The 144179-nt window shown below is 44.4% G+C and overlaps 1 protein-coding gene and 1 long non-coding RNA gene across 5 annotated transcripts; one reads left to right on the forward strand and one right to left on the reverse strand.

Moving 5' to 3' along the window:
- Positions 1 to 21941: 21941 nt before the first annotated feature.
- KATNAL1 (katanin catalytic subunit A1 like 1) lies at positions 21942 to 65073 on the reverse strand. Of its 3 annotated transcripts, none has more exons than XM_067290881.1 (12): positions 65045 to 65073; positions 58051 to 58130; positions 55002 to 55177; positions 46917 to 47077; positions 44726 to 44894; positions 37644 to 37771; positions 37039 to 37144; positions 32344 to 32502; positions 31320 to 31446; positions 30258 to 30392; positions 27784 to 27910; positions 21942 to 25690 (listed from the first exon to the last, which is right to left on the reverse strand). In XM_067290881.1, the coding sequence occupies exons 3-12, from the start codon at positions 55161 to 55163 to the stop codon at positions 25492 to 25494; spliced, it is 1473 nt and encodes a 490-aa protein (XP_067146982.1). In that variant the 5' UTR covers positions 55164 to 55177; positions 58051 to 58130; positions 65045 to 65073; the 3' UTR covers positions 21942 to 25491. The 3 variants fall into 3 exon arrangements, with proteins under 3 accessions (XP_067146982.1, XP_013817578.1, XP_067146990.1); XM_013962124.2 differs by lacking the exon at positions 65045 to 65073 and adding an exon at positions 58601 to 58692; XM_067290889.1 differs by lacking the exons at positions 21942 to 25690; positions 65045 to 65073 and adding exons at positions 25734 to 25863; positions 58601 to 58692.
- Positions 65074 to 65677: 604 nt separating this feature from the next.
- On the forward strand, positions 65678 to 105956 carry LOC106500453 (uncharacterized). Of its 2 annotated transcripts, none has more exons than XR_010883353.1 (2): positions 65678 to 65820; positions 105082 to 105956. It is a non-coding gene; the product is annotated as an uncharacterized lncRNA (long non-coding RNA). The 2 variants fall into 2 exon arrangements; XR_010883354.1 differs by lacking the exon at positions 105082 to 105956 and adding an exon at positions 77727 to 79244.
- Positions 105957 to 144179: the final 38223 nt, after the last annotated feature.

A 144179-nucleotide genomic window follows, 5' to 3' on the forward strand; every position in this document is an offset into this window, starting at 1 on the left:
GAGCAGTTCCCAGGCTCTGCTGATGGACAGGTCCCTTCCAGCCTTTTCATCTATGTGTCTTTGGCTTCAGGACCTGTCAGACTGCCAGACACTGCTGGTAATGGAGCTGGCTGACAGTTTATAGTCTGGAATATGATATATGCAGTTCACCCGTCTAGCATCTTGGATTGGGAGACTGGTACAGAGCAGAGGCCACAGGACTTTAAACTAGGAAAGATGGGGGAAGAGGAGAGTTATAGTGCCAGGGTAGTTGGCGAAAGACAGCTCAAGTCAGGACGCCTCCAGCAGGTGAATGCAGCCAGGGAAGTGCGCATGGGATGTGGCTATGGAGGACCCTCTTGTATCCCTCCTGGGAAACCTGCATGCTCGATCACCTCTCTGAAATGCCTGTACACCAATGCACGCAGCTTGGGGAACAAACAGGAAGAACTAGAGATGTGTGTGTGCGGTTGCAGGGCCATGATCTCATTGCCATTACAGAGACATGGTGGGATAGCTCGCATGACTGGAGTGCTGTCATGGATGGCTACATGCTTTTTAGGAAAGACAGGCCAGGAAAGCGAGGTGGTGGAGTTGCTCTTTATGTGAGAGAGCAACTGGAATGTATGGAGCTGTGCCTAGGGGTGGATGAAGAGCAAGTCGAGAGCTTATGGGTAAGGATTAAAGGGCAGGCTAGCATGGGTGACACTGTTGTGGGTGTTTACTACAGGCCACCTGATCAGGATGAGGAAGTCGATGAGGCCTTCTACAGACAGCTGGAAGTAGCCTCACGATCCCAGGCCCTGGTTCTCATGGGGGACTTCAACCACCCCGATATCTGCTGGAAAGACAACACAGCTAGGCACAAACAGTCCTGGAGGTTCCTGCAGAGCATTGGTGACAACTTCTTGACACAGGTGGTGGAGGAGCCAACAAGGAGAGGTGTGCTGCTGGACCTCGTACTAACAAACAAAGAAGGACTGGTGGAAGATGTGAAGGTTGGGGGCTGCCTTGGCTGCAGTGACCATGAGATGGCGGAGTTCAGGATCCTGCGAGGAGGCAGCAGGGCACCAAGTAGGATCGCAACCCTGGACTTCAGGAGAGCAAACTTTGGCCTCTTCAGGGACCTACTTGGAGGAATCCCATGGGTTAGGGCCCTAGAAGGAAGGGGGGTCCAAGAGAGCTGGTTAATATTCAAACATCATCTCCTCCAGGCTCAAGAGCGGTGCATCCCTATGAGTAGGAAGTCAAGCAAAGGAGGCAGGAGACCTGCATGGATGAGCAAGGAGCTCCTGGCAAAACTCAACCAGACGAAGGAAGTATACAGGAAGTGGAAAGGGGGACAGGCCACTTGGGAGGAATATAGGAACGTTGTCAGAGTATGCAGGGATGTGACGAGGAAGGCTAAGGCCCGTTTGGAATTAAATCTGGCTAGAGATGTCAAGGACAGCAAGAAGGGCTTCTTCAAATACATCAGTAGCAAGAGGAAGACTAGGGAAAATGTGGGGCCTTTGCTGAATGGGGTGGGTGCCCTGGTGACGAAGGATGCAGAGAAGGCAGAGTTACTGAATGCCGCCTTTGCTTCAGTCTTTACTGCTCAGGCCAGCCCTCAGGAGCCCCAGATCCTGGAGGCAGGAGAGAAAGTCTGGAGAAAGGAAGACTTTCCCTTGGTCGAGGAGGATCGGGTCAAAGATCATCTAGGCAAAACTGACATCCACAAATCCATGGGCCCCGCTGGGATGCCCCCATGAGTGCTGAGGGAGCTGGCGGACGTTATTGCTAAGCCACTCTCCATCATCTTTGAAAGGTCATGGAGAACAGGAGAGGTGCCTGAGGACTGGAAGAAAGCCAGTGTCACCCCAGTCTTCAAAAAGGGCAAGGAGGAGGAGCCAGGGAACTACAGGCCAGTCAGCCTCACCTCCATCCCTGGAAAGGTGATGGAGCAGCTCATCCTGGAGGCCATCTCCAAGCACGTGGAGGACAAGATGATGATCAGGAGTAGTCAGCATGGATTCACCAGGGGGAAATCATGCTTAACCAATCTGATAGCCTTCTATGATGGAATGACTGGCTGGGTAGATGAGGGGAGAGCAGTGGATGTTGTGTGCCTTGACTTCAGCAAGGCTTTTGACACTGTCTCCCATAACATCCTCATAGACAAGCTCAGGAAGTGTGGGTTAGATGAGTGGACAGTGAGGTGGACTGAGACCTGGCTGAATGGCAGAGCTCAGAGGGTTGTGATCAGCGGCGCAGAGTCTAGTTGGCGGCCTGTAGCTAGCGGTGTCCCCCAGGGTGTCAGTACTGGGTCCAGTCTTGTTCAACTTCTTCATCAATGACCTGGATGAAGGCACAGAGTGCACCCTCAGCAAGTTTGCTGACGATACAAAACTGGGAGGAGTGGTGATACCCCAGAGGGCTGTGCTGCCATTCAGAGAGACCTGGACAGGCTGGAGAGGTGGGCGGAGAGGAACCTCATGAAGTTCAACAAAGGCAAGTGCAGGGTCCTGCACCTGGGGAGGAATAACCCCAGTCACCAGTACAGGTTGGGGGTTGACCTGCTGGAAAGCAGCTCTGCAGAGAAGGACCTGGGAGTGCTGGTGGACACCAAGTTAAGCATGAGGCAGCAATGTGCCCTTGTGGCCAAGAAGGCCAATGGTATCCTGGGGTGCATCAGGAAGAGTGTTGCCAGCAGGTCGAGGGAGGTGATCCTCCCCCTCTCCTCAGCCCTGGTGAGGCCCCATCTGGAGTACTGCGTCCAGTTCTGGGCTCCCCAGTACAAGAGGGATGTGGCACTACTGGAGCAAGTCCAGCGGAGGGCTACAAAGATGATTAGGGGACTGGAGCATCTCTCTTATGAGGAAAGGCTGAGAGAGCTGGGCCTGTTTAGCCTGGAGAAGAGAAGGCTGAGAGGAGATCTTATCAATGTGTACAAGTATCTGAAGGGAGGGTGTCAAGAGGATGGGACCAGACTCTTTTCAGTGGTGCCCAGCGACAGGACAAGAGGCAATGGGCACAAACTGAAACACAGGAAGTTCCATCTGAATACGAGGAAAAACTTCTTCACTGTGAGGGTGACAGAGCACTGGACCAGGTTGCCCAGAGAGGTTGTGGAGTCTCCTTCTCTGGAGATATTCAAAACGCGCCTGGACGCGATCCTGTGCAACGTGCTCTAGGTGACCCTGCTTGAGCAGGGGGGTTGGACTAGATGATCTCCAGAGGTCCCTTCCAACCTCAGTGATTCTGTGATTCTGTGATTCTGTGACTGAAGTACTACCGAGTAGCAATTTGGGAGGAGCATGTGGAGAAATAGTAGATAGCATTTGGGCCCCTAAAAACAGTCTCACTGGTGGAGGACACTGCTTGAGTCTCTATGACCAAATAGCAAAAAGGCTATTGTGTTACAAAGATGTGGGAACCTCAACAAGAGATAAAGTGCTGTTATTCTTTGTGACATCATGCAGGGCTGAAAGTGCATAATCACATATTTAAAAAACAGGGAGAGCTTTTGTTACTGTCGCATGAAGGGAGGGAAAGGGGTAATCAACTTTGCCTGCCAGAGCCCTCCTCAAAAGGGCTTTCACTGAGTCAGGTTCGCAAAGTTGAACAAAATAGACAATTTATTAAAGCGACAGATCAACAGGTTCTGGATTGCCGGTGATAAATGCACTTACTGCAACAAATTCTACTTTTTCTGAACTCAAATTGATAATTAAGCGCTTTCAACAATGGTATTTTTCCCGGGGTAACATCCGATGTTGTCGGAGGCGCAAACCTTACCAAAAAGGCATCCCTGTTTTGGGGAGGAGAGAGGTCCAGGCCCATCGACCCGTCCGTAGGTTGGTGTTCTTGTCCTCCAAATGGAGGATTGTTTATGCACTGAATTTATACTCTTGGCGAGGTGGGGCTGAGTCAAACACTCTGGGATGTTTGGTCCTTGTCGAGCTCAGCAGAGAGTGTCAATGGCTGCTGGCCTTTTTTTTTTCTTTTGCCCTTAACAACACCAGGCTGCGAGACTCCTGCCTCGCGCCAGGCATCGTTTTGGATGGAGCCATGTCGAGTGGTGAGACCTCCACCTCACCCTGGCGTTGCCTCCCCCCCTCACCAGCATGGGCATCAGGCGCAAATCACCCTTTGTGTCCACTGTTTACCCCACAGCAGGGAGGATCACAGATAATCACAGACCATTATCCCACAGCTTTGCCTTGCAATGGTGGAATAATTTCTGTATGTAAAATTGGATTTCATGTACCCTGTGGACAAGCTCGAGTTTGCTTCCCCATTAATGTCATTTTACAATGAATTAAAGTATATTGGGTGTCAGGGCTACCAATATTGATGCTTTGTTAGGAGAACTGTGTGAGAGACAGCCTCCCCTGGAAACAGCCTACTGCTGTTCTCTCTGCAACTTGGGGGATCCTCCAAAATCTTATTATGAGATTTCTACTGATATAAAACATATCTGTCAAGTTTGTACCGAAATACCTTTCACTGAAATAGCTTTTCTAGATGTAGCCCAGTATTCTCAGCTTTATTCTCAGCCCTATTGCACTAATAAGCCAAATTAGTTGTTTTCTTGACCAAAACACAGGTTGTCTTTGAGAACTGAATAGTGATGTGCTCTTCTCTCTGTGAATGGTAAGGAAAGCCTTTCTGGAGTCTTGCAAGGCTGGCCCTGGAGCACATAACATGGTAGGTGCCATTGGAGAGGGGGAAGGAGCCTCTGATAGCACAGGAGGGAGGGTCAGCAAACAAACTGATAAATGCTGTTTTGAACAGATGTGAAGGTGTTGGAGAGGTGTCTGGAATTGGAGAAAGGAAGAAGGAAGTGGGAGAGAACAAGATGCATGGATGCCTTCAGTAGCCTGGCCATTGCAAACCAAGTTGTGGTGTTCTTGCTTTTCCACTCAAGGTGATTGCTCTTCTAAGCAGAGAGAGGAACTCTTCATTTCCCCAGGACAAAACAGGACCCTGAAAGAGGAGTAGGTGAGGATACTGGCACATTGTGTCAGGAGCAGGACTCTAAAAGTCAGCTTCTTAAAATACACTTGGCATCAACACCAAAAAGGATTACTGCCACGGGTCTAGTCTAAGATGGTTCCCCCTCTAATCCCCTGATTAGTGTCTCACTCTCCAGCTGGTAAGGAAAGACAGTATATCATCATCAACACCATCAACTCACCAACCTTACACCCATACCTTAGGATGAGCTGAAACATGCCATGGAGGTGTACCTTTTTTCACTGATGACAGGGAGATTCCAGTGAGACAGTTCAGGCCTGATGCCCTGCCTTGGAGAGCTGGTGTAAGGTGAGATGAAACCCACCTCATGCATCATCTCACATGGCCCCAGTTATCTTGACCAGCATAATAACACTCACTAGTGTCCTCTTCATTGCTGCTGGTAGTCTGAGCATTAGTAAGGATCAAAGGCCAGGAGGTCACAGGCCTGGAGCTTCAGTGGCCAGTTCTGATTACAGAGCCTCAATGCACTGCTCCCAGCAGTGCTTGTAGGCATCTGGCACATCTCAGGACAAAGAGCTGTCAAAGACACAGCTCCCCCTCTAGCTCCTTTGTGCATTGGCCTTGTTCAAAGTGAAATACAGCTTGATGGGCCAAGATCATGTTGTTTCCTTTAATAAAAGTGGTGCTGCAGGAGAATGGGGTTTTATCCTTTCCCTCTAAGTCAATAAGCCATCTTCACAGCCTGGGCTTCAAGAGATCATGGCATTTGCCGCCTGCTGCTATTGCCCTATAGATTACTTCAAACATGTCACAGACTCACAGAATAAATGAGGTTTGAAGGTACCTCTGGAGGTCATCTGGTCTCACCCCTGCTCAAAGCAGGTCCAGTTATAGCAAAAGTCACTCAGGACCATGACCAGTTTGAATATCTCCAAAGATGGAATCACTGCTACCTCTCTGGACAACCCATGCCAGTGTTTGACCACCCTCATGGTGCTGAAATGATGTGTTATATCTAAACAGAACTTCCTGCACTCCCTATCATGCTTTCACCTGGCACCTCCAAGAAAGGCCTGGCTCCATCTTCTCTATAACCTCCCATTAGGTAGTTTGTAGGCAGAAATAAGGTCTCCCTTTTGCCTTTTCTTCCTAAGGCTGAATAAGCCCAGCTCTTAGAATCTCCTGGTACTTCACGTGCTCCAGCCTTCTGGCCATCTTGGTGACTCTCCACCAGATTCACTCCAGTAACATCAGTCTGGCAACACCTTCTCTCTCTAGATCAGTGCTCCTCTCCCCTGCTTTCATTCCTCCCCAGAAGGAAAGACACCTTTCCACACAGGTCCGATGAGAAGCCCACTGAGTAAGTGAAGAACTGAGATACCCTTGGTATCTGGTTCCTGGAGCACCCAAGCACCAGTGGGCAAAATTCAGCACTGCACTAGCAGGTGAACAGGGAGGAAGGAGACACCTTGTCACCCTTGCTGTGAGAGCAGTAGCAGCACAAATGAGTTTGCAACAGCAGAAACTCCCATCTAAATGAGAACACTTAGGATGGGAGCTGAAGCCCCCCCAACCTTCAATGCATTTAGCCCTCCCAAAAAGCTGGCATGCCTATTTTACAGATATAGAAGTGAGAAAAAGGAGACTAAGGAACTTCCTTTATATCCCATGGAAAGCCTTCAAAGACCAGGGGGCTTGAATTCTGCCTCTCCCACTGCACCAGAAACCCTGGGCAATGGGCATGCTTCCCTTGAGCTGCCTCAGGGATTTCAATTCATTTGGGTTCTGGCCACTGTCCCCCCTGCATCTAATATAGAAAGATGTAGCTTATGGTGAGGATACATACTGAGTCTGTCTCTAGCCATCTTTGCCCTCGTGGCAAAGAAAGCTAACGCTGTTGTTGCCAGCAGGTTGAGGGAGTTGCTCCTCCTCCTCTGCTCAGCTCTGGTGAGACCACATCTGGAGTGCTTTGTCCAGTCCTGGGCTCCTCAGCACAAGACAGACATGGACACACTAGAGTGAGTCCAGTGAAGGGCCACAGAGATGTTTAAGGGACTGGAGCATCTCTCCTATGAGGAAAAGCTGAGAGAGCTGGGCCTGTTGAGCCTGGAGGAGAGGAGACTGAGGGGTGATCTTATCAACGTGTATAAATATCTGAAGAGAGGGAGTAAAGAAGACAGAGCCAGACTCTTCTCAGTGGTGCCCAGTGATAGGGTAAGAGGCAATGAGCACAAACTGAAATACAGGAAGTTCTGTCTGAGCATAACAAAAATCTTTTCACTGTGAGTGTGGTTGAACACTGGAACAAGTTGCCCAGAGAGGCTGTGGAGTCTCCATCCTTGGAGATACTCAAAACCCAACTGAACAGGTCCTGGGCAAGCTGCTCTAGCTGGCCCTGCTTGAATAGGGGGGCTGGACTAAACAACCTCCAGAGGTCCTTTCCAACTTCAGCTATTCTGTGATTCTGTGGCAATGGAATTAGAGTATTTAGGAAAACCCATCCTGCCTGTGAAAGATTTTGTATGCAGAAGACACGCAGCATAGAGGCAGGGGGGCATTCATATATGCAGAGCCCTGATGGTAGAATACAGTTTGCAGGACTGATCTAACAGCATCCAGCTGCGGGATGACCCCAGGAAAGATCAGAGGTTGCCTCCAGCCTCCATCGAGCCTGGTGGCAGAATTTAACAAGGGTCTCCCAAGCACAGCTATGCAATACATCAGTAACTCAACCTCTCTGTAATGCTTACCCCAGCCTGCTCCTGCACATCAAACAGCTTCTCAACATGTGCCTCTGGTTCAGAGCTTGCCCACCACAGAGGTGCCATCGCAGCTCAAAGGAAATAGTCACAGTGTAGGCTTATAATAGGCTCTGAAGTGGAAGAAATTGTTTTCTCAGCATTTTATTTCAACTAATGTGTTCAGGCTAGTATCACACTGTGTTAATAATGCTGCCCTGGTTTGTAATTCTGCTTTCATGTTGGCTTCATTTTTCTCTTTTTAATACCACTATCTAGCTTTCTGTTTTTTAAATGTGGGACCTATTTTTCTCCCTGCTGCTGCAGAAAGAGCTAATTTGGTCCTTCTGTGTATAAGCAACAGGACTGTGAAGTGGAAAAGAAGGTGATTTTATCTTTGTGTACGTCCTTGGTCAGACTGATACTAGAATATTGCATCCTGCTGAGGTGCCCATATTTTAAAGAGGACATCAAAAAATGGAGAGGGTGAAGAAAAGAGCCATAAAAATGGTTTGAGAGCTGAAGAAAACCACTTACAGGGAGAGACTTCTAGAGGTCGGCCTCTGTAACTTGTCAAAAAGAAAACTGAGAAGTGATTTGATGACGTGTATAAGTACATGTGTGGAGAGAAAATCCAGGATGTTAAGGGGTACTAAAAATTTAGTCTAAGAAGGCACACAGAGAGCCAGTGATGGGTAGCTGAGGACACACTGAGCTGAATTAGAAAGTAGACATACATTTTTAACCATGAGGATGATAACTGTCGGAACCAGCACGGATGTGGACCTGAGAGCCTGCAAGAGCAAGAATTATGCTTAGTGACCATAATAAAGAACAGGCTCAGTTAATCCCTTTCAGTTTGCCCATTCTCTTCATCATCGTAACAGTTAATGATGGTTAACTGTCAAGACAAGTTTGAATGCTAAGTCTGCATTTCAAGAAAGAGGTTAGGCAACTGGGGAGAAAAAAAATCAGTGAGTTTGCCCAAATACAACCTGGGAAGTGGTAGAATTTGGCTTCATCAAAACAAAATTCCAAATCCCATTCTGTATGCCCTTTTTTCTGGTCACTCATCACATTCTCAGACAAAATCCTCAGGGAGGCAACTCAGTCCCCCAAACTATTAATACACTGTTAGTAACATAAGCGGTCGCTTTAAGTTTGGAGATGACATACAGGAAGAGAGATTTGAGGCTCCCAGACACACACAGAGACAAGGGCAAACTCCATGAGGCTACTCACACGTAAATACCTTCAGGGCCTCGTAGCCAGAGGGCGAATGTAACTGCTCCGTCTGGCTCCCGTATCTCTACACAAAAAATGCTCTGGTCAGCACAGTCGAACCCTGAGAAATTCTTCTGACCAGAGCTGGTTCCATACCTCCCATTAACATTTCTCCGGGAGAGGAGAAAAATGTCATTGCACTTCTGAAAATGAATTTTTCCTATTGCCTTTGACGGTAATTGTCGGGAGCAGCTCAGTAAAGTTGTTCATAAACTCTTGTCTTTGGTATATATGAGAAGGGAATAAAGGTTGTCATGCCCAAATCATCACAGAAATCATCAAAAATAGGCCTGGAAGATCACTTAATCCATTTCCCTACTCACAGGCAACTTGCTCTTCCAGTGTCATTCCTGGGGGGATATATTTTTAGTTTAGTTAGACAGACCTCACTATAACGGCATCTCCACAACATTTCCAGGCATTTTTTCCTGCTAGGAAGTTTGTATTCTTCCCCTTGATGTTTAACACAAATGTCCCATCTATTAATTTGAGGCCATTTACCTCTCACGCACAGTGGAGACAGAGAAGGCTATACCCTCTTCTTCTTTTTCTTCTCTGAATCTTTTTTCTTCTCTAATTTTTTATAAATGTTCCCTTTTTACATTTTTAAAAGCTGTTATCATAAGCTTAAGCTTTTCCTCTTTAAACTACAGCAACCCTCATTCTGACCACCTTTCTCCATGGGCCATGTTTCTCTACCCCTCCTGTGTTTCTTACTGCTTTTCTTTGAACCCCCTCAGATCCATCCCTGTTTTCTTGAACTGCAGCGCCGAGGCTGGAGACAGACCCCTGGGGGCATCAGCAGCCGAGGGCCGAGCACGCAAGACCCTTTTTCCTTCAGGAGAGCAGAATGCTGATTTCTCACATCCAGCTTATGATACACTGTGACACCCAGCCCCTTCCCTGCAATCCTGCTCCTGATCAAGTCATTTCCTCATCCTGTACATGTATGGTTAATATATCCCCAACTGCACAACTGCTCATTAGTAAACATGGACCTTTTAAATGGCTCCTACACATCTACATCAGAAAAATATCACATCGGAAAGCTGCAATAGAAGCTTCCAATTAAGCTCACTTTGTAAATCATCTGTGGCTTCTAAACAAGCCTGGCTCATACACATTCACCTTGATTGTTATCATGGTGGATATCTTCAGTCAGCTCTTTGCACACAAACTTTTGCTGTTGTTTTAAAACTAAAGCTGTTTAGAGCGAAATCCATATACTAAAGAACTGCAGGCTTGAGGCCTGTAATTGCATACAGCCTTAAACTGCCTTAGCTGCTATAAGCACAAATTTAAAGGTTGCTGGGCATTTAAAATGACTATTAAGCTCCTTTTAGCTCTTAAAACTTTCTCAAGTGCTTATGACTCTTGAAACAAGTCAGAATACTTTCTTTTCCTGATGATTTCTTGTTCCCTTAAGGGCATATTTTGCAGATGGCCACATTCAGGAGAACTCAATTAGCTCTAGGAGACAAGTGGTCTTCAAGCATTCAGAGCTCAGCAAGATATCGACCCCTTCCCAACTGAGCTCTTGTGCTCTGCAGCTTCTGTACAGTTAAGAAATTTCAATACTTATGAATCTAGTGCAAGCACCACATCCCAAGGAACTCTAAATCAAAGGAGTTATAAACTCTGCATACACAGCTTATAAAATCCAGTTCAAGGGAGTTCTGCTGGCTGAGCACATGGGTCTCTGCAAACTCAGTATCTGCATATTCTTCTCCATACAGGAAAATTACTTGGAAAAATCTGAAGATTAAATAAAAACCAAGGATTAAACAAAAACCTAGGCTTAAATATAAATTTATAATGAATCCTAAGAGACTGGAGGAGATACTGAAACATTTGTTTCACAGTGAACAAAACTCGTTCTCAAGGAAAAAATGAATTTGTCTCAAGGTAAAACGAATTTTAAGAGCACAACTTTCAAAAGACACAAGTGGTCCACTTTTGTGCCCTGTAACAATGGCAGCTTTTGTCTTCACAAAGAGCATGCACAGCCCTGCCCAGCTGCCAGGTCCCCAAAGGACTCGGGCCAGCACTGGGAACTGCCTGGCTTTCAGAGGAGCTGTCCTACAGCAACGCTCTGGACAACTTCTTTCAACAAAGGCCACGTCTGATCTCAGGTTCTTGAAGCAGATTGTCTGTACATTGCTAACGAACATCAAGGACAGCTTTAGTCAAAGAGTCGTTGACATTGACTGGCTGCGTCCATGCTAGATCTCCCATTGCTGTTCTTGCCTCTTCCTTTTGCCCATCTCATCTTGTCTTGTTGACATCCTGAGGGTTTTTTGTTTAGCCTGGGAGTGCTCCAGAGCAAGGGCTGTCATTAACTTTGTGCCTATGCAGCACCTAGCACCACAACACCACTGATTTGACAGATCCTCTCTGAGGATACGCTATGGCCATAGGAATATAAATCTTAGCAATACACCTGTAATGGGACCATTCCCTTCTTTGAGAAGTGTGAGTAAAGAATTATTCCCCCTTTTTTTAGCCCAACTCCTGCCTTAATATCTTCCATGGACACAGGTCATGGGACAGCTATGCCATGCAGTCACTGAATCTCCCCATTCCTGGCCATTCCCCTTGGGTTTGGGCTTCTTCCCGCTGCCATGGAAGATGTGTGGGAGCAGGCAGCATGGTAATAAATGTCAGGCCCAGGAGGAGAGTCAGAAAGATTTTTAATCCCTAGGAAGTGACATTTTTTTCATCTCTCTCATGCTTCCAGGTGCTCCTTAACTGGTAGTGGTGGCATTTCCTTTGTATCGCTCTTTCTCCTCAAAACATGTCCTGTGTGGCAAGGAGAAGGCAAAGCCCACATGCTGCACAGCAGCTTTTTGACTGTTGGCCTCCATCATCACACTCCTCATTTGCGGGCACTGCATTGAAGGACAAGGCAAAGATGCCTCTCACTAGAGGCTCCTGCTGCAGCTGCCTGCAATGTGCAACTAATTCTTTTCCCTGCTTCAGTGTTCCCTTTTATGCTGTGCATTTGGCTCAGGGATTGATCTTGTGTGCAATAGCTTTGGTGTTTGAGGTTTCGTGGTGAGCTGGAAGAGAGAGACTGGGAAAATAAAAATAATGAGCCTTAAGAAAAGAATCTGTCCATAAACCGTGTGGCATTATTTCATTCCCAGCAGTTCACTCAGCAGCTCTGATGGCCCTGCTGGTGGCTAGCTTTAATTTCCATCTTGGGCTTTCTGAACAGAGAGGGAGGGAAAGCTGAAAGGCTGGAAGTCTTCAAGCATGGGGGAATCTGAGTGGATTTGCTGCAGGACACTGCTATAGAGAATGGCATTCCTCCAGCATTAGCTCGGAAGAAATCACGGCTTCTTATCCCATGAACACTTTGCTCTAGCAGAGCGCAGGAGCACCAACTCAGCCTGCTGAGCCAAACGACTTTGGCAGGGGCAGTACACGTGCTTTAGGGGTATTTACTGGGGCAGAGTCAAAGGATCCACTGGGAAGGAGGAGAAAATACCACACCATGCAGTTGCTGCTCCTCTTCTGGAAGATAAATCTTCTGTGCCTGGCCATTTTCCTTGGGTTTGCACTGCCAGGGGAAGACAGGTGGGAGCAGGCAGCCTCGCAATAAACATTTAGTCCAAGAGAACAGGTCATCCTCTTACCACTGGCCAGAAAATGTTTCCAGCACACTTCAGAATCAACTTCAAACCTCCAGTAAGAGACCAAAATCTAGTGTGCTTCAGGAAGAGACAGTAAGACAGCTTGTTCTCTGCAGCAGTGGGGAGATTTCTGGCGTGAATTCCCACACCCCGGTTATAGATCACAACCGATCTGAGCAAGGGAAGGCAAGGGCGCTGAATCCTTCCACAGCCCAAATCTAGGGACTGGTTTTACTATGTACTAGCAAAACCCACCAGCTATGAGAAACCAAGGTTTAACCACCAAAGCCATACCAACTGTGAACCTGTTGTCCCAGAGCACAGACCACTTCTGGAGCAGCCATCATTTCCATTTTGGTGCATTTGGTGCAAATAACAGCATTTCCCTCCGCCTTCTCCAGAAGCACCCTCAGCCCTGTGCAGTGTTAGCTGTAGATCTAGCTGGAAATGAGCTTCATAGCATGAGGGAGATCTGGCAGTTTTCGTGCATCACCTCAAGTGCATCACATGGCACCTCCTCTCCTGAATCTTTGTCCCCTTTATGAGGCAGAAGAATAAGACATGAACCCAAGTGATTTTTATGCTGGCTGGAGCACCAGCACAGTCTCCATTTATCCTTCCAAAACTCCACAACTTGAGAGGAAGGAACCAAAAGTTATATACCAAAGAGGAAAAAAAAGGAAAAGGTTTCCCAGTTCTGCAGGCAACTAAAAGAAGCCATGCAGCATAGACTTATAAAATAAAGCTGGGCACAAAGAAACATCTCTTTCTGACTCTGCCTTCTCCTTTCTCCTCCGCCTCCTGAGGCTCAGATTTGTTAACAAGTTTTGTTAAGGAGGCAGCAGACATGGGACAGTGTCTATCTCTTATCATGTCTACTGACCTGGTCATTGCACTGCAGGGTATTGTTAGAGAGACACTGACCCCAGCAGGACCATGACGATATTACATGATTAGGAATCAGATACACAGTGTAAGCCTTCCCACTTCCCAGCATATTTCCACAGCAGATCCATCTGGCTACTGTCAGGCAAGAATGGTCCTCAGGAAAGATGACTGTGTTTTGGTATCCATGTCCAGGGGAAATTATGCAAGGAAGTATCTGTACAAGAATAGTCAGAGTGCTGGATGTTCAACCCTCCTTGGGATCCATGCTTAACTCCCAAATTTCTCATGCCTTTCTCTCTCCTGCTAAAGAAAGAATGCACTCTCTGCTGTCTCCTGGCAGATCCTACCTAATTAGTACTAGTAGCTACAGTTCCCATCTCTGTCCTGTCCCATCTCCCTCAGCTCACAGTGTTTGCTAAAAGGGGCCAGGATGAAGGTGCATAGCTGGGGTATTTCCATACTATTGACAGCCTCACTGCTCAGGGTGCAATGGTCCCAGTTTGCCAAGCTGGGCTAACCTTGGTTCCAGACAGACTAAACCCAGGAGCCTTGCAGAAAGCAAGGAGGGGATTTAATGGTTTGCAGAGGAGAACTACATCATGACAGATCTTGGGACTGACTTAAATTACAGGGCTGTCAAAAGTGTGTGTGTTCCATGTGTGCGGGAAAAGCACCTGAGACACCAAAGGACCAAGAGAGGTCTAAAGGCAGACAACAATCAGGCAGCAATGTTGAAGGGACAGTGAGGGCATCTGGGGCGACGAGGAGAAACAGACACAAAGGCTCTTCTCACCTGAAATTCGACATCTGAGCTGCTCTCCCTTGACTCCTTGTATAATAAATGGCACTCCAGAGGCCCCATTCATCTGATCCTGGAGAAGGCATCTAAAATGTGTCAGTAAGTCTCCTAAACTTGCTTGTTTCCCTCTGCTGACTCTGCAGGGAGTCTGGGTGACTGGCTCAGGTACACATACCTGCAATTAGGTGAGAGGAACCCCAGCCTTGGCCCCCTAAAGCAGCCATGGGTTCCTAACTTGAGACATTTGTATCATCATCCCAGGACTCACTCCACCAACATGAATTTCTACCTCCATCCTCTTCTCTGTTCTCTCATACAGTCCTTCCCTGACCTTATTCAATGATATCTCAAGCAGGTTTGATTCCCGCTTGGAAGGCTGTGCAGCATATTCTGTCAGGTGTATCCAGACATAAGCCTGTTCCTGCTGGTTACCAAATCATGCCAAGAATTTTTTTTTTTAAGTGTGAGGAAGTTTCTTTGTCTTCTTAGAACAGCACTAGACCATGAGAGGAAAATACTGGCCAGCCAGGCTTCAGATAACTCTTTGCAGAAGGTCTGAGAATTGAAACAAGGTATAAAACACAACTAGTTCAGAAGAAAAGTCTTTGAGAAGCAGAGTTGCTTGGGTCTCTAGAGAGAGGTTAACTAACTTTGCAGTTAAGCTGTGGAAGCCTAGGGCCAGCAGCTGGGGCCTGCTGACACACTGCAGAGCAGTCCCAGAAGAGCAGCATAACTGAAAAAACACTAGACCATCCCTGCCACTGAGGAATAGAAGTTTGATAGCTTTTTCCCCACATTACCTGTAACAAACATCACCAGATATGACAGGAATCTGCTGACCAAAATCAATCTAAATGGCTCATTTTTTTGCATAATAGTATTTCTGGTTGCTTTTCGCCAAAACATGTTTGTCTTTGGGGAAGAAAGGTTGCATATGTGCTTGCGTTTGTCACTCCTGGATTTCCCACGTGTGGGCTGAGTGCCTTCTGCACCCTTAAAGAAGGCCCTGAATTCCCCTCAGTCTGACCATTGACTTGCAGCTGGCATTGTGGAAGATGAATTAAGCCAGAGTTGAAAAAAACTTAAGAAACAGAAACCACTGCAGGAAACCACCTGAGCGTGTACACTGACTGTGCAAGGGGGCTACGGGGAAGCCCCACAGCACAAACCCGGCTCCTACAGCTCTCACATCAGCCCTTAGCAATTGCGCAATGCTTAGGCAACCACTGAGGCGAGCAGCCCCGTCTGCCCTCCGTTTTGGGTCGTGTCTGTTAACCCAGACCACTAATATCGCCCCACACAAACAGACACCAAGGCTGCAGTGAGATTTCTGCTGCTCAGGCCAGGATATCACTCTGGTGTCCTCCTCCCACAAATGTACCTTAAAGAAAGGTGCTCAGTGGAAGATCATATCCACCTGGCTTCTGGCAGAAAAAGATACTAAAATTGAAGGTCTCGGCACAGCCAGCATGTTTGTGGCATTGCTCACAGATGGGTCCAGGTTGGACATCTCTCTTGCCTACTCTCGCTGTAGTGCAGAGTGAAGGGATGGATGTGGACCTGAGTCTGCAAGAGCAAAGATTATGCTTAGTGACCATAATAAAGAACAGGCTCAGTTAATTCCTTTCCGCTTGCCCACTCTACATCATCACTGCCTTCTTCTAAATTCATTCACAGAGATACTGAGAGAGAGGTGGGCCAGGGAGGACCTCAGGGATGGGGACGCTGCAGAGCTGGCCTTGCTCAGACTCTCTGTCTTCTCTGCTCCCTGCTGCTCTGTAGTAAGGCTCAGCAGTGGGGCTCTCTGAGACCTCCCTGGCTAGTGCGTTCAGTTGTACATGCATTTGCAGCTTCATCATGATACCCACAGAAAATATCAGGCCCTCAGACTTTGTTAAGCATGAGAGGAAACTCCTTTAAAGATAGGCAAGGGTGCTTTTGCTAGTGGTGCAGAGACAGCCTGGGAAGGTGCGAGTCTGGTGCTAATCCAAGATGATATGTTTTTGGGGACTGGACGTGGGAATGATGCAAAGAAAGCTAACGATAAGCTGATAGGACATTGCATTTCCCTCGGAGAAGAGCTATTTTGGTGCCGAGGTGCATGGGATACACAAATGAGGGCAGTGCTGGTAACTTCCATCTGGGGGATTTTTGGAGACCGAAACTAGATGATGGTGCCATGCAGAGTGCCAAATGCTTAACTGCTCCCTTTGAGAGCCTGCAATTGGGTTTTGTTTCTGGACAGTTCCAGAGGAAGGAGCATGCCCGAGAAAGCAGTACAAAGCCAGGGTCCTGCACAGAGTGATTTGGTGCTTGTGCCAGTGAGGAGTTGAGTGCCAGCGCCAGGACAACCCAGGCCTGGCTGGGCTCTGTGAATACACACGGGAGAAAGTCAAAAGAGACAGGGAAACTGGGAAGACAGGTAGATCCAGTCCATCCCATTACTCCACACTCACACTGATTGCTGTTTCCCTGTGGCTGTGCTGTCCATGGAGCTTATTAGCAGGTCCCAAATCTCTTCTTTCTCTTTCTTCTGGGCAGCATCCAAAAATTCACAGAAAACAATGTTGTTTCAAACCGTGTGTGTGTGCGTGTGCATCTTGCTGTTTCCCCTGTAAACAGAATTTCCAAATCTTGTCTCTTGTCTTCCCTTGGAGAGCTTCTGCATTTCTGCCCCTTCCTCTGTGCATCCTGCTGCCTGCAACTGTCTCCGTCATCTTAATGAGTTCTAGTTGCTGTCCAACAACAATATATCTAAATCTTCCACCCTCCCATAGGTTATACAACCAAATACTTGGTTTATTTGCTTGATTATAACAACACACCAGGACAGTGATTTCTTTTGTCCTTGCCTTTTTGGGTACTTGCCATGTGTGGCTTATGGACCCACTGTGTACAGTTCTGCTGGTTTGTGTTTAAAAAAAAAGAAACAAACAGGTGCAGGTGGAAAGAAAGATTGCTAAAGAGGATCTGTCCTATTAAAAAGCCTAAAGGAGCTTGTACAGTCTAACAGAGCACAAAGTGTCATTTTATATAATGACTCTATAAATACATTCAGGGATGTAGGATAAATATCAGAGAGTAAGAAGATCTAGAGAAGGCTATTAGCACAAGATCAGATGGATACAAATTGAGAATGAACAGATTCAGATTAGGAACTAGAAAAAAGTTTGCAGACCTTGTGTCAGATAACAAGACATCTGGATACACTACAGGGCTGGGAACAGCCACCTCAGTCACAGGGCCCTCTCTGCTCCATCTTAAAACTGGTTAGCTTTTCATTTGTTCCTTTTTTTTTTTTTTTTTTTTTAGCTAGGTTTCCTGCTCTTCTCCCTTCCAAGTCCTCAGTGTGTGCCTGTGGGAACATCCCTCCCTTCGCACCATTTCCCTTGTCCGGATGGGGTGGGTACGCAAGGACATGACCCAGCACACCCTGGCTGCAGTCATGCCCTGCAGCTGCCGACAGCTTTTCCAGGCACGCTCCCCAGCTGAAGTGGATAGCTGTTATACGCTTTGCTTGGGGTCGCGTCTTGCAAAAGCACAGCTGCCTCGTCAGGCAAAGAAGGTGATTGGGGACAGGGGTGCCAGGCGGAAACTGGGCATGTTCCCAGCTTTAAATAAATCTAAATACCCAGGATCTAGAGAGGGAAGCTGACCTGGTGGTGCCAGCATGGGGATAGACAAGCTGGGGCTGGTGTATGCGGGAGCAGAGAAACAGGCACCTGCCCACTCCCGTGGAGCTGCCCGGCAGAGTGAGGTGCAGATGGCCCCTGCACAGGAGAGGGGGCGAAGCACAGCTCTCAGCTCCTCGCAGCAAGGAGCGGGGGGCCAGTCCCCCAGCGCAGCAGTAGAAATGTCTAATTACATACAACAGAGGAATATATATGTATGCTCAGGGACCTTTCTTCATTAGCATAAATTAAGAAAAGCCAAATATTTATTTTAAATGGTTGTGCCATATGCTGATGAAATGCTAATCTGCACAAAAAAGACACACTGTAAATAAACTCCCAGAAGCACCTCACATTTGCCTGGCTTCGTCTTTCTGAGCAAACTAAGAAGAAGAAAATAAAATCAACAGGATCTATTATACACTCCCTTGCATAAAAAATGCAGGCAAGCTTAGGATGACATGGGCCAGTGCTTTCCAAACTATCATCTGCCACCCCCAGGAACACCACAAGCTACTTTTAAGGGCCTGTAGAAGTATTTGAGAAAAACAAACTTGCTGGGTTTAATTCTATTAGGGGGTTGTGAATCCAAAGCAACTGAAAACACTAGAGTATCCTTTAGGACCAGACACGGAGTCAGAGGGATAGTTTTGCCTCTGCCACTGAATGACCTTGGGTAAGTCACTTCCCCTTTGCCTCCCTTCCCATCCTTCCACCAGTGCAACTCTTTGTAAGCATTTAAAGCATCTCTTATTGTGCATCTGAATGGTACCTAGCGCAACAGAGCCCTAAGACCCTACAGAAACACCTTACTATTAACATACACTTCTTACAGCCTTGAAAAAGCACTCCAGCCCCAGCATATCTGAAAGTTTAAAGACATTTAAAGATGGAAACCAACCTACTAGGAAGTCAAATATGACTCAGTAAAAGGCAGCTTTTGTAGTGCCCTTAACAAACCTGCCCTGGACTTTGGTACATTTTTAAGCAGCAAGGCTGGGTGATGAAATCTGTCAGCAGCAACTGCCATTGGCTTCCCTTATTCGCCAAGCCACTTCCATCCTGTTATATATGTTCTGCGTACTAGCAAGGATGCAAAGACCACAGTTTTATCAACATGCATATTGCAGTGTTGTCAGCAGCTCCTTAAGGTTATTCCTCTTTTCTTTTTGGTGATATTTATAAACCTTGTACGGAGTTGCTATGGTATCTGTTCCTGGCAGTCCAATTGGTATTCAGCGCATTTCCTCTCACCTTCACTGTTCCAGTGACCTTTACTTCACAAGGAAGAGCTCATAGAGCTCATACAATCTACCTGTTCAATTAGATGTCACACAACACACTGTGCAAAAACACCAACTGCTAAGCAAAAGAGGGCTCGGTGGAAACAATTCATCTGCAAACACTGTCTGAGAGATGGATAAACAATGGTAATTATTTCAAAACAAATTGGAACCAGAAAGAACAAGCAGTGTAACTGCTAGATAAACAGGAAAGGCACAAGAAGCAGAAATTTCAACTCCATCTGCTCTTAACATCTTGGGTATTATGTAGTTTAAGCAAAAATTTTTCTACCTCTCTTGCTTTCCATAGTCAAGTTCACAAAACTCTTACTTGTAGAACCGTTTCTCTTACATCAGTTGAACAACTCACACTAGGGACTGCTCACAAATGGGAGTAACACAGTTTTAATCTGGCGGTAGAAACTTATCTCTTTAAGTTAATATTCTAGCCTATTTTAAGAGACTTTGCACAAAGCTACAGCAGGACAGCCACACAGGATGCAGGATGCTTTCCTGCAAAAATAAGCATGTTAGGAATGTTCACAGCTGCCTCACATACCAACCAGATTACAAGACCCCAAAAGCTCCAGTCTCCTTGGCTTCCCCCTGACTCTGAGAAAACTGTTACCTGTTACAACAAACAAGAATTCACAAGTACACAAAAGCTAGAAAATGGAGCAGGCCCATGACACAACCCCGACTCTGTCCTTGCAGTAAGAACTGGGAACATCCCAGCACTTTGCCCCTTAAGAAAAACAGAACGTTCCTCGTGGCACCTTTCTTGGCCATTTAAGTAGTGTATCTAATTAAGTAGTGTATTTAAGCTCTTGTATTGGGTAATCAGGTTAGCTAAGACATCTCAGCTCTCCTCTCTGGTGAGCTATACATCATTCCAATCATTTTTAATACTACTTGGGGCCTTTTTAAAAAGAATAGGGAAATTCCTGGGAGCTTCCCAAAACACCTAGGTAATGACACGTGTAGGAGCACAGCTCTTCAGCTGATCAGAAAGCATGCTCTGTACTGCACAAAAGCTGCTCCTCTAGGCACAGAACAATTCTGTTTGTAGAAAGTGGGTCAGACAAACAGGTCGCAACCAGTGTACAAAACCAGGCTGGCCTAGAAGGCAGAGAGGGTCCAATGCAAGACTCTTCTGTGCTGTGAGAGACAGGAATATCACAGTTTGGCCAGCCAAGGTTTGGGTGGCAGCCAGGCTCCGAAACATGCATGATTTATGCACCTGCAGCCATGGCCAACCTTTTGGACAGGTGCGCTCATGAAACACCTAATGTGACCAGGGAAAAAGACCACTGGCCACCTTCTCTGCCTGGGAGCCTTCCTCCCTCTCCAGCTTCACTGGTTGTAACCCACTGTTGGGAATGTGGGTCTTGTAGCAGGTTGAACTGGAGCATTCATCTCTCAGCCAGGGAAGCAGAATTTACAGGAAAACAGAAGCTTCTGATGCTAATTTCTGGTAATAATCCTCTGGCTACGATTCCCTGGAGGGTATCAGGGCTTTAGGATGACAGTCTTTGCGATCACCATCATGGGTAGCTTTATACAACTCATTTTATTCCATTACAGGGCTACTGAGATGGAGACTGAGGCCATCCTTGCCTCGCATCACTGCAGCCCGGGCTGACAGCTTTGTTCGGGAGGCACCTGACAGAAAGCAGGCCCCGGCTGCCGCTGCACGCGGCATTAGTCCTGACACAACTTGCTCCACCCTGCTAACACCAACGTGTTGCTCTTTTGTTCTCAGGCTTCCCATGTCATCCCAGGCAGCACAGCAGCACTTGCATTCTCATCACGCTCTTATTGTAGTTAAAGATCAGAAAAAAACCTCAATGATCTAATTCAGGATAGTTTATTCCAAAAGTAGACAGAAGTTTTTTCACAATTTCCTCTGCTGCTTTCACCTCCTCAAGTCTGGACTGTAGAGCTAAGTCTTTGCTCGCTTGATGGAGAGGTTCCTTGCCACACACATAAACCCTTTTATCTTCCCCACAACCAGAACAGATCAGTGTACCTTTAGTACTTTGTAGTCTCTTTTAAACTGGGGTTAACTGAACTTCCTATGCAAAAATCTGACCTTTCCCGAAATCCCTTGATCAGCAATTTCCTTTGCTCGCTCTTTCATGTTTAAGGCATTATGAAACACTGGAAACTACACATACTTTCATAAGGGAGTTAGTTAGTGAGAAAATTCGAATAACCAGCTCAGTCTCAGGAGACTTGGTTTCTCTTTCCAACTTTGAAACCTCTTTCCTAATAGAAGCTTTACTCTTGAAAGACTTCTGGTTAGCAAGCAGCTGATGATATAACTTCTTTAGTGCCTGATTGTACTTTCAGCCCAGGGGCAAGCAATAAAAAACCCGCCCAGCTATATGAGGTCTGAATCAGGCGCTAACACTGAACATCTGCTAGGGCCTCTGCTCTCCTCTCCTCCACCCTCCTTCCAAGTGCTGGGCATTGGCGCATTCACCATTTTATAGCTTGTAGCAATGAAAGGCCAATTTAAGAGGGAAAGCATTACTGACAGCACTACCCCAAAAAAACAGACCTGTTTTAACTGTTCGCTGCCAAGGACTTTGGTGAATCCAACATCACTGTGACATACTGAAAACATCTGCACTGTGAGGCTGCCTTTGGGAACTGTCACTAGAAAAGCATTCACAGGCCCAAAGAGAGAGAGACAAAAAGACTCTACACATACATTTATTACTTCATACAACCCATATGCTTATTGTACAAAACTTAACAGTGCCACCCAAGAGAGTATTTACACTGAAACACAGCTTTAAAACATGTTTTAGTGTAATTTAGGTACAAATTACTGAAGCACCACATACTGAACAGTGTGTGTGCGTGTATATATATACATGTATATATACATATGTATCTCCATACACACATACAGACATAGACCGAACACATGGTTGCAGCAGGCTCTGATATATTAGTATGTTGCACTCTGATGATTCAAACATCCCTAACCTAGGGTTTCCCCCAGTGGGACACAAATTGGACATCTGCTGCTCACCGACCTGTAAGCTCATGCTTGGGGCCTTGAGTTGCTACTGCTGTTAGCCTGGCCTTCCTTCCCCAGTCACTCCTTGTTATACCCCTCCGTTGGCTCCCCTCTTGAGCTTATAAGCCAACCTGCAAGCCCATCCAGGTGAGTGCATACATGAGTCTTGGTAAATCTGTAAGGGTCAGCATATACAGTCAGCTCCTAATGCTGAAAAGTCTCAGCAGTGCAGGGACAGTTTTTGTCTTGTGGAGTGCCTGCTCTGGTGGGGCCCAAGTCATGGCTGCAGTGCTCAGGCACAACCATCATACATACAAAAATCTGTGGCCTGGAAACTTACTTTTCTGCTCTGCAGCAGCAGAGGATGAATGGACCTATACAGAAAAACCCATTTTGGGTAGAGATCATTACCTTTAGAGTAAAAGACTGCAGTGCCTGAACAGTTCCCACTACACGGAACGTCCAGAATAGCAAATTTTGCTGACTTGCAAGAAGGCAGTTTAACACTTTAAGGTAGAAGGTTTATCAAAGAGCCAAGGAATGACATTTTTGCTAAACACTGTACTTTCTTCAGCAGAAGGCGCACTGGTGTTTGTAGAATCACACTGAGAAAACCGATGCTTACATCTTTCTAAGTAGCAGTTGCTGAATCCCAGCACTGCTCTTGGGCAGCCAAATGGGATGAGTTACTGGTATTCCACGTTTGTTCCCTTCCAGAGCTTGACTGTGCAGACTGTAAGCTCCTCAGGCAGCAATGGTCTCCCCAGCTGGCTAGATGAGAGACCCTGGGCTGCTACTCTAGTATTGGTCACAAAAGAATCTCATAGTTTTACTAATTTCTACTGCAGTAAAACCAAAAGAAGAGTAACAGCTGTAGCCTACAGATTTCATAAGGAGAAAATGACAGACTGTGCCAATGTTTTTAGAGCTTTCTCTCTGTAAAGGTCTAGTTATTTCCTGGGATGAACGGACTAGTCCTTGGAGGAATTTATCCATGAACTATAAAGAATCAACACGGCTTCTGCTTGCTCATCTTCCAGTGCAGAGAGGTCTGTTCCACTTAGTCTCACAGCCAACGTACTGTGAACCCTGAGGGCTCTACTGTACCTAGTTAACAAGAGCTGGTCAGGAAAGAAGGAACTGGAGTTTTTATTCCCCCCATAGACGAAAAGGGTAAAAGCTGATGTTCCTCCTGTGCTGACCTCCCTGTCCTCGAGTCTAACAGAGCCTAATGCTAGCCAGCAGAGATACTCTGTTCTTCAGAAAAATATGAACGGCAGCTGTGTGTCTCAACCAATCCCAGGAGGCATTTTTCTAGAGTGCCACATGGAAACATGCTTCTAAAGTCCCAATTGAGTTTCATGTCAAATAAAAGACTGACAGAATCTCCATGATGATACTAATCTCCCTGATGTTTCTCCATGCAAATTGGGGCAGACCTATAAAATGACAGGATCAATCCAAGATGTGTTCTTCATATAAAAAGAAGAAAAAAAATACTGACAGACAGGAACAATTGCAAATGTAGCCCAATCAGATAGACGCTGCAGAGTTGTCAAGTTTATATCCTGACAGTCCTTGCTATTGAACAGAAGACACGCTAGAGCAGCATTTACCTTAACGGATCATACATGTCATGCCCAAAAGGTGCTCAGATCAGTGTGATGAATTACTGACATTATTTGAAAATTTCAAGAACTAGCAAAAAGAAGCAGCAGTAAGGACACAGTCCCATTCAAGAGGAGCTGGACAGTTCTGAATACTTGGCTTACTTTGTGAAAGAGATCCATTTCTCACTCCACTTTACCACACCTGGCTACATCACTAGCAGTCTCAGCAGAGAGCCCAAGGGCAGAATACCTACTGAACTGCATAGTCCCTCCAGGTCACCAAGATATTCAGAGCCTAGCTCAGGAAATCACTGAGAATTTCAGAGTCTGCATATTTCTCTGTAAAACTGGCCTTTCCTTCTCATTCCTAGTAGGGGAAGCCTCTGTATGTCAGACTCACTGCCAGAGTCTGTGAAACGGTCACACTGCCAGCATGGCAGCAACACTCTGGAGAGAGGATTTCTCATGCCAGAGTTTATAACCTAACCCTTCTTGTCCCTACACTTGCACTTTTATTTAGGATTGGGAGGGGAAGAAACAGGTGAGAACAGAAATGAGATCATAGAGATCATTTTCCAAAAATCAATTACACACTCATACATTTTTAAGAAATCTTCATAAAAAAATTAATTGTAAACAGTTCTACAACATAAACAAGTGCAAATTCCATTGTCTAGGAAAGCTAGGAAAGAGTTCATGCCTAATCAGAAGTGGAAGTCCATAGCCATCTGTTTTAAGGACAGCCTTGATATTAGTGTTTTTACTGTATTAAACTACTGGTACTTTAATAATAATAATAATATATAGAAAGCACAAAGTATAGTTGGATGATACATAAGCATAAAAGTGCAAGGTGTAACTTAAGTCAAAGTGCCTACTGGTCAAACTGGGTACAAACTATGTTTAGAGATCAAACATAAATTGGACTAAAATCAATCAGGGCCCTTTGCTTTTCCTCTCATTTCCATTAGGAGAAATCACAGGCAACACCAGTCCAGTCTGAAGTGACATCAGTGCCAAATGGGCGTACAAGAGAGGAGGTCTGAGCCCATGTCCTGATGAAGACCAATCCTTATTTCCTCTCTCTAATGCCAATTAATCCACATGCTTTGCTCTGAATACTCAAGCAAAGAGAACCACATCAGAGAACAGTAACTTCGATGTCATATTCAAGGCAGGCAGAGTCAGCAGCTCAGCAGAGATGTAGCACTTCCGAAGAGCAGGGGGAACAGCGAGCCCTTGTTAGCTCCTCTGTAGTCACATTCCCCTGGCTGATTTATTGATTTCAGCCATGAAAGATGACTATAAGGAGATAAGTAACACTGCTCTTCACTGGAAAAATAAAAGATTATCCTCAAAAGTATAATTTTTTCCTTCCTGTTTGTCCAGTTTTACTATTCAGACATAAAATATCATTTATAATATAAGTTCATTACTGTGTTTATTCCCTTTAAATGCAAATGGAGTTTAAAAGGAGATCTTGTCACCAGAAAGGGTGGCAGGAGGGGAAGGGAAAAAGAGGCAGACCTTTCATTAAACCTTTAAAAAGATTTCTAACTCATTTTACAAGTGAAAACAACAAAAGCCATAAAAGTCTAGCTGTCACTGAGATTAAGCAGATCCAAACTCTGCCATCCATTTTTCATACTTCTCCAGGTCTGCAGCAGAAACAGATTTGGAGATTTTCTTCAGAGCCAGCTCAAAGTCCCCCTTGGTAACCGGCATCTGAAGTTCCTCTTTAGAAAGTGCCCGAATCTCTTCTGGAGTTAAGCCGTTAATACGTCGTCTCATTGCCATTAAAGAGGCATCCCTGGAAATACAGGACAATGCATGAGAGCTAATTGGTAGCAGCATATGCTGTAAGCTTATGAATTTTGATTGTATTCTCTTGCTAGAAACCACTGGCAAGAACACTTAAGAAAGCATTTATTTACCATAGAAGATGTGGATCACATCTTTCTTAGCTTCCATATTCCCAGATCACTACATTAATTCAACATAAAGAATGCATTGGTACCAAAATCCATTTAACCATATGGTAAACGTGCAGAGATAATTAAAACTATTAAACTGAAAACCTTTTGCAATGATTAATAGAGATGAAATCTTACATCTTCCGTGCAGGAAAGGGCAAGGCAGGAGGCAAATTGTGCTCAAAATTTTTGTTTCTTTTTTTTCTTTTTTTTTTTTTTTTTAAGTACTCTGGATTTTGCATCTCCCCACTGTCCCGTTAGATTTCAGCCCTCTCCACACCACGTAGCCCACTAGGGGAGCCAGCAAGCGCTTGGAGTGTAGCCCAGCTTCACCACCTGCTCAAACAGGGCACCTGAATCTGTAAAGGGCAGAGCAGGATGCAGAAAACACTAGTGTCATGGGGCCCTGCAGGGCCAAGGCCATTGGCGCCTGTGGCTCCTCACGCTCTACCTCCTTCACAACTCCTCCCCAGCTCTCATGCTGCCAGTGTGGCCCACTGGCACAGAGAAGACTGCTCATTTCTTCCACCACAGCCCACATGCAGTTTGCAATTACATAGTCTCTTTCCCCTGTTTTTTCCCAGTAAAGGATAACATAAGCCTCAGGGAGAACAGGTAATTTAACTATTGCACTGAGTGATACACCAAGTTTTCAAAACCATGGAGTCATTTCACATGTAATGTGAAGCAGCAAAACCTTCCCCCAAAACAAAAATACACACCCCCCCCAACCCCACAGCATCAGTTTCTCTGGTAGGGACTCTGTCTTTGTAGGGGATATAGAGTTCCTGCTGTTAAGTTTTTTCAAATGCCTATACTTCACTAGAAAAGCTTCATTTGTCAAAACCTGAAACAGTCTGTGGAAGAGGAGGGAAATACACCAGCTCACATTACTGGTTCCCGGAGTAGTCCAGCCTTCACTATGCTGTGGTGAGATGCCAGCTGCCCTCTTTTCCTTCCCTTTCTCCTCTCCACAGTCGTGGCACAGCAGCCTTCCCCTCCCCTCACATTTTGAGCTCACCACAGTGGGTCAAAAGTGGGTGCAGGCAGAAGCATTATGAAGTTTACAACATCAACTCAGGGAATAGACTTAATTGTGCTTTGGGTTGTCACCTAGATCATGCTATGCCACATGAGGAAGAGGAAGGGAAATTAAAGCTTCAGTTCCCAAATTCCTACCCGCACTACTGGAATTCCTGGGCTACTGGCTTCCCTCAGCAAGCTGCCCCAGAGTCAGAGTTCCCCCCTCAGCATGGCAGGCTGCAAGAAGCCCAGCAGCTTGGGAGTATCAGAAACATCTGCGACAGGACTCAACTTCTCATGTAACTGGGATTTGAAAGTTTGATTCTTTTCCTCTTCATTCCAGAATTTCCCATGGAACAGGGAATGAGGCTATTGCAGTAGGGATCTGTGGTTAACACAACCCTATTTAGGCATAAATTCAATACTACTGCTATACGCTATCTGCATCACCTTTGCACCTAGAAGCATCAGGCAGAAACCAAAACCGTGCTGCAACTGGTGCTCTCTCAACATACAATATATAGGAGTCCCAAAGAAACATTCTATGAAAAGTTCCTTTGTATCAGGAAATTCAAGCTCCTAAATCCATGGGATTAAAAACAAATCCAAACTAGTTTTATACCAGATAAACAACATTCAATAAATGCAGACAATGGTAACAGAAGAGATTTGCTCAGATAATTTTTTCCTCTTAAGACCGGAGCAAACTTAGGTCACATCTCATACAAAGACTGCATGGTCTTTAGACTGCTCGACATGACAGTAACGGTACCAGTAAATCGATTTGGGCCTCACACATAGCCACTGTTAGCATGGCTTCAGCTGTAGTGGGTATTCTCTTTTATCACATAATGCAACTGATGATTTTACATGCAGTTTTATTTGCAAATTAAGGTGAATAAGATACCTGCAAACATTAGTGATGTCAGCACCGGAATAGCCTTCAATTTTCTCAGCAATTTCTTCAAGGCTGATATCAGGATCCAGTTCTACTTCCCGAAGATTGATCTTAAGTAGTTCTGCTCTGCCTTTTGCTACAACATAAAAAATATTTGTTTGAAGACTTAAAAGAGTAACATTAAAAAAAAAAAGATAAAAACACAACTTAGATTTTCAATGAAAAATACAAAGGGGTTTAACATAAGAAAAGAAAAGTGATAGGACAAATCACAGTAAAGTGTGCAGCCAAGTACAGCAAAGTGTATGGACAAAGCAGTATACTTTAAACAGTATAATCTAGAGACATTTTCAAAAGTCATACATCATCAAAAATATCTGTTATGTGACAGGTGACAAAACATTTGGTCACATACTACCCAAGGGCACAAAAGCACAATCCTACAAGTGTCTGCTTCTTCTCATAATCCTTTGGATTCGCTCGCTGTTCAACTGTTTGATTGCATATTATTCACACAGTTTCATTAGAAACACAAAGAGGATACTATTAACAGAGCTGTAGACAATACAAAACCCTTAACAATAGGCTGAACCTTAAGCATGCGTTTAAGTGCTTTACCCAGTTGGGACCCAAGAAAGCTGCTGAAGCCTGATAGAAAGCAGATACATTAATACAGTAAACATATTAATATATTTGCAATACAAACATTCTGGTATCCCATTTTCAAAACTAGGTGCAGTATGCACATAGATATGTGCATACTGATATGTATGCACCAGATATGTAAATGAATACCTATGCAGCCAATTAACCATTTTTCTTTGAAGGGCATGTGCATAGGTGCATTTGTGTGCATAACTTAAACAACCTAGGCTTATAACAGAGAATTCACATTTGACAGCTGAGGCCTCTGTGTCATTGTGTGCAAGGGTGGTAAAGAGGATGAATGCTCTTCTGGCTTTTACTCTAAAGGGAACATATACCAGCTCAGCATCTTTATTTCCACAGTGACCAATCTTTATGATTTACAACAGAGACAGCCACTACAGAGGAAGTAGCAGTAGGAAAAGCTAAAAGTCTTAAAGAAACATCCACACTCATGTTTTATTTATTAGTGTCCCTAATTTAAAAAGGGAGGGGAGAAAAAAAAAAAAATCAGAAAGCATGTCTAAGGCTGCTGTTTTTGAGTGTTTTGCAGAACTGTCAGTAACACAGACGGCTATCATTCACACACAGCTGGCACTGACTATAAAATGGAAATTTATTATTTACAGAGCACCTCAACGTACATATGGCAAACCTGCAGAGAGCCTCCTCTATTAGAGAACATTTTTCTTGTTTTTTAAACTTTTCCCAGTAGGATCAACAAGCCCTTACAATATTTTGAAAATGATACATTGTAGAATATATACTCACACCAAATTCCACAATTTACAGGTGTATATATGACATACTATATCATATAATTTTTCAATTAAAATGCCTGGCCACATCAAATTACACAGCACAATTATAAATACATCATTTAGATTTTCATGGAACAGCTCAATGTCCTCATGTACAGAATAAATGCAATGGAATATAAGACTGGAAATACATCAGGAACACATCTCAAATATTGTCCAGGGTGTAATATACTGTGTCAAAAACCAATCTTGTTTAAATAGAAACAAGAGCAAAAACTGATAGGATTTTAAACTAATTGGTCATAAAGACAAGCATCCTGTTAGGAGCTGTTACCGTTTGTAAGCTGCAAAGACAAGCTGTAGAATTATTAAAGTGTCCTTATACCTGCTAAACTCAATCACAACTGCTGTCACTATGAACACACATCTTGTTATCTTGAGTGCTCATGCAGGGAGAGGAGGTATTCACTGTACCAAGAAGAAACAAAGCTATGCAAACTTCAAGTGATAGGAATCTCAAAATTAATAGGACAGATAAATGACAGCCAGGAAAGACAATACAAGCTGAGACGTCTTAGGGCAGGAGAGCAATCAGCCTGCTGCATTCAGAGCGACTTGAAGCCTAGTCATAAAGGCCAGCAAGCAGTGATTTACAATGAACTAAGCCTGTGAGGGAAAATTCATGGATCCACTTCTTTGCATTCATCTGCAAGGGCATAGAGTGCATTTGCAGTATTTCCTAACATGTCCAAAGGCTGCCTTTGATGATCACTCAAGGATTGACTGTTAAACATTTAAAATAATTCCAGGCTCATTAAAGCTAACTCTCCTTCAGAATGTAAGAACCCATCAATGGGCTTGCAATGAAAAACTGCAGCTCTTTGTTCTTAAGCCCCCAAGCAAGTATTTTCTTTTTCTCTCACTCTCTTTAAAGTGATCCAGCCAAATGATTAACCCCTGAAACTCACCGTTCATCACAGAAACATCAAGATTCATCCCAAACCCCACAGTCCTGGAACAGCCCTAAGCTAGTCTTGGAAAGGCTATTTTAAAGGAAAACACTCGTAGCAAAAATACCTGTGGGCAAAGGTATATAAATCCTCTTCTCCAATCTCCTTCGGAGAGCTTCATCAATATCCCAGGGAAAATTTGTAGCTGCTAATACCATAACCATTTTGGAAGGGTCATCATTTTCCAGAGCACCACCCACCCCTGCAAGAACAACAGTGTAGAGAAATTTCACTCCACTACTCTTATTGATTGAGATGCTTGCTAAGAAACCCTAGACAAACCTCGCAGAAGCTTGAACAAAGCTCAGCAGCACTTTCCAAACTTCTCTCAGCATAGGTGTGACAAGACCACCATTGCTACAGAAAAGGGGACAGTTAATTCCTTTGCAGAGTCAGGGGAAGGCTGTCTTTGACAGGGCTAATAATGCAGTCATACATGATGCCCCACCAATACTGGACCAAAAAGGCCATCTCTGTTCAATATGGCCACAGAAGAAATGAGAGCAACTCCTTGGCCTCCCAAAGGAGGACTGCAAAGAAATAATCACTTTGAAGCAAAAAGTTGCCTGCCCTGAGTTTACTGCAATGAACATGCACACTTGAGGACATTATAAATAGTGGTTAGATAATAACCACAGCACAGAGATGGTTATCAAACCACTACACCATAAAATGTTCCTTAGACAGTGCTTCTCACTATGTGCACCTGCACAGAACAGGTACTAAATATGATTAACAGGGCGATATTAGCTGCCACAATAAGATATGGCAAAATCAGATCTGACAGTGGGAACCCTAAACAGTAGACTGTGGGAAAGAAATTTGTTTAAATTGCATCAGAAACAAAGGCCTGTATTTAACTGCACAAATCTTCAATATCTGCTTCTCCTAGAGAGAGCTGTTTCCTAAAAATGAGCTTTTAATTTTCCACTTTAGAAAAAACAAATGAAAACAGAACACCTTTTTCATTTATCTGCCTTTGAACATTCTGAAAATACACTACTCCAAAACTCTGCCTTATTTTCCCTCTATCCATGAAGCCAGGTTTTTCAGATTGCTCAAATTCTGATGTTCCCCCCTGGAAAGAAACAGCATCCCAACCCTGAACTCAGATCTAAACACTGGTTACCATCCATTTGCACAAGCAGCTCTGACTTGACTCTGCGACTCGCCTCATGTTCATCAGATGTGCCTCTGCGGCTGCAGATGGAATCTATTTCATCAATGAAGATTGTTGTTGGAGCATAAAATCTCGCCTTTATTCAAATGAAAACATCATTATTAAGACCGCAGCAGCAAGCACAGGCCCTCATCAGACCACAACCCAATTGAGCTAGGTATACTACATACATAAAGAAAACAGCATATCCCTTCTCCCTGTTGCAAGAAAGTAATTTAAAAGGTTGATTTTACAAACAGTTTGGCATAGGCTTAAGTTTATACACTTCAAATTGTACCCCTTGAGTCAGAAGTCTTTCAACATTCGTTGTTTTCTTAAGCAACCAGTATTGCAAAGGGGAAAAGGAACACAATCAAAATATAGGCAGTTTTTAATGTCCAGATTTTTGTGCTGATGAAGGGAAAGTATAGGGGAAAGAAGGGAGCTCAGCCTATCTCTGAAGGGACAGTTTTTCACTGAGAGTATGGTAGAAGTGAAATGAGGAGCATGAAGACGTGAATGACCCCTCAGTACATGTCTGTGCGGGCATGTCCTCACACACCCACATGATGAACTACACCCAATAATTCACTGAGAAGCTTTTGCAGCCACCGTTCAAAATAGAAACCGAACTAAAATGTTTTGCTTCTAGAATAACAGTTCCCCAAATCCTCCAATTTCAAATCTACTTCCTATGGGCTTGTTATCCCAAATGGTAAGAACTGAATCTCAGTCAAGTTCATGACTCTATATGGAACTGCCACAGTTTCACCTATAGCCTAGAAAATGATATCCTGAACATGGATTACAAATATTCCCTTCTTAATCATCAAGAACATATCAGAAGAAGAGAGAGACTGCATATTTTTATCTGGTCAAGGGGTGTCAGTGCAACGAACTCCATGCTTCCAACATGCTACTGGAGGGTTGGGGAACCAACAGAGAGGTCCCTTCTCACCTTAGTGATCCACAAACCACATCATCAAGGACATACCATTTCAAACAAGAGGCGGACTAGCTTTTCAGACTCTCCCCTGTATTTAGATGTCAGAGTAGAGGAAGAGACATTGAAGAATGTTGTTCCACATTCTGTAGCAACAGCTTTTGCTAACATTGTTTTGCCAGTGCCAGGAGGACCAACCATCAGCACACCCTGAAAGGTGAAGGCAGAAGCAATGAACAACAAATGTAGAAACTTTGCAATCAGCTACAATACATCTTAATAGGATCCCAGATCTGTTTAAATGCTTAATAACATAATTGTCATCAATGGAAGACAAAAGAACCGTGCTTCATGAGAACAGCATGGAAGTGTTCTGCCATTTATTTTTCTTACTAATGCCCTGAAGTCAGAACTACAAATGCCAATAACTGCTGCTGCAGCTATCACTTGAGAACTGGGCAATAGATTTACAGCCTTGCTCTGAGTCAGCCAGAGCCTGGACTTGAAGCTGGGTGTCTCTCCCAACTCATGAGAGGCTGTACAGGCAGATGAAGAGAGCAAATTGTTCTTCTTTTTGGAACAAAGGCCTCTCATAAAGAAAGCTTCACAGACACCAAAATACTTTTGCAAAAAGTTGCATTCTCTCATTAGTGCATTTTTCTACAGAAAAACATTTTGCCAAAAAATCCTGACCATGTGCATGCATGAGTCTGGTTGATTTTTGCTTCTTAGTACCCAGTAGAACACTCATTGAATACAAAGGTTTCTCTTCAGTCTCTCCATCTAAGTACTTCTAAGGCCATATTACTGCATCTTAGCACCTCCTGGCTGAAGTACCATCCTCACCACACTGCAGAACAGCACTGCTTTTTCTGTTTTACAGATTAGGAACTGTGGCTCGTGTGGACTACAGCTCAACCCCACAAAAAGCCTAATATGGACCTCAGTGGTTATTCAAAAAACTTTAAACTAGAAAACTGAACTGCACTCATTAAGGCCCAGGCTGGCACCCACACCATCAGACTGTCTTTCTGTCTGTGGTCTTGTAGTCTATCAGAAAGTAAGAGGAAGGAGCACATATCTCTCCTAACTCAGCACACATTTACTCATCATCATGTAACATCATCATGTTTTTTTTCTAACTGCAAAATCTTATCAAATGCTAACAAGAGTTTCCTAAAGTAAAGTTGTGCTGTATTGCAAGGGTAATCAAATTAGCTAGAATTAGAAGTGCACATCATAATGTGCTTTGCAATTAATATCTTACATAAAATGCCACAGCAGTAAAATATCCGTTAAATGCAAGCCACAGTGCAAATTAGGTTTCATCTGCTCCTCACAAAAATTTACTTCAAAAAGCACAAAGAATAACATGGAAGAGATCTATAAAAACAAATCAACCGGGAATGCAATTATTCAAAAATGTACTATTCAAAAGCAATAGTCTCTCTGTACTCCATTTTCCATTAACTCTTAACACCTTTACTGCCATTTAACACTTTACTAATGCAAGCTCAACATACATTCATCAGCAAATTAAGTTAGAAACATTCACTCTCCTTCCATAGAGCTAACGCTCCAATGTCACTCTTCAGGCCGTCCAAGGTTTCCTAAACTCCAGGGCATCAAGCATAAAATGTAAATTGAGTTTTTTTCTTCCCATGAACATTCAGACATACACTATGATTTCAGCTGCTGCATAGTCATACCAATATCATAGTAGTATTGCAAGTACAATCCTGGAGCAACTGGGTGGAACTTTTTCAGCCTGTGATATCAGGTCAGAGGTGACTTACTGTTCTATCTGAGATTCAAATTTGTTTATTTAATACTTCAAAAAAAGCTTCACCTCAACTCAAATCACACTTGACTCCACAAAAACTCTGTTTAGTGCATGACCTGGTGATACAAGGAGCTATCATCCTTTTTAGGTAATGCTTTGGTCCTCCATTATTGTGGAAGGTCAAATTCTGGCTTCCACTACGCACCCTGCTCACTGCTGAATTGAAAGCTCTTGGCTTTGCACCTCCTGTGTAACTATTAAAATGAGTGTTACCTAGCACATGACTTTGGTAGCATTATTTATGTGCTTCATCCAGGTGCAAAGCAGCCACACCAGGTGCAAAGCCAAAGGAAAACGAAGCTCTCTGGGGATAAAGAAGATAGAAATATCAGTTTAAAAAAAGAGAGAAAAAAGGTGAACTTGAGTTCCCAGCAAAACTAGATGTACATGGTTGCAAAGAAAAACACATACGATCAAATTGCTTTTTCCTCTTTGCAAACTAGGAGGCTGCCACTTACTCACTAGTTAAAATCCTTGACAAACACAAAGCCTTCTTTATTCTTCCTCTAAGGCTCTGTTAATCCAGACTATTCCAATAAGAAGCTGAAATGCACCACAGGGAGCGAGTGTTTTGATGCAATCACTGCAGGGTTACTTCTTGTTGTTGTAACAATCACTAGCAGAGCAGTGGGAAGCGCAGCAAGCAACCGGGCCTTCTTGGCACAAAACAGTTCAGAGAAAAAGAAAGAGCAAGCCCATGGACACTCAGAAATCCACAACTGCAAGTGTACACCACTTGTGTTGAGTCGGGAGGAGAGCCGGCTCCTTCATACAAGGCACTGTCCTCTGAATACAGGGGCAAACTGTGAGGGCTGTCTTGGGAATTGTTCTCAGGAGAGACTGAACATCCAAAAGCAGATTTGACTGCCTTTTCCCTGAATTATTGTCCTGAATGACTAGGCTCAACAAATGCTTGCTGCTGCACTGATTACTGCAAGAAACAGCCTTCCCTTCAAAACTCCTCACCCTTGTAGCACAGTCAGAGGTCAACAGTAAGGAAAACACATGCTGTTCTGTGTGAAAAATAAATTGAGGAGAGTTACAGCTTCACAAGTCATCAGGAAAAAGGCTAACAATGAAGGTTCTTCATGGACCCTACAGAAATCAATTTGCATTTCAGACCAAAGGGAGGAAATAATCTCAGAGTTCTTTTTTCCATATCTACAACCAGTTAGTTTTCAGATGTGACGCTGGCCAATAAGGAAAAATAATCTCATGCAAAGAGAAAGAGACCACAACTCTTAGGACCAGGCCATTGTTTCCTTAGCCACTGTCACAATATTTGGAGATAGGGCCAGTGGAGCACTCTTCACATTGCCTGCAGTCTGCTGAGATATGTGCTTTAAAGATAGGTGGCCACTGCATCTTCTAGGCATGTTAATAGGTTCAAAAGAAACATAGCAGTTTCTCATTCCCTTACAAGCCTTTGAAGACAGGATTGATGTGACTACTGTAGTCTGTGAAGAGGGTATGGATCAACATCCTCCTTCCCAAGGGGAAATGGAGATAGATTCAGTCAGACAAAAGACACCAAAATCTCTCCGTACACTTTAGCCTACTGATATTTAGGCTCTGTCTACACTGATAGTTCGGTTAAACTTAAGGTTAACCTCAAGCCCACAGGTACTGACCACTAGCACTCTAAACCCAAAAGACCTTCCTGCCTTGACCTCTATGGTGTCCTGGCTCCAGGTTCAGGCTAGCCTCCCTGCTCCTTCTGTTTGCCTGGAACTTGCCAAAGCCTTCAGCAGGAGCGTTCCTCAAGCAGCAATCCCACAACTATCGACTCCCACCCATTCTGACTTCCACTCTTTACACAAGTCTCAAGAACAAGTCTTCCACTCATCAATTCCTGCAGAGCTTTGTTCCGTAAATAAGCAGAATAATGTGGAATCAGGACTGGCTCGGGCTGCAGAGGACAACCCTAAAGGCCAGTCCCATGTATAAGCAAAAGAACTATAAGGATCGAGCAGAAAAATAGAGGGCAGGTGTCAGTACCACAAGGACTGATGTATGCTGCTGAATCAGGGCATTAAACTGCGGAAACTACTCACGTACACAGTGCTCCCTACATGTCATTGCTTCGCAGAGTCAGAATGATAGACAATTTGCAACAAGTAGTCTCTTTTCTGCAGTTCACTCCTAAATCCTTCTCAGTAGCCAGGAAGCCCCTGTGTTGTGACTAGTTATTCCGAAAACAAGGGTCAATCCAACCCACAACAAAAGCAAGACAATTTTATTTTCTGTTTACAGAAATGCTCAGCAACCTCTTCCCTCCTTCTTTTAAGCTCTGAGCAAGGCCCAGACTGGGCTCTGATATCTGGTCTCCCCAGCCAGTCCAGCTCAGTCCCACATCCTTACAGTTACCCCACTTGTAGTTCACTCTCCCATGTCAAATTTCTCCCATTCCAGGACTTAACTATGTTCAGCTGCAGGTGGAGCAGATTAGCTCCCCTTCTCCTTGCATCTTCCAGCCCGCAGTTTGCAGCCTGCATTAAGAGACAGCTGGCATGTGCAAAACAAAACCACCCAAAGACTGCTTTCTTCAGTGAAGTGGTAAAGAGGGGCTCTCATAATCCAAAACAGAGCTTCCATTAAGCATTTCTGCTTCTATCATTATACCTATATACTTGCTCATATGTACAGGCTGACATATAGAGTATTGACATCAACAATGACTGAGAAAACATGAGAATTATTATTTACTGTAAACCCTGCACACACTTCCAGCTGTTTATTTCAGTGCATTTTGCATGAATCATTATGACAGGATTTCACGAACAAAATCCCAAACCTTCCTGTTTGCCTTTTTATCACTTTAATATAGACATCCATACACACTGCAGCAGCAAGCATGCACAGCTACAACTTGCCAATTACCAAAACACCAAATAAATTCCCACCTTCCAAGGTCTTCTGATCCCTTTGAAAAAATCAGGCATCCACATTGGAAGAACAACAGCTTCTCTTAATAATTTCTTGGCTTCTTCCAAATCTGCTATGTCATCCCTGTGCAAGGCAAAGAAATTTGTGTAAGATTCCTGTACAATAATATTTCTTCTGCTTTTAAACAATGAAAAATAGAGAAGCTTTTCATTCAGTAGCATCTCTTTTAGCATGCCAGTATATGCCTCATGAGAGCACTCCAACAATCCTGTGACCTAAAATTGAATCCACTTGCGAAAGGTAGGGAAAAAATGACTTTCAACTCAAGTTACCCTGAGCTGCTTAATTAAAAATTGTTTTGGACAACGTGAACATCAGAGTGATATCTTTAAAGTTCTCTGGAGTGTACTTGTATTTCAGCAGCATTTGTAATGGATCCATAACATCAGTTAGCAACAAAAGCCTAACTATAATTAAATTAATAAACTGTTAAAACCAAAAGACCTTGTTTTGCTCCTGTGTAGAAGACCATGATGACTCCCTATTTTAAGAGTAAGGAGGAAGATAATTCCTTCCTTCCTCCACACTAGCAAAAACAGTTCAGTTGAAAAAATCCTCATACCAATGAATGCTTGGATTCCTTGACACAATGTCCCTTTCAAGAGCTTCGACCAAGTCTTTGTCGTAACCTGCTCCATCAAATTTTGGAATTTCCCCATCACCAGCACCTTCCTGGGTTATTTTCTTTCCCTAGAAGTGAAAGTCACACAGACTGATAAGGACATTTTTCTTTCAACATATCCTTCACTAGTAGCATATAGCAGTACTGCCTGATTCAAGTCACAAGAAGATATCAAGCTTTTACACGGAACGCTGGCTATCAGCGCCACTGTGGCCAGCAAAGCCAATGCTTTCATCCCTACACTCCACAAAGAGTCCCCAAACACCTCTGGTTGCTTCCGCCACAGCAGCACAATGTTTTCCTCATAGATGCAGCTCACAGTGATAAAACACCACCAGAGCTCATTAAACATCATAGTGGGTTGGCTGGTTTGTTTTAAATTAGTAAATGAGATTTTAGCAATGTTAAACCACTGTTTTGACTACTGATACACTTCCTGGCCAGCTGAATGCACAAATGCAGAAATAGCTTAACACCGCAGACCACGTCATGACTTAATGATGCATTGAACCCTGGCTGAGGATGTGACCATCTGAAGGATATTTTGATTGGCTGTTTGAGCAGGAAGATGCTACATCTGCTACACTACCTGCCAGAGCTACACAATTGGGACCCCATCATCACTGAGAAAGAACATGAAAGCTGGTAAACCCATGATCTTTGATTGAGGAAAACCAAGAAGATTCTTCCCCACTGTTTAATTAAGGCCTTCCTGCCCTGCAATGTCTCCTTTCCTCAACTGCAAACTATCTACTTCCCTTCTCTCACTCACAATCCAGCCCCATAAACAGTTAAAATACTTTTAAAAGGTCATATTTATTTAAGAAGTGCACCAAAAGCCCTAAAGCAGCTCCCCAGTCACACAAGCTGCTTTGAATTGCAGCAGTTTCTGCAACATGCTGATACCCTTTCAATGACCAAGTCAAATACTGCCTCTGTCCCAAATGGCCCACAGTTTCCGGTTAATACTTCCACAGGTCTGTTGAGCTTATGGGGGTGAAGTAACATTTTCCCTTTGAAGAATTATGGCTCATTCTCCTCCTCTCACACTTCAGAAGGAAACCACTTCCTCTCCCAGCTCAACGGCAGTGTTCAGTGGTGCCTGAAAAGCAGCTGCACTGTTTTAACTGAACTAGGCTGAATGGGGGAGCTACTTAAAGACTCTTAACTCAGCTTCTAAGTACTATCAGCAGCAAGTTAAAGAATCCCAGCTGGCTGGACAAAAGCAGCCTAGACAAAGTAGGGCTGAGAAGCAGCTGGAGTCACACACATAAGCTTGCAGGGCAAAAAGGTAGCTATTACACCCTTCCCATTTGCTACATTTCCATTTGCTCCCATTTCCTACAAGGCCTGTGAGGGAGCAGCTTATTTTCCCACTATTTTTATTTCTTGCTTCCAAGTGAACTCTGTGTTGTTCGGTATTCCCAGATCAGTTTTTGCAATGGAAATTAAGCTGAAAGTTCTGTTTAGACAAAAAGCTGATGTCAAAAATGTAATGGCCTGGTGTAGAAAGGAAACAGAGAAAAACCCTGCAGAGTTTGGAAGATTTCAGAAGAGAAAGAAAATGGAATCCAAATGTAACCATAAAAAAAACACCAAAAATCACAATAAAAATCAAAGGTATTTGCTGCCTTCCTTGTTACACATTTCTCTCATATCCCCCTGCAATGAATTGGTTTTCCTAGTGGAAAAATTTTTCTGCACACTTAAAAAAAATTGTTTGGATGTTTTATTTATTTTTTTTTCCAGGATGAAACAGGGTTAAGGCAGGCTTTAAAAAGCAGTAAAAGCCAGGGCGAATCGCTCAGCTACAGTGTGCTGGAGGAGGAGGCTGAAGCAGCAGCTCAAAACCCACGTACTGAGGCAGGGCCACAGATTTGTGCAAATCTTAAGTGCAGCTTTATTGCTGTGCGAGAAAGGCAGTGAACAACAAATCAAACAGTGCAATACCCGCACCTCAATGTACTGTGGTTAAAAAAAATAATAAAATAAATAAATAAAAAAAAAAGCCACGCACACCACTATGGAGACGGAGCGCGGAGCGGCCCCCCACGCAGCTGCGGGGCGGCAGCAGAGCGCGGCAGGCGGCGCGGGGCCGCCGGGGCCCCCCGCAGCTGCAGCCCCCAGCTGCACCGCCCAGCGAGGCTCATTTTCCCCTGCTTCCCGGGCTCCCCAACACAGAGACAGGAAGGAGGCCAAGGGGGAGACCTGCCGCCAGCATAATGCTGGCTCTCGTTTTAGGCAAATGGAATTTTTAATTTATTTTTCCCAGTCCCATACTTAAAATATTTAAAATATTTAAGAGTTTCCACGTATAATAAAATGAGTAATGGTGGTACCAAATTGGTCCAATCTGCCATCCTCAGGCAGCAGATAAGTGAGCAGTGCTAGAAGCAAAGACATGCCACCTGGATCGAGGCTTCCGGACTGAGTTACACAGTCTTGTGGTCCGTAAGCATAATTCATGCCCTCATCTCTTTTTCTGGTATCGCTTTCCCAAAACAGCTTTAAAAAAAAGTATCTGTGATGGCTTCTCTCTAAAAATGTATGCAAATACCCAGAGGTATACCGGACTGCAAGAGACTGCTCCTGCCCAGTCCCCTTGGCAATTGCACTGCATAACTCCTTTCTTAGGCCAACCAAGTTCCCATTCAACACATTTAGAGATTTGCTGGGTTTTCCACCAGGAGGGGGTCTCAGACTTGCACTGCTCTACTGGAAGAAAAATCTTATTTCCAAAATGAATCTATTCATGTACTAAGTTTGTCCTTTGGTTTCAGCAGTCCCCTCTCTCATGTGTTCACCACCCTGATGTATTCGTATCATGTGTGTGCTCTGCCTTCATTCACCAAACTAAAGAAGGCTCCTCTTGGAACACAAGCTCTCCAGTTACCTGCTCACTTTTTTATTCCCCTTTTTTTAATACAAACTCATCTTGCTTGAGCATGGCTGTTGAAATGCACTCAAAATACTCTGGCTGCTGTCTCACATCATGGCATCAGTATTTCTTTTCTCTGCTGGTTACACCTCAACAAATGCAGCCTGGAATTTCCTTTGCATTCCCATGGCTATATCATATTGGTGCCTTACTGTCAACCTGAAAGAGGTCAATTATGTAGGATAATCCTGGCAGTTGCAATGGCCAGAACTGGGTCCTGAAAACATCTTCCTTTCCTGCAGACTCTTCCCACCACATGCATACACAAAGCCGCAACTGTCAGATGCACTCTCTATCCCTTGCTGCCAAAGCCAAAGGTGGCACCTGGCTGCTCTTCGCTTGAGCAGCTACCTGTTCCCATTACCTTCAGGGAAAAGGTGATATGCCAAATGAAAGTTTAGCATGATCCAACTTCTGCTGATACATCCACATCTTTCTCCTTCTCAGCTGCTGATCTCCCAAATTCTAGCAAAAATTCTTGTTACAGTCTCCAAGTGTACAACCTTCTGCTCTGCATGACTGAACATTATCCCATTTCCATGACTCAAGCACAGAGTCATCCAATTCCTTCTGCACAACAGTCTGATTCTCCTCTATTGTGATGGAGCTTCCCAACTTGGTGTCATCAGCAAATTGAATTAGCACTTTCCTATTCTTTTGTGCCCAGGTCATCCATTTCAGCATAAAACAGAAGCCAGTCTCTGGTCTTGAGGAATTCCATAAATAATTTGCCAGTTGCTTGATACTTGTTCTTTAAGCACTCATCAATATTCCCCTTACAGCCTAATTCCCTCCCCACCTTACAATTTTTCTTCTATACCATGCAGTCTCTAGTTTAACTAATTACTTCCCATGTGGCACCCTATCACATATTTTACTGAAATCCATGTAGATGAATTTGACCATACTTCTTTTTCTAAGACATTCATAAGAACTCTAAAGAAAGTGCTAATTAAGACAATGTCTGTGTTTAAGAAACTATATTTCATTTTATTTCTTCTTCTGGTTAGTCCAAAGTCTTTCACTTTTATTCCAGTCTAAATTTGTTCTAAGACTTTACATGCTGTTTAGATCAAATTTACAGCTTCATTTGCCTGGATCACCATTCCTTTCCTCCTCTTAACACAGGCACTCTCAATGCAATTTGCCATTGACATAGGGCAATGGTAGACTCTGCCTGAACAGTCATTTACTATTTCATATCTTTTGCAATATCTACCTTCCTCATCCACTGACAATTTAAAATAATCTAAAGAGTACTCCTAAAAAGTCTTCTAGTGCTTAGACATGGCATTACACAATTTCTAAAAGACACACATGTAACATTCTTGCTGCCTCTTTCACTGTTGAACAGAGGTGAAAATTCTTGGCATCAATCCAGCAGAGGATACCTTGAGAACAAGCCTGAAGACTTCCAGGGGAACTAAGAAGAAAGAGGCATTTGAAAGCAGAAAGAAGGAACATGTAAATATGAGGACTTGGCAAATAAACACCATCCAAGTTGGTTTCAGTTCAAGACACAGCACTACAAAAGGAGATTTTAGTGCTCCTTTAGTGCTGTGCTTTAGTGCACAGTCAGGGCAAAACTTATCCCTAGATGGTTACAGTCTGAATGAAAAGATGATGCAGTTTTGGAAGGAGAAAAGGTGAAAGAAGGCTTCACACTCATATAGGGAGGCAAAATATTTCTAAAATACAAATACTATAGCCATATTTATCTTGAAAAATACCATAAATAAATATGCATGTTGTACCCAGTAAAGGGTACAACCTGTTATACTGCAATCAACATCTTAGAAAATGGATATGTTACCTTCTAAGTAGTCCTAGCCAAGCATCCAAAACCAAGAATTATAGAGCAAAAAAAAATTACTATAGGAGAAAATAGATATATAGTCACTTAGTTTTAAGCTTCAGTTTTGCCCTGTTACTTTTAGGTGAACATAAAGAGTTACTGAACCTCTTTGATTTGACATACTGGACTACCGTGGTAAACTTCTCCTAGAAGCTCCAGAAACTGAAAAACATCAACACTTGCAAACTAAGAAAGGATAAAACAGAGAGGGAAGTTAAACCTATTTTCATGCCTGTATGAACTACGGAAAGTTGCAGTAACTGCTTTCACTTCCCACCCCTGACTATTTCTTCTTTCATTCAAAATTCCCTTCAAAGGAAAATCACAGATTCCTTATCAAAATTGTTATACAACACATGAGAATTTGTAATCTGACATGATTTTTGCATATATACCAGACAAAGAAAGTAAAATAACTGCCAAGTACCTAGATGAATGCAAAAAAAGTATTTTATGAAGAGCAGACATTAGCAGCTATTTTCCTTCTGCCACCTAGTGACCAATTAATTCAGATAAGAGGAGCATTTAAAATGTACCATATTAAATGAAGCACCTTCATGACACTTCCTCTACCTGGCAACAGTGGTGTTACTAAGGGCGTTACTCTCAGAGACAAGTATTGTACAAGTCATGTTGTTGTAGACTCCTTATAGTAAAGCCCTATAACACTCATCACCGGAAAGCTTTGAGAGCGGAGTTCACCCTCATTAGAGGTAAGACTTTGAAGGCTGCCTTACAGAAACACATCTGGTGAATTAAACCTGTCACCCACCATGATTCCAATTCCCCACAAAACTGGCAGAACTGTAAATTATTTCACAGTTCTTCAGAAGCTTTTTATAGCTTAGAGGATGCACACTTTTTATTTTAAATCTTACTGATTTTAGAGTGGAGAGATTTCTAAAATGAGTAAACTTGACCTGCACAGTCACTCAGTGGGACTGCTAAACAAGTGCCTGAACGTATCTACTAGTGGTAATGAGGGCTATTATTCCTTAATACACTTTTTCTGTATAGGAAAAACAATTAATGATGGAAAAAGTGTATCTTTGAGTTCGTCCTGCACTGTAAAAAGACAACCTGTAATAGAAAGGCCCTGAAGAGACTAACCAAACTCATCTGAAAGAAAACTGGCCTAAATATTTTCATATTCATCTATCAAGATCCGTACAATACTGTGTACCCAATAGGAAGGAGCTTCTTATATCTTTGTCAGGAAATAAAAGCTGCTTCAGTACATTCTGGATTCGTATCATTTATACCACAGATTTCTTGGGTTCCTGGCACTGGCTCAATGGTTAAATTTAAAAATGAAAGTTTCTCAGAAATAACAATTTGCATACAAAGACATCAGTCTTTTTCAGTCACAATACAGTCCTTCCTAAATATTGTTTTTGATACCACTACTTGATAGTGAATCATAGTGTCTCCTTTTCTTTCACTTCAGCACTGCTTCTCTTTCATGTATCTTTACAGGATAAGAATTTCCAATTTATTCTAATTCATTTCATTGTTTTGTATGGTGTCTTTCCAAGAAACACCTTCCTAAATATTGTAATAAATACAAATGTTTTCTGTAGACAGAGAAAAAAGTTAAAGTTGCTAAGAGTTTGTTTTTGCTACATCTACATCACATAATTTTCAAATATATAAATAGTTTAGTACACATTTGCACAATATCACAGAGCTTACAGAACTGTCCTAAAACTTCTAAGCACACTTAAATTTTACTATGGCATTACACAAGCAAGGATACAGTGGAATTCTGTTTACAATGATTAGTCTAAAGGAGGGCAGTGATCTCACTTTTGTACTTTTTACATGGAAATCTTTACAAGAGACCTGAATTGGATTTTCTTAAAAAGAGGAAGGGGGGAGGGGGAGAAGAATCTTTACACTTGTTTTAAACTGACAGATTAGAATCAAGTCCATGATCTAGTTGAGACAAAAGAAACATCCAGCAGCAGGCTACCATGCTTTTGTAACAAAAAATCTTCTCAAATAAAGACAGAGGAAAAACCTCAGCACTTTCCTTGATCTGGTGTCATTACCGCTAAATCTCCTCATAATACGTGCTTGTCTGTGATGCAAGAGGAGAGCAGCAAGTTTTCTTGCACAGGACTGTTGTTATATTTTTGTACTTGTTTTAAATAACTAAAAATAAGAATGCTTCCCTTTGCCACCAGCTGCATTATAACTCCTTCCCTCACCTACATGCCCACTTCTTACCTTGTCATCTCTTCCTCTAGCTCTAGATTCCCTTTCACGGCTACTTGTAGACTTCTCACTTTTTGATGCTGGATGTGCTCTGCCCACAGGCCCACGTGGCTGCAGTCCTGGTGATTCTTTTCTCAAAGGTTTTACTTCTCGGTTGGGACGTTTTATCTGAGGTGGAGCCCTAAAAAGAAGCAACCACAACAAAAACATGCTAAAAACAGCGTAAAAAGAGCAACTTCAGGACGTTTTATCTGAGGTGGAGCCCTAAAAAGAAGCAACCACAACAAAAACATGCTAAAAACAGCGTAAAAAGAGCAACTTCAGGAAGGAAGGACTACTATTTCATTAACTCCCTTGTTGAATTATTACCAAAGCTGACAAGTCCCCAAGTCTTACCTCCCTATATTTGCAAATCCAGCAACATATTTCTGGTTCTGTCAGACACCCAAAGGAGAAATAAAAGAAAGAAAAAAAATACAAAAGAAAAAGAAAAAAAGAGTTTAGCAGAGGAAAAAAAGAAAATCATCCGCAAACAATCCTACAACAAACCAACATGCATGTAACAAAAAAGGAAACAGAATTCAGTTAAAGTCTTCAAACTAGTTTCCTCTAACTCTAGATCATAAGAATATATTAAGTTATATTCACATGCACAAGTTCTACACAAAGAGAAGACATTCCTGGCAAGAAGCTGGCTAATGGCTTTGGCAGGCCCGAACAAGGAAAGGATAAAGAATGAAGGAAAGTCATCCAACTTCCAATTTCATTCCCCTGTGTGAAAATTTCAAAACATAAAAATTGCCTAGAAAGCAAAAGCAGACAGAGCCAAACTGCAACTATCTACACTTGTGTGCATCATCAAAGACAACTCAGTAGCGGCATGAGGAGACAGAATTTGTTTCTAAGATGAGGCGTCACAGTCTTCTGCTCTAGGGATTGGACTTCAAATACAGAACTAAAATCATGGGCAGGAATGTCACCCAACTTAAATTAATGTTCCCTGTTAAATCTTCTACTGATTCTTGGTCCAAGTAATTAAAAATTTGCTAACTGCAAAAACATTTTCCTGGAATATGACTTATATACATTCCTGAATACAAGTGCTACATTTTGCTTTATATACATTTTCATTAAACATACAGCATAGAACAGTTGCTAGTTTTCCTTACTTATCTCCACAAGATTTAAATTCATCTTAAAAACAAGAATGATTTATTGGGCCCTTAACTCTAAGTAAGATACATGAACAAATACACCGCGCATTTCACACGGTGTTACAGAAAAATTTTTGATAATGGTTTATATCACTCAGAAAAGTAATGAGCTAATCAACATTACTATTATTTTACACTTACATTTTTAGTGTTTTTTGAAAAGAGAGGACCAGTCTCTCTGTTTGATAGTCACAAAGCACATGAATTTACAATTAATCTCAGCATTTCTTTCTGCTAACCAAGAAGATCTCTCACTTTATTTCCCTTTCTTTGCTTATATGAATATACACACATTACATTTTTTTATTATTATAATGTTAGAAGAATGTTGGCATGATAAATTTTGTTCTTGTTTTTAAATTTGATTTCTTTCTTCCAACAACCAGTGTCAAGCACTATTAGGGTGAATATTAGCATTTCACAAAACACACAAGCAATTTATTTAAAGAAAACTATTACTTAACTAAAGTTACCCTTAAGGTGGTTATAGAAGAAAAAGACCAAGTATTGCAGAACATGTTTTGCATTAAAACTAACCAATTGATTAAACATAGGTCATATTTTCTGTAGCTTGAGAGCAATTTCTAACCAGCACGTCCATCAAGGTTCCTCAGTTCCAACTCCCTGCTGGGTCCCCAGCCATCAGTGAATTCAACCAGTTAAACAAACTGAAATAAAAAGTTTTCTGTCTGCACATGACAAAGGCTACTGTTACCAGAAGCTCATTTAGCTCTTCAGCAGCCTCTGATTCCAGACACTTAGCTAGCCATTCCTACCAGTAAAAAGGACTGACTTTCTTTAGAACTTCAGCAATAAATCTGAATTGTAATTTAATTACATTGTTTCCAATGAATTATATTTATGTTTTACTGCAAATGATTAAGGTGCAAGTGAAATGTGGTTTTCACGTTACAAATACATTCAAAATAGAGCATGAATTTATGGCAAACCAATTTCATTCCATCCACCCTGCTTGAGCCTCTCATTACCTGTGCTCAGCTGGAACAGGAGGGGGCCAAACGGCAGGATCTCTAAAAGGCTCATCTTGACAGGATACAGGGATATCTGCAGGTCTGTCCGTTTTAAAACTCTCTAAAGTGTTGACAATGCTCTTAACTTGCTCATATTCTTCAACTAGTTCTTGTCGGACCTTCAGAAATACATATGTTATTTAAAAACAGTTACAATTTAAACTTTCTTTCATTTTGATTTACCACAGAAAGTAGTTCAAAACATACACTACCCTCAAAAGCAGGGATTCCCAAGCATTTCCATTCACAAGCCCCAGACCTATCAGATTGACAACAGATCCTTAATGACAGCAGAAACAATTGAATCTCTGTTAGGTTCATCTTCCTGCTTGCAAATGTCATGCAGCTGAATTTTATACTTGAAATTTTCATTGCCACTAGTCAGGGAATTAGAATTAGAACTACAGCAATAATTTCAAGATTATTTACTTGATGATGGTCATTTTGTATCAGCTGACCAATGGCATGATCCAGTTCCCAGTGAAATCAAAGACCTTTTCTTTAGGGCACCAATTTCAGTTTTTCAGTACCACTGAAGCCTAGGAAACATAACATTTGTGTAGCATTTTCATAAGTTTTAAGTCATATGGCTTGTTACAAGCTCAAATTTTCTATGCTAAGGTGACCAGGTCTTAGTGCATACCAGCAGCCAAAAAACACACTGTACTTTCTTGCTCACAAGCACAAGTTTTCAGTGCATTAAAGACATGTGAGGATTCACCTGAGTGCACCAACACTGCATTTTACCAGTTCTCCACCTATCATCCAGCAATGCTTTCCATTCTGTGGGACCAATCTTCATGCTTACTTTGTTTTTACCTGCTCAAGGGTCATAAGATGCAGCTGTCACCTCTTCACTGAAGTTTTCATGCACTGCTAAGACCGATTCATGCATTGCTGTGCATGTCGGGAAATCAGTATTGGTGCTCTAGAGCTAGAATTACCTCAGGGCCATGCAAATCTCACCTGCTACAGGCTGGCAGCTGGAGCTGCGGAGACATCTTGGACTTTTCCATCCTCTGGAAAGAGACAGAGGCTCTAAAAGCCCTTGTGAAGAAACACCACATTAGGATATTTGCAGGCCGCCACCAGACATGACTGAGTGAGGCCACAACTAGGGTACCCTGGAAGGCTGAATCAAAAGCCAGCCATTGGAGTCAACTTACAAGAAAGACAAGGAAAGACACAGGCACCTAGCTGTGCTCATGTCACGTGTCCATGTGAGACAGAGCTGGAAGAAAGGTTGCCTGGGAATGCTGCAGCTAGGCTTCAGTTTGTGGCAAACAGAGGAAGGCAACTGAGGATGATATCGCAGGTGATAATGATGTTGCTTGAAATCCAGGATCTCCTTCTGAACTCATACTGCACAGACCCTGGACAATCAAGAGGATCAAGAAAATTGAGGACTGCACATCCTGCCCCCCCATCTGCTGTGGGGCAGAATCCAGTTTACAACAGAACAGCAGCAAATTAGAAAACTAATATTAAACAGCAAGACACCATATGACTGTTCTCCCAATGGTGCTTACTGATAAAAGGATGTGTGCACTAGCTGGAGATCTCCCCTGTCTCTCCTTTGTGCTCAGAAAGGAACCACGATGAGTAAATACAGGGTGCTGTGTCTTGCTAGCACACATGTAGAAGTGCCCCTCTCCCAGCCTGATGTTTACCTGATCATCCCATTTCTCTCTCACACTCTCTTCTTCCATCTCAGGAATCCGAGAATGGCTTCTTCCCTCATCTGCCCCACTCTGCTGCTGCAGCCCCCCACTTTTGGTAGGCCAGATTCAAGACAGAAAGCATTATCAGACATAAGTGTTTGCTGGTTTATAAAAGAATCAACAATTAAATGGACATTACTCAGTAATGAACATCTCTTTCTGGAAGCTACAGTTCTCCTAAAATACTGCCAGGTGCATCCCACAGCAATGTATCATTACGCTCTGTAATAATTTCCAGGAATTTCCCCCCTGCAAGGACAAAATAGGAGATTTCAGAAGCACAAAGAAATTCTCTAGTATAAAACTTAAACTCTAGAAAAATATACATGACTATCCTCCACAAGACACCAGCAAGGAAAGAGGCAAGGGGAAGGGTTAATCCCTGAGGTCCTACACAGTTCTTGCAAAATTGCATTTACTTTCCCACCATCGGTAAGTGCATCTGTGTAAAAGGAGCCTTAGGTACAGGAAGTGCTTTATCGTTTCACAAGGCAAAGCAGCCTTCGTGCTCATGCCAGATGGGCTAGCTGTATCTTTCCAATGACACAGGACATCCAGCTCAGGCAGGATTGTTCTAGTAAAGACAGTCAATATTTGACATGCTTCCCCGGCTTTTTGTCTCTCTGCTTTCTTGTCACACAATCAGCAGACACATCCCCCAGTGCAAGAACTTCCTGATGAGTTACAAGTGTGATTGATTACTAACTTGGTTCCCTCAAACTATCTAACACACATCCCTCATGTCCAAAAATAAATCCAGTCAAACAGCTGCTGGGACATACAGAAGAGTGATACGGCATAAATCTTGCAGGGCAACACTCCACGAGAGGCAGCCACTTCCTACTCCAGCTTTCCAGAAATACAGGAAGATTCCTCATATCAGCATTCAAACACATGCAGAAAAGTAGGTGGAAAACAGCTTGCCACCACTGAGGTCTGGGACGCTGTCATTCAGTTCTCTAGACCAGAAAGGAGGATGATGTCTCAAAATTGAAAGACAGCGAGTCTTTGATGCCTTGGAAGTTAAAAACAAACTAACAACTGCTGGTTATTTCTTATAAAAAAAACCTGAGCAGACCAACTCTCAAATACGCAACCCTTATCATTTACCCAGTATCTGGCACACCAACAAACAAAAAAACCCTAAACATACTCATAATAACAACAAAACCACAAAGGAAAAACAGTTGATAAATTCCCAGAGGCCTTAAGGAAACCTAGTCTGATGAAACAGGTGCAGAAAGAGTTCCTCACAACTGAGAAAAAATAACCCAAAGAGGCAAGCCAAGAAGGGCTATGCTGTCATTATGGAGCCTTTGGGTCACCTTTGAGTGACCAAGAACAGTGTGACCCAAGAGCAGCCTAGGCAGACTGCAAACAGGGAAACCACTCATGTGGACTCACCTGGTCTCTTTGCCCCATTACGCCCTTCTCTCAGGTATAACAGCCCCCAAGTGGCTCCTCCTCAGTGTCTAGAGAACCCAAAGAAAACTTTTAAGTTATTCATGTTTGAGCAGTTTCAGGAACTAGCATGGGCTGAGTTAACAGCTCACCATTGCCAAAAAGGAGGTCTCTCCTCACTTTTTCTGCCCAGCCACACTCTATTGCTGGTCTTCTGGATTCAACTCTGGCACTTAACACAGTAACCCAGTTCAGCTTGGTAAAATGGAAGAAAAAAAAAAAACGGGGGGGGGGGGGGAAGAAAGATAAAGGACAGTATTGCTGGGTTAGCAAGCTGAATTGGTTCGCCACCCTGTCATCAGATGAGTACCAGGACAAAGCACAGAGCGGGGAGAGAAGCTGGTGCAGCTGGGGGTAAGACAGGGCAGGGTCCCCACCAGCCACATCACCTCTTCAATACAAGCAGCATTGCAGCACTGAGTGGTTTTGGAGAGCCCAGTACGAAGCCTGCCAGTCCAAGCAGTGGCTCCACAGCTTTCCTTTGATATTCCAGCCCTAAAGATTTACAGAATGACCAAGCAGAAAACACATCCTAACATACGGGCATAAAACACTCTGATCAAGAGATGAACCCACTGATTCTCAGTTGCAGTTGTAAAAACATTTCATAGAACTCCTCTGGACCGAACAGTGTTTAAAGATGGGGAAAAAAAAAATCTCATCGTTTATTCTCAAAGCAATAACCGCAATGCACCTAATCCCCTGCTCCAGTGACTGCAGTTGGAAAGGATGCCTTGCTGGCTACTGAAGGCGCTCTGTGAGTCATTGAACTTCTGCCTCTCAGCTCCGGCTGAGGCTCCTGTGCGCTCATATATTGTGCAACACACAGCACATGGTTCTAACATGTAGCAGGTCTTGCTCGACAGCCTCTGGCCTTGTTGTAAGACAGTGCTATCTCCCGGGGGCACACTCTGCTGTCATTCTGCAGCTGCTGAACTGTCACTGAAGTAGTTCTTTCCTACAAGCCAGCTGTCTAGTAAAAAGACTGCAACAGCCAAGATACTCTCAGAATAAACAGGAGGAATGTCAACATCAGTGAAGTTCACAGTGGCGGTCATGAGAGTAAATCTACCTTTTATTGTTGCTAAGCAAAAAAGAGATGAGTTCCTTCACATTTGGAATCTCTCCAGACCATCCTGCACTTATGTGGATGAATGTGCCCCACATGTCAGCCAAATCTTAGAGCACACTAGAGAAGTAACCTTTTTTTTTTTTTTTTTAATGAGCTCAGAGGCCTAAGAGTGAGGATAGGAATGGGGCTACTCTCAGCCACCCGAAAGAAAGTTGGGAACCCCCTGGATGCAAAACAAATAATTGGACCTCAATAGCAGGTCACAGATCTCCCCAAGCTAAATTAGTTACCAATCAATCACAATGAACTCCCAAAGGGTTGGGGAGTTCTCGTGTTGTCACACTGCCACTTTGGTGGCCTTCAGGATGCATCTTTTCTCCATTTGAAGTTCTGCAGGTTGTTCCATGTTGATAACACAATCCCTCTCCCCAAGTCAGTGCTGGTTTTGAAACCCTAGAAGCAGTATTGCTTCAAGTGGAACTGAACCAAGAAGCCTTATCTGGAGGAGTAGCTGATGTACATCCACATTCCTCTTCCTCCTAATTGTCCTCTCAGCACCAAGCACAAAGACTCCTTGATAACAGAGTACAAAGTTGCAAAACTGAAGCTGTCTCGTTGTGCTACATGAAATACAAGCCACCAAACACTTGCATGGTAGCACTGAGCATCATTCTGCCCAGACCAACCTCTGGAAATTCGCAAACAATGACACCTAAGCAAAGAGGGGTAGACCAATGGTATTTGGGAGTCTGATCCAAAATCCCAACTACTTCTGGTTTACCTCTGCTCTACATCCCTCAATACACTGCTGGAAAAAAATCTTGTGTAGTACAGAGGGCAACAAAACAGATTATTCAGCATGAAGTACCCATTCAGGGTGGAGCACCCACTGTAGAGAAGTGACCATACAGGGAGAGCAGTGGTTCACATAACAGGTAAAAATTATTTAGCTAGAGAGACATGGCTGTAAATATTCTTTGAGATATGTTACTCTTACGAATTTTCTCATTTTATGGGGAAACATATACACTAACGCTTGACCACCTCAGAAATACCAGAACATACACCCTGCTTATGTGCCATGCACAAATGTACAAAAAAAAGTATGCTTCATGCTATGAGATTCCCTCAGCTTATAATTCCTAGGAATCCTTCAGGAGGCTCATGGAAGAGGATAGATTGCAAATGTACATACAGACAATACATTTCAAAGAAGAATTGGTTTAAATAACAATCCTTTCTGCTGTTTGAGCACTTACCTATGTGCACACTCACATTGTGGACAGCTCCCAACAGTAACCCTGTAAAGCTCCACCTACCCAGCATCTGCTAGAAATGGTAAAATTCCATCTCTAGGATGATATTATACTTCTCAGATTCCTCAGAGGATGAATAAACCAAAGAACAGGCCAGTTCCATATTCCAGAGGAGGTAGAGTTTCAGGTAAAAAGTGACTGCCTTTGTCTCCTTAACCATGCGCTAAGGCTTGTTTTGCTTTTGGTGCCACTTGCAAAAAGCATATAGGGTATGGGAATATTTTGCTTCTGCACATTACTGGTACCAAGTGCACTGGACCTGAATTTTGCTAAATTTGTCATGTGTATGGCATTACTCTTTCATGACAAGGATATAAAATGCAGTCCCTTTATTCTTTTAACATTATGGACAAGAAGTATTTTCTTGTATTTTCTTGTGATGCAACTTTTGGTTATACTTTTTTCAAAACAGTCTGTCAGACAGTTACTGGATATAGTTACTGTTGAAACTGGGAAGTAGTGCTGACATCCAGATCATCAGACTCTCTCATACTCTATCGCAAGAAATGAGAAGGCACAACAATTATTTAATCAAGAGTGCATGAGAAAGCAGGTCTACACTTACAGGTCCCACTAAGCCATTCAGGGCAGATATGGAACGGCTGGTGGTTCCAGGGCTGTATCATTTGCTCTCAGGGCTGTATCATTTGGCTCTGAGGGCTACAGGTAGTCCCATAAATTGACCAGAAGACAAACAGACTGGGGACGAAGCACAGTGTTTCTTCACACTTCTTACTTTTTGGCATCTGTCCCTGAGCTGAGATTGACACCAGTAATTGCCATGTTCTATTTTGACAAAGCCCAGCTGCCACCACCGCACTGGGAAGTTTCAGAACTAACATGAGAGTGCAGCACGAGAGATGCTACCCCACCGACTGATGATCTTTCTGAGGATAGTTCTCTAAACTGTGCATATGACACCATCGGAGGCCATTCTGTTTTTCCCTGAAAGGGGTAACTCCTGAGAAGGTGCAGGATGTGCAATCCTCTGCAAAGGAGCCCCCTGCCTTCCCCAAGGAATAATCCTAGAGACTGTTAATGGTCCCTTTTTACTTGGGGCTTGTAACCAATGTACAGCACACATTTCCATGCTACAGAGGCTTCTTTGAAGCAGTTCAAGCAACACACAAAGTTATAAGACTTAAGGAATTAACCCTCACAAGACAAGAGCTGTTAAAAGTTTAATGGAAGAATCAAGGTCATCAGAGAAAACGCTAAACACTAAAAGTGAAGGCAGTGCAGTGATGCAGCTGCAGAACAAAAAAACTCATACTTTGCCTTCATCTCAACTACAAGTTCAGCAGGAACTCAGGATATGCATAGGCCATGAACTTTTTTTTTTAAATATCAGCGTGGCCTGGGGTGGGGGAAGCCTGAATACAAATACTTTAAAGTATCTCCTATACAATATTTAGCATATTACATCACCAAGAAAGCTAGGCCCTATCACAGCTGCTTATGCACACACATGCTTTGCAGGCAAGCTCTTAATATGCAGACAGACCTTTAAAGATCTATGATAAATACCTATGCATAATATTATCATTAGAAAATGATTGGTAGCAGTGATTTAGCTATCATTACACAAAATACCCTATGTTATTGTCAGATGTTTGAAGCACAAAAACATAACCAAAGCACCTGCTGCAATAAAAAGAAAAAATGTGCTTCTGTTTTTAAGTAACATTATTTAAACATATTAAGAAAAACATCTTGAAATCACCTCTTCAGTTACAGCAAAATTAAATCTTTTATAGGAGCTATGTGTTTCTTTCACAAATATTTACACAATATGGGTTCTTTATTCCGGAATGCACCTTTATATGTTTATCGACCAAGAACTAGTTTTTTAGATGGAAAACATTTTGTATAATGAAAAATGGGATGACAAAATGTCAGGAAGACTTAAATATTGAAAGTGCTAATGTGAGTCCTTACATTTCACCTGTGGATTAGTTCACTGATTTCAACAGTTTCTGTTAGCAAGGTAAGGCATGTATTCAGATGTTTGCAAGATCCAAGCTAAGAGTTAATACTTCAGGTTTTAGAAACCTGATCCAAATTTGCATCCTATCATTTTAGTTAACTGCAACTCAGACAACCATTTCAGTGATACTAACCCATCCGTGCACATCTTAGTGTACTGCATGTTAGATGGATAAAACAGCAAAGGGAAGTCATCAGCAAAACAGTTTTTCCAAAGCATCCAGTCACACACAATTAGACCAGTGATTAGCCAGACGTACTATGTGAAACAAGAAAATGGATTCATTTAGAACAAAAGAACTCCTTTTAAATATGTCACAGGAAATACTGGCTCAAAAACATCAACTAAATATTGTGAACAAAATGTTGTAAACTTACCTGAAATATACATCATCTACATTTTAAAAGTTTGGGAAATGCAGTGTATGTTTCAAATATCAAGTATATATAATAATAATAAAGTAAAGGCAACCTCATTTCACTGTACCTGTTGCCATTTGCCCTTAATTGCTGGATCCCTGATAGACTGACAATGTCTCTGGATCTGCTGGATGACACCCTGGTAATATACCATTGAAGAGTCATAATTCCCAAGGAGTGCATATTCTCTTCCTTTTTTGGCATTATCACAAATCTCTGCTAAATTCATCTTCCCTCAGAAATCTAAAAGAGAACACAATCATCAGAAAAGAAGAACTTTTACAAGGATTTGGATCATGAAACTTTGATTTTGCTATTTCTCTCATAGCTGAATTACATCTTTTTTTTTCTTTATCAACCATTTAGCTCTGGAGGAATATCTCTTTACTAGCCTAAGGTTTAAGATCATAAATCAGAACTATTTTATCAGTGATAAAAAAAGAAAAACAACAACTTCTTCACCGTCTTTGGCCCCAATCCTGTTAAATCAGTGCAAGAAAATTAAATGCCCTGTGCACACTGAACCTTGTTGACTTCAAGGACCTAACAAGCTAAGCTTTAATTTGTAGAACACTACAATATATTAGCAGTCAGCAACCCATGAATCACAAATCACATGAGGCATTAAATTGCTTATTATACTGTTGTATTACATACGTGCCTAAATGCACCAACCACCATCAGGGCAGTCTGCACTAAACACTTCGACGAGTCCTTATCCTAATGAGATTACAATACAGTTGAATGACAGCTCAACTACAGATAAACTTGAGAACTTCATTCTGTTTAAATATCATTCTTTCAAAATACTCCAGTATCCACACTCTTACTTGGATTTTTCATGAAAATTAACACGTCACTTTGGGATTTATAGCATAGGTAGTGATCCAAATTTAAGATTTCTTAAAACAGAGATTCCCAAAATACATCCTTACCCTAGTCCCCAAAACAATGTAAGATTAGTATGTTTCACTAATGTCTTTTTATACAAGCAGCAAATCACAGCATGACTAAAGTAAACCCACAGAGTCCAATTTTTCCCAGTAACCATTCAAGAACGAAACCACACATTCAAGAGTAAGCTACATTGTACAGCTAGATTTGTATTTAAGGTTCAAGATCTATGGAGTGCCTGCCCCTTTAGCTTATCTGAATCTCACATGACCCAAAATCTAGGTCCTTACTGCACAGAAAATGCATCAGTTCCTACTGGCCAAAGGAGAGGAGGGCAGCTTGGAAGTGTCAACCACTAAGTAAATCAAAAGTTTGGAAAGGCCAAGATAATATGCATAAAACAGGGAAGGGGGAGTACACCTAGACAGGGATAGAGCAGGGTGCGGGGCCAAGTCCAGTACTCAGTTCAGGCTGCACAACTGTACAAAGCCTGTGATACAAGGGTGCCTGCCATAAGAGGCTCAGTAGTAGCAGAGAGAAGCCAGAACAGGAGGAAACAACATTTTTACATCCTAGAGGGTTATAAAGATGTTAGTAGCTTTTATAAAATGGGCAGGACAAGATCAAGATGGTATTAAGGAGGATGTATCTTGTGCCTTTGTATTACCTTGTGCCTAGCAAATTTCAAACAGGGAAATACAGAGTTAAACACATATCCACATGACCTTCATTCTGCCCTCTCGAATGATGCCTATAGCAAACACACGTTCTGCCTTTGAACGGTGCCAAATGGATGATTTGTATTTCTGCGCACAGCTGTGTACTAGGTGTACGCCACCACCTTCTCACTCCCTATCACATCCTCCTCGCACTTAAGCCACAGAAAACCGTTACCCTCACTTAAACCTAAAGGTCACATGGCTTCCAATTTGCTGAAAAATTTCCTGGCAAGAATACTCTGATATCCCATAGCTGGCACACCACCAAGTGCAATGATGTGCACTGGGGCCCATTTGCCCTCACCCCTGAAGGGCATAGCCCTCGCACTGTGCCTCACATTTCAACTTTCAGATCACTCCCATCAGCTGTTACAAACTTCTGGGCAGAAGAAGAACTATGGTGGAAAGGGTGTAAACCCTAATTTTGTTTTCTCTTGGTGCTGAGGAAGGGCAGGGTACATCACTGGAAAGCCCTAGCACTGTGGTAATTAAGATTTCTTTACCATTTAATTTTGAAATACAGAAGATGATAACCAACAGGAAAAAGGGACAAGACATTTGCATTACACTGGAAACAGAGAAAGAGGTAAGAACTGAATGTAGGTCACAACCCAAACCCATTCAGATCCAAAGAGCAAACTGGTGAGTGAACAGAATCCAGCACCCAATCTTCAAACACATCAGGGTGAGGATCTGTTATACAAGCAGCTTGTCCTCATATGGAAAACAGTCTGCAAATCTCTGGAGGTTTTCCCCACACGCAGCAAAAAAAGAGAGACCAAATGCAACTTTTCTAAGGAACTGCTGCATTTAATTCCTAGAAATCCAGAATATTAAAAAGAATATGTATTTATTTTAGCAGTCTCCCTTATCTGCTTATTACAGCCAGCTCCCATCCTCCCAGCCTGTGTTCAACTCCCTTTTACCTTAAAAGGACTGAAACTCCCATCCAGCTTCCCTTAATCCCTTAAAGCATCCTTAAAGAGTGCTCTGCTCACTGGAGGAGACAACCTCCCTGTCCCCAGAGGAAGCTGGGCCAACCTAGGGTCAGGAATCCAAGGCACAGAAGACACACAAACACATGCTTACTTTAGAAGAACATTAGCAGAGATAGCTGGGAAGCCAGAGAGGTGGGAAAATTTACATGCATTTAAACTGAAGAGGGAAACCAAACACGTCTCCCATTTCCTCCAGCAATCAAGAACACAGGGGTTTCTGGCCTCATCTCGGTCACTTGGGAGCTCAGGCAAGAGCTTGATACCTGGTGCGTCATGCTAGGGATCTTCTAGACATTTACAGGCACTTCAGCTTGGAGCACATGGGGAACTTGGTGGAAATACACTGATGTACCTAGTGAGTGATAGATGCCTCCAGAGCCGACAAAAGTAGGCTTTCTGGATCTTCCTCTTAGGTTTAGGCCCTTCAATTTTACTTAGCACCTACTCTAGACACCAAAACAGGTGAAATAGGTTTGAGAAGGTGAATATAACATTACATATATACCTGAGACGTTTGAACCAGCAACTGTAGACTCCAGTCCTAAATCAGCGCTCTCCCTGACATCCAGGCAATTCTTTGAGGACCTATTACAGAAAGACGGACTATTTTAAACTAATGGCTAAAGATGGTTTAAACAAATTACAAATCTTTTACGCACATTAGGTATGGTAATGTAGATTCAGAATAGTCAGCTTCTAAAGGAAGTCAAAACAAGTATGTCCAAAATTAAAGAAAACTTGAAGTTATTTTTAAAAAGGATTTTTTTCCTTGATTGTCTTCTGGACAACCCCACTCTTCAAGTGACTAGGAGTTTAGCTTACATTTTTCATTCTTTTATAGTCATTTGTTATTATTTGTTCTACATTATATTATAGAGTTTATGCAATATTATATAGAGAATATGTATATATAAAGAAACTAGAAATACAGAAGTCATAAATAGTTATTTTTTGTTTGTTTGTTTCTTTGTTTTTTCTATTATATCACACTCACGTCTTTTAAGTAAATACAGAGCCAGGGACAATTGTTGTCAGGTATATTTAGAACAACTTACACACTCCTTGTGACACCAGCTTTTCATCTAACCATTGCGTGGTTCTTTCCTGCACTAGACCATAACAGCTCCACTGCATGTCAGGATACCCTCCGAGATTCCTTAGTTCACGGATCATTGACAAGAAGAGACATTACAGACATTCATGTCAGTAGCTGCCACACATGGGGTCTTAAGCCCACTTGCTAAAAACCCTGCCTCGGCTAGGCTAAAAGGTCACAGGGGATATTACTCTCTATCCTTTGGAGCATAAGCTGAGCTGATCCCTATCTGGGGTCAAAAAAGAATTCTTCTTCCCAGAAATACAGCAACGCATAATTGAGCAAGATCCAAAAGACTTTTTTTTTTAAAACTTTAAAACATTGCACACACACAAATATATCCACAAGCAGATACAGTCACAGTACGAGTGGTGGGTGGAAGGGGGAATGCAGGGGACTGCTTATTTAGCACGCCATTTCAAACCTGTGTACAACACTAATGCTAATGCAGGACTACTGTCCCCTTTTTCAGCCTGTCTCCCACTTAATCTGACCCAGTGGGCTATCAGAGGCAATAAATAACCTCTCCTATAGGTGGGGTCAGTAACAGGATTTTACCTGCTGTTTGTTATTATTCACAAATTCGCAAATGCCAAAATGAAGGCGTCTCTGCAGTCTTTATGCATCTCCTTCGTGCATTACATGTTTTGATACAATCGGTTACACGAATGTGTCCCATTTTCTCCACAAGTGCTTGATTCCCGCACTGAATGGATGACACTCACCAAAATGGGCAGTTACTTAATTTTGCTTTATTCACATTATCTCAATAGTCATATCAATCCTATTTACTGCCTACTCAGACTTTTTTCCAAATTAGTTACTAATTCCCTCACTGATAAGGTTATCATATATCTGAGTTTTCCTGGACATGTGTCATTCTCTGACCGAAATTTTCTCCATGCAGACTGAAAATTTTCCATAGCTCCCTGACATTGCTGGACATATGGTCCCACGTCACAGCAGCTGTGCAGTATTGCTGACTGGACAGCTGAACATCTGGAAGGGCCCAGACAGACACAGATGAACATTGGTCACTAATTCAGTTTCTTACTTTCTGCAAATCAGACATACAGCATGATGTTGGGCATCCTGAAATTCAATGTAAAAGACCTGACTAACATCACAGGACAGAATGCCATACTACAGGGCATCACCTTCCTGAAATCCAGTGCCAAGGTAACTATATGTTTTTCACCCCCACGGAATAGAGTCAGGATGACCCTCTGACACTGCACAATCCCAGAATGGGTGACTTTTCACACAGAGTGAAGTGGGGGATCTGTGGAAAAAACAGTATGTGACCAAGACTGATACAACGCTGATGCACCTGAGGGTTAAGATTGAACAGGAAGGTGACATTATGGCATTTCCTTTTTACTGCCTGACCTCTCAAAATAAAATAACACCTCAACAACACCAATAAAACCCATAGTTTTTGCGGGCATGATCTATTCAGGGATTCCTCTGTTTCCAAAGGGACTGTTAATCTCAGAATTTTTATGCCTGTCTAAAAATTAATTACAGATCAATCTTTCTTCCTTTGTATCCACCAATCCACAAGTTACGCATTAGAGCTCTCCTTCCAGGAATCTATATACCAAGACGCACCCTGAAACTTGTAGGAAATTATAACGCTAGAGGGGGAGTGCTTGCCAGTAACTAAAAGAGGAAGAAGGAGCAAACTCAAGCGCTGGACCTCTGATTGTCCCGATTTCACTGCTAATTCGCCCCCCCGCCCCGTTCTGCCGGAGCCCGGAGACGCTGGCCCACAGCCCCGGGGCATGTGGTCAGCCCCAGCACTCCTGTATTCCCCACAGCAGACGCAGCGGTAGAAGCAAGGAAGGGAATTCCAGTGTTATTGGGTTCCCATTTTCTGTATTTATCCTCTTTTCATGTGCACCCATTTCCATTAACAAGTCTAAGCAACTACCTGGCACTTGTTCCTTTCTCAAATCCCTCATACTACTTAGAAGCTTTTCCTTACAATTAATCTAAACCTGCCTTTCCTAGTTTAAGGCCGTACTGTTTCTGTAAGTCAATTTTGATCAGTTTTGAATATCTTTCTCTCCCTTGATTATGTTTTCCTTAATATAGTACCACAATCATATCTTTCATTTTTCCCTTGAAAGTCGCAACTTCTTAAAAGAGACACATACAGCAATATGACAATAGAACCTTATCTGGAGAAGTATAAACTGTAACACTAACTGGAACATTATCAGAGGAAGAAAAAACAATAGTTTTGGTTTTTCTTCTATCACATGTGATTCCTACTAGAAGCCTGCAGAAATGTTCACATCCTAAAGTCTATATAGTCATATTGTATTTCTTCTTTACATGATCAATTTTTTTAATTGAGTTTTTTAAGAATATGCTATTCTAAGATATATTTATTCAAAAAAAATTAAATCTTGCCTGTTTTAATAGAAATATTGTCCCTTTCATTTTGGGCTTGGGTGTAGAACAGCTGGTCTTCATTTCTAACAATTACTGTCCCTGTTCAGGGGCTATCACTGATGCTGCTGACAATTATCAGGCATTATGTTTGCATGACAAAGACAGCATTTTAACTGATCGCTGTAAGATAAAGCACAAACAAATAAAAGGCTTGCCAACTTCCACAGCAAAATCTATTCTTCCCTATTAACTTAGCTTCCCTTAAACTTGCAGCTATTTTCCCATAGACTTCTGTGGGAGCTAATGATTATTACCTCACAGGATCACAACTCCTTAATGCCTGTTAAAAATATATATAAATAAGCATGTGATTCAGTTCCACCAGGTCTGGATTTAAACTATATTTAACCAGTTTCTTGAATTAAAGACTAAAAGCGTGCTATGCCAGTGTTCTGCTGTTTTTTTTTTCTTTTGCTGTGCACATCCGCAGCAGCAAGAACGGCTATGACCGGGCCACAGGCAGCTGTGGGGGTTGCGGCAGGTAATGGCAGTGGCGCACCCGCTGTGTCACTTTGAAGTAGCATGCACACCAGATGAAGTGCACGCACCATGGCTCAGCGCACCCAGCACTAAGGGATCGCTGAATTCAGTTCACTGTTTTCTTCTGGCTTATTGGCACTGAAACTCAAGCTGTTTTGAAATACTAGATGTGGAGTTAATGGGGGAATAAGCATGGAAGTGGGAAGGAGAAAAAGCATGCACACGGGCCTCAAATGATGTGTGTGCGGAGTCTTCTGAGAACAAACTTGAAGCAAAAGGTTTACTCAGAATGCAAGCGAAGTACTTCAAACGAAGTAAAGACTACAAGTTAACAGTAGTCAAAAATAGAAAAAAAAAACACTAAGCAGTTGGTCAGTGTTTTAATTAGAGATAGCATGCTATTGCACTGAACAGAAAGCACCCTGGAGAATTAAATGAACATTTACAAAGCCTTTGAACTACAGTTTTCTGAAGTACTAGAAAGAAAAGAATCCTAGATAGCTGTGCTATTCCTAAGATTGACTGCAAAATGTATTCTCCTCCAAACCAGCTCATGAACCACTTTCAAATAAAGTATTTTCATACAGTGTAGAAAAACCTCAAACACCTCAACTGAGGAGTAACTGAGGGCATGTGACCAGTTTCACAAGTCCACACAGTCAAGTCTCAGTTACTTAGCGTAATGAGGGGCTCAGCTAGGCTGGATAACAGGAAGGAAACAACTAATACAGACACCATGGGGCACACTAGGGAGCGTCGCTCCACACACACGCAGTTCAGGCAATGCAAGCCTTGCGAGCTTCTTGTCCATTTTAGGCCTGCCAGACCCGGGCTGCCTCCCCACGTCTCTCTTGTCTATGAGATGCCCTCCAGGGCTGCTGGTGTTAGCACCACACCAAAGCCAGGCGAGCTCCGAGCGCGCACGTGGCACCAGCTCTGTGGTAATTGAGCCCTCCTATGACAGGGGACACAGGGCCCGAAGACGCAGGATACCATAGACTCTGCAGGCCCATCCGGAGCTCAGCAAAGTGGAACTCGGCCCAGATCAATAATCCCTCTGGCTCTACATGGAGCCACTTGCTCCTCTGCACATCACATATGTGAGCACTTCTGGCAGAGCAAATGTGCCACAAAGACTCCCAAGATGGGTTTGTGCAGAGCCAGCTCCAGTTCAAAGTGTTTATTAGGTCAGGCTCTGTGCCAAGAAAGGCAGTTAAACTGCTTCTGCACCTGGCCCTGGATAGAGCATATCCATGTTCCCACACCGCAGCAGCTAATAAGCCTGCCAGACCATAGTCAGCTCCACAAAGACTCAGTTCTGGTGTTGCTACATTCCTAGCACAGCCAATCTGCAACCCAGATAAACTTTCCATGAATAATTGCAGGTTTAATGGATGCACACATGTGTTTATAACCCTGACTCACGAGGTCAGAATTTAGGCCTGGATACTTTTCCCCTATTTGAATTCCCCTTTGAATTCCAAAGAATTGGCTTTTTAGGACTATGAATGTGAGGGTTTTTTTAGATTAGTATTTTGCTTTTTAGAAATGTTTTAAAGAATAGTATATTTCATATATATGTATATATATTACATATATATTACGTGTGTGTATACACACACAAATATATATATATAGAAAATAACTGTTAGGGCTACAGGCATCAAGTCTTTGGATTTCACAGCTTATCTCTAAAAGAACCCATATTTTTGCAATCAATTACACCGAAAATCACAGATAAGGGTCTATTGTTATTTCCTTCTGTTTACTTTTCTGCCTATCTTGAGGTTGAGACAAACTCAGGACAGGATTCATGCCTCCGTGACCACCTCCAAAGCCCCAGTCTCCGAGAGCCAAAGCTCTGGCGGCATGCTGCAGCAGAGACATTCACTTCTGCGGTCTGCTAAGTCCTGGGAGCTGCAAGAAGCCTAAGCTCATGTAGCAGGGACGGTGCCTTCAGGGTTGTTTAGCCACTGCTCTGTCAACTCCATTAGGCACACTTACTGCATTTTTTCAAGAACCCATGGCTTGACCAAACACGTGCAGACTTTCAGGCTAGGAGCAAAGGCATATCTATGCCACACAAGTCACTCATCTGCCAACGGACAAAATTCCTGTTTCATGTCTGGGGTCAGTAAGACTCCCTTGGAAAGGCTACTAGAATTGACTGTCAATAAGGCTAGATAAAAATACATGGCTTTCCTCAAAGCCAGATCCATTGCTATGTTTTGATCATCAGGAAACAGGTATGAGAAGCTTTGAAGCTTTTAGCCCAGACACCAGTTTGACAAAGTTCCATGCGAATCTAAAGCAGATTTTAAAGTGCTGGAGAACTTTAACAATAGAGGGCGCTGCCTTAACTATAATATTATAAAACATTTTACACACTGTGGAGGTTTTAAGGGTGGCTGGAAATGAAGTGGCTGTACTGTTTATGTCGTATGTAGCCATGCATTGATCCTTCCTCTCTGGGAATACTGCTTATTATACTCAGAAGCTCAAGTAAAATCTTAGTTTCTGCTACAGTCAGAGGGAAATACATGAAACAAGATGTGTCTGGCACGACAAAAAAAAAAAAAAACTTCATCTGCAATAAAATCAAACATCCACTGGAAAGAAACCCATCTCTGAGATATTTAAAACTATATTAAGAACATTCATATACGAGGGAAAAATACTGTGCTGATGCTTGTGAGATACAGATTTTTAGAGAGAGAAAAAAAAAAAATCAAACTCCCTTCAATATACCAATCATAAATATGTGTATTTTAAATATAAACTAGAACAGGAACTGCAATTTTATTTCCCTGGTGTCTTTCCCTACCTATTGCAGAATACAAGATAAAGGAGAACACTAAAACTGTGGTCAGTAATGGAGAGGGAAAGGAGACAAATGCCAGTATTGTCATCAGGACAGAAATGCAGGCACAGTCAAAAGCCCCCAAAATTATTAAAAACAATAGCACTGTGTCTGCTCATGTAAAGATCCCCTAATGCAACAAGCTCAAGAGAACTGAAGTATGGTAGGATACGTGAAACTGCAAACCATAAAACAAGCTATTTGAAGAAACCTCCCAGGGCCCTTAGCTCGTAGCTCTCTTTGACCGCCGCTACCCTTCTCCAATACACCGCACCCCTTTTCATTCATGGTTCAAACATTGTCCATAGTCTCCAGCGCTGCCCTTCCTCTGCAGCTCTTTACACACTCTCCAATATACTCCTCCCTGCTGCATAGCCCTCCCCTTGCATCTATTCAGCCATTCCTCCACCGACAGCTCTCTCCCGCTTCATCCATCTGTCCTCCAATATGCCCCGTTCCTTGCATTCATTTTTTCTTCAACTTCGAGCACAGACCTCTACTGGCACCCACACACCATCCAGAACATGTTCTTCCCAATGCACCCCTTAAATGCATCTGTCCACCAAGCAGTCTTCAATGCGCCCCACGCTTACATTTACCCACCCGGCAATATACCTCTCCTTCAGCATCCATCCACCCTCCAGCCCTCCGGCACAGCCCTCCCGCACCCATCCCTGCGCCCGCCCTTCCAGACGCCCCTCCCTCTGCGCATCCAGCCCCGCTCCAGGACATCCCTCCCCTTGCATCCGCACCCCTGCCCGCGCCCGCCCACCCGGCACAGCGCTCCCTGTCACCCCTCTCAACACGGGGCTCCTCCCGCCCCCGCCCGCTCTCCCGCAGCCCCGGAGGGGTAACTCGGCGGTCTTGACCCCCATCCGCAGTGCTCCGGCCCCGCAGAGAAGGCGCCGGAGAGACGAGCTGCCTCCACACCCTCGCTCAGACCCGGCCTGCGGCGGCAATGTCTCCTCTCCCCATCCCCACCCGCGCCGGGCCGCGTCGCCCCCACTCTTCCCCACAACGGTCTCCTCTGCGAAGGCAAAGCCAAACCACCGATCTCCCCCTCCGCCCGCCCCAGCCGAGCGCGCTGGGATCTGTAGTTCCCGGCCGCGCCCGCCGCTCAGCGCCCCGCGCACGGCGGGAGGCGGAGAACTACATTTCCCAGCACGCCCCGCGGGAGGCAACCCTCCGCCAGCCTCTCCTACCCCCTCCCCGCCGCCGCCGCCGCCGCCGCCTCCCTCAGCGCGGCAGGACACGGAGCAGCGCCGGAGCGCGCGGGCGGCCGTTGAGCTGCGGTCCGCGCCGCGCCGCGCGCCCGCCCGGGCAGCCGCGATGAGAGGCCGCTCCGTAGCCTGGTCCTGCCGTTACCTGGGAGAGCCGGGGTGCGTGTCCGCGCGCGAGACCAGGCGCGAGCGAGCGGGCGAGGGAGGGAGGGGGGTGCAGCCCTTCTGCGCTGTCAGCCCGGGGGGAAGGGGAGGAGGGGGAGGGGGTGCGCGCGCGCGCGCGCGGCGGCAGCGGCGGCGGCGGCGGCCGGTTGCCATGGCGGCGGCGGGGCGCGGGGAGGGACGGCATAGCCGCGGCGCAGCATCCCGCTACCCCGCCCCCGCCGCGAGGCCGCAGCTGCGGGGCGGGGGGCGCGGCCGTTGGTGGGGGAGGCGGCGCGGGCGCCCCACCCGCCCCTCGGGAGCGGCCCGCTGGCCTTCAAGGGCGGGCGCTGCCGCGCCGTGGAGGGCGCCCCGTGCCCGGCGCTTGTGCGGGGGGGCGGCTGGCGGCGCTGCCCCCCCCCCCGAGAGGCCTCAGGTGCTGCGCCCGCAGGGGTGACCCCAGAGCCGCCCGAGCACACGGCCTGTCCCTTCGTGCGGGAGGCGCCTGCCGTGGGCGCGCCTTCAGCCTTGCTGCTCCGTTTGTGCATCCGCAGAGCGAGCTGGAGGCTGTCGTCTTCTGGAGAGAGAAGACATTCAGTCGAGTCCTGACCTTTATCGAGCGTGTGAAGGGTCTTGCGCTGCCTGGATGCGTAGGCAAAAAACCTCGCACCTTCTCCTCAGAGTTTCCATGACCTTGTCCTCACGGAGGGAAAGGGTGTGGTTTTTCCAGCAAGCTTCAAACAAAGGAAAAGCTCTTCGCATCTTTATCTTTGAGGATAGCTGTGGTGTTGCAAGGCCCCCCCTTTCTGTTGTTAAGCCTACCTTTTAGTAATCCTTAGAAGAATTTCTGTTAAATTTAACAACTTAACTCAAGCCAGTAACTCCCCTCACCCTTTCTGTCCGTTAAGACCAGACCAAAAGTTAAAGTGGCACACTCCCTTTCAAAGGAGGAAGGTGTAAGCCTTAGAAGTGAAAAAACACCATACCATCCAGATTCACTTCTGAGCTGGCCCTGCAGTTGCAGCAGTTTTCTATGGTTTACATATATTTTGTTTAGGTTTTATTTATTTAGATTTTAGTGGATTTTCACACACAGAATACAAAAATCATCTCTTCCCACTTTAGCTGTGGGAGTGACTAGGAAAGGCAAAATACGCAGTTGTCCTCTGTATGGGCACTCAGAGATGATACAGATTTTGCTAGCAGGTTTCATTGCTTTTGTATAACAATTGAACACAAGATTTTAGGGATTCACCTAGGACCAAAATGATATCTGGTGATCACAGGCAGCCTAATCAAATGATAGCACCCAGTTTGTGTTATTGCCGAGAATGAATGTTACCTAGCGTTTCTGAAGCACACATCTCATATGTAAGATAAACAGTTGGTTCTCTTATAAGGAAAACAATAAATCTCTCAAAAGGTGTGATTTCACAATTAATGTGAGCCAGTCTATGTCCATATTGCCACCAAAGGGGGCAGTCCTGCCTTCTTCTCTGATCCTGGCTATCCTTTCCTGTTACTTACACAATAACACGTTGCCATCTGGTAATGCATATCTGGCATCTGATCCATCTGAAAGCCAGTTATACCCCTCCCAAAAAAACAGTTTTTAGCTGAATCAATTCCTGAACTAGCTGACCCCACAGAGCTGCATCAGGCACGAGGAAGACAGAGGAAACATGATGGAGGCAGGATTAACCCTGTGAGATCACAACAGGTTTGAGCTGTGTTTTTGTGTGCAGCTGAATCACTTCAATGGCCCCTTGCCACTTGTGACACTCTGAGACTTTCCCAGTAATGACCATGTGGTAGCTCCCTATAGTGACATGTGACTTAACTGGAAAACGTAAATTTTAGTTACCTTGAGGTAACAGCATTAGGTTGTACTTCACAATAAGGGTCTCAGAAACATTAACTAACATAAGTGAAAGAGTGGTGATTGAAACTAAGAGCTTAGGATGCCTCTTAAATAATACAGCATGTGTGTATGTGTCATTCACATATATGCGCATATCTTGCTTCCCTCAAAATCATGTGGCGATTTTTATGCCTTTGTGAGTATTTTAGAACTGGGGCCAAAATCATGACGAATTCATAACAGCTGCAAGTCTGGCTTCCCCTTTTTCCAGACCTCTTCAAACTTGCCTGCCCAAGGCATTGATTCCTGCTGGTTTTCCACATACCCAAAAGCATAGATTCTGTGCAGACCTTAGAGAGCTCAAGGCTTCTTAGGGGGAACAAACTGTAAGCAGTCCCTTGCACCACCATAATATCTCTTCCCACAAGACTCCTCCCATCTCCTCCAAGACATGTACCTCCTATCATATTAGCCAACACATGAACTGCTTTGTCTGAGAATCAGATCTCTCAGCTAGGAAATTGTGACACAGAGAAGTAAGGTTGGTTGTTCAGTCATAACCTCTGGGTTTTTTTCTTTCCATGGGCTGACATAGGGTAACCATGCTCCCATTGACTTCCCATTGAAAAGCAGTTGCTTACAGTCATAGCAATACCTGTCTCACTCTAGTTGGACTCCTCAGAGGGAAAGTTGGTTTTGAAAAGTGTGTTCTACACAATTTGCCAAGATCTTATAAGTAACTATAACTTACAAGTAAGCAGCAGGAAAACAACCAAATCTCCAGACTACTAACCCTGTACACTACCCATACGTAAGGAACACAGGATAATTCATGTTGGAAGGGACATCAGGAGGTCCTCTAGTCCAGCGTCCTGCTCTTTCTCACTGTAAAGTTTGTAGTTATACTACTGTACCCCCTCCAGGGACTGGAGGAGAAAGGACTAACAGGCCCTCAGACGTTCATAAACTTGATAATGAGGTGAAAGAAAGTAGATCTGAGTGTGGCATTTCACAGCCTTTTGTATTGCTGTGGTCAGGTGAACTCTAGGAAATGTGGCTTGGAATGATGTAAGATATATTACTTCCCTAACCATTCGTTCTACCTCTCTGCTGAAAGTTCCTGCCTTTACAACAGATGGAAAACTAATCTTTCTAATCCATTTTATTACAAAATCCAGCATTAAACTCATCTTTATCAGCAAGTTAAGTTAATTTGCTGGACCTCGTATTGAAGCAGCCGAGAGTCATGCACCTATTTCATTCCACCAACTCTGCTGTCAGGCAGTAATCTCAGGCAAAGAGAAGGTAAAAAATCGTTGTGTGGGGGTGACACTTTAAACCACTGAAACTTGTTCTACTATGAATATATTTTCATGGCTTATAATTTTTTTTTTTTTTTTTTGACAGAGGACCTAAACCTAGCAGTTCTGGATAAGACATGATGTTGGTGGGTGTTGGAGGCTGTGGTTAGACAGGCTCCAGCTGTGTTGGTAGAGGAAAGCATTACTCATGGCCACACCCCAGAGATTTAACATACCCCTTCCCAGAGACCTGAAAATCTGCAAGCAGAGCCGATTGTGTGCCCTCTCTCTCTGATTTATTCTAGTCAATTCAATCAGAAGCTGATATAAATTAGTGTAACTCTTTTGCCATGAACATTTGAATTGCTTCAAAAGTGTCTCCTAAGCTACAGTAATTGCAGACACTGTCAGCCAAGTTTAAAGCTATCCACACTTAGGGTTGGTGTCAGATTAACAAAATTGGTTTCTAAATTGATTTGGTTATTATTGCATAAATTCCATAGACTGTGTCTAACTCAGATGGCTGGCACAGGTGCTTGGCACTGTAGCAGGGAGCTTCATTCGTAGCCTCTTCCCACACACAAAGTTCTGTAAGAGAAGGCTGAAAGCACATGAGATACCTGTGAATTATGAACTGCCCTCTGCTTTTGTCATTGTGTCCCCTTGCAATTATATTTAACTGGGCTATAGGAATTATTCTGCCTTTGCAGTAATCTTTAATGCTCAAATGCAAACATAACTCTATACCAAAAGTCTTACAGGCTACATTCAGAAATGTTTTAATAATTGAGGATGAAAAACAATAGGGACGCAACAGGGAAAAGAAGGAGCATGTTACATAATCATTGGCATTAACCTCCCAAGGGAAGTTATGCACAACTTCTTAGTAAAGGCATGTTAATTTGTAAACCTGTATAGTAATTGTACTGCCTGGGTATTTTTATTGTATAGTGTTTATTAGTATGACACATACACCAATTTCTATCCTAGAAAAGAACCTTAGAGTCTGAACCTTAAGAAATTGTGACAGAGTGGCAACACAGAAGGATTTAGTCAACATCTTTCACACAAGCTACACCTCAAAATTCTGTAGGTTGTTAATAAAGACTCTTGCAAGGGAGAGCAGTTGGGTTTCAGATGAGATTTCAGTTAAGCCAGAAAGCCAGCAAAGGGATGGACGCAGGCTATTGTATTTATCCAGTCAAAGGTAGACATCTGTTATGTAGACTTGTGCATCTGAATTAGGCTTCCTGTTTTCTTCATGGTAGAGAGAGAGAGGTACTTCTGGGACTTAGTTCCCCCTTTGACCAGCATGGACTGTGCCCTGAATGTGCTTATTTTTTTCTTCTTCTTATAGAAGGAGTAAGGTGGTCAGTGTAAATAGAGATGTCTGCAGTGAAGACGCCTAAAGGTGGGTGAGAGGAGTCCCACCTAAGATGTTTGTTGCATGGCTGGAGACATACAGAGAGACAGTTGCCATGACAGCTATGACCAATTCGATTAAAATGATGAAGAGACCAATGCCAGATTAATGGAAAAAACATGTAGAAAATAAGGTAGATCTTTGAGATGGGTTGAAACAAGCCCACAGTTGGTTGAAAAAAATAATAGCTCTGCTTTGAGTCTTTTGACAGAAATTAGAAGAATTACTAGAAACTAGGGTATCATGATTCTTTTCTCTGTATACTTGATATGCAGAAGCATTTTGCGTCTGCTGGAGCATTACTGTTCAGAGAAGAAAGTAGCTTACAGTAGTCAAAAGAGAGGAAGACTTGGACAGAAACCTCAGAGAAAGTAGAGTCAGGGCCATGAAGCTATGTGGCAGCATTTGTTACATGAAAACTGAGATAGGAAAAGAAAAGTTCGTTCACATCATCCCAGTCCTGTGGCAGGCCACTAGATAGCAGAAAGTGGCAGAGCTCCATTAATTTCATGTGTTTGCTAGGACTGACAGCTAATAAGAAAACTCCTGTGATACACAAGAGAATTAAGCAAAAAAGGTTTGGCAGTATAACTCTTTCACGGTAGGATGTGGATTTTAGGCTGGTTTGCTAAAGATGTGACACTTCTGGAATTTCACGCTGTCTGTCCCTTGGCAATAATTTCGAACCCCATTGGCCAATTTCAACCACATGTGACAAAAGGATGGAAGTCTTAATAATAATTGAGTTCCTTTTAGTTTTGTAGTAAGTAGCAGGGTAGAAAAGATGGGCTCAGCTGGTGCCCCAGTGGAGCACAAGGCAGGCAGAACATAGCTGTTAAACAGTTCATCTGGCAGCAGGCTGGCCAATCTGCATGCATGAAATGACTGACCGCCCGCACTTACTGCTACTTGCAGCACCTACTTCTGTGCACAGTTGCAGTGTCATATGTGACACATAGGCTGTTCTGTTTATTGCAGTGATGAAGGCTAAGGGGAAACGGATACAAAACCATAGGATATGAGGCTTCAGTAGTTTGATCCAAACAGTTGTATCAATTCAGCCTGTAACTGGGCATAGCCATAAATTTAAGTCATGCTGGTATATATTAGTGGCCTTTGTTTATAGATACTTTTCTGACTTAAACTGTCAGTTTCAAGTAAGGGAGCTATTGTGCAGCTTTTTGCACAGTTTAGATGCCCAAACTGTTAGATGAAACAAAGCTCAGTCTGCTACATATTAACGGCTTGCCCAGCATTTTAGATTTCTTAGACATCTTGGTTCCAGTTCTGCAGTGTGAGGTACTAGAAGGTGAATTGGCTTTAACAATCCACTCCTGTAAACACAGTCATCCAGAACAGAAGTTAGTTATATCTAAAGAGTGTTTCTTAAAGTATCATAATCCTTTCCAGGATTCTGTTGAACAGTCTTTTGAATAGTGCCATGATCAATGGCAATGAAGGTGGTTATGTTTGGAGGAAAATGCACTGAAAATCTGTGTGCTGGTATATATTTAAAAAGCAAGAGTGCAAGTCAGGAGTGAGGAGTTAAGCACACTGGTGTCTACGCATCTGTATTAGAAGAACAATTTCTGTCATTTATAGATAAATTCTAAAACCTCGGTCACTGCATGTGTATAAAGTTCTGAGTAAATAGGAGAGATATAGTAAATGGCAAGAAATAACTACAAATGAAAGTTTAGCCAAAGTTCCTAATGAGAACTTGCAAAAATATTTAAGGAGAACAAGAAAGTTAAATAAAGTATGCTGGTGATCATTGTGAATCCCCTTTCTTTTCCCTTTCTTTTTCCTTTCTGGTCCTCTAATGTGATTACTATAGGATATATGCAGTGGTTTCCATGTGAACAACTTAATCTGGCTCTCATTACAAGTGTAAAATTGGGAATCTTTTTTTAACTTTAAATTTGGACTGTACTTGGAAGATGTGCATTTGTTAATTTTTTTCATGCATCTAATAAATGAGAAACACAATAGTGTCAGAACAGTGTGTCAGTGGCACAAAAAACAGCATTTCATAAAAGAACAAACATTGGTATCATAGCTTTGGTTAAACATATTTTAAATTATTATAACATCCCATTCACATTCTCTGGGGAAATACTCACTGCCTGCATTTAAACATCTAACTTAGATGACTAAATTAGGAAGCTCATCTCCCTAGATGCTTTGCATAGTCAAAGGGAGAGAGAGGATCCTCCAGAGAGCAATTCAGACTGTGTAAGCTAGGCTTCTGCTCTGAATTATCATCTGGAGCAGCCTCTTCAACTTTGAATGCTTTTTTGCTGTTCTTTGCATCTTTTCCTTGGCAACAAAAGTGACTTAACAGGTCCCTGCCCCTTAGCACTTGTTCTTGCCCTCTACTTTTGCTTATCACTCTGTCCCTTGTGCTAGTACAGCTGTTTATGTGGTGGCAGTGTAGACTGAGTTGGTGAAATGATCTGGGTTAAATAGGATCCTGTGAAAGAAAGTGTTAGTTTTAACCTAGATCACATCTCTGTCAGAATTATGATGTGACCTTGTAAACAGTTAAACCTTCCTATCTGAGGAAATGATGAGCTTTAGCAAGAGACAGAAAGGAGTTGCTGGATACAGGGACCTGTTTGCCACCAAGAAAAAGATACATTCCACTTAGGGATGTAAGTTAAGGAGACCAAACATCCTTCTCTCAGCCTCATTCTGTTTATGTACCTGATTTTTATACCCATTATAGTTTCACAAATATAATGTAAGTTAATTATGATTTACATCACTAAGAAAGAGATAATCTAGCCTTGTATCTCTGCTATACATATAAAAATGGTCATAATATAAACAAAATAGCTTATAGGATTTACAAATGTACCATGAAAAGGCATGCTAAACTTATAAATAAACCTAAAAGCACAGTGTAGACACTAATATAGAGCAACTGCAATCAAGTTTGAGTAGCTTAAGAAGTTCCCCACCCTTCTGCCAAGAGTTGCTAATATTTTATCAGAGACCCTGAATGCAATTTACCTAACCTTAGTGGTCTACAGTGCAAACATCCACACATAAGCTAGTTGCCTTCTACTCCCTTTAAAATCAGTGAAAAAAATAATCTTTTAGGTTGTGATTCATATGACCAGTATTCAGTATCTGCCATAGGACAAAAATGAATCCTATGAGGGCCTGCTGACTCCATTGATTAGAGAGAGAGGTGGGTTGACCACCTCAGATATGAAATACCTGCCTTCGGCCAGCTGACTCCCACCCACAGTCCATGTGGGTGTTCCTTGTATGTGGCACTGCAGACTAAAACAAGATAGTTCAATTGCCTTCTGTTCTACCCTCTAAAACCACTCACACTCTGCTGCAAGCACATGACAAATTAAAACTTCATTTTCTGATTAGATTTATTAAAAGCCATCCTAGTTCAGAGGGATTTGGTGCCACTAACGACCACCATTAGGAACCCCTTTCCAGTCTCTAGTAGTAAGATAATTCATTTTGTTGTAGAATTAACGATCATGGTCTAAAACAGTGTTCTTTTAAAACAAGCATGTATTAGGGGCGTTGGCCACAAACCCAATAAAGCAAGAGAACTGCTAATTGTTTTTAATAGTTATTTATTTTTAAATGGCATCTTGGATGTTGTGTTTTGAAGTTCAGTAGTCATCAGGATAGACTTCTAATAACCTGTGAAGGGAATGTTTAATTGTATTGATCTGTGACCTTCCATATCTTTACCTGGCTGCTTCCTTCTTTTAGCTGAAGTGCTCACCTCTTTCTGGTCCTTCTACATGAAAGTGAAAACGTTCCTAAAGAACCAAACAAGGAAGGAATAAACTAAAATCCACAAGGAGCATAGCTGAAGCTGAACTTCCCTCTATGTGCTGTTATCTTCTTGGGTGAATTTCCTCATTCAAATCATTTTTCCTATCACCCTAAAAGAAAGAATGGGGTCAGGGGGAAGTGTTGTGTTTAGTCTTAATGTTCACTGTATTTTTAAGTGAAGCTACAAAGTAAGCCTTAGCTCTTCACATGCTCTTACAGTGGAGAAATGTATGTGTGATGAGGGTACTTCCGCATAAGAAAGTGTAAGATTGGGGCTTCCATCATTGCAGGCCACAAAAGAAGACCAAAGGTTTTAAAAAAGGTTGGTTCCAAAAGCACAGTAGAATAATTTTCTACACAGCTTTCTCAAGATGTGGAAGATGATCCTGTGCTGTTTCTCTTGGTCACCTTTGCCCTTTGGATTCTGGGCTTCCATTTTGCTGACAAACCAAAAAAAATCCAAAAACCTCCCTCCTAATGGAGCAGTCATTGAGACCTTTCTAGATTATGAAAGCAGCCCCAAGCACCACTCTTCTGTGCAGTGACAGGTGCTGTGAGCAGACTCCTTGCACCATTATTTGCAAATGGCTCCAAAGGGTATGTCTACATAAGAGAGGGAGTGATTCTCCAACCCAAGGCTCTTTGGTGCACACTGGCTCACATCCAAGCTGCTTAGGGGTAGTACACACTGCCCTGTCCACCCTACATCATTCTGTACCCTGAGTCTTACCAGTGCACCTTGTAGTGTCCCCCTGCTCCTACAACAGAATTATTATTTGTATGTGTTTTTTTCAGCTTATAGTGTGGTATGTGAGGGCTGTACAGCAAGCTACCAGAGTAATGTTAGTATAGCTTGAAACTGAATATATGTATTATATGCCCTAGGCTGTGAGTGAGGGTATTTGGGTGTTTTTGAGAGTGCAGAACCTGCTGGGATAGTATTAAGAGACACATGGGTTTCAGGGAGACAAGCATACTATGTTCTTGGCCATGTTGCTGTCTGGGAGTAATCCCCGGGGGTGAATTACCCAAGATCCATGGTTTGTCTTGAATACACAGGATGTACTGAAAGAGAGCCCCAGGGAGAGACCTAACAGTTAAACAGTAGGGACAACTGGGTCCAGTGCTCAAGCTTGGTCCTTGACCTCAGTGTAGGGTACAGTGCAGACGTGTATTAAATGTCCAGTTTTAGTCCTGTGGTAGAGTGAGTACAACATAAGTACAAAGGTTCATAAAGACTAGCTAAGTACCTCCATTAATTGTGTACAGACTGAGAACAGAAACGGCTAATGCCATGTATTACAAGCACCTTAGTATTCCATACATACTGCTGTAATAAAGAAGCTTACATTCCTAGTTAGTAGCTGTCCCTGCAACTCAGCAGAGCTTTGGCTGGCTCTTAGGTCCAAAAATAAGATTCTCCTCACTGAGATACCTTATAGTTCAGTGATATTCTCAGTAGGAATTGAATATAAAAGTGGAATAGATTATATTAATTGTTGTGTAGATGTTTTTTATCCATTGCATAGGAAACTTTCATTATATTCTTCATTGCACCATATGGCATCCAAGTATAATGTGATAAAATTACTAATACAGGACAGTAAATAACATTATGATTATGTGTTATGGGTGCCACCTCATACATGCACAATATGTAATTATAGGTGGAGTGAATAATGGAAATTTGAGTTTTGTATATAGGAATATACTACAAAGGACACAATTTGTCTTTGGGGGGGGGGGGAATTGTCTCGTCTAACTTTATCCATTTATAAAAGTAGGTGTCCACACTAAGCCAGTCATCTGTGATTGCGTCTGTGATCAGTGGAGAGGTACAGGCACTTCAAAGGATGAATAGCCCCTCCAGTCTGAGACAGGCATTTCCAGATGAATGAATCTGAAAATCTCACACAAACAGAAAATCTTCAGCAACATCTTCCAGAGGGAAAAAGAGAGTATGTCCAGGAAAACCTGGTCAGATATGGTAACCTTTATCAAAAGAATCTTCAAATCTGTTCTCCACTTCAGTGGAGGATCATCAATAGCAAAGCTTTTAATAATGTTTATTTAAGTCATTTTTTACACCTTCCAGTAATGAAGGTTTCACCATTTCTCTAGGCAATCTATACCAATGCTTATTTTTCCTTAACACTGGAAAATTGTCTAATGGTTTAATGTAGATCTCCTTTGCTGCAATTTATCCCCATTGTTTGTTGTCCTAATGGACACAAACAATAGTTTATTTCATTCTCCACTGCAACTACTTTTTATGTATTTAAAGATTATTATTTTTTCCCCTCAGTTTTCTCTATTCTTGACATCATTTGAATCTTAATACTGAGCTAAAGTATTGCCATGATACTAATAGGATTTATGTACAGTTAAACCTTTCAGACAAAGGGTCAGTGGAGTTTCTTGAGCTGGGGGGGGAGACAGTCTTTCTCCCACTCGTCCTTCACTGAGCCCCCTGCTCTGCAGCCAGTTTGACCTGTCCCTGGAGAGTGTGTCCATCACACTGTAATGGAGGTTGCAAGACTGCAAGACAAGGTGACACTGGGGCCTTGGGGCTTCTTTTTCCTTCATCATTACATGAATTTAGAAAGTAACTCAGACCAACTCCTTCCTTACTCCCTCTTGACACCCAGTAATCTAGGTGATCCAGTGATCAGATCCACTGACCCCATAATGACACTGCTTTTTCTTGGTACACTTAGAGTTGCAGTACCATTGTGCTGTTAGTCCGTCACTCATCACTAACTTAGATTGAGCAATCCCAGTTCCTTCTGTCCTTTCTGATAAATCATGGTGGGGAGGGAGGGGAGGAGCCAAGTGTTTGAGATTGTTTCTGTCACTCTTTATGGACTCTTAGCTGGTTCACATCTTTCTAAGACATGATGCCCACACTCAATAGTGAAAATTTTGAGGCTTGTTAGGCAGAGTTTGTAACATAATGTAGTTTTTGACTCATTATCTTTCCTTTTTCCTTCACTTGCTGTTTTCACTGAGGTTCTAAACTTTCTCAGTTCTTTAGAGTGATACTTTCATAATTTCTCCAAAACACTGAACAAAAATCCATCCATTTCGTTTGTGTGTACTGCAATCTGCTTAAGGATCTTTGTAAGTTACTCTTAATGCAGAACATTTCACAGGACTATACATTATACCACAAAATTATTCTTAACATGTTAATTTAAAACATATTTTTCTTTAGATTAGTTCATAAAGAGAGAGGAAGGAAGATATTTAGCTCCAGACAGCACTTGCACTAGAAATAAGTTATTTCTGTACTGCATCCTTCCTTTGAAATATCACTAAATGATTTCCAGAGAGAGGAAGAATGTAATTTAATGATCCCTTGCACAGCTCTAACACCTTTCATCAGAGCATCTCAAAGCATTTCAGACAAGCCTGAAAGCTTGTCTGTTTTTCCCAACTATATCAGTTGGCCTAATAAAAGATATTATGTCTTCCTATGCACCTTGTATTGTTTAGCACTCAAAGCATTATCATACTTGTTTTACAGATAACTAAGAAGAGGCTCAAAGAATCCATGTAGTTTCATTTCAAACAATGAATCTAAGATGAACAGTGGGGGGTCCCATTTTCACAGAGTCTCCAGGACTTCCAGAATAAATGTTCTCAGATTACAGTCAGACATGTGGAGCAAAGTCTTCATCCCACTGGCATCAGTGGCAAAATTCCCATTGATCTGAATACAGCTGAAATTCTGTGCTAGCATTTCTAACTGCTGCCTGCCAAATTCAACTCCAGACCTGCACATCCTTCCTGTCTTATGCCTCCCCATTAGCAAGGAAGGTTCTGCAGTCCACGTCGTATCTGCTGTTATGTTCTCAAGACTTGATCAAGGCAAATCCGAGTGAGGAATGAGAGACCCCAGCAACAGTGGAGGTCACTGCACAGTGCCTGTACTGTGTGGCATTAACAGCCTCCTTGCAGTTACTGCAGATGGATCCATCTGCCTTTTGTGTGCACATCCTGTGCTGATGAAATGGGCCATACGAAGAGCCATTTGAACCAGCTTGCCCTGACATGTGCACATGTGCTGTCCTCACTTAAAAGTGCACCACGTTACAAGTGTTCTGCCAACACCACCACAAAGACTGTGTCACGTCTCTGCTATCATATTTGACCTTCTCTAATTAAAGGAGAGTCTAATCTTTTTGAGAAAATCGAGAGACCTTTTCCAGCTCCATTTTAGTTAAGACTGTGGCTTTGGACGTACAGCACCCAAAAGCAAGTATTGCCTTAGGGAATACAATCTCAAGAAATGATCAAGAAGTCTTTCTACTATAGTGTCTCTGGAATATGCACTGTCATCAGAAGCTATATTCTGCAAAAGAAATATAAGCACTTTAAAATATAGATTAAAAAAAGGAACATAGTAGGGAGAAAATGCCTGGGTACGTGGCGTACTGGTGTTGGTGTTCTGTTATTAAAGATTGCTGAATATTGTCCTGGTGAGAAAATGAGGATATGTTAATTCTTGCTCCCTATATTGTCCATTTGACCTTTGTTGCAGGAGTCTTCTCACATTGATTCAGATATGGCCACCCAGTTTTAGTATATTCTTGATGATTTTCTAGCAAAATACTCAGTGAATTCTCTGATTATTGTGGTAGACTGAGAACAGAAAGCTCTTGCTCATCTGATATTTGTTGTCTACAGCTGTCTTTCCCTCTTTCATAGGTATTTCAGGTTACAGATAAGCTAGAGGAAAAAAAGGTAGTTTTTCCTACTACCAATTCGAATTTGAAGCTAAACAACACAGAACAAATGAGATCTGAGAGTAACTCCTAGTCTCACAGAAATATTCATATGTCTTTTTGGCTGAATTAAATGTTGGTATTTCTGTTACATCTGGTATTATGAGCTGCTTGCAAATCTTTATATCTGATCATTCTCTCATCATGTTGGAAAACAATATGTGGGAGTTTCTTTCCATGCTAGATCTTTGTGGGTTACTTGCTAGTAAACTAATTTTACGTGACTCAGATTTAAATAATAAAAAGGCTTAACTCCAGTCTGAGAAGAGTTTATTGTCCACAACTGTAGCCTAGAGACAAACTCCGACACCTTTGGGACTCAGCTGAGGCAGCAATTAGGCAGCATTTTATTGTGATGCAGTGAGTGCGCAAAAGATGAAGCTGGACTACTCTCAAGAGCTTAGAAACAAAATTGGCTTCCTGGAGAGAGAACATAAGAAATCTGGCAACCTAAAAATATTTAAAGAGCTTAGGGCTCCCAGGGGAGAATTTCAAGCTATTGAAGTGGAAAAGACTGAGCATTTGCTAAGATTGAAAAAAAAGGGGAGGGGGGGGTTACATGAAAAACGACAAAGTGTACAGATTTTTTTTTACTGTAGCATGTTTCAAAGGGGAAACTATAATAAACCTGAAATCAATCTGTAGCAAAGACTTCAATGCGGTGTTCCAAATCAAAAAGCCTGGGTTTGAAAAGAAGAGTCGAAAGATTTTTTTTTTTTTTCATTTCAGAATTATAAGTGATTGAGGCCAAGAAACCATTAAATGAGGTGAAAGGTCTAGTCTAGAGGGCATCTTGAGCAAGTCTAATGAAGTCATGGTTGTTTCAGTGGCCACATTCCCAGAGGGTTTTGCTGCATCTGTCCCTATGTCTCTCTGTTCCTCCTCTGACTCTGGTTCCCTGGCCTCTGCTGTTACGTGCCAGAGCGTGCCACACCAGGCACCCCACGTAGTCCGGCTTGTAGCGTGTAGTGTCCCTGTGTCAAAGCAAAGAACATACGAAATGTGATTTATCTCACCTGTCATTTGATGGCTGTCGTATAGACGTTTGCCTGCGAGCTAGTCATGCCTACCTCCCTTTATTGTCAACGTAAAGCAGCAGGAACTTAGAAAGCACAATTTAACTCAACTGAGTGTAAACTTCTAACGTAGGTCAGGTGAATCATATGCTAAAAGTGCCTATTTCTTTGTGACTTAAAAGGAAGCCCTAAGGTGATTAGCTCACAAACGGACACCTACAGTTTAAACATCTACATTTGTTCAGCAAACTCTACCCACGCAACTAACATTACTCCAGTGCAGATTACATATCAGAGGTTTCTCCGCTATGTTCCGGCTGTCCCCTCACACACCCTGTATTTTGACCCATATCCAGGACTAGGACAAATTAGCTGAAACACTACCACTGTCTCAACACTACCAAGAGGCCTTGTTGCAGCCTCTTCCCTTTGCTGTCACCATTCCTCGGCATTGCCCCAGCAGCCCTGTCCATGCCACTGCCCCCTCCAGCCTGCCCCAGCCCCTTGCTGTTTTCGCCACGTGCTGCAGGTTTCAGGGCTGAGGTGCTGCTGATGGTAAGGAGGTGATGGGGAGGACATGCCACCAGGGAGAGCTGCAGTGAGGTGGGGAGCACTAGGAGACCTTGCACACCTTGGTGGGTCTCAGTAGCCCAGTGCATAGCACAGATATTCACAGGGCAGTGCTGCTGCCTGCCATTCGCAGCAGTAGGCGCTACGGGTGTAATGCAGTGGAGGGATATAGATCTTTTCGCTGTTGCCTGGCATCTCCACCTGGGGTCCTGGAGCAAGACCACATGGGGCTGCACTGCAGGTAGGAAGTGTGACACATATTATGGCCCTGTCGTGAAAAAAACTCTGCCAGGAAACACATCCCAACTGCATTACTGCCTCACCTCAGTCATACAACTCCACTCCCATGGTGTCATGTGTCAGAGACAAGTCCATTAAATGACAACAGAAACCCCAGAAGATCTCAGAAGGATTTGTGCACCAAGGGGCAGGGTCAGATGCCTGGTCAAAGTGGAAAGTCTTGCTCTGTTCTGTATCTGAGTAAACTTCATCTGCGCAAAGTTTAGATGTCTCTGTTGACTGACAGAGCTATACCAGGAGAAAAAATTAATCCATGATTTTTAAATAGGGCCTTGAGTGCCTGTTCTATGCTGAATATATTCAATTCTTTCTCATAATTTTAAGGCTACCCTATCAGGTATTTAGCAATATAGACTATCCATTAGGTTGTTCCATTGCTAGTCTGGAAGTTTCTACACTCTCTGGCTGTGATTTTTTGTAGGGCAGCCAAGGTTCACTGCTGTGAATGTTAGTGTGGCTACATAAGGGCCCCATGTCAGCAAATGCAAGGTTTGCTGCAGGCTGCCTGGTATTCCAGGCCTTTGTTGAGCCATATGCACAGCGCTGTACATATTGTAAAGCCCTCCTGTTCATCCTACTCTTGATTATTGCTAAATTGCCCAGAATACATCTTTTTTGTTTGTCAGAAATTAGGCACCTCTGGTAAACAATAAACAGCAGGAAAAAGGATGGGATTATTCTCTCTGAAGCGCACCAGCATAGCAGCCAATTTCTGGCTACACCATTCAGAGAGCAGCAAGCAAAGTGCTGGCTGGTGTGCAAATGTAGCAGCAAACACAGCTCTCCCCAGAGAGGCTGAGCTCTAACGTGCACAGATACCACGGAGCAGTTCTGGATGAGCAGAGGACATGCGTAGCTTAGGAGACTGCTTCTGATATTCTGTGCTGCAAGGCCAGGTGTCTATTCAAGGCAATTCCTGCTTCAGCAGTGTCTGCTAGGAATATGATACACATCTATACTGGGTTTCTGTACGTCCGAAAGACCTAGTGTAAATGCGCTCACGTGGTCTGTGGGAGAGAAGGTTTTGACGCAATACCCAGGACTGGCACCTCAGCCGCTACCACATCCATCAGTGATCAGGAGCAATACACCCCTGATGCTGAAGAGGGGACCATGCTGAGGAGCCACTCAGATACACCTGTAGTGGAGGTCAGGTTCAGTGATATGTGGGGACATACAGCATGGCCTATGAAGTGAGAAGGGCATACCTTAAGCCAGTTGTGATGCTGATGACAATCTGCAGTCTTGGAATCAGGGCTTCACATGAGCAATCCGGAGCCACGTGCCCTTCTGCAGCACACCAGTTGTCAGTGGAAGGGAATCTGCAAAAAAAGCACAGCTTCCAGCAGGACTTGAAAGAAGCAGGTGTAGTCAATTGTCATATTATTGGGTGATAAGAAAACAAACTTTTTTTTATGTCTGCCAAGATTCTCTAGTGGCTAGCTTGTCAGTTATGTAACCCTCTAGTTCATGCTGCTATCATGATTTACCAGTAGTATTGATGACAACAGACCTTAGACAGCTTTTTGACCCTCAGAAGCACTGAAAATCTGGGCTATGTTGCACTAAGCATGCTGCAAACCTGTAGAAAGGTCTGAGATTCTTCCATGAACTCTGCTTGTGGCCATACATTTAGTGTTTTCAGATTAACCAAAATCTGAGATATGCAGTGATTTAAAAATTAAGCAGACTTTTCTGAAAGTAAAATGCTTTTTTTTTTTTCTTTATGTTGCATATCTCATAAATAGCTGGCTCAAAACACAAGCTTATTATATAGTAGAGATGTGATAGGGGACCAGCCATGCAAAAGGGTAAGGTCAAAAAATGTTTGTTTACTGCATGCATTATACACTTCAGAAACACCAGTAGTACTTTGTATTTCTGCTGAAGTGTGCTTTGACTTTCTCAAAGTGTTCTTCAAACTCAAGTAATAATTCTGACTCTGCAGTAAGACTCCAGTATTACTCCCTTTACAGATAGGAAAATGAAAACAGAAGGGGAAGGGATTCATATCTTGTCATTCGCAGATCTGGGATTGGATTCACTTGTCCTAACATTTTGCTCTAAGCACTAGACTTGTTTTTCCTAAAGTATTATCTCAGCAAATCTTTAGCTGATGAACAGTGGGGCAGAAGCAAAATAAAGCCTAATGAGGCCAATGTTCCTCTCAAAGTAGATTTCTACTGCTGAAACTCCGGTGACTGCTTTGAAATTACTACAGACTGACACAGCATCATTAAAGCCAAGAAGATCAAGACCTGTGTATTTTGGGGAGGAAAGAGGTCCTATGGACAAAACTCATGCAGACTAAAACCAGGCTGTAACTGGAGGACTAAATTCCGATTATAGCTTCTGTTTATCTGTTCTTCATAGTGTAACTGATTTTGCTAAATGGAGTTATTTTCCTTTTTTTCCTTGTTTACTTGTTCTACAAAATTTTATTTTTACATGTTTACTTGTTTTACAAAATTTAATTTTGTAGCTGGAAACCCAAACTAAAACAAGCCTCTGGTTCATTAGATGCTCTAAAAAAACTGAGTGAAAACCAGGACTCCATGACACCCGGAGGAGCAGATGAAATAAACCCAGGCAGGGAAAAGGAAGAGGCAAGGTGACTTGCGTCAAGGCACTGAAAAATTAGATGGCACAGCACAAAACAGAACCCAGATCTCTTGAATCCCAGGACGCTGTCCTCTGCCTGTCTGCAAACATCTACACCAGCAGACTCTGTTTTTAATATTGCAGATTCCAGGTTATGGAATAGAGGCAAGAGAAACCAAAATGAGATCCTTTCCCAGACAGAGAGGAGCCTAGACAAAGTGCTTTGAGTGCCGCTCTGGTGGGGAACTGCTTTTTTAGTTGTTGTCATGTGATCCTGTTGCAGGAGCGACTTCCTCGAAGCGTCCTTCCCCCCTTCCTTGTGTCCCTCACCACAGCTCCCCCCACCTCTGTCACTGGCAGATGCATCCTAGACATTGTGTCCTCTCCGAGACAGAGCACTGCACGCTCCCTTTGGAGAAAAGGAGGGCTGTGATTACTGCTCCCAGAAGAACTATAATAGCTATTTACCCACAGCGAGAAACTGTTATTTTTGGGCAAAAGGGAGCTGTAATGTTTTCCTGTTACAGTAGTTGGCAGCATTTCTCTATAGCCCAAACATTTCTTTCTTCAAATGGGACCTTTACTCATTGCCATAACTTTACTGGAGGAAGAGAAGTATATGAATAATTTTGGAATTCAAACAAAATATAATGAAAGTAAGATAGCTTTAAACCCTGGGAGCCCAATAGTGATTGAATGAAAACAGCAGAATGGGACCTAGAACCACGAGCCTGAGCTGAGAGGAAACTGGTAGCTAAGTGCAGGGAAGTAGTGTTATTTTGTGTACAGTGGTTTTCAGAGCACAGGCTGTATGGAAGGTATACAGTAAGGGCATCACTTGAAACTTTTTCTGGGTTCATCCAGATGTTTCAACTTACTAAACTTAAGTGACAGCACAGGGAAATGGGAACGAAATGAGTTAGCTGACACAACCAGATTCAGAGGCCGAGTTAGCTGAGTGAGCAGATCAAAGATGTGAAGGTGGATTTCACTGAAATACATGATAAAGTCAAGTAGTGAACTGCCTCTCCTACAGAACTGATTATAAGCCATCTTATCACCCTGATTTTCTCTTCCATTAACATTTTGTCTCTAATCCTCCTTTGCTTCATGGGAAGGTTACTGAAAAGGCTGCTATGGATTAACCTAGCAGAAGTTGTCTTATCATCTAGCTTCATCTTTCAATGGCCACACAAACCTCATGCAGCACGCGAGGAAGGGCTGCAAGGAAAGCCGGGGGCCTCTTGTTCATCCATTTGCCCCTGCTTGTCCCCGTTTTCCCTTACCATCAATGCCTGAGTCCTAGGCACTTTTTCCCACAGGTCCCTGTGCAGTGTCACCACTGGCACTTCATCAGATGCCCTCCTCCCAGCCAGGCACCTGCTGCAAATACCCTCTCCCATCATAAACAGCCAACAGCCATAAACAACAAAGAAAACCATTTGAGTACCTATGGATCAAATTATTTTGGTCATCATTTTATTCCCTGGAGAAAGTCTTGCCCACCTTGTCGTGCTGGTAACTGATACAGCCAGACTACAAACTGCTGTTGTAGCTACAGCCGTGGCATAGCAGGTGTTAAATCTAGTGCATGTGTTGCACTCAACACATTTACAAGCTACTGAGGAAGACTGGGTGCCTAGCTGGATGGTAAAATAGTAAACACCTTAGACCTAAATACCACAGGAAAACCCCTCACTTACGTATACATCATGTGTTTTCTTTGTGGCACCACTCTTTAGCAGATGGCTGTGAAACCCCTTTTGTGCGTGTTCAAAGGAGCCGAGGAATGCTTGCCTCCCACCCAGGGCAGCCGCCTGCCCCCCCACCCCCTGCAGCACTTGGGGAGCTTCGCAAGGCCACAGCACAGCAGAAGCCCACCCAGGGCACACAGTCAGCACTGATTTATGCCAGCTGAAGTCCACGCTACGGGCAGAAGGGCCAGTCCTATGCTTTCCACCTCAGCACTCCCCCTGGGTCCTTCTTGTGCCAGCCCTAGCATTCATGCAGCCACTCAGCCAGCCAATTCAGCAAACTGAACCGACTGAAAATTAACTCTACCAAAACGAAAAAAGGAGGGGAGGATTGTTCTGAGACCAATCAGCCCCGGCTCCCACCAACTGTGCAGCCAAAGCAGCACAAGTGTCAGCACCGGGAGGGAGCAGGAGCACGCGGCCGGGGAGCTGCCTTTGGCAGGAGCCCAGCCGCAGGTCAGCCTGAGCCGATTGTGCAACTGCACGTTCGAGCGGAGCTCCCTGCCCAGCCCCGGCTCCCGCGACAGCCACTGCCAGCCTGCAACGCAATTACTCCAAACCTTGCCCTTACAAACTCCATTTTTGTGTGTGTACTAAGGGTTATGAACCCAGCAGAAGCAGTCCTTGCACTGGGAACACTGGAAAACTATTGTAGTATACAGGAATTGGGGACTAGCTCAGTAAACAGTATGAGAGCTTTTTAAGGACCTTTGGTCTAGTATGGATTCAGGGACCAGTAACATCTTTAATGAGTCTGGTTGCTTTTGCAATTAATGTCTGACACTTCAAAGGCTTATTGCCCATTTTCCCAAGTGAGAGTCCCCAGTACAGGCCAGGAACAGATTCTTACTACATGTGCAGAGGGGACACCCCTCACGGGTGATTTAATGTTATCCTGGGAGAGTAAGTGCCTCAGGACAGAGCCAGGGTCTTGTTCCCCTCCAGAGTGGGTGGCATAACTAATACAAGAACAAAAGGAGACAGCTAAGCCATGTATTTTTTGCCAGAGAAAGTGAGAATACAAATTAACCCTACAGCCTGCATCTTAAAGAATGATGCATAGTTTTGGATGTTGTTTTGGTAGGGTTGTAGCAGTAATAATTGCGGATGTAAGCGAAGCAGAATTTGTAGGAAGAGATAACGTCTTTTATTAGATCAGCTGATCTGGTTATAAAAAGCAGACACCCTTGCAGGCACATAAGCCCTTCTTCAGGCCTGTTTCAGATTTGCAGTAGGACTTGTGTCTCTGAAAGCATGTTTTGCTTACTAGATAAGCTGATTTAATAAGAGATGTTACCTCTTTTCTACCAATCTTGCCGCACTGCTGATTGAAGCCTACTCGTCAGGCAAAAGTTTTGGCTTTTTAAAAACGAGACCCTTTTTTTTTTTTAAGCTGGGCACCGATCCCTGATCCTGAAAATTCAGTGCTCGCCCTTGAAATGTGGGCCCATAGATGCACACTGCTGACTGCACGCGAGAGGCAGAACTGCAGCGTTGCAGTGCTGCAGTGCCGGCAGCCACGCGCTGCATTGGCTCCTCTCCCCTCTCTTCCCCCGCAAGCCCTGGGCATGCGCCACCTAGTGAAGCAGCGAAGAGCTCGGGCTTGCACAGTAAGCACACGTAGGTTATATATATCCTGCAAGCCCTAAAAGGGTGCCTGCTGGAGCGTAGGTTATTTTTTCAATATCAAACGAGCTATTTGTTATAAAGGAGCTATATGATTGAATTTTCCTATGGAAGGAGTCTGTCCGAGTCTTTGCTGTTATGTAAACCGGGGCACTGGTCCCCTCATCATGGTGTTCAGATAGATATAAGTGAAGAAACAACATTTTCAGAAAAACTGCTTAATCCAAGATCAGCAACCTTGGAAGGGCCTGTAAGGTAGCTGTTGCCTAAGATACTTTCTGGCTAAAGGTAGTTGTTGTGATAAAAGTAACTTTGTCACTCTATAACTGAGATCCAGGGGTAAATTGCAAACTTTGTAACCGAAAGCCAGATTCCTTCCACTAATAAAAGGGCAGCCGCCGCTCAGTAGCTCAGTTTCTTCAGAGAAATCCCTCTGAATTCTTCCTGCTTCATGCATTCTCACTGGTAGCCGCAGTCAATATCACAGGAAGCAATGCTGAACACACACCCTCCTTTTGTGCTTTATGAACCTTACAATGGCAGCAAACACTTGTCTTTTGTCAGCAAATAAAGCAGACAGTATAAGGCACGGAAGATTTATAACAACTTCTCAGCCCTGTGCACTTGTATCTACCCTCACCATTTACTTTTAATAGGAATGTTGCTGCTAAAACCCTGCATGATGTTTAGAATATTTACCCCATAGGGAGCAGATAATCTGTGAAGTAACAAGGTGCCATTTCCTACTGAATGTGTTTTCTGACTAAAACCACATGTTAATGGTACAATTTAGGGCCACACTAGAATGAAGCTTCTATTCACCACTTATTGGCACCGTTAAGCAGTGTGGCTCCATGGGCTGGAAAGGTTCTGTTTGCTGTCGTGCTGATATTTTTCAGATAGAAAAAAAAAAGAAAAAAATTAAGATGCCAAAACTAAAACATCAGGCTTCATTGTGTGGCTTTCTTTTCTGATTTTTTTCAGCATCAGAGCAAAACGATTTTATTTTGGAGTCAGACTCCGAAGTTTACTAGATTTCTCTGACTACTCTAATGCTGTTCCAAGCAGGTGACCAGTGCACATGACATGATGGCTCTCAAGACCACGCTAAGCATGGCAGAATGCTTCCTGTCAGAAATCCTGCCTTCCCTTCAGGGAATTGCAAAGTGCTACCTAGTGTTTCATTTTTGCCAATATTTTGTCCATTCTGGCATGGGCATCACAGGATTTTATTCTGTCCTTTGCACCATCAGCAAAGACAGGAGCTGAGTTCTCCCACCATGCCACCTACACCTTGCTCAACTCTGAACAGCCAAGAAGGCATGTCAACATAGCACGTTTTAAAATCTCAGAACAAGCCATAACACAAAGCAGTTCCCATGAAGCCCATTGCAGTAATTGTTGCTCTTCTCTTTCCCAGACTAACAGTGTACTTGACTGACTCTCCTTGTCAGTGGACAAGGAGATGTGTATTGGGATATATTAATCAGTGTATTGGGATGGATTAACCATAGTCGCTCACCTTGAAAGAGCTTCAGCTTAATTTCTTAAGGAAATGTGGCTTCTGTGATCACATCTGGAGCTGTATACATAAGTTTCAGTATGTGTTTTTCTGTCTATCTGTCCTTCTGCCCCAGGAACTTTTGAATTTACTGACCAATTTCCACAATCTTTAACAGAGGGGTAGCAGTTTTAAAGATCATTAGGCTCCTAAATGTTCATCAAAATAGGCAGTCAGCTACAGGAGAAAGAACCTATTGTTATTTAAAATAACAATGCCCCTCAACCCTTAATCACAGAATCACAGAATCACAGAATCACTGAGGTTGGAAGGGACCTCTGGAGATCATCTAGTCCAACCCCCCTGCTCAAGCAGGGTCACCTAGAGCACATTGCACAGGATTGCATCCAGGCGCGTTTTGAATATCTCCAGAGAAGGAGACTCCACCACCTCTCGGGGCAACCTGTTCCAGTGCTCTGTCACCCTCACAGTGAAAAAGTTTTTCCTCGTGTTAAGATGGAACTGCCTGTGTTTCAGTTTGTGCCCATTGCCTCGCGTCCTGTCGCTTGGCACCACTGAAAAGAGTCTGGCCCCATCCTCTCGACACCCTCCCTTCAGATACTTGTACACGTACAAGTGTACTTATTTGCCCCAGAGCATCCACACTGGAGAGAGGTCTTATGCAAACCCCTCTTTCCTCCCCACACATTGTTTTGGCAGAACAGGATCCAGCCCTTGCTACTGCTGTTTCTTTCTAGACTGTTTATAAAGTGGGGATCGCGGATATGTTATTCAGTAGGTAATAACTGCCAAACGGTAATGAAATCCTTCAAACTCTGTGCAAGACTTCAGCAGAGAATCTGCCTTAGCATCCTGCCAAAGGCAGCCATTCATTCAGAACTCAGTAAGGATTACTGCCGTTGTTACCCAAATCACTAGAAATAATCTTGTGGGATTAGCAAAGTTAATTGTGATGGGGTACGCGTGGTAGCATCCAACCCATTTTAATCAGGTCTTTATGTCAAGCTCAGTGTATGTGTTTGCTTTCACCCATTTTGTATTCTCCCTCATCCATTTTGTGAGTGCCAACAGTGCAGCAGAAACCTCTATATAATGCAACAGATGAACAGCTGCATTAACCAGTTGTCTGTTCACAGGAAGGAATTCTCCCCTTTGCAGCCCAACTGTACAAACACGATCGAGCCTCACAGCGCAGCGCCACGGCACAGGGGCAACACTTCTTCGGGAACCCCCAGCCCTCTCTGCGGGGACGCAGCGAAGGGGTGAGGGTGATGGGCATTCTCGGCTCATCCTCAGCCCCAGAGCTACCACTTAAAACAGATGTCTGTGTCAAAAAGGCCTCACACCTGCCAAACCACCAGCCTCAAGCTTCCTTCCTTGTTTCTTTAGGCCTCAGAATAACAAGAGCATTTGTGCAATGTGCAGCACGCTCTGTGGTTTTCTCTTCTCCCTGAAGACATGCTATCTAATCTCCGAGCAAGAAATCAGACAGCAAGCCTTACAAGACAGGAGAAAAGAGGTGAACAGTGAGGCAATATGCCCTTTGCTCAGTTGGCTTCACTTTTTGACAAAAAATAAGGAGAAAAAGAAGCGTGGGTCAGTGTTACAAATCTTGCAGGAGAGGCATTCGGGTCTAACAAAAGTAGGGGTTCCTCATTTGTGCGTATTCTGCAGTGCGGCACACAGAGCACTAAACTAGAAAAATCCGTTAACTGAAAACTCATCTTGAATCAGAAACTTTCAAGGGTTTGCTTTTAAACTATGGCGTGAATTTAGTATTTTATGGCTGCTTTGCTTTTGGTTCCTGTTTTTGCTAGCATTGAGAAATGAGGTGCCCTAGGAAGCCGACTAGTGTGTAACATACAGTATCAGCCTGTATACAAAGGAAGGAAGATGACGTAGCAGAACATTGTTGAGGAAAGATCCTGTTTGTACAGTGAGCTGAAGAATAGTAAACCAGAATGGAACAGGGATGCAGAAAGACCAGAAAAGAAAGGAAATAAACCCCAGATGCTTGCGAACGCTGTTTGTGTGCAAGAGCCCACTAGAGCCGGTGAAACAATTTTAAAATCTTACTTATTTGTCTTTTCTCAGATTTCATACCAGTGAAGGGAGGGGAGGAGAGGGGAGAAGGGAGAAGAGAGGGGGGACACACTTGGTTGCGTTCCTCTGCCGGTCTTTTCTTCTGTATCAGCCCTGCAGCAGTTAGACACGTGACTCCAGCAACAGTTGGGTTTGCATCAAAACTGTCAGAGCTGACCAAAAGTTTCCTAACAGTAATTCCTGTCTATGGTTTATTCCATGGACACTTGATTTCAGGAGCCACTTCTAAAAAGCTCCTATCTACCTTTGTGATATCTGGAGATATATAAAAAGCCTTCTCTCCATTTATTTTCCATGAAATATTAACTGATTTGATGAGCTTCAGTTTCTGATAAACATTTGCCCATTGCACAGATGCTTTATGTGTAACAGAGAGAAATTACTTCCCTGTAATATATGCCCATTTCAGATTATGTACTCTTTTGTTAGCCTTTTTAAAGCTTAGCCATTTAAGGCCATTACACTCTCTAAATAAGTCTTTAATACAATTTTAGATAAACCCATCTTTTCAAAGTCATATCAAACATCTTGATAGTGGAGCATCTTGTCTCTGCAACAGGAGAATTAGTCTGTGAGTAATCTGGGTGGTGCTGCAGCAAGTGTGTTTTTTTCTGAATTGATTCAAGCGGTTTATGGTCTTATTTAGCGACCATACGTGCACAACGGCAAAACCTTGCATCCAAATACAAGCATTTGTAGTTCCTTTTTGCTTGTATATAACCTTCCTGTGTTGGTGTGAGCAACTTTGATCTTTGATGCAGTGACCAGCTTCCTGGAGCAGTCAGCGGAAGATACATTCTTAACTGCATCTGCAAGCTGTGTCAAGAATTTATCAAAGCTGCTGACTCCTAACACTCAGGAGAGCAATACCAAGGCGCATATTATAAATGAAGACCCTTTTCTCCCGGCCTACTGGCTGTAAGCAAATTTGATGCAAATAGGCAAGGAAAGCACCATGCTAGAGTGTTTATTGATTTCTTTGTGTTGCGACTCTGGGGATTTGGGTGGACCCAGTTAGAACTATCTGTAAAAAGGCAATGCTATCTTTAAAATTTACTATCTGTAAAATTAGCAATGTTTTTAATTTTAACAACCCTGAGGCATTCCAAAACACATCAGAGCCTTTCTGAACCAGAACAAAGTATAACGCAACTCTTATCCCAAAGCACCCCTAATCCAGGCAACCAGTGCCAAATGGGGAGTGAATCACAGGCCTGGAAGAGAAGTGACGTTCAGGGACATTCTTCTAAGCATTGAAATAACCTTGTTTCATCAGGTGATTTCCATTGGGAATTTGCCTGTTTTGAGCTTTTCTATGGCTAATGAGTGACGTCACTGGATGATTTTGATCATTCTAATGGCAGATGCAATTTTGGGGGCAAGGGGAAAGGTTAAAATCCCTCCCTTATTTTAGATGTTGCATCTCCTGCTCCTCTGCAATGTAGCTGGCACTACTGTCTGTGCTGATGGAGGGAGTGAGAGGAGCTACTGGAGACAACTACAGCTCTTGTGCACTGCTGCAGCAAGGCAGGGTTGTGCCATGGCTCTTCCAGTTCTCTGCTGGAGACAGCGAGGTGCTTACAGCTGGGACACACGAGGACTGCAAGCCCGGTGGGCAGGTACAAGCTCCCAGCACCATGTCCTGCCTTTCCATGTGGCCTGCATGGGAAGTGGGAGGAGACCAGTCTGCCCCTTCTATTTTTATCAGGGCTGTGTTCATATATATCCGTGTATCCATGCACAGCGATCTCTCCTAGAGGTCTCAGCCTGCCCTGGGAATACGGTGGGATGTATGCCATCCTGCAATGCAGACAGTGCCTTTATCCATTAACAGCGGAAGTGTCTGTTCACTGAAGCTAGATTGCCCTGAGACTAATCCAGTTTGTCCAAAATTGTTTGCATCACGTTTGAGAGTATCTGATTTTGGAGTCTCAACTCTCTGTGATGCAGCAGCAGTGTTACAAATTTTAAATTAAAGCATGCACCAACATGCTTCCCAGCCCTGAAATGTGGCGGTCTGAATCCCCCCATGTGGAATTGCAGGAGGGAGTGGAGCTCTGGCCCTGGGGTTCACTTGCCATCGGTGCCGAGTTTCACGTCTTTGAATGCCTGGCCTGGGCCCACCTCTGCTGCTTCAGAGTTAGCCATTCACATTAAAAACCTCATCGCAGCAAGGAATGTCCTCTCTCAACACCTTTTCAGTAAATTTGTGCAGCCTTTCTGGGTCTGCATTATGTATGTCTAAAAAGGAAATGGGAAAGAGCTTCAAACGGAAATGTTCAGCAATCAGCAATGGAATAAAACCAACGAGCTTCTCACAGCACAACCAGCGAAGCCGGGCTGTGTACTTCTGCTTCAAATGCTCAGAGACAGTGAACTTTACCCAGCATATTCTGAAATCAGCAAGTGCTGGAGATACTGTGAAACAAGGGCAAGACTGTTTGTCCTGGCTGTTTCTGCCTGCTAAAGGGGACGGGGACAGGCGCCGGGCCATGCAGATCTTTAGCTTCACTGGAGATGTACCAGAGAGAGTTTTGGCCCCTAACAATATCATGCATGTACAGCTACCATGAAAACACTGCTGAATAGAACAGGGAAAAAGATCTGGGATATGACAGCTTAATATTGGTATGGTCTAATCCTTCCATGCAACAGCACCCCAATCAAGAAGCGGTCGCCACACACAGATAGTGCACGGAGGAGTATTGTTACAAAATCTGCACTCGGATCCAGTTAATGAGTTTCCTATCCAAGGACTGCTGAGTGTGTTATCTAGTCCCAGAAAGAGCCACTCCCACCAGCAATACAATTCAACAAAGCTACAGACCAAATGCCTGGCCAGACTGCAAAACCCACTGAACAATAGCATTTGCACTCGCTGCAACTTGGAGTTTCAGGCAGCCACTTTCAGACTCTCGTATTGCTTTGCTAGGCTGAAGGATCTTATGCAGCAAGGGTGTATCTGTAGGCTGATAAAAACCCACATGAGATTTGCCAGAATCAAAATTTTAGCCCTGAAATTATGCAAGCTTTGGGGAAAATAACACTTGGTTGCGAAGTTTGCAGTCCAGGCCCATTTTCAGGAGCATTAGGTCAACAGCTGTACAGCACTTCCTAAGTATCATTCGAAAGAGGCCTTTAGATGGCTCTGCAGTTTCACACCGAGCCTGTTGTGCATTAGCTCTTGGCTCTCTCTCGGAGTGTGTGTGACTTCAGGTCATTCAATGTTTGGCCTCCCAGTGCAGAAGCACTGCTCCAGGTGCTGGGCACCCTGCATGGAGGGCTGCGGTGTGGCTGGCCGGCCACGTGCCCAGCCCAGCCTCGCTCCCTAGCTGGGCAGGCTTGTGGCGTCCCACACAAGACCTCGTGGTGCTGGGCTGCATTACTGCAGACGAAGGCCTCATTCTGCAGGGGTGTGAAGAGGAGTGAAAATGTGCTTGTCCCATACTGTCAGCAGGTTTGTAAATGTAATTTTTCATAGCAGTGGATGCCAACACTACACTTGGTTGAAGGGAAGAAGAGGGAATGATTTCCCTGGGAAAGAGTGGATACCTGAATGGATGTTCACTTGAATACACTGAGAGCAAGGGATGCTGATTGTCAGAGCCCTTCACAATCATGAAAAGGAGAGCAAGCTTTTTCTGCTCATGGGGAGATGGAGAGAGAAGGGCAAGTCCAGAATATGTGGAGGTAGGAGCTGCATACGGCCTTGCTACTGGACTTGTTTTCTGTGCTAGTGGCCCAGGGAACCAGTAGAACTAGACTGGGACAGTAAAGGCTGTAACCCCAATTCATCATTTATACCCTGCCATCATCTAGGCAGACATGTCTAACCCAGCATTTTCAGATACACAGAGCTGCTGCATTTCCCAATCATGGGAAGGACTCCCCAGCTGCATGATCCAAATGTTTTGAAGTGAAACATGGTGCATTATATTAACTTGGTTCAGACAATCAGCTTTAAACATCTGACTCTCATTTCTTGATGTTAATTCCTCTTGCTCAATCTTTATTTCAGCTGTGTGGAATTCTCAGACCTTCCTGACCCCGACTTATCGTTTCCTGATGTTTTATTTCTAAGCCATTGAGGTTTCAGAGGGGCTGATGTTTCTGAAACGTGCACACCTTTGTACCCATGGCCAGTATGTCAGATCAAGCTTTTCATATGTTCTGTATATATCATTGTCTCCAATTGCTGTGTCCTCTGCAGTTCACCATTCTGCCTACTTATTTGCATGCCCCATCAGTGCAGTCCTCCTTAAAATGTGTTTGTTATTTAAGGCTTTTCAAGCTCAACCTCTGCATACTACAAAATTTGATCTGAGCTTACGTCCGCTCTTGTCACTCATATACAGGTTCCATCTGTTCCCCTTTTTCTCTCCCTTTGCTGCTTGCCACATCCAGACCACATGCTGCTTATACATTGTACAATAGACATTTCTGCACACACACTTTTGGAAATGTGGCTCTAAGTGCTTTATTGTTCACATGTGTCATGTTGCTTAAGGCAAGTTTTATCAGTAATGATTCTGTTGTTTACTGACACATAGAATAAAATAGGGTACTGTTAAAATGTGACTGGAGGAGAGGAGAAGGGCCTTTGATACACCAATTACACAATTTCTGCCAGCTTTCTGATCGTTCCCCCATGCCACCACTTCCCCAAATTCTGTAATTGTCTGAGGATAAAACATAATTTCCAGTAATGTAAGGACTACTCCACTCTGCGCTGCGTGAGGCCGCTCCACATTGGTAAGGATTCACTAGCATGGAGCAAATGTAGACTATAATCCCATGTCTGGTGAGGAGAGGGGATGGCACCTTCTGTCACCAAAGGAGTCAACCCTAGCTTCCCCTCTAGGTCTGCTTTACAGTTGCACAGCAGCATCTCTACATAATGGCTAAATTCTTCCATTTGGGAAAAAAATTCTCTCCAGTAACTAGTTCTGGAACTGAGCTCAGTGCTGGGAACGTCTACGAAGAACCTTCTCCTGCAGGAGTTGATCTGACCTCTAGCAGCTACCCCAGCATGTGGACTGAAGCACACCCCCAGGTGTGCAATGACAAGTGCATTAACACAGGCAAATCCGCTGGGAGCCACTTCAGCTCTTTCCCATCACCCTTGCTCCATGCATGTAATGAGACTGAAGTATTTGCAAAAGGATCACAGTGCGTGCAACTCCCAGTAACATTCCTGGGTGTCTGCAGAGGGGATGGCACAGAGCCCATTATACTGGATTATTGCCACCTGGGGATTTCCCTCACCAGGAAAATCCCCAGCTGCCCTAAACCTCTGGCTTCCCACCTGAAGAAGCTGAAGACTTGGCTATGATGGTGATAATATCTGCTACTGGGGGGAGCAAAGGCTACAGAGACCCATGTATGATAGGAATAGACCCAATTTCTATCAGAGACTTGTTTGGATTAAAACTTTCCCTTACCAAGACAGCACCTGCTTCTGACATGGAGACAGTCAGCTACTCCCTTCCCAAGAAATGAGGCAAGCAGCCACATGGCTCAGCAGGCGCCCACGCTATGCAGCCGAAATGCTGCTTGCTTGGCACTCCATCTCCTGGGTATGGCAGAGGGTAAACCCTGGAAACCTGGCAGAAAGACGTGCTGGAGAGCTGATGCTGAAAGCCTCCTTCGAGAGGGCTGCTAAAAAGATGCCATGAGCACAGAAACGTAAAGACTCTCCCATATCTAGCTCCCACTGTCATCCACGGACTACAGTCACGGCTCATAGGAGTGTCCATGGCTCCTATCCCACACTGTCCCCTCCACTGTTCAGCAAGTCTGGCAAGGAGAGACAGGTTCTCTTCCCACCCTGAAAAGAGGTGGATAGGAAGAGCCAGCTTTTCTTTGCACCAATGTACTCATCCTTTGCAGATATGATATGCACAAAACACCTGCTAACACTCTGTATTCAGACTGCCACTATATTAATCTGCTAAGTGCTTGCTCTATATTCGTCTCCAGGCAATGAACAGTCCACACCCAACACAGGCAGTAACTAAAGTGTGCAAGGCCCTTGGCAACTGCTCAGGGGAAAGGCCCAGTAGTTACTTTATATTTTGTGTACCACTCTGTGCCAGTTTGAGGCCACTGATGGGCCAGAGGGGTGGCATGAAAGATATGAAAGAAGAGAATGAAGCGGACTTCTTGGCAAACTGTTGTAGATTAGAAAGGAGGCAGGTAGGAACAGAGATGAAGCAAGTGCTTTAAACAGTTACTAATGAGAAACAAAGGTTTTAAGTGACATTTGAATATGGGAAAGAAATCAGTATCCGTGGTTTTCATTGGTGCTAAAAGAGTGCTAAAAGCAGAAGTGGTTGCTGGAGTCTGAACAGGAATCTGAGGCTGAGCTCTCAACTTCCTCCCAACTGGATGAGAAGCTATTCACTTGATTTACAGGCTCACTGGCAGAAGAGGTCTTATTTTATAGAATTTTGCCTTTTTTGAAGCAAATTGCTTTGTGAGCAGTGGAACTAATGAAATTCAGTTTCCTGTGGGTCTGCGACCCTCAGTTTGTAATCCTCCCTCCTCCCATGCACAGCCGTAAGCCCAGCTCTCCCCTCTGCATGTGCTGTAATACCCCTTGTCAGGCAGCAGTCAGGTATGTACTGGGAGAGCAGCTAATGCATACATGGTCAGCCAGCATGCACACGCTCACTAGCCAGTTGGCTGCTGGCTGCATTTCTCTAATTTAGGTCTCTATCCCTTGCCCAGTCATCAATTTTCACAAAGCATACAGGAAATGAATAGCCTTTGAAACATCTACCTTTCTGTCATATATGAAATGAGTTAAATGTTATTGATGGAGCTGGACAGACAGATTGAACCCAGGATAAAAAAAAGTTCAGTTGTATTGGCTTTGGATGTACATGTAGGACTTAAGTCCAGGTTCTGGAATTCATTTCTCTCCCTCTCTCTTTTTCAGCTATTTTTAACCTGGATGGGTTCTGTGATTTGTTTCGCACACAGCATTCAAAGTGGCACAGCTGAGGGGGGAGTGAGCGCTGGGGAGAGGGGAAGGGAAAGCAGGGGCTGCTTATGTTGGCACTGCTACTAAAAGAAGTGCTTATCAAACTGTAGCCTGTCTCTTTGCCTCGCACATCTGTAAAGTGGAAATGATAGCCTCACATCACCCCTCAGAAAGGTTGTGAAGATAAATATATTCACAGTCTTAAGGTGCTCAGATACAGGCAAAAAAAAGCTAGAGAGAGAAATCAAGGCATCTTGTAAAGAAACACCAGAAACAGTGGCCAGTTTCAAAATACAACTTTTTTTGTTCAACAACTCATACTGCCCAAATGTCTATGTGTACATCTCAAGACATCCCTCTGTATAAGTCTCCTAAGAAAAATCATTTTTTGCGGAAGCCCAATGACTGTACAGAGTGGACATCGATTCACAGGATCAGGTTTTAGAGACCCTGTATCTGAGTTACTATCCATACAAACCTGAGGCTTGGAAGGCCAGAGGTTTAATCTGGAAGAGCTTCTTGAGCCTTAATTTACAGAATGAGATCTCTAATTGCAAAGCATTTATCTTCTTCAGTTAAATATAGATGATTATAATATGTGAGATCTGTCTTTTTTCCCTGTGCTCTCTTTAACTGTGTTTGTTAGACATGAAAGGAAAAAAGGATTAAAAGGGAGAGATCATATCGTAAACAGCCCTTCAGGGTAGGTGAGAAAACAACAGTAACTCTCTGAAACAGAACACAGGGATGCCCTTAGGAAAAGGTTTTGAAAGTGTCCTGCATTTGAAAGTTAATGAGTAAACAGATCTCAAACATTACTTTAAAGACTGACAATGCCAGCTTTAACATCTCAAGCCTGCACCACAACTGAGAAGAGACAAAGGGAATTTTTAATGGGCAATAAATGGACTAATATTTTTGGATGCAAAGCTAAAAGCGGGTTAGTTCTGATGGGATGTGGGTTTGTTCTGAACTTCCTGACACAGTGGCTTTACTTTATTGGGTTGGTTTGCTTTACACCATCTTCTGTCGAGGCACCACTTTTCCTTTAAAACAGGAAAAAAGACGGTCATAATAAATAATCCTCCTTTGAGACGCAGTAAAACCATTGGGCATTGAATTTGTTGGCTTTGGAGGTTGTGTGGGCATGTGCCAGGCCACCTCTTTGCTGTCCTGTGATGCCTTGCTTCACACCTGGCTCAAGTTGCCTGTTCATGTCTGCTCCTGTTCCCATATCTCCTTGAGAAGACGTCCCCACGCTAGTGAAATGCTGGCAACAACGTCCCTCTCCAGCAACAGCTAGCAGCACAGTCACCCCATACTTGCACTTCAAATGAACAATCTCTTGGTTATTGTGTTCCTGGATGTGAGGCATTTTGGAGGAAAGCTGGTCTTGTCTGGAGCTTTTGTACAGTTCCTATCACGGCCTCCTGACACTCAGGGTCCTCTGCATGGGCTGTTATGTGCATTCAATAGCTACAGTAAAACACCACAAACATGACTGCACCTTTGCGGTCACAGGAGGAGCCCCAGCAGGTCCCCAAAGCAGGTGTCCCTTTCCTTCACCCAGAGCTGGCTCAAGGCAGAGACAGTCACCTCCTAAGATGCCAGACTTCCTATTTTGCTCATGCCTGAAGAGACAAAAACAGAAGTTTCTGATGTAAACGGCTTATCCATGCCTTCTGCCCGTATGACCCTCTGCTGAAGGGAAGAGTCTCAGCCCCTTGCCCACTCCCAGCAGCCCATGGAGGGCAGAAAGAGCTGTTGCATGGGGTGGAGGAAGGGGAAAAGGAGTGTATCTTGCTGGGCAAGACGGATGGAGGGATGTGTGGGTACAGGAAGCGGGGGTGGAATGGGACACCCCCCCGCAGGAGGTTGGATGGTTAAGGGGGAGTGGCATCAAGCGAGGGTTGGGAGAGGCAGGGAGAAAAGAGAGACAGGGAAACAAAGAACCCCTATTACCAGCCAAAAGCCAAGCCTATCGAAGCCCCCTAAACCTGGGTATGCCTTCACCCACCTAGAACCCTTCGAAATCCCGCTGATGTCCTCCAGACCCTTCACCCACACAGGGTGCCCAAAACCATATCACGTATGCCTAGCCCCCCTTATCCTTACACCTCAGAAACTCGTGAACCATTTCACAAACCTTTTTGCTGTCCTCCATTTCTCCCAAAGCTGCTCTGCTGTAACTACAACATTGAGACAGGTCTGCATACATCAGCATAAGTTTCCAGCCTAAAAAAAAGAAGAGAGAATCAGCTCCCTATGCTTTAAACATCCAGACACCAGGGAGCACATGCCACCCCTTGACAGAAAACATCAATAGCACCTCCACCCCCTTATCACAGCTGTTTTCTGACTCACTTACCCTTTTCCTAAGGGTCAGCCACCACCTTCCAGTGCTTTCTCAGTTGATAAGAAATACTTAGTTGAACTTCCGTGCTCAGTCATTATGTTCTGTCTCTTCCAGAGCAACTAAAATCTCAATCTGTCTGCTCACACCATGCTGGACCCAGCCTCTCAGATCTAAGGATCTACACGGCTCCTCAGAAACCTTCTGTCCTCTCTGCGCTCGACCTCTCACCAGGCTGCCTCCTACCCGAGTGCATCATCTGCCCCCTCCACAGGAGAGGTGTCTGCCCTCCTCCACGAATCACTTGACTCCCTGTCACTGTGAGCTTAGATACTTCAACAAATGGGCAGAGGCACAGGCTTGGCTCCTCTGTGTCCTCTTCCTCCCCTCACCAGGGCCTCCTTCAGTACATTCCCAGTCTCTTTCCTCTCACTCACTCCTCTTAGCTCTTTCTGGGTTAGTCTTCATCGAGCTTCTCTCTGTCTAAGTGACAGGCTGCCAAACAGGCCAGCTCCTACTTACATAACACTTCACTTGACTGTTCCCGGGGGTGCAGCTTTGGGCCAATACGAGTATGAATGATCCCATTTCTCCTGCCCTGTCAGTGACAGTACCACATGGGTCAGCTCTGCTGTGGCTTCTCTTTACCCTATGGAAGTTAGCACCAGCAAAGGTGCTACATTTGTACTGCACAAAAACAAGAACTGTGTCTAGTCTACCTTTCATACATATATAGGCTCTATCAAGTCCTGTGCAATTTCTGGCATCCTTCTGAGCAACTGGAGCATGCAAGTGAAGAGGGAAGAGGCTGCTGAGCTGCTGTGCATTTTGATGAGCAGAAACTGCTTGCACAAGGGGCCACGTTCGTGAGGGCAGCCCTGGCCCTGGGCACTTGGCGAACACAGCTGCCTGGTGCAAGGCTCCAAGCTGCTTGTGACCCTCTTTGGAAAAACGCAAGGGTTCAGCTTTCTTTTGGCTGATAAAGTGGGTATTGTGAAGAAACCAGAAATACTAGTCCTGCTCAAAAGCTCTGCTGTGCCTCAGGCGAGAATACCAAAGCAGGATTCTCCCTTCAAATAGGAGTCCAACAGCCAGATATCCCCATGCAGTCCCAGGTGGAGGGCCCTGCTGGCTGGGAGTACACACAGTGCGTGACTCCAAGGAGAGAGGTGTGCAAGTGGGGACGGACAGACCCAGCAAGGCAATGTAAACCCCTGGGGATAAAGGGTTTGCTCGCAGGGCAGAACCAGAGAGATTTCAGCACCTGACTTCCCTAGGTGTAGCCTAGGTGGTCCCAATGCCTCTTTGAATTTGGCTCACCGAGAACATCAGCACCATCAGCAGGAGGTGAAAAACAAGGGAGAAGAACTGAATGGGCAGGTGTATACACACAAGCAGATGGAAGAAGTGGGTGCTCCAATACTGCTAAGACAAGCATTGAAGAAAGAGATAAAGTTTAAAGAGGACTAGAAAAAAACAGAAATTCTCTTTACGGTGCATGAGATCAAATATCACAGAGCAAGGGTAGGTCTGGGAAACTGAATCGCTGTGACTTTTCAGTGGGAGGAAGAAGCCCCTTGAGCTAAAAACCATGCTCCCATTTCCTGTCCTAGGCCACTGCCCACAGGCTCATGGCAAGCAACAATATCAAGTGGGAAACACCGACCTTAGTGGATATCAGTTTAGCAATCTCCAAGTCCAAGCAAACCCCAAATCCCACCAGAGCCCAGGGGATGGCCACTTTCCCCCTTGATTCCTGCTCCTCCTGTGCCTTGCCTCTTTTTTCTTTTTTTTTTCTCCAAAACAAGATTGCTCAAAAATCCATAAATCTTCATTTGGAAATGCTACCAGGAGGCTGCATGGATGTCAGAGTTCAATTGTCCTGTTCTGCAGGAGATGATTGGATGTTTTTTCTAATAGTCCTTTCTAATTTGAAAACTACATTTAGTTTTTACATCTTTTACCTTTTCATTAAACAGTTTTTCCCTCATATTCTCTTTAAGAAAGGAAAGTGGAGGCTCTGCCGCAGAATTCTGAAAATGCTCATGTTTTTTAACATCATGCTCTGGCTCCTGAGGCCTTATGATCACTTGTGACCATGAAGAATTAGGAGAGGAGACACAGCTGTGAAGAAACCGCGGGAAGCCACTCTGCTCCATATTCAGCCTAAAACCTTGCTGACTGGTGCTCGACTCAGAGCTAGGGATACACACAGATCTCGCAGGAAACCTCTAATAGTCTTCTCTACCCAGGTTCTCCCATTGCTGTATACAAGTTGTTCCATAGTCTGCAGCCCATGTGCTAAATAGTCCAAATTTGCAAAATCATGACTTCTCCTTACCAACTCCCTCATTTTGATACATTCCTGTCTTCACTTTTTTTTTGTTCCATCCTGTGTCCCCAGAGTCCTCCGTGAGCAAGAACTTGCTTCCTCCAAGTTGTAATGCTCCTCACTTGTTCACTCTCTCACAAGCAGAATCATTTTGGCCAGCAACCAGGATGGCAATGAGGGCCAGGCACATGCAGGGCAGCTGAAAAGTGCCTCAGCTTTGGGAAATCCTGCTGGGCTGTAAAAGCTGCCCACAAACCCAAATCAAATCAAGCAAGGCCTGCCTGATAATTCTTTGGCATAAGCCCCAAACTCAGTGAACTGCTTTTCCATACAAGTATTTCCAGGTGGGTTATTAGGTCCTTATCCCTTCCATCTTGTATCCTCTTGTGGTTGAAAATGGCATTCTTTAGAGCAAGCTATTTTTTAAAGGAAAACAATATTTTCCATTACATTTCTGGTTCCTCTAAACCAGAGGATACTTTGCAAGACCCAAATTCTCCCTGCCACAACACATAGTGCTAAGGTGTCATCTCCCCACAATGTCTGTGCCCATGTTGGACTAGTTAGGGCTATAATCTACTTTTTTTTCAGGACATTGATAACTGGTATGACCACCAGGATGAACAGTTATGGTGATACAAAGGAGCTGTACACTGTTAAAACTAGTTTCCCCTCCTGCACTTTTATAGAAACATCATTGTAGCCACATTTGAGTCTCTGCTGCTTTAATTGTACTGGAGTGGTTAAAATGAAAGAGCTGAGCCAAATCTGTAGTGCAGCTGTCTGCTGGCAGTGCCGTGCGGGTCAGGGGCGAGGAGGCAGCCGCCGGATCCATGGAGCTACCTGCTGTTGCGTTGCTTTGCTAGCTAGCTTGTTCCCATGTGTGCGCGCACAATGTTTGGGAAAGCTCAGCTTGGCCAGGAAAAGCTGCATCCGCATGAGGACCTCTGTGTCCGTGTGACACGCAGCAAAACTTTGCTTTCTTTCGGTCAGCAGGAGGCTGTTTTGCTGTGCGCCCAGCAATGAAAGAGGCAGTCAGGCAGTTTGCTGGACTTGTGTTGTTTTTACTGCGTTACCCACTGCAACAAAATGTGTCTAATATGGACAGGATTATTAAAAATGGAGCCCAGGTGCAAGACTTGCAGTTCTGTGACTCACTATTGCATGAGAGGAGCGGGTAAGGAAATGGTGGGGTTTTTGTTTGAAAATTTCCAAAACAACAAACTAATATGTTTGTTGATTTGAGTCTCTGGGGTCTTGGCCACAATAGAAAATGAAGAGAGGTGGAGACAGAGTGGTACAAAACCCGAAGCGTTTCTGTCAGTTAAGACAAAATGTTTCACTCTGAGAAACTTTCAGACCATATGGTTTTGAAAGGACATGTGTCTTTGAAAAAATACCTTGCCCAGTAAAATCTGGCCAGGCAGTGAGTGATTTGGTTTCGAAGCAGCCCCATCAGCGAGACCTTACACTGCAGGGCGGACTGGAGGGCTCACCAGCAGTTGATGGAGGCAAGAGCCAACAAGGATTTCTTTCACAGTGGTGCCTGGGAGAGGCAGGTGTCCATGGGAGCCCTGCTGGCTGCTGCTGCCTCAGCAAGCCCATCCTCCCCGTTCAGGAAGGTGAAAAGGGCCACGCAGGCGCAGCACGCCAGCATGACTCACGGTCCCCGTCGCACCCCCTCGCTGGACACACTTCCTTCCAGCATCCCCTCCCAGGGTGGATTCCCGACACCTCCCACTCCTGATATCTTAAGGTTTTTTTCCAAAGTCAGCCCAGCCCACTCCTGCTGGTGGCCGGCCAGCTGTAGCGAGCTGCGCTCAGCACTGCTGCCTGCGCTCACGGTTGGGCCAGGCGCTGCGCCAGTGCTCCTGCGTTTAACCTGCTCATTGCAGCTGATGAGACCTGGTGAGGCAATGATCAGAGCCAAGCTGGGCTCCAGCACAACCTGGGGTCTGTGAAGTCCTGGAAAACCTGGAGAGCCCTGTGCGGTTGAGGGAAAGTGAAAACAGGGCAGGAGCTGTTGCAAAGATGTTAGTCTCCCTCGCATATAAAAGCCCCACCCAAGTTTCACTCCTCACTCCCCTTTTCATATTAGAAAACAAACAAAACGGAAAAAAAATCAACATTTGCTACTGTGTGTTGCCCTCGCTGCCATGTGATCCAGGCATGTGATTCAGTTGTTGATACTTGTTTTTTTTATAGGATCAAACTCGTAGCTGCCGTAAAAGCCTGTGTAACTTGTCAGAGCAATTCTCTACTCTGGCAAGTTACACAAGCTGTGGAGCTGCTCTCTGCCCCGGGGTGTCCTACCTCCCCCTGCTTTCTCCCTGCATGGGAGACTCCTCCTCTCCGTCCATCTTCAAAGGCATCAGCTTGACTCATTTTTAGGGAAATAGGCAGGATTCTTCTTAGCTGCACTATGGGACATGGTGAGATGCCTCAATGAGGCAGCAGTTTCTTTTGACCTTTCCTCCCTTTGGAAGTGTTGCTCACATAAGAGGGAGCTTGAGCCTCCACTGATATATAAAAAAAAAAAGAGAGAGAAAGAGAGAGAGACTGGGATTGCCAGCCTGCAACGTGCTCTGTATTTGATTTCCTCTTGCAGTCTGCACGGATCTGCCTGCCTGCACAGATCCGTTTAGTCATGTTGCACAGCTGGGCTGGATGGGGCTGTTTGCTGCAGGACTGGTGCTCGTTCCCAGGTCTCCTCAGGGATCAGATGTTTGCTGTGCTGGGGAGCCAGCATGCTGTAGCTGGGCCCCTTGCCTCCCATCCAGCATCCTTTGTCTGAATTCGGTTGGCGGTCGGGGGCTCCGGAGGATGAGGGGGGACTGTGCAGAGCTTGCATAAGAAACCAAGTTTTAGCAAGGGGACTCCCTTTTACTGAAGGGCTGGAAATAACCATGGCCCTACCTGTGTTGTCTTTCAGTGGCCAGTGTGCTCTGGAGTGGGCCAGCCTGCCTCTCACTTCTCAACGGGTCTCATGAACAACGGAGGGAGCCTCTGCTTTGGTGGCTGCCTTTGCTGCAAGAGATGGGCCACGGCTTTGGGGTACCTTTATGATTCTCCGCTACTAGAGCTGACCTGGGACCAGTCCAGCACCTGATCTCGGATGATTTATGGCCCTGGAGTGCAGCCACAGCCTCATGGTTACAAAGGCATATGGACGCGGCTGGGTGCTGTCCTGTCCCTCCAGAGCACATGGGCGAGGAAGTGCAGGAGGTGTGAAATGCTGGTGCTTGCCGTTGTGGTAACTGTTCATCACCACCTCTGTGGGTTATTGAAGATGAAAGACATAGTGTGAACACTACTGAGCTCCCCTACTTGCCCAAAATCCACACGTGCCTCCAGGTGATGCAAACCCTTCCTGGGACTTGACTGTAATTACAAATGAACTTTTTGTTCACGGTAGTAGGTGCCAACTCTTCTTATGGGGTTTAGCTATTCCATACAGTTGTTCCTTGTAGCTGGGGATGGCCCCTCCTCTCTTTCTCCAGGGCTCACTGTCGTTAGCTCCTGGTTGGAGTCTACCACCTGCTGACACTACTAGTCTACGGAGATACTAACTTGTTTTTTAAGTAGAGATCGGGCATAACAGTCGTTCAATGATTCAGTGATCTCTGTCTCCCCTAGACAGAAAATGTATCTCTGCCCAACCAAAGCCACTCTGCAGACAGCAAATGTTCACCTTTGCTATATGACAAGGGTATAGACTGTTGCTATGCTCTCCCTGTGCTGTGTGACTTTAGCTAGGATGTTTAGCTATGTATTTCTCAATAGAAATAAACATACTATTTTCTTGAAGATGGTTTATTTTGTTTCTATCAAACATAAAGCCTGGAGGCAACAGTGGACAAAGTGCTTGCTCTGCCTGTTCCCATGTTTCCTGTCTTTTTACTTTGCTGCAGTATCTTCTCTCTATTTAAAAAGGTATCTTTTTGATCAATAGTATACAGAACAACTATTGACCAAAGCCATTTTTCATACTGACTGGATTTGAGCTGGACAGTCACAGATTCTAAAACCCATTGCAAACTCCTTGAGTTGCCCCAATCTTCATTAAAAAATCTGGTGTTAGTGCTTTTCTATTTAAAAAAAATTTTTTTTTAACTTCAGAGATTATATTTGGGAAAAAAAATTACTTTTCATGATGGTTCTAACTGCCAGAACCATCAAATTTCAGGCTGCTTATTTCTGTGCTTAAGTAGGACTTCAGGTGCCTAGTCTGCTACACCTAAAATATGTCTGTTTCTAGATTGCTTAGTTTTACTGTATTCTGGCCTCCTCCTTTGGTCATGGCCTGTGCGAGGAACCTGTTGCTTCTCTGGGCTCTACAACTCCCTGCTCTGACACGTTGGCTTGAAATTCCTTCTTCTCGCCAAAGGGTCTCAGGCAGCTCACGTCTGTTTTGCATCTTAGCTCTTGTGTCTCATTTTTTTTTTCTCTGGCATAGATAATGGTCTTCATACCCCATTGGTTTCTCTTTGCTGAACATGAGCCTGTGATTTTTTTTTAAATCTTGTTCCCATGTATGAAAGAGGTTCTGTTTTGCCAGATCACAAAGCCATCAGCATGGAAATGCCAAGTGTATGTATGGCCCTAAATAATTAGCCAGATAAGGTTCACTATGTGGTATTCAAGAGTAGTTAGTATCATTCCTTGGTTTTCTAGGAATTGGTATAGCTTGTTGTTGCTTGTTGAAAATGGCTTTCTGCTCTTAACAACCATCTCTCTTCTCCAAATGCCTCTTTCTCCTTAGTGATACCAGCAAGAAACAAATTTATGATGGTACATATAAATATGAATAATAGGCCTGGAGTCTTCCATATTTCAACTTGTAATTTTGCCGATGTTTCACCTTTCAACAACAAAAAATCTAAAATACTGTTAGAGGGTCTGTCATTTTCTGAGAAGCTCAGTTAAAAAATAAGTTTAAATTCACCCCATTTCTCACTGCCTCTGTTTCCATGACAGGTGGGTTTTTTGTTTTTGTTTTTTTTTGGGGGGGGGATCTGTTTTCTTTGTAGACTGTAGGGCTTGTTGGCTAGAGATTGCCTTTACACTTGTATGGCACTGAGTGCAGTCACTGAAAGTAGAATTCTGAACCTCTTCACAAAAGCCAGTTTAATTGATTTCATTCTCCCAAAGCAACATCTACTCATAAAAAGACAGATGAATGTTTTTTTCTGCTCTCACATCTCTCCTATCTCCCCAGGAAAAGTAACACAAATTTCAAGCAAGCAAAGGGACAGAGAACCTAAGACATTGCACAACAGTTATCCTGATTAACCTGACGCTGCTACCAAAGGTTGCAGTTTCACTAGCCCAAAGTTTTGCTGTGCAGGAGGCTTTAACAGAGGTGAGGGGTGCCCGCTTAGAGACAAGCTTCCAGAGTCTAAGCAGCAAGTCTGTTGCAATAACTCTGTTGATCAAATAAAATTTCTGTTCACAGCGCAGAGCCAAAAGCTGTTTTTGATTGCAGCCTTGAGGGGTATTTCTTGGCTCATGCGCAATGTTTTAAGCCATGTGCAGCTCTACAAGTCATTACCAATGTCTGAAATCTCTTCATTCTTTTTATTATCCTCGGAGATGTGGAATGAAGACTATTTACCTTGCCTCATAGTTCATTATGATTATTAAACCGTCGGAATGAGAACTTGTGCACAAGAGTTGGATATATCAGGCCTGTTCTGGCTGTGTCAACATTATTTCTCAAAGAAGAGAATATATTCAAAAATATGACCAACTTTCCTTTTTACCATTTTCCTCTCATAACTGTATTTGTGTACAAAGATTTCACAATGCTGTGTGTTACATATTCACTGTTTGCTGAAGCAGTAATATGAGGTTTCTCATTGCCGTATTACCAAGATACATACCAAGACACTTTACAAGTACACATAACAAGTCACTTCATTAATTTCCTGGTGCCTTAGACCCTCAGATTCCAGGGTCAGATCTCACCTCTGCTTGTATCTCATCTGCCTTCTCCTCCCCACTGCATGTAAAACTATTTTAATTTTTCTGCTTGCCCCTCTGGGCCCTACCAGCTCTTTATCATCCAAACAACTCTGGAGAAAAGAAAGACCGTGGCCCTGAATGGATCAGGTGTCATGAGCAGCACCCATAGATGTGCCTACACTGACGCAGAGATCTCCAAGCTGGCACAGTCATGAGCTCCTGTCACCACGCGGTGCAGCACGGTGGCGTGCAGAGCTACTCATGAGGGTAGGAAGGGCAGGATATTTGCATTAGCATGGGATTACAGGCCAGATAAAGAGCAAAGCTTGTTCAGGCAGGCCCTGACCAACTTGGCTGTGCTGTGCTCCAGAGGCAGCTGCAGCTCTACAAGCCAGCAGCTCGTTTTGTGCAGCGTAGGTATGTCCCAAAGTCCTTCGTGGCTTTCTACCCCAATGGCCAGGCCCTGCTTGCAAAGCAGATTCATTGACTTGAGACTTCCACACACTTTCAGTGACATTCAGGCTCCTGAGTGCCTAAATGTCCTTGGCAAATATGAGTTAATTTTCTAATCTCTTGAGGCACTGGGGGATTTTACTGTCCCATCTGAGGTTTCCAGTGGATCTGCAAGTGTTAGATCTTTTAGCACCATTTTCAGAAGATGAGAAGATCCCAGCCCAGCTGGTGGTGTTGATGGCAGCGGGAACAGAAGGCTCAAGCTGGAATGGGCAGAGATTGAGCTGCCCTCTCTTTCCCATCAGACTTCTCTTAAATTTACGTTTGGCAGGTCACTGTGGAGGAACATGGCCACCTGACACACTGGTTCTCTAGATGGAGAGGACTGCAATTTCCTAGGCTGTTTATCTGTCTCCTTTCTTAAGCAACCACCCTAAATAAAATATAAATGAGATGTGTGCATAACCCATATGCACTTTCATGCTATACAGTTTTGTTCCTGAAAAACAAGATTTTGCCCACTCTCAAAAAAAAAATGCGCTGTTTGCTGGGCAGATCAGTCTTACACCTTCTCCTCACTCTACATATCTTTTATCCTCTGCTTCCAGGCCACTGTGATGTTTAACTGGAGCTTGCAGGAGTAAGAACTGTCTCATGACTGGTTCATGTAGCACCTACCAAAATGAGGTTTTAACCCTGGTGAACATTTCTAATACGTAATATATAATAAATTGGCATAACAAAAATGGATAAATTGGGAATACAGCTCATTATGGAAATAGTACCTTGTATGGGAATAATTCCTAACTCCTCAGGATTCCCATACCCTTTTCTGTTTTGCTCTGAGCATTCAAGAACATGCTCACTGCAAGATGGTTTGTGTTAGGAATGCTGACATTTGCCTAATAAAATATCAGAAATATCTAAGTGGCAACCCTACTCAGTCAGAATCAAGAACTTTCTATAATTTATCATGTTTAGACAATGTTGTTGGTTGTTTTTTCAATTCATGCATTTGACATCACATTGCTGACAGCACATACAATTTAGCTATTCACTCTAGAACCCTTATCAATACAAAGCTACCGCTATATTATATATATGATATGCATATAAAGAGAGAACTGCATTAACTAATAGTTCTACGGAAATATGGATGGCTTTTATGAATAATACAACCACATATTTTGGCACAGGGATTCTACTAACTTGCTTAATATTGAAGTATTATTATTGTTGTTATTGTTACTGGGCCCAGGAGCCAATACTCATAACCTGCTGCACTGGACACTAAACACGGAAGAACTAAATGGTGCCTACTCCAAGGAGTTTCACTGTAAGAAATGACAGATGGATATGGGTAGGACAGTGGCACCACAAGCAGGTAGAGCCAACTGTAACAAATATTACACTCAGTTATGCTCACTTATGCTTTCTCCTAGTAGCATATTTGCATTCTGACCTATCCACTGCTTTAAAAAAGAATAACTAAGATCTTCTCTGTAGGTAGGTCAGAACTGAGTTGTCTTTTAAACAGTAGCAAATGTTCAGATCCCAGGAAGACCATGTAAAGGCTGTATGTACATATACAGTTTTGTCAGTTCCCAGCAGTGGGAACTACTCAGGTTCCATAGCACACCTACAGCACAGACCTTATAGCAACTCCCCTGGCCCTCGAGCCAGCCGCCCTGCCAGCGGGAAGTGCACTACATGCTGGTGGACTTTCTAATTGCAGCACCTCCCAGCGAGGCTCCATACTTACTGCTAATACAGCCCTGAGGGAACTTTAGGTGCTCAGCACCTTCCATGGTGCCTTTTTCTCCATCCCTTTTGTTTCTTCAATCTATTTTATTTAGGGCCATCACAGCTACCACAATCCTGCTGCTACAAAAGCTCTGCAGACTGACTGGGTCTGTCAGCGTAGTCGGGAGGGTCAGCAGAGGTTGTGGGGCAGCCATCCCTAAAGACTGCCGGGTAAGGAAAACATATACAGTTGCCAGGAGCAAGTCATCGGTGTGCTGAATTGCACTGAGCCCTAGTTTGGGGTTGAGAGGACTTGCACAGGTGCACGGCCACTGGAACGCTGTTGGGTGGAGGGAAGCCCTAAGGCAGTGCTTCACTTTCAGGCTTGACTCTGGCCTCGAGGGCGCCTTGGAGCCTGGAGGTGGTACCAGGGCAGCATGTGCAGGTGCTCACAGGTCATGACTGATTCCAAGTGCAAAAATAAAGCTTTTGATCAAGGTAACAGCAATCAGTGGGGAAGTGCATAAAACTGGAGGGAACAAGCAGACTGAACAAGTAACCCAGATGCAACCAACCAGACAGAACAAGTTGTGTACAAACAGTCCCTAAAACTGTGCAATGTGCTCTAGGTGACCCTGCTTGAGCAGGGGGGTTGGGCTAGATGATCTCCAGAGGTCCCTTCCAACCTCAGCGATTCTGTGATTCTGTGATTCTGTTATGCAAAGTTCAAATAATATGCAAAAGGATTTTTTTCCTGCCTGAAAGCAACGGGGACATGCACAAGATCTTTCTCCCTTCCACCAGTATTGAGTAGTGAATGGCAGTGAAATCATCTATGCCTGCAGCATTTGGGGTGTAGGGCTCCCCCATACACAAGTGAAGCAGGCAGGAGTAAGGTGAGAGTGATTAGAGGCAATGCACTCCCTCTAGTCATCTTGCCATTTCTGCAGTATCTCTGCCAGATGCATCATGAGAAGCCTTACAACCATGGGCACCCACTCATTTAACTTCTTCCCTTTCTGCCGTTCTCCTGTTATGCTTTTCCTCTATCCCCCTGTCAAGAGCATCTGCTCCTCCGCTGCCCTGGAACAACCAGGCGTTAGCCACAGGCTTGCTGCTGCCAGGGTGCTTCTGAAGGCACTACAGTCAAGGGCACTTCTGAGAAAGATAGAAAACAACTTTGATTTTCAGCAGCTGCAAAAATGGAAAAATGACCATTTAAAAACCCTACATTTTTATTTTTACCCAGTACCCACAAGGGGCAGCAGTGTAGGGCCACAGCACTGCAGGAGGGATTGCTGTCAGAAGCTCTGGCCACTGCTGCATGATGAGTTTACTGGGCAGATAGATTCCCATTTCCCAGGAGAGGGGAGCTTGGCCAGGGACCTGCTGGAGGATGCAAGGGGCTAACAAAAATCCAGACTTTGGGGCTTGGAGTTGCTCATCTCTTGGTAGGGGTACCCAAGGCCCAGAGAGAGCAATCGCTTCAGATAACCAGAGGATGCTTCATGGTCCCTCTGTTAGCAGAAAGGAGCCTGCTATAGTGCCTGTGGAGTGGTGTGCCTGGGTACTCCATGGTGGAAGCAGTAATAAAGTCATTATAGCCAGGAATCTCAAGTGAACAGAAGCTGCTGCAAGGAGGCATGGTCTGGGTTAGCTGACGACAAGCAGAAATCCCTGACGCTGCAACTGCCTCCTTCCCTGGGATATCTCCTCCTCTCCCATTTACCTCAGAGTGAAGCAACAGGACTGTCAACACTCCTGGCTAGCCCATGTTCACAGGACTGTGAGCCACGTTTCGCAGGCGGAGGGGGAGCTGGGAGGAGAGCACAGCATACTGCTTCTGTCTGCTGAAGGAGGCAGCGTGGAGGAGGGGCTCAGATTTCTTAACCTTCACTGTTAGTTTCTTGGCAGCCTTCAGCTTAAGGAAACCTTGCTTGCTTTTTTTCCTCCCTATGCATGGATAATGACACCCATTTTAAACTACTCTTCTTAGAAAGGTAGGGGGGTATGCCAAGAAAAGAAAAACATGTGGTGGAAGAGCGGGAGGGAAAGAACGCAGCACTCACTACAGCAGCTTTGCCTTTCCTTGCCACCCCCTATTCTCCAGAATTAGCCTCAGCTTTGGGTTTGGCATCCCAGTTTTCAAAGGCAGCTTTTCTGAGCTCCCCAGTTTTCTGAGGCAGATGTAGGGTCAGCAGAGCCTCCTCCTTACTTCTCACTTGTGTCTCTGTCCTTCTCAGTGTGGAGCTCAGAGACTGCCTCTGCAATCCCAGGAGGTACCTTACAGGGAGCCCGTAGCGAGGGGTCCCCACTTTTGATAGCACTTCCCTTCCTAGGGAAGGAGCAGAAGATATCCCAGAGTATTTCTGCCACTGGACGATGTAGGGATACAACTGCCAAAGGTCCTTCACTTTGACTTGGAGCTACTTTTCATCCAGCTTGCAGACTTTTGTTACAATCTGGTCCTCACAGAGCAGGGCATACAGCCAATTCCCTCCCTGAAATTAAGAGATCCTTTTGCTCTCTGTAGAAACGTGGCATTTCAGGTTGTGCACATCTCCTGTGTAACTGCAATTGTCTTCTTACATATAAATTGGCAAGATTTGGGAAGGTACTGAAGCTGAAGGGTTCCAGTCAGCCTGGACTGACCTGGTGGAGTTCAGAACTGCGGCCACAGTGACCCCATACAAGATGTTGTGGGATAGCCCTGGAGAACTGGTACTGCCAGCAAACGTGAGGGAGTGTCCAAACTTGCTTTCTGATGTTTGGCAACTGAGTGTTTTTTGTCTCCTAAGAAGATGGTGGTACTCAGCTGAGAAAAATCCTGTGTTTAGTTTTAATTCTGGGGGGAGACAAATGACTGAGACAATTTCTGTTTCCAGAGCTGTCTGTAGTATACCAAGACTGAATGCTTGAGCAGAAGAAAGATTTCCAAACGAATTTTCTAAAATGCTTTTCAAACACCGTTTCTGTAACATCAGGATTTTCAGCCTACAGGTCTAGTTCCTTAGCTAGCATAGAAGGATGCAGATCCGCTGAACTGAACAGTGTTCTGCTCCTTCACACGAGGAAAACCACAGAATCACAGAAGAGACCTCTGAAGGTCCAAGCTCATCCAGCCTCCTGCTTGACACAAGACTATCACACTAGGTCAGGTCAGCCTTGGCTTTGTCTAGCCAAGTCTTGAAAACCTCCAAGGATGGAGATCCTCCCTCTCTGGGCGCCAGTGTGGCAGTCCGCTCTTAGTGAAGACATTTTTCATAACATGCAGTCAGAACCTCCCAAGCTCCAGCTTGTGGTTGTTGTCCCTCATTTTACCATTTGCCACTCGCAGGAGGAGTTTGGCTCTGTTGCCTGTGTAACTCCCATTATAACAACTTCCTTCGCTCTGCTGGCTATGCTTGTCCACATGCAGCCCACTAGGCAGTTTGCCGTATTTGCAATGCCAGCACTCCCTTGGCTCAAACAAGGTGTGACCCATAATTCATAACAATGTGAATAGGAGCACAGCTTTGATTCACTAGTACACTGAGTGAGCAGTTTCAAAATCCAATTTCATAGGCACAGAGATTACATTAATCTCTTTTAATAGCTAAACAATTAAGTTTTCAAGATAGGACAAAGCATAGGATATTCTTGACAAAACTGGTGCTTCAAAGCTGCCTACATCAGATTTAAAATCCTAACTCTTAAGCTCCTAATGATAAAACTGATTGTATCTTTTCAGACAGTAGCACTGCAAAACTTGTGTTTAATATCCTCTTTTTATACCACACTGTAGCTGTCTGGGCTTGCCTTTTGGGAAGCAAATGCAGATCGACTTTGCCTTCAAATACCATATGAGGAAACTCACTCAGCCCTCACCAACTGATCTCTGGGGGCCTGTGGAATGATAAAAACTCAAGTTATCAAAGTATCTGTAAACTGCCTTCTGATTTCTAGCTTGAGCACCTCCCTGAATCTGGACCGTTTGATTTAAGGTGGCTGCTTTCTTTCACCATGTCTCAACAGGCAGAAAGGGCATAGCTTTAATTCCTGTTGACTCAGTCACATTAGCTTATGACGGAAAAGCCCTCTTCGCATCCAGAAACACAGAACTGAATGCAGGTCTACGTTAGAAGCTTCTATCAGTATAGTAACTACTGCATAATATATAGTGACATTTCCATGCCACCAGAAATATTGGTATAAAAGATCTTTTGTTGGTGCAACTATTTTGCTTGGAGAACCAACATTAGCTGTCCTGCAGAAAGCACTATTTATTGGGCCAGGCTGCGCTTCCTTTCAGAGAATTTGCTGGTTATGTGGTCTAGGTATATCCATTTCAGGCAGTTAAGTGTTTGTATTGTGATTTAGGGCTCTGACAAATGAGCTCTAGCAAATCATACTGAGGGGATTGAAAGGGTGACCAGCCCAGCTGTTTATTACTGCTCTGCTGGCAAAGATTACTGTCCCTACAGCAGAGTTGGCTGAAGACAACATATGTCCAGGGTAGAGCTGCTCCAATTTGCATTTTAGCTGAAATCTCCAAGGAGGTGGTATTACACTAAATAAAAGGCTGTGAACTAGAGATATTGAGATGTTGTCCATAATGCCTGAAGCCCATCAAAATCATCACTGCTGCCATGCTGTATGTCCTTATGTCTTCTGTCCCATGTTTCTGCCCCCTCTTCTCACCAGAACTGGCAGTTGGTTGATCCAAATAGATGGTTTAGGGATTTCAACCAGTCAAATAACCTTCTCACTGCCTAGCAGGAGAGCATGGGATTAAAGCACCACCAACTTCCACCAGCTTAAACGATCATGCAATCTCTGTCTTGGGCAATGGTACAAGTTTCCTTCTGGTGACTCTGCTCCAGAAGCAGTAGCCTTTGGCAGTAAAGTGATATCAAGCAACAGCAAGTGATAATGTGTTCATCTGCACATCCGTTTCCTAAACAAATGTTAATCTGAGCCCAGAGGCTCCCCTCATGCTACTGAGTGACCAGCTAACAAGGCCTCTGATGCCAGGGAAATTACCCCTTACCCTTTAGCTGTAATCCTTCTTCTGCTTTAGGAATAACCTGCTGCAGTAGATGGCACTGCTGTCAGCAATGGAGCTCTCATTAAAGGGCCTCTCCTTCCTCTGCCCAGTTCAGAGCATAGCTCCAGAGACTGCCCTTGCACCCTGGTGCATCAGCTTTTCTTGGGTGCAATAACAGATAGGGGCCACTGCAGGAGCAGGAGCAGGAGCAGGAGCAGGAGCAGGTAAGGACCAGTTCTGGTCTCTGCAACATTCCCAGGCCAGAAGGCACACAGATTTTCTCTCCACAGCCCTGTGTGGATGGGGAAAAAAAAGAGTGGGAAAAGGACTGGGCCTTAAATATACAATGAGCCTTTCCCCACCCATTACCACCTCACCAATAAGCTATTCCAGGCTATCTTGTTTATGTTTGAGTGTGTTTAATACCTCTTAGCATTTGCATTTGCCTTGAAGCTACAGGCAGCTATGTGCTGCAGTGTGCTAAATATTTGTGCAATAAGTACAAACAGATGTTTGAAGATCTGCTTTGAAACAGATCTTTACCCTCTAGATTCTCTCCCAAGACTCTTCAGGAACAGTATACATCAATATATTCAGACCTAAGCCTTGAAGGGCAGGGAGAGAAGGGATATATAGGAATAGCCAGCAGTGGAGCAGGAACACATCTCACATCTCCACTGCATTACCCTTCACAGCAACAGTTTGGACACCACACTTTCATAAACAATTTGTTTGCAGGGCTTCCTTCCTATAAAGCAATCTCTGCTGCGTTCAGGTCTTTCAGGCTTGTTTTTGCCCTCGTTAGCCGGATTCTTGTCACCCTCAAGAGCTATTGCTTTCAACCTAAATAATCCCACTGATGTCAAAAAGCTCAGAGTTAGCAGAGATGGTAAAACCTGCCTGGTGTGCACAGATGGCTCTTGCTCACATGCATTGCTTCTCTCAGCTGCTTACAGGGGTGAAAAGGTCCCACAAGGCTGACACAAGTGGCATTAAATAATTTGACTCATACCCACGGCGAGATACCCCGTTATGCTGCAGGCTGCATGCAAAGTAATGGGGAAAGTTAAACAGCCTCTGCCTCGGGCGGCTGCCAATTTATGTCAAGATGCAACAGAAAACCTGAAAGGGGAAAGGTAACATGGTAGTTGTGAAACCGGCCAGGATTGTGCGGTGATTTCTGTGTGGGAGGTTGCAGTGAGAACTCTCAAATGACTTAAACCACTGTGTTATGGCTTTGGGTTTGTTACTTCTTTTCTCACGTTTTTGGGGAGAAAAGGGTGTGTCTGGCGGTTCAGGTGCTAGCTTGGGATTAGATGATCTAGGTTCAGGTTTCTGCTTTGCCAATGACTCCCTTGGGCAAGTTGCTCAAATTCCCTCTACCTTTTGCCCCTCGTTCTTGAAGGAAGAACAGGACTTCCATACCCCCAAGATACATAGGATTAATACTTCAAAGGCTGTGAGGCATTCAGACATGGTATTAGAGAGAGCCATATAAGGCCCTGAATAGGTTCACTCTGCTTTATCTTTTGACTGTACACCTTGGACAGCAAAGGAAATCCTTCAGAGCGCTTAGCATAGCTGACTTCTAAATGCAAACTAATGTTCAATCTTAACTATATGGGAAACTAAAGTTCTGCTGTAAACCTTTCTAATACACTCTGTACAACATTTTCCCTTCACTCTCCTCCTTTTCACCATCTGTCATATTTCTTGGTTAAAACATGAAAACTGTTCTTAACTCTTTTTCCAAGCAATCACACTTTTGCTTTGCCTTATTCCACTTCTCCTTAAACTGCTCTTCCCACCCTTCCCTTCCTCCTCCTCCTCCTCCTCCTCCTCAGGCAGCTCAGGCAGGAGCCACCCATCACTCAGCTCCCCGCTAGGACAGAGCAGGCAGCTGGCTGCGCTGCCACGGATTTATAGATCCTGTGGCATGAGCAGTGGCTGGCTGGGCCAGGCCACAGAGCAGGGGGCAGATTGCAGCAGCTGGGCACGCTTCCCGCTGCCCGCATCCCGTGCACTGAGGTGAGTGGTTATTCCTTTTATTCTGTGCTCTGCTACCCGTGCAAAGGAAATGCGGGTGTGTATTTCAGTAGGAGCTGCGATGCATGTTGATTAGAAGCTAGCTTGGTTCGTCAGCAGACTAGGCCTTGGAGAGATGCTGAGGTGCAAAGCAGGAGATTGCAGGGGTGACAGCAAGAGAGACAGAGGAAAAAAATCAGTACAGGTTCACTGTGGACTCAAGCTTTTCAAAGTGTTATGCCTTCCCTCTCCTGACTTGCAAGAAAGGAGATCTAGCAGTTCAGGTATTAGCACGGGACTCGGGAGACTTACTGGTTCCATAGCATTGGTTTTCTTTGGGTTTTGGTCCCTGAAACCATCTTCTCTGCGTGGGAGCAGAAAAGTGCTAAGGCAGGAACGGGAGTGCAGGACCAGAGCCTTGGAGGGAGCCTGTCCTTTCCCAGGGCGCAAGCTACTAGGCTGACGCAGCTGTAACACGAAACTGCACCTCCCCTTCAGCCGGGCCAGCCATTTTGTCATCTTGTGCTTCTGTTCCCCATTTACAAAATGAGAACAGTGTTTTCCTCCCTCATAGGGATGAAGCTTAGGAAGATGAAGGTGTCTAGGAACGATTGCAGCAGCAGTTGCAGACATGTCTGGCATGAACCCTGTAGCCCACTCCGCACCTCCGGTTACCCAGCACCCACCGAAGTGGCCACATGGGAGATGAAATGCCATTTCCGGGGACAGTTGACTACCACAACTTCCCGTAAGGAATATGCCACTCACGTCAACGCTGTAGGTAACAAATCTTGGCAGAGCTGCAGGGCTCTGCAAGTTGTTTGCAGCAGATTTCCCTGACACAGTGATGAAATCTGTGGTGTTTTATTTTCCCTTGTCTTCTGACATCTGCAGCCTCAGTGGCATTGGGCATGAGGAGGAGTCTTCTTATTTGAAAAAGTGGTAAGCATGCTTAGCTGTTTCTCTATGGATTGGGGAAAGAATGCAGTATGACTCTTTTCTTGCATTCGCAGCATAAGCCTTATCAAGGAGAGAAAAGAAGATGCATGCTTTTTTTTTTTTTCCTCACGTGTAGGTTTCCTCCAAAAATAGTTAATGTTTCACAGGTGTAAATTGGACAGGTGTAGGGCTCTGTGGCAACAATCTGATTCCATGAATTTGTTTCACATTGCTGTGAATGGCTTAGCAAGAAAGGAGGGGAAAAAAGAAACATGCCCGAAATGGAATAAAAGACTAACTCTAAAAGAGTAAAAAATGAAGCAGATGAATCTTCACGCACAATCTCCCGTTTCAATAAGAGAATGAAAACCTTTCTAAGGGAGCTGATATCAGTCAGGGTTAAGTGTTTTATGCTTTCTTTTGTTTTGCCTCTTTAAAAGCCAAGTTATACTAGAAAGTATAACCTGCCCAATTTTAAGTCTAAACAAATAAACAGTTTGGAGTTTTACCTTTAAATTCCTGTCCAGTGCCAGTTTTCTCTTGGCCCAGCCGTGAGCTCCTTATGAAACACTCTGAGCATTTCTGTGTAAAATAGGAAAGCAACTTCCCGTCCTGTTACCCTCCCCGGTGCCTAAGGAGACACAGGGAAGTTCAAGCAACCAGCAGGTGTGTATCCAGACAGGTTGTCTCATGGTTGTTGTCCTCACTGAGTGCTCTCAGCACAGGGCTCTTTGCTCAGTCTTACTTTTCAGGGAGGAACAGTGTCAAATTCCTTTTCAGAAAAGTAATTTTCTCAAATTGTCCTTGTTTGAAAGAAAGTTTTGTGTTCCCTGACAATGGCAACAAGAGGGTTAAATGCTCTCTGACATGTGCTGCACTAATTTGATGGGGCTCAGCCATGAGACCAGCAAGTTTTGCTTATTTCTGTACCATATACTGTTAATCAGGCATGTATGGTATTTTTTCTTTAACCTAGAGCTTTCTTCCCAGGACACTGCAGGTAATTTGATTCTTTGTTGATAAGCCATCATTCAAACATGACACGGAACTGTAGTCCTGTAGTCCTAATGACCTGTGCTAATGAAAACTCAAATGACACATTCTCAGGAGAACGTTCGTTAGTTCCAGTGTTTTCGTAAGATAATTATATCAAGTCTATTACCCTCCCCTGTAGTTTCATTTATGGCGAGTTGCTCACTTTGTCTAAACTCCTGTATGCCATTGCAGTGCATTATTTTGTCATCTTCCACCCCATAATTTCATAATATGTTGTGTATTTGTTTAAAAGTATGGCAAAAGCTTTAAAGTCTTTAGGAGACAGATGCCATATATTTACAGTGATGATATGCAGTCTGCCAGTTCAAGTAGCCTGACTTGTAGCACAAAATTGCAGTTGGGAAACTCTTTAATTCTTAGTCTTCCCTGTGTTCCAAAATAGGAAGAGATAAACAGGAAAAAGGGGAGACACCTTCTATTTTATATTGTTCAACTCTCAAGTCAGTTCAGCCTCTGATATTAATAACTTCCTGTTTTGTTTTAAGTCTTCTGTCAGCTGAAGAACTTTCATGTGCATTGGCATGTCAGCCCAAACTTAGGAGACTAAATGACTAGCGTGTTTTCAAGCTTGAAGACACAAATTCCAGATTTCTATTTACATGTACAGATCCTGTAAGTAGTAGTGGGACTTGAGAAGGAGGAATCCATACAATTCAGACTACTTTTATCAAATAAGACATCAAATAAGGATCCTCTGAAACTCTGGGCTTTTGTTCATTTCTAAGGATGCGTTCAGAAGCTAGAAACAGAAGAGGATCTGGAAAAGGTAGAGAAAGGTGCATTTGTGTAATATCACTTGTGCAACTTGCTTGTGTAATGTGGTACATGTTGTGTTGCATCATTTTTCACGTTAGCTTAAATTAGTGAGACTCTCTCTTTTCCAGCTCTCCCAGTAACTTTTCCAGTGAACTAAACTATTTCTTTTGGATAATATGCTGTATTGCTTACGTAAAGGGGAGGTGGAGTCCCCCAGCATGCTTAACTCATCTGCACTGCACATGACACATGCTCTCCATCTCTGGGAACCACCTCCTGATCTTGGTGTGTGACAGGGCAGCTTGGACTTAACTATTCTGTAAGATCTAAAAATTAAACCAACTGATCAAGATTTAAAGCTGCGCTGGATTTAAAAGACTAGCAAGTGTTCCAGCTGTGAGTTAATTCATTAGTTGCAGTAAATATCACTAGAAGAGCTTGTCAAAAGGAAATGCAAAGCAGGTGAAAAGAAATGTCCTTGAAGTGAATGTCAAAGCCTTTTACAACTATCATCCGGTGAACTGGGAGACTCAGAGCTTTGGAGAGAAGATGAGAGTGAAAGAAGTAAAAATTTGAGTAAGAAGGAGAAAGTACTGAGTGATTATAGAAGAAAACCTTACTACAGGGACCTAATTAGACACTGTATCTCACAACTCTCTAATATCTCCTTCAGGACAGTGAGAAACCCGAACTAGCTGAAGCAGTCTTCAAACCGGCAGCATTAGGAGGCTCTGTCGCACTAGGGGTACACTGAAATGCCAGTTCAATACAGCAGTGGTAACTTCCCATGTTCTCAAATCCTGTATTTTGGCAATAATAGGTTGTCCTAAGCAACCGCTTGGGACCAGGGAGGCAATTTTGTTTTCTGTGTGTCTTGTCTGACCAGCACAGTGTGGTCCTGGCCCCGCAAATGCAGCAGTGGGTCCCACTGCATCAGATAGGAGCCTCCTACGCCAATGGCTCCAACCTCCATCTTCCCAGGCAAACGTAATAGTTAATTGCTAACATTAACAAGACAGAATTTCACATTTCTGTAACTGATCTACTAACTAGTTACATTTGTCTGGTCTCTGAAGTATCTTGTGCAGATTATGCACAGACTCTCAGGCGGTACGCAAGGCATCAATGCTGTCAGGCAGTGGATTCATGCATTGGTTCATTTAAGCCTCGGTCTGGGGCTCAAATCTCTTGCCTCACTCTAGCTGTTGCCTGTCTGAGACACTGTGACCCTTCGCTCCCTCACTTTGAAAAATGTGGAAACACCAGTCACAGTTTGAGAATAACTTTGGCAGCAACGTCTACCCCTGCTCTAGCTGCTCCCTCCTACCTCTGAACTTCGGGGTGTCATCTTCTCCCTGGGCCAAGTGAGGAACCCACTGAGTTAGACTTTTTGGTTGGTTGGTGGCTTTTCTAAACAGCAACGAGTTGTTGCTGGATTTTATTTAAGACTGATCATTTCCGTGACCTCATCCTTGGCAATCCCCTCCCACCAACAGGACATGTTGTGCTTGAGGGAACAGCACTTGGGTGAGTGAGCATCTGGGTGATTTAAGCTGGTGTGGTCCTCAAAGGCACTTTTTCGTGAAACCATGTCCCTACAGAATGTTTCTGCCTGGGTGAGTCCAGGGATCTCTTCCAATAACACCACTACAAGCAGTCACATTTTTCTGTAGCAGGGTTTAGCAGGCACAGGAGGGATTGTGCCTACTCAGGGGTCAACTGCTCAGGCTGGTAGGCATCCATGTTGGGGAGAGACAGGGGCATACAGGGCTCGTCTGGACTACAGGAAGGTAAGTGACCCCAGAGGAAGCTCAGCACTGCTGGTGTGGGACAAGGACATACACTTTCATAGCCAGGATAAACAAATACATGCCTGTTTTTCTCTAGGGAGATAATTTCTTCGGTGCCCCTTGCCTAAGACTGTTTGCTTGGCTTAGCCTGTCTTTTACCATATGTAACAAGCCTTAACCACTTCACTTGAGGCTGTTAGTCATTCGAGGCCAATATGAAACATTTCTGGCATTTCTTTTTCATTTTTCAGGCCCTTAGATGTTGCTAATGTCTCCACTTCTACATACATTTTTTTTCTCTAATATTTCAGGCCTGCTTTCTTGTAGTATTTTAAATCCTTAATTCCCTAATGCTACAGATGGAGTATTAGCTACTTTCCATCACCAGTCTGGCCATGATGACTTCCTTTGCTTGATAAGTTTATTATTTTGTCAAGGTGACTGTTAAGTCTGTCTGGAGTATCTCTGTGTGCCTTGTGCCAGACTCCAATTGCAATCTGGTTTCTTATCAGAGATGCTGTTTCTCTAGACACAGAATAGTAGAAGCAAAATGGGGATTTTGAGAGGGTTTTTTTTTTTCCCACTTCCCTACTGAAATTGGTGTTGCTCCAGTTTATACTAGTAGGACTGAGATCACCATATCTATAAATCTGACAAACAAACTAATATATGGCAAACAAACCCAACTGATTAAATTCCATTGATAAAGAAAATTCCCATTCTGGCAGCAGGTCAGCAAAGTCCACAAGTAGCGATTATGAGTTAATAATAATCGCACAAGTCTGCCAAAGCTGCTGGAGATGTGACTAGCAAACACCTCCATGGAGCCAAAGAATTGTTATACTGCCTGTTCCCTGCTGCACTAAATCATCACTTCCAGAGGTATCATCTCTGCAAGTGGCAGGGTCTGACAGGCTTCCCAAAGTGCCAGTTATGTGCAGTAGGGAGCAGTGGCTGGGCCAGAAAGGAGCCTTTGCTAAATCACTGGAAAACTGGTTTAAAACTATGTAGGCTCATTGGGGTGGGAAGGAAACTTTCTCTCTGTTCCATAGTAGGATTGATATGCCAGGGTAGGTGTCTTGGGTTGAGCTATCAGCATGTGAGCCCATAGTTCCCCTTAACAGATCCAGCACACAGTACTGGATCCAGTATATCCCTGCTTGCCAAACTGGGGCAATACACAGCACCAAGCCTTGCATCTTAATAATGTGCTCATGCTGCCCAGTTCTCCAGAGACCCTCAGTTTGATCTATTATTCTGAATGAGCCCATAACACCTCAAATCAATGGGAGTTTGTCCTTCATATGTGCTTTTTTCCCAGTCTCTAATAAATCCCTAAAACGGTAGAGAGCAGTTGCAGCACCAAAGCTGTAGCATTAATAGTGCTTTCAGATTGTCTGGTGGATACCATCAGGGGAAAAGCAACCAAAACTAAGCAAATTAAATGCATTTCGTACCAGCTCTCGAGGGAGATCAGGTTATATTGCTTGTGAGCTGCAAGCCAGGTCAAGAGGGCTGGCCCTTCCACAGAGAAAGTTCTGACACCAGTCCAAAAATGTCATTGTTAAGGTAAGAAAAACATCCAAATCTCTCATAATTTTTCGTAGTAGATGTATGATAGGAAGGGAGATCCAGACCACTGTCAGCGTTAAGAATTTGGGAAATAGAGTAAACTGCACCAAAAAAAACAGGAGTGCTGTCTTAGAAGATGGAGAAACTGAATCCTATCCACTGAATAGTTCAGGAGGTTAAGTCCTAGGAGTCCAACCTTCAGTAGCCAAATATCACCTGGGACCAGAGTGTGAACAACTCTTGTGTGATGTTATTTAGATAGAGAACGTCACAGCTTCTTGGGCTAGTTACAGAAGATAAAAGAAAAGGTTGGCCAGCATTCTTGTCTGATGATACAGGAACATTCATTTGTCTAACCACATGTGGCTGTATCTGACCATCTTGGGTATTTCAGCAGGCCATTCAAAGGAAAACCATGTGTAGGCTTGGTTTTCAAAGGGTCCTATTTCCAGTAAGTGTGAATTTCGTTTATCCTAATAAAAGGAAAGAAGACCCCATTTTCTCTTTTTTGAATTCAGTTTTTTGGCCTACAGTAGCAGAAAAAAATAAATAGCATGGTATGTTTGCAGTAGAAACGTAGGGAGCTTACCATCGACAGCCTAATGCAGTGTGAGCACTGAAGGTAGGTATGAGGCAGATGCTCCTCCTGACAGACATGGTCCTAGGATTGCTATCCTCCCATTTTTAGAACTTAGTGAAGAGGAACGATGGAGCTCATCTAGTGTCCAACCCCTACCTGATAAGGTAAAGATATATTGGTGTGCCTGTATATAGACCTCCTAGAATCACAGAATCACAAAACAGTTGAGGTTGGAAGGGACCTGTAGAGATCATCTGGTCCAACCCCCCCTATTCAAGCAGGGTCACCTAGAGCAGGCTGCCCAGGACTGTGCCCAGACAACTTTTGAATATCTCCAAGGATGGTGACCTACCTCAGAGCAGATCAAGGGAAGCACTGAGTATTGGTATCGGTGATGGGGCACAAAGCTCTCTCTCAGTGGAGACCTCGTTTCCCCCAGAGACCTGCACCTGGCCTCCGACCCTCTGAGCCAGGTGCTTCAGGGGCACCCTGGCCTGTCCTGGGCTTTCGCCCTGCCGTGGCACCGAGTGTCACTTTCTGGTCTCAAAGGGCAGCAGAGGAGGTCCAGGGTCTGGAAGAGCAGGCAGACTCCACTGTGGGTGGTGGCCTCCCTGCCCACAGTCCAGTATCTGTTCCCTGCAGCTTATGAGTCTCTCCCCTCCCGACCTACTTTTGCTGGGAGATACGAGGTAACCTCTCCACCAAAAATAGCTGGGAAGGCAGCCAATGAAGATTAATGGCATCATTAACGTCCCCAGTTTATTTATAGGTTTAAAAACGTCTCAGACCTGCAAACTGAGCAGAGTTAGTCTGTGTAACACAGGGACTCCCAGGTCTGGGACTTCTGCTGTTCCTATTTCTGTTATTTCATCCTGTTTGTTTAGACTGGGAAACCTTTGGGGCAGGGACTGTCTTTCATTGTAGACCTACAGCCTTATTAACCAGGGCCATATGCACTGATTTTTTTTTTTTTTTTTTTATACCATGAATGTACTTGCCTGTTGGCCTTTCTTCACCCAGCTGCTTTTGTGTTTGCTTTGTCTTGCGGCCCCTATTTGGGAAAATACTCTTTTTGAAGAATTCCTGAGGCACAGGCTGAGCAGTAATCACAGGAATTAGTGACTTCTGAACTTGGGTTTTAAACCATAAGCTCTTTGGGAGGAGGATTGAGAGTCCTATAGTTATGAAGAGCACCTAATACATCTGGGGCTTTTGTGAAACATGAAGATGTAACTAATGAGCGTAGAGGTCTTTCTGCAGGCAACATGGGCCAAAAAGCACCAGCTCTGCTCCCAAGTCCTTGAGGAATCTCACAGGACTGGCAAGAAAAGAAAAAACACCATGAGTGTTTTGGCTCTTGGACAGGAGCTCTTACCACGAGATCTGTGGCCACGCTGCATGGACTGTTTCCAAGAGCTCAGTAAAAGGTAAGTTAGGAAGGAAGCTTGTTGTCTGCAGGCAGAAATCCAAGTGATCTGCTCTTTAAGCGGGAGATTTGCAGAGCTTCCATGAATAGGAGAAGAAAGTACAAACACATCTAGGGACTTTTCCCATCCAGAAGCACAGGCAACCACTGTGTAACCTCCTGAAGCCATGCTTCAGAGTGTGACCACTCTTAATGTTACTGTAGAATCTTTTTATATGAACTCAAGGTAAACTCCTGTGTCAGTCTCTTCTTGGCCCTCTATATCCTAAGAGTTTAAATAAAGGATTGGCAAAGAGCTGCTCAGACCCCTGCTGTGTCCTCTTTTCAGGGGGCAACAAGACTACTTCAAGGCAGAGTGAAGGAGCCCGCAACAGTAGAAATGGTTGAAGAAGGATTTCCTTGCTATAGCCACTGCAGATAAAACTACTATCCTGGGATCCCCTCGCCACCCCAGCCATCCAGAGCATTCAAGGCTGCCTTAATGCCTTATTTTCCCCTTCATGAGTGCAACTCCCAGTCTTCTCCCTCCCTCCCAGGTCTGACTCAGGTCTGCCCTGCAATGGGGTGGGTCGTGCCTGTTCTGTGCCTCAGTTTCCCAGTCTATGAAATGGGACAGTGACATTTAATCATCTTTGTGGAGCCCTTTGAAGGACAAAAGCATAAGGGCAGTTATTCAATTATCAAAGGATTGTAAGTGGGAAAGAATTTATTTCCCTGCCTGAAATGTGAGATCCTGTATAATTTAAAAGGTCTCAAGGAAAAGCCAGGCTGTATGCAGCATTCGAGATAAGGAGAGGAAAAAAGGTAATGTTTTGACTGTTTTGACTGTGCTCTATTTATCCTAGGAGAGAGACATGTCTTAAATAGTCGTTTCTGATCTAAATTCCTGAACATCTCACCAGAAAAGTCAGCTCAGTTATCTCTAGACTGAAGTAAGACTAGAAGAGTGAGTTTTGTGACAAAAGAGCACATCTACATCTCTCTCAAACTGATTACGTGCTTTGAAAAGTGAATATAACAAGCAAAAGATTTTTTTTTTAAACAAGACAGCTAAGCCACAGTTCTGAGGGAAAACTATTTCCTGGACTTTAGTGCTGCATAGCTGCAATGGGATTGTTCACCCCTGATACAGAGGGCAAGATTGTATTTTTTTTCCCCCATTTCACTAAGCAGCACCCCATTGTAACCATATTTAACCTTTCTTTTTCTAGCTGCCAACACTGGGTGGCACTAAGTAACTCCTCCTGATATTTTACAAAATCTGCTCCAAAAGCTTGAATCGCACAGACCTGGCTCCACTCTGTCATGACAATAAATGGTTTTGTTTGAGAAACTTTTGATTATATGGTTGTAGCAGTAGAAACATCTGACTCACATGGCACATTTTGCGCTTCCTTGGTGTGTTAGATTGTTAAAGTGCTCCTGAAACTCTGGCTTCACAGGCTTGGTAAAGGTTCAATGTGCTGCTTGAGCTTTAAAGATGAATTTCTTGTACTGAGGAAAGAATTCGTGGAATACTTTAAAGTGTTGTGCCGTATGCTGAAAACAAATCTCACAGAATCACAGAACAGTTGAGGTTGGAAGGAACCTCTGGAGATCATCTAGTCCAACCTCCTGCTCAAACAAGGTCAGCTAGAGCAGGTTGCCTAGGACCATGTGTGGTTGGGTTTTGGGTATCTCCAAGGATGGAGAATCCACCACCTCTCTGGGCAACCTGTTCCAGAGCACAGCCACCCTTGCAGTAGAAAAGTCTTCTTATCTTTTAATAAAATTTCCCGTGTTTCAACTTGTGCCCATTGTGTCTCATCAATGTCTCATTTGTGCTGGGGAGCCCAGCACTGGACCCAGCACTCCAAGTGTGTCTCACCAGGGCTGAGTAGAGGGGAAGGATCACCTCCCTCACCCTGCTGGTAACACTCTGCCTATTGGAACCCAGGATACCACTGGCCTTCTTTGCTGCCAGGGCACATTGCTTGCTTATGGTCAACCTGTTGTCTGCCAGGACTGCCAAGCCCTTCTCTGCAGAGCTGCTCTCAAGCTTGTTGGCCCCCAACCTGTACTGGTGCATGGGGTTATTCCCCCCCAGGTGCAGGACTTTGCACTTCCCTTTGCTGAACTTCATGAGGTTCCTGTCAGCCCATTTCCCCAGCCTGTTAAGGTTCCTCTGAATGGCAGCACAACCATTTGGTGTATCAGCCACTCCTCCCGGTTTTGTATCATCTTCAGACTTGCTGATAGTGCACTCTGTCCCATCATCCATGTCATTAATGAAGATGTTAAACAGGATTGGCCCAAGTATCAACCCCTGAGGGGTACCACTAGTGACTGGCCTCCAGATGGACTTTGTGCCACTGAGCCCACAACCCTCTGAGCCCAGCAGTTCAGCAAGTTTTCCATCCTTCTCACTGTCTGTTCATTTAGCCTGTACTTCATAACTGTCTATGAGCGTGTTATGGGAGACTGTCAAAAGCCTTGCTGAAGCTGAGATAAACACCACTGCTCTCCTCTCATCTACCAAGCTAGTTATCTCATTGTAGGAGCCTACTGGGGTGGTCAAGCATGATTTCCCCTTCATAAATTCATGCTGACTACTACTAATCATTTTCTTGTCCTTCATATGTTTGGAAGTGTTTTCCTGGATTAGTTGCTAGGGCACACTGCTACTTACTGGCCTCCAACTAGACTTTGCACCACTGATCACAACCCCCTCAGCTCTGCTGTTCAGCCAGTTGTCAATCCACCTCACCGTCAGCTCGTTTAGCCCATACGTCCTCAGCTTGCCTCTGAGGATGTTATGAGAGACAGTGTCCATGGTCCCCATCAGGCTGGCCAGCCTGCTATCAAAGATGCTTTTGCCCCTGCTTGGTCAGGTGGATCCCATCTCTTCCTGGCAGTCTGTGATCCTCAGAGGGTCCCATAGGCATAAAAATCAAATCCCTGTTGTTGACAGCAGCTGTGCAACCAGTTGTTGACCCACGGGATCCATCCACTACTTTTCAAGCCCTTTCACCTCACCAGCAGAACTGAGGAGAAGAACAGCTAGCTCCATGCCCTTGGTCTTCACCCCCCAGAGCCATGTAGTCACACTTGATGCGCTCCAGTCTCTCTTGTCCGTATGACTGGTGCCCACATGGAAGAGCAGCAGGGGTGACAGGCTGGACAAGCCTCGGCAATGTCAGCAACGTCCTGGATCTGAGACCCCAGCAAGCAGTAGGCCTCCCTAGATGGTGGATCAGGTCAGCAGATGGGCCCCTGTCCTTGCAGCAGGGAGTTCCCCCACTGCTGTCACTCGCCACCTCCTCCGGGTGCTGCTGCAGGGCTCAGGTGTCCGAGCAGGCTGCGCTGCGCTGGAGAGAGCTCCCAGCCCCTCACCAGCTATGAGGGCACCAATACTCTTCCCTGCTGTGGATCTGCAGGCAGAGCACAGTCATCCTCCTGGGGCAGGAAGTCCCCAGCTCCCAGCCTTCGCCACTGTGGGAGTCTCCATTTCCCACCCCAGAGGCTCCCCCTGGCCCTCTTGGCGCAGCGGGGGCTTGGGCTGTTGTACCCACAGGGTCTCGGGAAGATGCAGTCAGTCTTTCTCACCATCCCTGATGCTGTGCAGCCAGCTGCCCCCTCCTAGAGCAGGGCCGCACTCTGGGCCAACACTGCTCTACAGCAGTGTCCCATGTTGCCTGCCAAAGGCACGTGGCCCTCCTGCATCGGGGTCAGCTGCAACAAAAGCTCAAGTCCCCTTTCATCAGGAATAGCTGGCAGAGCCTGTCAGAGGCTGCTGGAGCTCGTTGGCAGTCACGGCCACCTGTAGCTGTCCTTGCCCAGCAGCAGACACCCTGGATTCCCCAAAGGGCCCCCGGGAGACCCCACTGATCCCAGAAGAAATTCTCAGGAGATCTAGAAAATTTCAAAGCAGAGCCCCAGAAACTGCTGCACAAACCGCTGTGGCTGTTGGCTGCCCCCGTTAGCTGCATGCACCATGAAATTCTTCTTAAAATAAATCAGCTTTAAAAGAAATACAGCTACGAATCCAACCATTTCACCCCCTGTAGTCTGTGTTTACCGCACAAATGCTGAGGCTGCCGTTTGAAACGTCTGCGATGGCTCTGTTGTGCTTTGTGTAACCCCGCTGATTTATGCCGGTGTGCACAGTGAGGGAGGCGGCAAAAAATCAGGGCCCAGAAACATGTCCTCAAAGAACATGTGGCCGTTCCCAGCTAAGTCACCCATGGAGACCCATTACTGTGTCATGACAACAAAAATTAGCATTACTGTGTTTGTCAAGCACCTCCTTTCCCTAACAAGGTGGTTAAAATATAACAGACAACAGACAGAATAACCTAATGGGTATCATAAAGAGTTGCGTCCTGAAAGCAAGGACATAGAAACATCAGTGACAGTAGATAAAAATCCTTAATGAGGAAAGGAAGTCCAGTAACAAAGTGCAGTCTCAGGGGACTACATCTTCTGGCTGCCAGTGTGAGAGCCCTGTGGGCAACGTGCACAAGCTCTACGTGGCCAGTCTCATAGCGGCTGGAGGGGTGCAGCTGAGGAAGAAGCAGCCCAAAGCCAGGGATGGAGACTACCTAAAAGAGCCTCAGTATCTCCAAACAGAAGAACTGGCAGAAGGTTGATCCACCTTGCAGCTACATTAAAGCTAGAGAAATAAGAGTCAATTTTTTCTGAGGGCAGCTAAACTGGCCTCTCCTATGGCAGTGGGTAGGGGTGGGAGCAATCCAAGTAGAGTTAATTACTTCTAAAGAATAGTTTATTCACTGAAAAATGCCATTTCTGGTTGACCGAAACATTCTGCCAATTTGTGTGTAATCCATCAAATTTAACTTGCAAACTTAGAAACATCAAAATAACTTGCTTTGATATTTTTGAAGAGAAGCATTTTGACTTCTTTGAAGCTGATTGCACGAGAAAGTTCAGACAACTCATGTTAGGAATAGAGTTTTAAAAGCCCTCTCAGCCTCAGTCAGGGCGAGGATTTGAAATGACATGTGTTACATCTTGAGACTGTAGCCAAAACACAGGCTGTGGGACAGCCGGCAGTAAGGCTCTCCTAATGCCTCTGCTCAAGTTATAATGATATATAAATTATTTACACTGTTCAGTGGACCATATAGAGCAGAAATGGCCGTATCTACGTGGCTAATTTACCCACCCTGGAGAGTTGGCCTGGGAGCCAGGAGGTGGTGGTTCAGAGTGGTTGTGTCCACACTGCTGAGGGCTAGATCATGCAAAGCAAGTTGGCCTTGGCTGCATGACATGGCACTTGACCCTGCCTCAGCTTGGCCCTGCGTGTAGTGCTTGAAACTCTAAGACAGAATTAGCATTTTTGTAGTGTTCCCCCCCACCCAGGTCAAAATGCCTGAAGCAATGGAGATGATGATATAGCTCACCAGAGCTGTGTTTCCACATGTAAAATGGGCAGGGTGTGTTGCCTGCTCTGTGTTGAGACATAAGAGTGTTCAGAAGAGCTGGAGGATGGACAGGCTGTTGGGATTATGCTGGAAGAGAATCGTGTGGGAAGGGAGGCAGAGCTTGTCCATGCTGCTCTTGAAAGCTGTCCCTGGAGTAACTCTGTGCAGAGCTGCACTGCTTTGGGTTTGGAAAGAGCTGCTTGTCTGACTCCAGAGAAGAGCCCAGGCACATGCTAACAATCATGATGGGGACAATCATGGACAAGGACCTGTGAGTCAGCTGGGGAGTTAAATTATTTGATGGTGTAGGGACATCTGACAGGCATGTCTACACAGCCAACAAGGGGAACGGGCCCAAGCTCTGGACTTCTACTCATCCTCACTGCTTGGTTTTAGCTAATTCTGTGGCTCAGGTTTGGATCACTCCAGCTAGCTGTTTCCAAGACAAGTCTTCTCTTTAGGGAACAAGCTGTAGGTGGCTGTGAGCCAGGCAGTGCTACTTTGCCCTCTTTTATTTAGCAGTATAGGCAGAGACAGGTATGCTGGTCTCCTGTCTTGCTGCGCTCTAGACTCTTACATGCCCTGAACGCTGCCTGTCCTCCTGGCTACATTACCGCTTCTTACAAAAGACAAACCTTTTGTCAAATCTTTTTCTGTATGAGAAACAGTGCTCTGAGTGTATGTTATGGGCAGTGTATTATAGTATATGATAACTTTTCTTCATAAGCCTTCTGAGGGATGCCAAGGTCTTCTTGGGAATCTGTCCTTCCATCCCTGTGGGGTTGTTTGGGGTCTTTTTAACCCAAATCCATAACATCATTTTTTTTAAATTCAGCTGAGTCCAAAAGCAATCAAGCCAAAACTTAATTTTGGGTTGACTTGTACCATGTGTGCTTGTTTAGTTTTTACTTTGACTACCGGACTGAAAAATCAACTATTGTCGGATAGACAGGGACCCAGAAGAGGCAGAAGCTCTTCTGACAACAGACCTGGCTTTGCAAGGATCATGGGGTTGTTGGCAGAATTCAGTCAGAGAGTAAATCCTGCTATTCAGGGGATAACTTGGAGAAAAGGAGCTGTGCAGGGTTTTTCCACTGTAGTAGGAATCTTTACTGTAATTCAGCTCATGTTGATTAACCTTGAATGCTAGATTCTCAAAAAGTGTTTAGTGAGATCACACTGGAAACAGAGACAGATGTGCCATCTGTTATGCAGTGTATGACTTTTGGAAGGAGGTTTTGCTGAAACACAGTTGTTTCAGATACTGACACTAGACTTCGCTTGGCTGTCACCTTTCCTTTACCTCCCCAGAAGCTGAAAACCCCTTTAAAAACACGAAGTGAACTAGTGGGATTTGCTATCAGTGGATTGATGATGTAATTCTGGCCAACGGCTAGATTAAGAGCTGAGCTATGCTGGGATTTCAGCCACCGGGGTAAGCCATGATACAGGATTTTGCTTTGGAGATGCTGTCCAAGTGGCTGAAATCCCAGAGCACTCACATCTGGACTTCAGTCCAAACTTGTGCCTCAGAGCATCTTTTCCTTCATGAAATAAAAATGCCAAAAGGTTAGAGGTGTTTTATTTTTTAATCCTTCTGCAGAGCTGTTTTGTGTACTGAGCATTACCTATAATAGCCCTGCCCCAAAATACTTACAGTGCTCTCCGTTTCTACTGTAGTCACTCACTGCAGGTCTCACAGACTATCAGTAGCACTAAGCAGCTCTCAGACAGTAATTGCAATTATGCTTCTGCAGCTTCTGTGAGTGTCCACAGCCATGCTTTATGCTTTCCTGCAAAGCAACAGAGGATTTTAAGGAGTGGTGCAAGTCCTAGGAAAGCAACACATGCGTATGTGCTTTCCTAAATCTAATCTGGCATCCTTCTGGCTTTCATATCATTCTAGGACCAAAGTGCACAGTTGTGCTTTTCATAGTGTTGCTGCTTGGTAACTAGTATCTATTCTAACAGGCAAAGCGTCCCAGCACCTTCAGAGAGCAGTAGCGTGTTCCCTTTGATCCTTGCTTCACCTTTTCAACACAGCTGCACAGCAAAGTAGAAAGCTTTCAGGATTCTTATTTTCCTCTTCCTTTTTTCACAGTAAATCTCACATCTTGTACTCAAAGCGTCTGGCAGGTCTCCATTTACAAATGTAACTACTATTTATTATTTATACAGGACCTGAGAATGGCCATTGCCTAGTGACTATGTAATAAAATGGATCACTGCTCCCAGAGTTCTTGGGAGCCCAGGACTGATCCTGTGGAGGTAGAAAACAGGTTTTCCTGCAAGGGAAGGGGATTGCTCTAGTAGATCCCTTTGCAAAGACCAGACTTAAATATACAAGACACGGGTAGGGTGTTATGGGGAGGAGAGGAGCTAAGCAGCCTGCAGCACGTGCCCACAATGTGGGGCTTGGGCCTGGACTCCTCAGATATGTGCAGGCAAATCACACAGGCAAAACCGCCATGTGAGGGAGAGTTTAGCCTAGAAGTGTCTGTCAGGAAGGGCTGCAGCACTCTGGGTTGTCACCCACCAGCAAGGCAGCACAGCGCCTGCTTATTTCACTTAAAATCCAATCTGGTACCTTCACAAAGTGACCACAGTGACAGTCTGAAACTTCCAGCCCTGCCTGGTCTTCCCAGGTGAAGAGCTGTTTCTGCCGTTGTTTCTGCAGCCTTTCTGCTTGGCTTTTTGATGAGAGAAATGACATCCCCCGGTGCAGCTCTTCCACGCGGAGGACACGGCTCTCCTGGGCTCTTCCTTGTTCACACGGGGCTGATTCAAAAAAGATGTTGGCAAAAGATGTTACAGAGTTTTCAGACCAAATCTCTTTTCATACTCCGGTGCTTCCTTCTCTCCTTCCTCAGACAGGAATCACCCGGGTTGGGACCGCACTCCCCTATATTCCCATAGCTGGAGAAAGGAGACGCCAGTGCCTAGGAACAATCCCTCTGGATTACTTTCTTTTTTTTCCAACTAAATAGTGGATCAAACCTTTGTCCTGCAAATTTTCCCAGTGCACAGTTTGCCATACACAAAGCCCATACACTCACCACCCAGAAACAAGAACGGGTCTGGTCTCTTCGCTCCAGCCATAATGAATAAGAGGAGAAGGAAGGTTTTTCTCTAAAGACATGTGCAATGGTTGTCTTTGGAAAAAAAAGTCAAAAATCATAAATTTTCTTCTATCCAGAATTTTAATATGCAGGCCACATGAGCCACAGCAGGAAAAAGGCATTCTTACTCTAATTCTTTTTTCCAGAGAATTTTCAACAAAAAAACAGAAAGCTGTGTGGCTTTTGGCTGCTAACACAACCACAGGGTCCCTCCTCAGAAGTTCCTGTGATGAAGATGGTTCAGTTCTGCACCATGAAGGCACAACACCAGCACAGCGCAATGGGGCGACTAGGCCTCCTTGGGGACCGAAACGTGTCTCACATAGGAGCTACGACAACCTGCAGCTCCCCTGGTTCTGCCCCCAAGGATCACTCTGCAAAACAGACAGAAGCCCCAACAGCTCAGCAATAATTTCCCCCCCACCCAAATACAATAGCGTATTTTTTTCACAAGTGTTTAGCAAATGTAATCTCTGTGTTTTATAACTTACATTCATTGATCAAACTGATGTGTTTCTCTTTTGGACAAATAGTCATTACATCTGAAAGTTTACAACTAGGCTTTGAAGTTAATGTTCACTGAGATGAAGGAGAAAGTTCACACTTCTATTGTTTCCATCCCCTTTGGCTGCAGACCAGATAAGACAGTAATGTATTAAATTTACAAGTGATGACTATTTTTGCAGCCAGAAAAGCCAAAAACATCTTAAAATAATAATGGCTTGAATTCTGTAGTGCTCAGCAAAATGCTGCAAAAGGAGGGAAATGAATCCAGGAAATCTATGAATGTTTCATAATTGTTAATTTCTCTGTTTACTAGTTTAACCTCATCTGCCTTCCACATAGGGTGCATCGCCCTTCCTCAGATTTTGCTGCTGTTGCTACCACGTTTCCTTGTGTCGCCCACAGCTGTTATTCCCCACAAGAAATCCGTGGAGAAGGATGGCCACTGCGGCCAAAAGCCAGTAAGACAAAGATCTTTCCTCTGGTATTAACAGCTCCCTCTCTCTAATTCTTCTTAAATAAGTAAAGGAGATGCTAAATTTACAACATACTTTGCTAACAGCCAAGAGAAAGTTGGAGGGTGTTAAAACATCCAACTCCTTCGTGCTGGTTTGGGAATCCCAGCCTCCGAGTGACTTTTTCGAGCCCTTCTTCCTATCCTGGTGTTAGCTAAAACCGGGGAAAATCCGCCGGTGGCCGAACAGGTCTGCCTGGGGGCCCAGCAGCCGTGCCGGGGGCTTGCCGTCGCCGCCTGCCCTGCGCGCTGGGCAGGAGCCTGGGAACAGGCGCCTTGGGCCGTGGGCAGCGCCGTGCCTGCCGTCACCTCGGCCTCGGGGACACCGGGAGGGCACATTTCCATCGCCCCGTGCCCCCGGTGTATCTACGTGTGAGGAATGAGGAGATTAAAAAACAGGGAGCCAGGAAACTGCCCAGTGCTAGCCATGAGATCCCACAAAGCGGACGAGCCAAAACGTGGCATTTTTATAGTGCGTTGTTTGAAAATTCCTGCTGTGAGCACAGCCAGGAGAACGAGCACAACCGCTGAACCAGAAAGGGAGTTTTATCACTGCCTGCAAACTCCAAGCAGAATAACTCAGGTTGAAAGGGACCCGGGCGCAAAGCAGGGCTAACTCTGAAGAGTTGTCCAGGGCTTTGCACAGTCACCTCCCAAAGCTCTCCAAGGATGGTGACTCCACCACCTCCCTGGGCAGCCGGCGCCAGTGTTACCCACCCTCCCGGGAAAAACATTTCCCATATTCCCAACAGGGATTTCCTTTGCGACTGTGGCTTCTTGTCCCTCTCTTTGCACCTCCAAGAAGAACCTGGCTCCACCATCTCCGTAACCCCTTCAAGAAGCTGAAGACTTTGAGCAGGTCTCCTGGGAGCCGTCCCTTCTCTGGGGGAAGGACCTGGGCCCTGGGCGCCCCATGGTCCCATGGCTTGGCTCACCCCACCGTGCCACAGACCCCAGCCAGACACAGTGCCCCAGGAGACAGCGGGCAACCAGCCAAAAAAGGGTACCGGGAAGCTCCACGTGCTCCCTCCTGGCTGGGACTTATCCAAAATTGTGCTAAGGATCCAGGGAATTTGGTTATGTCAAGAGCACCCACAGTGTGTGCCCAGATGCGGCTGTAGCACTCATACAGCTAATAAGTAGATGCTCTCAGATAAAAAACTGTCTTCTGAAATGTAATCTACAAAGCAGCAAGATTTCCAATATGCAACGTATAATTTAAAACTAAATTGCATTATCATTGTACTACTTTAAATCGAGGATCGGTGTATCGTGGCTCGCAGCTGTGTAGACTGTAAACAAAACCTTCTTTTCCTTTTCCAACTACGAGCCTTCAGCTTGCTTCAGTCTCCCAGAAATGCTGAGTTCAAACCATAAGGCCTGGGCAGACGCATGCTGGTGCTCCTCTTGCAGTGCTCTAAAGCGTTGCTGCAGAAATGCAGTAATTTTCAGCTGGGGGCTGTTGCTGCAGGAGGTGAGGTGGGTCCCCATCAGCACCGCCCAGCACACCCCGCTTCCCCCCGCGCCGGGGCTACGCCAGCCGGCGGCCGCGAGGACAGGCCTGAAACGCCCCGGCCGCGGCCACCGCGTTGAGCACTTGTGCAACAGCACAAATTCCAGGGGAGCTGCCGCCGATTTTCCTCCGCGTATTGGAAATCGGATCTGGCTTGCTGGAAATGCCTGCCTGCTTTCTTTTACTCCATTTAATCCTCTGCTGTAACGCTAAATAAAACCTGCTTATTATTAACCCTCCCAACAGTATTGGTTATGTTTGTGGCTGTTTTATCTTCCAAGTAATTTAAATAAACAACTGAACCATAAAGGGAAACTATTAAACGTTCTCTTCTACTGGACATCAAGATGTGCCAGTTCATTAATATTTCTTTATCACTGCAAACTTAGATGCTTAAAAGCTGTGACTCACTTTGTCAAATGGAATAATTATTAAATGTTTTCAATTATCTGGCTAATTAGTACTAAATTCTGCATTTCAAAGAATGCTACATTACACAGTATTTTGCACACTAATTTCTCTGAAAGTTTATGCATCTCATTTGGTATATTCATAGCAGCAGCAAGGCACTTCTAGGATGACATTAAAAATTTTTGCTCTAGGTGAAAAAGAGAGTAAATATCCTTTTCAGTTTCCCCAGGCAATCAGCAGCCAGAAAATCAATGTCATGCTTGAGCATATTGGGATGAGAAGGTGTGAACCTGGCTGTTTGGCCGCTGCTGTCTGAAGGAGTTTTGGGGAAGAAGCTCTGATTTAATATCCTTCAATTTTGGTAATATCCCTTTACTTTACCCTTCTTTTTAAAGGAGGGTAAAATGCTGCTGTCTCCGTTCTGCAGCTTGCAAAAGCAGGATAGTGAGATACTACGTATTTTGCTGTATGTAACTGTAGAGTAAAACACGTGTGTTTTATTGCAACGCAGGAGCTCCAGATCTGCCGGTTCGCAGCACGCGCAGGGCTGGTTGCGCTCAGCTGTGGGTCGCCATCCGCCGGGCTCTGCTGGGTCCAACCTTCAGCTGCTCCCTCCTAAAAGGGCTTCTTCCCACTCACGCGCTGCCGCTCGTGTGGGGCCCGGGCCAAGGGAACTGCAAAGCGGACCGGACTCTGCAGCATAATTTTTTTCCACTGGAAAATTGCGCTACCACCCAGCCCAGCCTGGGTTCGAAGCAGCCACCGAGAGGCGGGCGCTCTGCATCCTATTAGGGCTCCCCGGAGGAAGCTGGACCCATTTTTGATTAAATCAAGCTCATAGGCAATTCTTAAAGAAGGGCTTTTTGAACTAGGAACTGAACCTTATGTTTGGGTCCCTGCCAAACTCAGGATAGCGCGAGGAGGATGTATTTTTGGACTGCATGTCTGCGAGCCGGCTGTTAGATGAAATTAAAGCGAATGTTTATAAAGAATCCTCCAGTGGCGAAGCAGATGTGGAAGCCGGCATTTTTGACAAGATATATTTCTGGTGTTCACATGAATAATCATTTTCATTCAGGGCTTTTTTTTTTCATGCTGTAATAATTTGTTGGGCTCTTTTTTTACTTTAACTGAAACTGGCATAAGGCCCTAAAATCTTGTGATAAGCTTGTTTGTTTACTTAATGCATGGTAACTAGAGAGCTGGGCTTGGGCTATGCTTCCTTTGATGCTGTTCATTCGATATCAAAGCAGTAGGCGCAGTGTGTGACACAGGTATTGAAGCGGTTGTATCGTTTCATTATTTTCTTGCTATATTGGTCGTGGAAGAGGAACTCTACGGCTCCTGCAGGGTCGCGCCCATGGACCGAGCAACTGCAGGCACCCAGGAGAGCTTCTTTTTCTCCAAACACAAGGCACAAGGAAGCACCGTTCTGCTCTCATCTGGCCTGAGGCAAATCCAAAATAACCTTGTAGAAGGCAATGGAGTTACTTCTGTTTTGCTCTGATACCAAATGGCAGCTGAGTTCTGTTTTTTACTAATGTTATCCTTTAGTGAGCTGTGTTTCATAGCTGAGAAAATATTTGGAATTATGCTTAATATTATATTATTATATATTATTTGGGATTATGCTTAATGTATGGAATGTGTTTAATATATGCTCTTGCAATTCTAAATATGTTTTCAAATATACTGCTTTCATGAGTGTTGAAGCAAACAAGGGCATCTCTGTGCTTTAACAAGAAAAAAAAAGAGCACAAGTGCACATTTGTAATGTAATACGCATTATCATTAATTATACATGTTTTCATTTTTTGCTGACTTGTTGTTCTTCCTTGGATTCAGCACAAACTCCTGGCTTTATTATGGACCAGATCATAATTTTAAAGAAACAAGCCCAGCATAACTTCTGCACTATGTCTATATCTGCAACAGGGCATCGCATATGGAACACATAATATTGGATGGTAAATTTTTGCTTTGACATTATAATATAAGTTAAGCAAAAAGGTGTCAGCCTTGGCTTAGAATTTCATTAGTGTCCCAGACCGAACACGATTATTTGGGGTTCTTTTAAACATTCTAATAATCTTCCAAAAAGGAGAAACTTACTTACAATCTGGACTCAATTGAACCTTGAAGCCATAAAATTCCAGGTTCCAATAAATCTTCATTTTATAAAAACACATTCAACATATATCAAAATGGAGACCCTAGAAGAAATTAAACATATGTGGGTCACCTACTCTGCTGGATGCTCGTTAATGGTGTTGCGAAATTAGTGGCTAAATAGGAAACCATAAGGTGCAGTTTTACTGTGACGCTGGATAGGTTTTCATTCAATTCACCTCATGGAGATCTGGAGGTGGGATCATCTCCTAAGAGGGTTAATTATCTCTCCAGGTCAAACTCCAACCTAAATTGCTGGACACGAGGGTGCCCCAGGAATGTCCCACCCCATGCAGGGGCCAGGAGACAGTGTCACCTCGGAGGACCACAGCTCCCTCCCTTGGTGTCCCTCATCTCAGGTGAGTGGCTGATCCCACCCGCTGTGGATTTCAACCTAATATTCCCCATTCCAGCAGCTCTTCCCTGACAGCTGGTGCCACAGAGGCAAATGCCAGGCTGCCTGGCGCCGTCGCTCCACAGCTGTGTGGATGCCCAGGAGAGGAGCTGGTGGCTCCAAGACCACGTCCCCACCACTTTCTCCAGGCGTGCATGAGCGTGGCGTTGGTGGCGCCCCAATGTGCTCAATTCGCCCGTGTCTGAGCGGGATGTCCAGGAGACACCTCGAACCTGCCCCACCTGTGCCCTGGCAGGCTGGCGCAGGCCAGGCAGCATTAGCTCGTGCTCACCAGGATCTCCACCGCAATTTTATGTGCCCGTGCACCCGCTGCAGGATGCAGCGTTTTGCTTGATGCGCTATCAGTCTTTTACACCAGGCTCATCACTGTGGCCTTCAGGGTGCACACAGAGAAAACAGCACTCTCTGTCCCACAAAACTCATAAATCGAGGGAAAAGAACCAAAATGAAAGAGCTATTTTGGTGCATCTTTGGTTGATTCACGGTGCTGCATAGGTGCTCAGAGAGCCTTTTGATGGCTGCCCCAGCGGTTTCGGGGTCTCAGACCAGTGTGAGAGCCCACGAGACACGCAAGTCCGTGTCCGTACACGCACGGCACATCGTTTCTGAGGAAAGGGCCCGGCAAAGCACAGGATACTTCATACAGCCCCCATGAGAGTGCTGGAAAAGAGGGAAGAGGCCTGAGCCAAGCTTAGCAAAAGCGCTGTAAATCAAAGAGAGAGGAAAGTAAAGCGATATTTTGGGGGAGGATTTGCTTGCCTGTTCCAGTAAAGTTGAAATGTAAAGCAAAAAATGAAAGCAGCTGGGATCATGCTGCAGAGAAATGGGCTTTAACAAGCGCTTTTTCAATGCTTGAAAAAAATCCTGCCTGTGATGTAATCTTGACATTTCCTGGCTCACTGGCGATTTCCTCAGATCAAACACCACGAGCGCTGGGGAATCGCCACCACTGCTCACACAGCTCTTATTTCTTGCGATGTCCCAGAAGATGTGTCCGGAGCCGCTCGCAGGGTACCCGGAAAGGCCGGGACGGGCTTCGGAAAGTTGTGTCTTTACCTTCGTCTTCCTCAACCTAATTACTAGGGACAGCGAGAACATATATTCAACACCAAACGCATCTTCCTATCGGTCTGGCACTTCACCTTTCGAGCTGTCCGGGATGGGCCTGAGCGCGGGGGTTGTTTCAGAAATGCCACTTCTTAAACGCAAAAGCGGTCCTGCACAAGCCCCGCTTCGAGGGAGACGGACGGCCCAGGCCGGCACTGGAGCACAGAGCCCTGCGATCCTTGGCTACGAAGCCAAACACGGCCCGGGATAATAGCTGTGGGAAAAGAAAGAAAGCTAAGGTTCATTGCCTGCGTGAAATGAGTTTGGTGTTCCTGGCCCAAGCCTCGGTAGCAACAAAAATAAACCTTGCAGAAGGGTCTCCTGCGGCCGGCTCCGGCTGCCTGACGAAAGCCGTGCTGTGCGCCGTGCTTCGGAGGGGGCGTCCAGCCTCCCCCGTGCTGGAATCGTGGGATTGTGCGAGAATCGTCGCAACCGTCCTCAAAAAAAACAGTAAAAACAAATAAGTCTGTTGCTAGCTCTGACAGTTGTACTGAAAAGCTCAAAACCATGACCCAGTGATTCCCTAAAAGTTTTAAAAAGGAGAAAGAATTAAAGAAAAAAGGGGGGGGGGGGAACAAGATTTGTCTTTCTTCATGTGTAAGTATTTTTATACCAGTGTGATAGTTTTGAGGTTTAATGCTCCTGACGGGCAATCCTGCGTATTAGCCTGTGTCTCACTAGCAAGACCAGGGCCTGCGAGGGCCAGAGCCCCCCGTGGGGACGGGGCCCGGTGGAGCCCACCGAGCCGACGATGGCGCCGGGACGGGGGGAATTCTCCGTCCTTCTAAGTTTTAAAAATGTTTTTTGGAAACCATTCCGAAAACCTGGGAATTTTCCAACGTGAGCGGCGCTACTTTGAAGCTCAGACTTTCTAAAAAGACTTGATTTATTTTTTAAACATGTAATATGGTAATTATATTAACTTTCAGGTGACTTCCCAGGTGCTAATGACTTACTCCAAAACCAAGCAAAGCCCTGCAGACTTGGGGAACACTCGCAAAGACTCATCCAGTTTCTGCCAACAATGTTCTAAAACTAGAAAATGCAAAAAAAAAAAAAAAAAAAAAAAGGCAAAAAAAAAGCAAAAAAGCCCCCCACTCCCTCAGTCTTTTTCAGCATTTTACGAAAGGATTTCAGTGTGTATTTGGTGCTTATTTAAAACCTTCTGATTCTCTTAGGAGAAACCCCTGCAAGGCCGGGGGCTGCCGTCCCTCCCGCCGTGGGGTGTCAGAGCAGCACTGACCCGCGGGGGATGCGCCAGGAAGGACGCTATGATATTGCAGGTCCCTCCGCCTTCGACCATGCGAACATTGCTGCAGTGCACATCGACCCCTGAAGAATGAATATGGTAAGTCAGGAGACTAAATTAAATCAATGAAAGATGAAACGCTTTGGTTCTGATGGTGCTTTAAGTGAAAAATCTCTGCGCGACCTTAATTATGCACCACTGACACCTCCCTAGGTATGCATCAGTTTTATTTAATATTTTGCACAGCGCAGCGGATGCAGCAGCTCCTAACTGGGCCTCAGCGTCGCGAGCAGCCTGCTTTTAGTCCGTTTGATAAGCAAATAACAGTTCCTCCAAAACTCAGAGTTTCATGGGCACATGAGACTAAACTGATTTTTGCAGGATATAAGACTTCTTGCAGGAACGGAGGCTTTTGATTTTTCTAGGGAAGAACTATTCAGTCAAGCTGAACATTTCATCTCCTCGAGGAACACTGGCTTTTCAGGAAAAATAACTTTTAAAAAGCCACAGCGCTTACCGCTTTTGGCTTCGGCGGCTGGTGCTGCCGTTGCCCTGAATTCCCACGTTGCAACGCGCACCGGCCTCTGCCGCGGCGGGAACGGCTGCCCCGGCTCGGGGCTCTGCGCCCCGAAACGAGGCTGCGGGAACTGCGCGGGAACAAGAAAAAACAGATTCTTCCTCAGTTTTGTTACCTGTATCTCCAAAGACTGTCCTTATTTGGTGCGTTTAGAAGCTTTCCACTAGTATTAAAATTGCCCTAGTGAGAAGAAGAGGATCTCCAGGGAAGGGAGCAGGAGGAGGAGTATGAGCTCTCCACACGCGGCCAAGGAAACAGGAGCTCGCCGGTGCCTCTGGAAGCCGGCGACGTGCAGGGCCTGCCGCATCTTTATTATTTGCTATTTATAACGCATTAAAAATCTTAAGCAGGTCATATCTCGAGCCCCGCTGACAACAGCAGCGTAAAGTGAGTCCCCAGCCCTAAAAATGGACCTCACAAACTGTGAAGCTGCTCCTAGTTCAAACTAAATAAAATCTAACCAATAAATTACCTGCTCGGGAAGCATTCGTATAGCAACCAGATACCCCCAGGAAGCTTTTCTCCACCTTTTTTTTCCCTCACTGGGGAAACACTGAAAAAAAAAGAGCTTCTGGAAATAAACTCCCTAGAGGCGGTGAGCGATTCGGTGCCCACACGCGGGGAGCAGGCGAGGGCGGCGAGCCGGTGCCGGCAGACGCAGCGGCGGCGGCGGAGGGCTGCAGCGGGGAGGAAACGAAGCCCAGGGCTGAAGGACACAAACTCTTCAGACGCTCGAAGCCCGGCGGAAAGCAACGATGCACAAGCCCAGTAAGCCCAACGTGCGGGAAACGCCGCTGAGTTAGTGCACTCGGCCGAGCGCGCTGGGCTTTGTAACGTCCTCGGTGCCCCTGCGCTTAGCTACCAGCACGCGCAGCGCGCTTGCTGCCCGTAAACACGTGAGCTATACCTGAGAGTTTAATACATGTTTCACTTAGCCCTCTCATAAAAGAAGAATTTAGAAACGGCATTTAAAAGGATATCGCCAACTAATTTAATGCTGCACCGGCATGCTTGTGGAAGTAGTATTAAAAACTCTTTTAACATTAAAAATGCTTTTATTTTTTTACCGTTTCAATGCAAACGGATGCTTCCAGTGCAGCCTGCGGCCCTGCAGGCAGCGGCGACCCGGCAGCGCAGCCTCGGGCTGGTGCAGCCCAAAGAGAAAGTGAAACGAGCCCGGCTGCGCCAGACGTGCAAAAATAACACAACAGAGCCAGCGACATGGCAGCGGACGCTCACGTAAAAAGCATTTCTTCTCGGCGGCGAGAGCAGGGACTGCTTAAGCGGCATCGTAGCCTTGGCTGGCTCCGCTTTTCCTTGCAGAATCCTCTAAGTCTGGTGCGAACACAGATCCTTTGGGTTCAGCTTTTACCTTAATGGTATCACACGCTACGTATTTCTTTTTCTGCTTGACTTACAAACATGCCGTGGTATTTTCAGACTTGGACTGTTTCAATTTTATTATTGCAGGTGGCCCAAATAAACTTTTCATTAACTTTTTCATGTGTGGTTTACAAAGAGAACTGTAAAATGAATAGAGCCTTACTTGAGTTTTTGAGTAAGAATCAGCAGCAACTTCTGTATCAGTTTTGCAATTGTGTGTCACCCCTCCCATGAAGCTGTATTAAATGCAGCGTTGGAAGGCCAGAAAATGGTTAGTTGGCTGCATTTATGTGATAGGGACAGAGATTCAAATAAA

This window comes from Apteryx mantelli, chromosome 1, assembly GCF_036417845.1.
Source record: "Apteryx mantelli isolate bAptMan1 chromosome 1, bAptMan1.hap1, whole genome shotgun sequence".
Taxonomy (NCBI): domain Eukaryota; kingdom Metazoa; phylum Chordata; class Aves; order Apterygiformes; family Apterygidae; genus Apteryx; species Apteryx mantelli.

What these genes read in the sequence shown, in the direction of transcription:
- KATNAL1 (XM_067290881.1), bottom strand. Translation starts at nt 55,163, where the DNA reads ATGAATTTAGCAGAGATTTGTGATAATGCCAAAAAAGGAAGAGAATAT. An exon ending in AGGAATCCAAGCATTCATTG is followed by an intron (nt 37,145 to 37,643) that starts GTATGAGGATTT and finishes TGCCTTGCACAG; the next exon opens with GGATGACATAGCAGATTTGG. An exon ending in GACATCACTAATGTTTGCAG is followed by an intron (nt 25,691 to 27,783) that starts GTATCTTATTCA and finishes CTGTATTTCCAG; the next exon opens with GGATGCCTCTTTAATGGCAA.